The following is a 126615-nucleotide window of genomic DNA, read 5'->3' as shown; positions in this document are numbered from 1 at the left end:
CTTATAATCAAATAAAGCTTTTCTTGATTGACTGATGCAAAATAATGCCCACAAAAAGAGACTGAGAGATGTATTCTCAAAACCCTTTTTAGAACCATGATATCAAATCTGAGGTCAGTTTCTGGGGGGAAAGTCATGGGAGTGAGCAGCTAATACACTGCTTATTTCGCTGAGTAATAGATGCCAAACACCTAAAAGAAAGACACATTCTAAATTTTGGAGTGGTTATGGCCCACCCATCTTTCTCAACCAAGCAGAACTTGGACAACTGCACTATTACCAAAATACACTGATACCACCCCAAATCTTTTAAATAACTTAAAATAAAAGACTATCATATCTCCTGGGCATATGAAGAGTATTTTGGGTCCTACATGGGCCTTGATAAATAAAAATCCAGCAATGGACAGAAGTCACCATTTGGGGTGGGGGGAGACAACACAGACTAGGCTTAGGACATCTAAGGACACCAAATTAGGAGGGATAGTTAATACTCCAGAGGACAGGATCAGAATTCAAAATGACCTTAAAAGATTAGAGAGCTGGGTCAAAACTAACAAAATGAATTTCAGCAAGGACAAATGTAAAATACTACACTCAGGCAGAAAAAAAAATGAAATACAAAGATATATGATGAGTGATGCCTGGCTCAACAACAGTCCCTGTGAGAAAGATATTGGAATCTCCGTGGACAAGTTGAACATGAGCCAACAGTGTGATGCAGCAGCTTAAAAAGCCAATGGGATTTTGGGCTGCATCAAAAGGAGTGTAGTGACTAGATCAAAGAAAGTCATTGCGCCTTTGTATTCTGCTTTGATCAGACCTCACCTGAATTACTTACCTGTCCAAACACATCTCCCCCTATGAACCATCACAGAGGTTAAGATCTCCTGAGGAGGCCCTGCTCTCAGTCCCGCCTCTTTCACAGGTGCAGTTTGTGGGGACGAGAGATAGAGCCTTCTCAGGGTGGCCCCTCAGCTATGGAACTCCCGCCCCAGGGAAATTAAATCAGTGATCTCCCTCTTGGCCTTCAGAAAAAAGTGAAGGCATGGCTTTGGGACTAGGCCTTTGATCAGTGAATTGATGCAGGCTGAGAAGAGATGTGACCATGTGTAAATATGTAAGGAGTCGTCATAGGGAGGAGGGAGCAAACTTGTTTTCTGCTACCCTGCAGACTAGGTTGTGGAACAATGGTTTCAACCTACAAGAAAGGAGATTCCACGTGAACATTAGGAAGAACTTCCTAACTGTGAGAGCTCTCTCACAGTGGAACTCTCTGCCCCAGAGTGAGGTGGAGGCTCCTTCTTTGGCGGCTTTTAAACAGAGACTGGATGACCATCTGTTAGGAGTGTTTTGAATGAGATTTAGAATAGAATCATAGAATCAAAGAGTTGGAAGAGACCTCATGGGCCATCCAGTCCAACCCCCTGCCAAGAAGCAGGAATATTGCATTCAAATCACCCCTGACAAATGGCCATCCAGCCTCTGCTTAAAAGCTGCCAAAGAAGGAGCCTCCACCACACTCCGGGGCAGAGAGTTCCACTGCTGAACGGCTCTCACAGTCAGGAAGTTCTTCCTCATGTTCAGATGGAATCTCCTCTCTTGTAGTTTGAAGCCATTCTTCCGCGTCCTAGTCTCCAAGGAAGCAGAAAACAAGCTTGCTCCCTCCTCCCTGTGGCTTCCTCTCACATATTTATACATGGCTATCATATCTCCTCTCAGCCTTCTCTTCTTCAGGCTAAACATGCCCAGTTCCCTAAGCCGCTCCTCATACGGCTTGTTCTCCAGACCCTTGATCATTTTAGTCGCCCTCCTCTGGACACATTCCAGCTTGTCAATATCTCTCTTGAATTGTGGTGCCCAGAATTGGACACAGTATTCCAGATGTGGTCTAACCAAAGCAGAATAGAGGGGTAGCATTACTTCCTTAGATCTAGACACTATGCTCCTATTAATGCAGGCCAAAATCCCATTGGCTTTTTTTGCTGCCACATCACATTGTTGGCTCATGTTTAACTTGTTGTCCACAAGGACTCCAAGATTTTCCTGCTTCTTTGCAGCAGGTTAGACTGAATGGCTCATGAGGTCTCTTCCAACTCTATGATTCTATCATTTTATGAGACTGATATGGAATTTGTACAATGCAACAATTAGAATGGCTCTGGAATACGAATTTAGACTGGGTGGTGTTTAAAGGTTGCTGCCAAGATGTTTTTAATTTTTTGCTTTTAATATAATTGTCTATTTTAATCGATTGTTTTATAGGGCACCAAATTGTTGCCAACCTGTATAAATGTGGTAAATAAATAAATACTGTGTCCAATTCTGGGCACCACAGTTCAAAAAAGATATTGACAAGCTGGAAGGTGTCCAGAGAAGGACTACTAAAATAATCAAAGGTCTGGACACCATGTCCTATGAGGAGCGTCTGGGTATGTTTACCCTGCAGAAGAGAAGGTTGAGAGGAGACAGTATAGCCATGTATAAATGGTTGTTGTAGGCTTCTCAAGCTGTATGGCCATGTTCTTGAAGCATTCTCTCCTGACGTTTTGCCTGCATCCATTTTGGGCTGTATGGCCATTTTTTAGAAGGACCTCAGAGGTTGTGAGGTCCTTCTAGAACATGGCCATACAGCCCAAAAAGTCTACAACAACCCATGAAAGCCTTCAACAATCTATATAAATAAAAACGTAATGTTCATTTGTGGGATTAACATAACTCAAAAACTACTGGACGAATTGACACCAAATTTGGACGCAATACACCTATCAGGCCAGCGAGTGACCATCACTCATAAAAACACTGAAAAACATAGCAGAAGAGACTTAAAAACCAGAAAATAAAAAATACATAACAACACATGTGCATAACCACATATATACACATATACATAAATATATACAAACGTGTACATACACACACAAAACACATATTCACAGACTGGGCCACAGCAACGCATGGCAGGGGATGGCTAGTACATGTATAAATATGTGAAAGGGAGTCATAAGGAAGAAGGAGCAGTCTTGTCTTCTGCTGTCTTTGAAACTAGGACTAGGAGCAATGGGTTCAAATTATAGGAAAGGAGATTCCATCTCAACATTAGGAAGAACTTCCAGGTAAACAAAGGTCAAAAGAAAAAGTGTCTGTTTTGCATTTTTGTTAAATGTGTCCACCTGTGCCAATTCTCGAGCTTCCTGGAACTCATTAATGTCTCTATTTTTTTAAAAATATTGTGACTCAAGCTCTCACGTTCAAAATGCAGAAGTGTTGAAGGGCTTCAGAAGAAGACTAGCTAGCCGTGTTGTGAAAGATGTCTGTTGCCTAAGAAACACAGACAAATGATGTTGTGACAGTAAAATAGGCATGGTTGGTGAAGTTCCTGAAAGTGAACAGAAAATTAAACTTCCCACTCCTCTCCCCTCCCCACCACCACCAAAGAAAATAAAAAAGAACTCCTTCCCTCTCTTTAAATCTGATTAAATTTAATACAGTTAAGGTTGGGCATCATATGCTTTGCAATACATTAATTCATATAGAGCTGCAGTGCACTGCACTATGACCTTTTGCCATCTCATTCTAGAACGGTTTGCTCTGACTGGTAGTGATGTCATTGTTGAGTATTTTGGGAAGGAAATGTATTATGCAACACCATAAAATGGCAGGAATATTCAATGGAAATTCTACAGTACCAAAAAGTTTCAGATTTTGCTAAAGCCAAATATAAGATGGCAGTTTAGAGCACCATTTAGAGGCTGGGATGCTTTGTGTTCTCTGTGTCTGTCTGTCTAATGTATTTCGGTATCACCTCTCAGCCCCCAAAACCAACTAAAACAATACAGAGGTTACAATGTTTTAAAACCTCATTAAAAGTTAATTAGTTGAAATGTCTAGTCACTTGGAAATTCAGAACAATCTTTGGTCAAAGTGCAACTTATTTTTCAATCATATGCATATTTTTTGTATATACACATGAAAGTCAGCAATATAACTTTTGATGGAAAGAAGATCCAACCTTACATTAATTTTCTGATGATTACAACTAGATAAGGAATCTGTGTAATAATTATTATAATCGTTGTTACAAAATCTAGGTAAATGGTTCTCAACCTGTACTCCATGAACCACCAGTGGTCCCCAAGAACAAAAATATGGTATATGGCCTCACCATTGCTTCGAAACCATGTGACAACTGATCTCGCGAAATGCTCTTATAGTGCCAAGGCAATGGGGATGTCAGGAAGGAAGAGGCTTACTACTCATGAAAAATCACTACTACCACATCAGCTCTAGATTATTAAATATGGTTTTCTGTGGGTGAGCAGATGGCGACTACTGGGTGGCTTCTGTACCAGGAACTAGAGCTGATGTGGTCTATCCAATGAAATATTCTGAACCAGCACCCCAAATAACCAAAAGGAATCCAAAGTTGACCAAAAACCCATTTGTAATCCTTTTGGTACTAATGTTGGAGAGTGGTCCCTGGTTAAAGTGGTCCTTGGTCAAGTGGTCCCTAATCAAGTGGTTCCTGGTCAAAAAAGGTTGGGAACTACTGATCTAGATCCTAGTCCAAACTAACACCCACAGGCTGACCTTACGCCAGCCACTCTGTCTAAACCTGATCTACCCTGGAGACTAGGACGCGAAACAATGGCTTCAAACTACAAGAAAGAAGATTCCATCTGAACATTAGGAAGAACTTCCTGACTAGGTTCCTGTGGGGTTTTTTGGGCTATAGAGCCATGTTCTAGAGGCATTTCTCCTGACGTTTCGCCTGCATCTATGGCAAGCATCCTCAGAGGTAGTGAGGTCTGTTGGATTTAGGGCAATGGGTTTATATATCTGTGGAATGGCTGGGGTGGGGCAAGGAGCTCTTCCCTGCTGCAGTTAGGTGTGAATGTTTCAGCTGATCACCTTCATTAGCATTTGAAGGCCTGCCTGAGCCTGGGAAAATCTCTTGCTGGGAGGTGTTAATCTGTGCCTGGTTGTTTCCTCTCTGTTGTTTTGCTGTTGTAATTTTAGAGTTTTTTAATACTGGTAGCCAGATTTTGTTCATTCAGCAGTGGAACTCTCTGTCCCGGAGTGTGGTGGAGGCTCCTTCTTTGGAAGCTTTTAAACAGAGGTTGGATGGCCATCTGTCAGGGGTGATTTGAATGCCATTTTCCTGCTTCTTGGCAAGGGATTGGACTGGATGGCCCACGAGGTCTTTTCCAACTCTATGATTCTATGATTCTACTCCACAGGGTTGCTGTTCGAAAGAGAAATAATGAAGTAGTAATACATACTTCATTGGAGGAAAGATGGGATGTAAATGTAACTAACAATAAATAAACATGCTTATTAGAATTATCAGAAGAAAAATATGTAATATATATAATATATATATACAGCAGAGTTGCCTTTCAAATCATTTTCATTTCTGTTAAATGAGACACAGAATGCATTTGGTTACTATGAAGAAAGACTGCTGCTGAGGGAATGCTTTGCAAAACATGGGTTATTACTGTTTGTTCAATCGATAGTATAGCTGGAGTTGAAAGCAAACTCCATGAATAGTCATGATGTCAGAACAATCACACTGTAGTACAGAGAAAATACAAAGATAAACATGGAATAATAATGTTTAGAACCAGATGTTTTTATTGGCTTTTGGAAAACGAGGGCTCATAGCACTACAAACCTAGATTAAGGAGAACACGTCAGTTGGAGAGAATCTGATTTACAGGTAGAAAGTCAAAGTTTGGCATGCTCAATGGAACTGCATTAGAAATAATAGCAGGAAGTTCTGTTTGCAGCTTTGGCAAATATGATTGTGCTCATATAAAAGCTTAAAAGATGAGTACAGTGTGTTATCAAGAGTGGGGAGCAAATCTCTCTCCCCCCCCCCCCCCACTTTGCAAAGTTGATCACCTCTGTTGCAAACAAATGCTGTTTGTTATAAGTGAAGTTCCTGTTTTTCTACAAAGGAACAATGCATCCCAATGGCAAAAGACCTCTTTGATCTCAGAAACAAAGAGAAGTACTATTGCTGAGCTGGTATCTTAGGACTGGGGATCACAACCTGGGGATCACAACCAGATACAGTGAAGACATCTGCCCTTGCGCTGTGCTACTCTGCTGCTGAGTATGCATGCCCAGTGTGGAACACATCTCGCCACACTAAAACAGTGGATGTGGCTCTTAATGAGACATGCTGCATTATCACGGGGTGCCTGCACCCTACACCACTGCAGAAATTACACTGCTTAGCCGGTATTGCACCACCTGACATCTGCCGAGAAGTAGCAGCCAATAGTGAAAGGACCAAGACAGAGACATCTCCAGCTCATCCCCTGTTTGTATATCAGCCATCACATCAATGACTTAAATCTAGACATAGTTTTCTAAGATTTACAGAGACACTCGCTGGAACACCTCAGTAAGCGAGAGTCCAAAAGTGGCAGGCTCAAACCCAGAACCTCAACCAATGGCTGATACCAAATGAGAGACTCCCCCCTGGGCACACAGAGGACTGGGTGACTTGGAAGGCACTGAACAGACTGCACTCTGGCACCACAAGATGCAGAGCCAATCTTCAGAAATGGGGCTACAAAGTGGAATCCTCGACATGCGAGTGTGGAGAGGAGCAAACCACTTGTACCTGCTGCAATGCAACCTGAGCCCTGCCACATGCCCAATGGAGGACCTTCTTGCAGCAACACCAGAAGCACTCCAAGTGGCCAGATACTGGTCAAAGGACATTTAATCAACTACCAAACTCACAAATTTTGTATTTTGTCTGTCTGTTTGCTTTGTTCTATTAGAAATGTAATATAATTGAAAGGTTGCCCTGTCACGACAAAATAAAATAAATATCTTAGGACTGTTTCAGACAGCAGCAAATCTCAGGATTTAGTGAAGGGCAAAAAAAATCCTGGGACTTTAAAAGAGATCCACATACAGATCTGTTGGCCCCAGGATTTCTGCCTCCATCGTACAGACTTCATGCTTTGTTGCAAATTTTAAAGGCTCCCAAGATGGCCACTGCAGTACGTCTGCGGAAACTTTAAAAAAAAAAAACCAAGATGAAGATATGTGAATATGTGAAGCACTGCAAAAATTCCAGTCTTTGTCCGGTCTGGAGAAACCATCCCTTTCACGTGTTTCATGAAGTTTCTGGCACACAAACAAAGTTTTCGTGTTCTACTCAACTGTCATCTTCTTTTTAGGAACTGACCAATCAGAAACAAACATCTAAAACCTGGAAACAAACCCGGGTTTGTTGCCGGGTTTTAGCAGTGCTTCCAGACAGTACAAAATCACAGGTTTTAAACAGAGGCAAAAAGTCCCAGGACTTAAGAAGAGGTCCACATAAAGACCTGTTGGTCCTGGGATTTCTGCCTCCATTGTCCAGACTTGGAAGCGTTGTTGTGAGATTTAGAGACTCCCAAGACAGCTGCTGTGGGACTTCCAACAGAAACTTTAACAGTTTTTTTTTAAAAAAAAAATCCCTCAATGTGGATATGCGGATATGCAGAGAATCACTGCAGCGAATCACTGCAAAAGTTCCATTTTTTGTCCTGGCCAGAAAAATTGTGCCCTCCAGATATTTCATTAAGTATTTGCCACACAAAGTTTATGGGGTAGGACCACTTCTGCCCAAGTCATCACTCAAACAGGAACACATATATTCAAGCCAGAAAGAGAACTTTGTCATTATTGATACTTTTTAGATCCTGGCTGTCTGGCCATCTTTCCAGACAGATTTGGTTGTGTACTTGTGGCATCAAGCAAAAGGGTGCTGTTCCTGGGTTGTACATGGCTATTCCTGATTGTTCTTCTTGTGAAAAGATATACAGTGTTGACTAAAGGGCCACAACTTTGTCCTGCCAGAGAAAATCTGCCCTCCACATGTTTGATAAAGTTTCTGACACACAAACAAAGTTTTCCTGTTCTACTCAACTGTCACCTTCTTTTTAGAAACCAACCAATCAGGAACAAGCATCTAAAACCTCGGAACAAACCTCAATTTAAAAAATCTAGTGATTTCCGATTGCAAGGACATACAAACATGTGAATATGCAGATATTTGGCTCAAAACCAGGATATTCCTGAACCTTTTTGCCTTTGGTAGCCATTGCTATGGTGTTTACAGGGATCAGCATCTGGCCACCCTCCTGTTTGCTGCAGAAGCTCCTGGGATAAAAAATACTGTCTGGACAGGCCCTTAGCTTCTCCAGGATGTTGGGCACAGCCTAGGAGGAGCTAAGCTGAAGGTATTTGTAAGTTGAGTAGAATTCAGGCATATACAGGACTGGAAGAAGATCCCATGCCCAACCTGTGACTTACAGAATCATAGAATCATAGAGGTGGAAGAGACCTCATGGGCCATCCAGTCCAACAACCTGCCAAGAAGCAGGAAAATTGCATTCAAAGCACCCCCGACAGATGGCCATCCAGCCTTTGTTTAAAAGCTTCCAAAGAAGGAGCCTCTACAACACTCCGGGGCAGAGAGTTCCACTGCTGAACAGCTCTCACAGTCAGGAAGTTCTTCCTGAAGATTTCTTCCTGGTCAACATAAATCAGATTGGTATAGGTGGCCATCTAATGGATATCATTTTACTTTCTAATGTTCCTACAGTATAGATTAGCTTGTTGAGAAGGATGAGGGCAACAGCATATCCTTCCCATTGGACTGAGTAAGGAAGATGGATCTTTCCCATTGGATCATGACGTGCTTCAGCAAATTGCACAGAGCTCAGCATTCCCAGGAACCACACATCTTCTATTGTCTATGATAGGACAGCAGATATCTTAGGCCAAGTCTTGATTGTTTCTGGATACAGTCATATCATCTCTCCTTTCTCTCTCTCAAAATTTTCTGAGTTGCAAAAACCACAATGCAAGATAAGTGGCTTTGGATGAGTCAAACACTCTCAAGCTCAGAAGTGACACATAACAGCAAATATGAACTCTAACCCACTGATAATCCTTCTTGTGAGAAGAACATATGAGACCAGTGACTGTCAAGAAGTTCAATGCTTCAGTGAAGCGTACTGAATGCTGTCCTCTGATTCAGACTCTGTCTCTGAGTTTACATAGGTAGGACCAGGTCGTGGTGCCAGGTTCACCAAGGAAGAGTAGTGTAGTTCCTCTTCCATCTTGTCCACATTCTCATAGTCATGCTTGGTGTCTCTCTAAATACATTTAGAGGAAAAACAATAGTTTAGTGGCAAGAATGATGAATTAAATCAGTTTCACAGTATCCCCCATTAAAGTTTTTTTTTAATCCTTAAACATATTTTACACAGCTTATGTCTACACAGCTTCAGTAAATTGCATACCTCTTTAAAACCTGAAGTGGATTTGCTATCCTATTAATATGGGAGCCATCAGTTGTCATCAATCACTACCTTACAAATAGATGGTATTACTATTGAAATGCAAATCCTCTAATGGATACTGTGTCTAAAAGTGAATCCTGGATCTTTAAAAAAAGCCAAAGGGCTGCTAATGAAGACCAAAGATGGACCACCAGTTCACAGTCGCCTATCAATCCTGTTTGAAAACATCATATGCCTGCTGTCCTATTCTCTATAAAGTTAATGGGACACAAATTATCATGACGTAGGGCTCAACTTCATTGTAGAATTAATCCGGTTTAATATCACTTTGACTGCCATGGATCCATGTTAAGGAATTATGGAATTTGTAGTTTGGAGAAGAAAAAGCACCAGATTTTTTTTGAGTTTTCCAGGCTGTATGGCCATGTTCCAGAAGCATTCTTTCCAAACAGCCCGGAAAACTAACAACAATCCAGTGATTCTGGCCATGAAAGCCTTCGATAATACATGGGAAAAGCACTTTTAGGAATTGAAAGCTAAAGAACTTGTAAAACTACAACTCCCATGATTCCACCGCATTGAGACATGGCAGTTAATGTGGTATCAAACTGTATTACTTCCACAGTGTAGATGCATCCATAGTGTTTCACTAAGCACCAACATGTTTTTTGTGGGAACCCTGGCTCCAGAAGACTGCTTCTGTTTGTGCCTTGCAGTGGTGCAATGGGTTTAAACCTTTGTGCCAGCAGGACTGCTGACCAAAAGGTCAGTGGTTTGAATATGGGGAGGAGAGTGAGCTCCCACCTGTCAGCTCTAGCTTATCATGCAGGGACATGAATGAAGCCTCCCACAGCATGGTAAAACATCCGGGTGTCCCCGGGCAACGTCCTTGGAGACAGCCAATTCACTCTCACCAGAAGTTACTTCTGACATGATAAAAAAATATGCCTTCACTTCAGATTTTTAGATTTAACTACTCAGAATGGGTCAATGAATGAATCAAATATAAAATGTAACACGTTTTTATTGCAAGTGAAAATGATTTTGTCATATACTGACCCCTGCTGTTTGTCAGATAGCAAATTTTCTCAAATATTGGCTGCTTCTAGATCACAAACACAAAGCATGTAGCAGCCCAAAAGATAACTGTCATCAGGTGTCCTATTGGCTGTGTTGGCTAGGACTGGTGGGAGTTGCAGTCTGACATCCATGTGTATGCTATACAATAGAATTTTGAAAAGCTTCATGTTACATGGTAAATTTAGTTTCACTAGTAGTATAAGTAATATGAAACAGTTATTTGTGTCAGCTGCTATTCACATACTATTACTATGGTAGAATCTATATTGACAAAATGTACAATTTCTGGACTGAGGGGTTCTTTTATCTCCTTGTGATAATATTAGCATTAGCAGACAATGTATTTCCTTGCAAAACTGATGACCAACAATGTTCTAGTTTAAGAAAAGCAGAAAAATAATTTTTCATGTTTCTATCAGTTTTTACTTTTCAACGAGACAGCATTTTGTGTTTTGGGAAACTTACAGATTTTTTCATTTAACTGTATGAGGACTACTTAAAATTCACATATTTCCAGTTCTTTTGTATCTTGACAAAATCTTTCGAGTTCTCCAAAATTTTCATTAGCGTGGGCCCATGGCATCCACAGGGGCTTCGGTTTCAGGACACCCCACGGATACCAAAATCTGTGGCTGCTCACGTCTCATTATATACAGTGGTATAATAAAATTGCAAGTTTGGGGTTTGCTTTTGGGAATATTTTTTTCTGGAAAATTTTCAAACCATGGATTTTTGGACCCATGGATGCAGAATCCATGGAACTGACTGTACATAGGCACTTAACAGAGGAGAGACCATGTCAGATAATGGTTTGAGAATTGGACTAGGATTTTGGAAGATAATGGTCCAATTTCTGTTCAAAGAAAACTACTGGCTGGTCTTAGATGAAGTCTTCCAACCTCAGAGGAAAATAATGGCAATAATAATAATAATAATAATAATAATAATATTAAAGCCAAGAACCTGCTTTAACTGAAGTCAATAATCGAAAACTTCTCAAAGCACAGCAGACAAAGAAACAGTACAAGAAAACTGCACTACAAACCAGAGCTGACAGCTGGCGCAACAAAGCATTGCATGGGCAGTTCCTTGACAAAATTGAAGGAAAAGTTGATAAAGAGAAGACCTGGTTATGGCTCATGAATGGAACCCTGAAGAAGGAGACAGAAGGCCTGATTCTTGCAGCCCAGGAGCAAGCCATCAAATGCAATTAAGGCCAGAATTGAGAAATCAGCTGATGACCCAAAATGCAGACTGTGCAAGGAAGCTGATGAAACCATTGATCATCTCCTCAGCTGCTGCAAGAAAATTGCACAGATGGACTACAAACAAAAGCACATCTCTTTGACCCAAATGATTCACTGGAACTTATGTCACAAGTACCACTTACCAGCAGTAAAGAATTGTTGGGATCATAAACCCACAACGGTAGTGGAAAATGAACACACAAAAATACTGTGGGACTTTTGAATCCAGACTGACAAAAGTTTTGGAACACAATACACCAGACATCACAATTGTGGAAAAGAAAAAAGTTTGGATTATTGATGTCGCCATACCAGGTGAAAGTTGCATTGAGGAAAAACAACAGGAAAATCTCGAACTGCAAATGCTCTGGCATAAACCAGGACAGGTGGTCACAGTGGTAATCGGCACACTGGGTGCTGTTCCAAAAGACCTCAGCCGGCATTTGGAAACAATAAACATTGACAGAATCACAATCTTTCAACTGCAAAAGGCCACCTTACTTGGATCTGCACACATCATTCAAAAATACATCACACAATCCTAGACGCTTGAGAAGTGTTCAACTTGTGATTTTGTGATACGAAATCCAGCATATAGATCTTGTTTGCTGCGACATACTGCGTTTTGTGTCAGTAAATAATAATAATAATAATAATAATAATAATAATAATAATAATAATAAACAAAGACAGACAATACATAGACAGAGGCAAGGCTTCCCCTCTTTTTCATTTCCAGCATCTGAAGCCTGTGCTCGACTTGGCCATGGGGATGTGCTGCTACTCCATTTCTCCACGCCGAGGAGCTTGCTGTCCATGGATGCCTCCTTCCTGAACAAATTGCCAGCATGCCTTCAGGAGCGCCTTTTACCTCCCTGCTAACAGCAGTACCTATTTATCTACTCACATTGTTTTTTTAAGCAGAAGCTGGCCTGATAGCAGGAGCTCACCCCACCCGAAGCTTGAACTGCCAACCTTCTGGTCGGCAAGATTTTCTGTAGCTGATGGTTACAAAGTGCTAACCACAACCCAAAGAAGACCCTACGATAAGATGGCCATAAATCCACGTTGCCTTGAAGGCACATAACATGACATCATCAAGAGGAATTATAAAGCCTTCCTCCATCTCTGTATGGTGAGAAAATCTTTATCAATTGAATTACTTTTTCTCACACAACTAATAAAAGCACGACTGCCATTCAAAATTGAAAGATCACAAATGTAACAGGCAAAGATGCGAATGGCTGGGGCCACTGGGACCCTGTTCCGCTCTGCAGATTCTATCTGGGCCGTGAAAAGGAAACGCATGTTCATCCTTTTTAGACAAATGATTTTATTTTAAGGATGCCAGTTTCTTGTAATTTACACTCACAAAGTACATCAAAAAGAGGAAACTGAATCAGTGCAGCATTTTATGTATTATCATCATTTTTGAGTTTTGCAGACAAAATTAAATACTGAATACTATGAATGCAAGGAGTAACAAATAAATAGAAATTGGGTCCATTTTCATTGTTTCATTCATAGTTTGTACTAGACTTCATTTTTCTGATGCCACATATTATTTCTGTGCCTATTCCTGATTTCTGACATTTTATTTTCCTAGACCTGCATTATCTTGCAGTATGGGTGGAAATGCTGACATGAAGGAGGCACATCTTTTGTATAGTAGTTGTCATCCTGCCATCTCAGTAGACAACAATAATGGCATTTTAAGAAATCCTTCAAGCTAGTTAAAAAATGAAGAAACCTTAATCTTGTGAATGAGATTAAGATATAGTTATTCTGCTTCTCAGAAATTGACCCAAAGTGCAGAAAGGTTAGCAGGGATTCTTAAAACAAGTAAGCTTATAAAAGCTTCAGGAATTAATCCTTGCACTAACTCTTACAACAATCCAATATATCATTAATCTGTGTTATTATGATGTGTTTATTTTATTGCATTGCATTGTGTTTTTAATCTATGTTTGTCCAGGCTCGTCCCCATGTAAGCCGCCCCAAGTCCCTTCGGGGAGATGGAGGTGAGGCATAAAAATAAAGTTATTATTATTATTATTATTAATAATCTATCAAAAGTATGCAGGCAGAAAGAGCAGAGGAGAAACAGCATCTGCACAGCAGAACAGCTAGGACCAACTATGGAACCCAATGGGTTGCAAAAAGGGGCTGGTATGATCTAATTCAGGGACTGAACAGAAAATATTTCTGACTATAAAATAGCTATTTTTCAACATCACCCCATAATCCTGAGATTGGAAGCATATTTCATAGTTTGCGCAGTGGGTTAAACTCTTGTACTGCTGAATCTGCTGACCTGAAGTTTGGCAGTTCAAAGCAATGGGTCGGGATGAGCTCCCGCTGTTAGCCCTAGCTCCTGCCAACCTAACCGTTCAAAAACATGCAAATGTGAGTAGATCAATAGATACCGCTTAGGTGGGAAAGTAATAAAGGTGCTCACGCAACCATGCTGGCAACACAACAGGCTCCTCAGTTTGGAAATGGAAAAAGAGCACCTCTCCATTGCCAGTGTGAGCACCATCTCCAGAAGATGTAGATGAAAGGGGAAGCCTTTACCTTGTTGTATGTATTGATCCATCATTGTTATTTCATTGTATTAAAGGCATTGAATGTTTGCCTATCTGTGTATGTTGTAATCCACCCTGAATCCCCTCGGGGAGACAGAGTGGAATATAAATAAAATGTTGTTATTATATCATCATGAGCAGGATTATACATCATGTGGGCAAAAAATATCCATGCAATTCCCCATTCTCTCCCATTCCCCTCAAAATAGCAGCTTTCATTACTGATGTGCTGTTACAACGTACTGGCTGGCGGAGAATTTGAACAGCACTTCAATAGTATCAGGGAGAAGAATAATGTCATTGCCTTCACTGAACTCCAGCAAAAAATGTAGGGTAGTAACAGCAGCATGTTCTAGAGAAAGCTGCTTTCTAGAGGCAGGGAGACATTTTAGAAGGAGGTACTAAATACATTCTTTTACAATGTCTCCCTGACTTCTTTCTGCAACATCTGAGAAAGAAGGTACATTCACAAAGCTTGGAAGTAGGATTTTCACAATTCAATGAAGTTCTACTATATGCATTAAGGATTTCCACACTATTTTTGTGCCACCACCAATCAATATCACACTTTCAAAAAATGGAGAAAGGATGCCACTGTCAGATCAAATTTGAGGCAATAGAGACAAATATTGTGGATTGTCCACTGCAAACCTCAATATTAAAAATAAGACAATAGTGGTTAAACTTTCACTGCTAAATAGAGAGTTGGTGCAATGTTCAGTGCTCTCTGCAAGGTAGAGATATGCAGATCTAACACTGCATCTCATCAAAGTGTAAGTCAGTCTTCTCCAGCCCAATACCAGAAAGGCAGAATTACTACTCTCTTAATCACCACCAGCCTGTGAGTTGACCAGGGATGATGAGAATTGAATGCCTGAAGGGTGATGGGTTGGAGAAGGTTGCCCAATTCATGTATAACTGGTGTTGTCAATGTGACTAAAATCACAGTATAATATCAAAATGTCCATCAGGGTGGACTTTGGACCTCTCTTCGTCATGAACCACCCATCCATTTCAGCTCTTTGCAGAACACAGGAAGCAGGGGGTCACAGGAATTGTGATGCTACCCACAATATTTAGTAAACCAAATACGTACCTTTGTGGAGTGTCCAGGTTTCTTTACCATGCTGTAGATGTCACTTGCATCTGAGGGTTCAACAGCCGTTTTTGGTTGATTGATACTACAAGGAATCAAAAAATTATGATTAGAAAGATATTAGAAGAAGTGTGTAGAATTATTTGTCAATGACCTCAGGGGGTAAAATAGATCATTTGTCTATGTCAACATTTTACTTTATGTAGGTTGCTCCATTGGGACTGTAATGGAAACTATTTGATTTTCTTAATTAAAAAAAATCAAGAGCAGCAGAAGTATGGGAAGGCAGAAGTATACCACTCAACGAGAAGTGTTGTCATAGAATATTTTAGATTACTGAAGCCTTGCAATTATGCAGTGTTTGGAAATTTACAATATTGATGTTGTGGTTCAGCCAGATGAAGATGAGGGGTAGATGAGGAAACAGAGGTGGTTTTAGAGGAAGATGCTGTTTCTGAGGCAGAGTGTGAAGGTGGAACTGTTTTGGAATCCAGCAGGCATGGAGAGGAGGATAGCATGAGCTCATCCGAGGGAGCAGAGATAGACAGGGATACCAGGCTGCTTCTGAGGGGGAAGAGATTCCAGTACAGGAAGTTAGAAAGAATCCGAGAGAAAGAGAGGCTGAAGTGGGCCCCTCAAGGTCAAAGAAATGTGTGCATGTTTTGCAGTCCTTAAATTAGGGAGAGTTCTGTTGGGATTTTAGATCAAGTAATGTCACTACTCAAGTAGTGGTGGCGGCTCCTTCTTTGGAGGCTTTTAAACAGAGGCTGGATGGCCATCAGTCGGGGGTGCTTTGAATGCGATTTTCCTGCTTCTTGGCAGGGGGTTGGACTGGATGGCCCACGAGGTCTCTTCCAACTCTTTGATTCTATGATTCTAAGTGAAAGACTGCTATCTCGTAACTCCCTCAGGTTTTAGTTCATGTTCATGTTTAGCTCCTTGTTCTATGGATATACCTTTCGATTCATGGTCATGTTTTGTTCCTTGTTTTTTTTATTATTATTATTGATTTTTTTTGGGGGGGGATTCATGTTCATGTTTTAATCCTTGCATCCTTGATTTACCCTCATGTTGGATTCTGGGGATTCCTCTTCTCTGAAACACCTTTGAGCTGTTTGGATTATTGCCTTTGAGACTTGATTCTTTATTAACTCTTGGATCTTTACCCTTCCGTTTGCTTTTGGTGTTTCACCCTTTTTATATGTATCTTCAGCAATAAACTATTTATTATCACATGTGGCTTCCTGATGAGTGCTGTGAGCAAGGTGAACTCCTGCTGAGGTGCAATAATTGAGGGCCATTGTGCTACTAATTTGCCACTGTCCCTGATCACAGTAATGGAGCAGGAGGTCAGCATTATGCCATAAAGTCCCCTGTCATCAACATATTTGCTTAGGTCTTGTAGACTTGGGACCGTGGCTTCCTTGATTGAGTCTATCCAACTGGGACTTATTCTTTTCCTATGGCCTTCTACCTTGCCAAGCATAATTGTACCTGGCATAAACCACGCGATCATCAGTCAAGTTGGAACGGAACTGGACAGTTGCATACGTAACGGAACCTTCCGAACCCTGGTTCAGGAATCCAACAGAGCCATCTGCTCTCACTTCATTCTCTCTGTTGTTCTTATTATTGCACAGTTTTTGCCCCTTGGCCTAGGAAACAAAATGGCATTTACTCTTCTGCCAGGAGGGAGGGAGGTAGGTTTAATTTTATGTACACAAAGTTCACATATTTATCATTAACCAATCTGAACTCTTATGAGGAAGGGCAAGGTACAAATTAAAGAAAATAGGTAGCTTACAGAGTTGTTGTTATATTAAGATATCATATATCACCACATTCACATTTTAATAGTCTACATCCTTTCTAGCGTATGATGTCAACAACTTCCTAGCAAGGAAAACAATGCAACAAGCCCTTGATTCAAAGTATGATTTAGCTCGTGGTCGTTTGGTTTGAGTTTTTATACTCGTCTCCTTGTATAGTTGGTGCATCTATTTTGTACACCATATTATGAGTTTTACACTGGAAAGCATGGAGTAATTCTATCTAATAAAATATGAGCTTGGCTTAACAGGAAGGGAGGTCTTCCACTCTTGGCATTACAAGACCATTCTTGCTCCATCCTTGGCAAATTGTGGGACTTTTTTGGTTAATTCTCATGAAAAAGCTTCCATGAGTGCAGCAATGTCAGAGATAAAATTGGTGTGTGCCTTTTTTCTGGGCAGACAAGCATACATGTGCACTGTTAGGTCTGGTGTGAGATTGCAGCAGACCCCCAGATACTGTTGGACTGCAGCTCCCAGTATTCATCCCCATAGGCGAGACTGGTTAATCCCGCTGGGAGTTACAGTCCAAGAGCTTCAAGTGGACTGAGTCCCACTTCTGTTTGCGGAGCCCCCGGTGGTGCAATGGGTTAAACCCTTGTGCTGGCAGGACTGCTGACTGATAGGTCAGTGGTTCAAATCCGAGGAGAGCTCGGATGAGCTCCCTCTGTCAGCTCCAGCTCCCCATGCAGGGATATGAGAGAAGTCTCCCACAAGGATGGTAAAACATCTAAACATCCGGGCGTCCCCTGAGCAATGTCCTTGCAGACAACCAATTCTCTCACATCAGAAGCAACTTGCAGTTTCTCAAGTCACTCCTGACCAAAAAAAAAACAAAAAACAAAACTCTGTTTGCAATCAGCTCAGCTCACAACCTTCCTCTCCCAATATTGTCCTGAAGTTAGTTGAACCAATAAAGTACTTAACCTTCTTTACAAAAAATGAGCCAGATCTCTGTGTTCCATCAGTGTCTGAATCAATATTTTTCTTCCTGCAATGAAAAAAAAAAGACATTATATTCCTGCTGGTTAGTTTGTGAAGAAATTCACTAAAGTTCATTTTTGATGCCCCATTGTGTAACTGCTGCATTTTAGAGTGCAAGCATTCATTAGGAGAGTCACCTTAGTCACAAAGTCAAGCAAGGTTTTAAAGAGACAGGCTGCTGTATTGCTTCATACCAACCATTAGTTTGTCTATTTTAGTTTCCCTCAGGAAAAGGAATTTTGTAAAGCAAATGCTCTACCAAGGCCACAAGCAAACCCTGGGGCACAATAAGCTCTTTTCTACTATAGAGAAAATTTTCAGCATTGGAAATGGGATGACTTGTCCATGACTAGCATTGAGGAAGACAGGAGGAGTGGTCTCCATAGAATATATTCCATGCTATATAATTCCCGGTTCAAATCTGGGGAGCAGGGTGAGCTCCTTCTGTTAGCCCCAGCTTCTGCCAACCTAGCAATCCGAAAACATGCAAATGTGAGTAGATCAATAGGTACTGATCTGGCGGAAAGGTAACAGTGCTCCATGCAGTCATGCCAGACACATGACCTTGGAAATGTATATGGAAAACGCCGCCTCTTTAGCTTAGAAATTGAGATGAGCACCACCTCCCAGAGTTGGACATCACTGAACTTAATGTCAGGGGAAATCCTTTACCTTTACCTATATAATTCCCCATTATAGCATTATACAGGGTGAGGCAGCATAACTTCCTTTTTTAAAATGCACGTCATTCAGTCGGTTGAAGACGTAGCGGAGAGCTAGTGGTCTCGTTTGAGAGGCGGGAGTATAAAGTTCAGTCACCATCATGCTTTGGAACAGTGAGGAGCGTAATTTTGCCGTTGAGGCCCACTTTTTGAGCAGATTTGGTGTGGCCAGCCCGCTCTCCAGATTTGTCCCCTTGTGATCTTTTTCTATGGGGTTTTCTTGAAATCCTGTGTTTATGTGAACTGTCCAAGGACCCTACAAGATTTGAAGACCAACATCCAGGAAGAAATTGCCAACAACACCTGCTATGCTGGCAAGAGTCATGACAAATGCCAGAAATCGTTTACTCAGTGTATGGAGAATGGGGGACGTCACCTACCTAATTTGATCTTCAAAACTACGTAAAACAAAACTTTAGGTATGCGCCTACATTATTAAAGAAATAAAAAAAATCTGATTCATAAAATGGGTTTTATTAAGTTTTGTAAAAAGGAAGTTATGCTGCCTCACCCTGTATTTTATTTAGTTTAAATTAAGTACAGCTATAGACAGCTCTATCTTTAGTCCTCCCAACACTCTCACTTAGCACATCTTCCAAACCATCACTTACCTTCTCCACAGGACGTAGGCCAGCAATCCCAGCAATGCAATCACGGCAAGAACTGTGCCCAAACCAATCAAGGAACGTTTCAGCACTGTAGCTCTGCTATCTGTATGATACAAAAGCAAAAGTGGGCACAGTTTGTGAGTCCTGGATATAACCGTGAAAAGCTTTATTCCTGCTCCCAAGAAACTCTGTACAAGTTTGTGCTGGTTCTATGCACCTGGTTCCTCATTGCACTTTCACCAATAGGGGTCTCCCCAAGACCTTGGAAAGTTACTTTTAAAATACAATTAGACTTAAAGTTATTACTTTTTTTCCTCTCTACCTTACAGATTTCTTTCAAAGGGCACATCAATTTGGGATACTTTATGCAGGGCCAGTGTGAAGTGGCAGTCCTCCAGCTCAGTCCTGAGGGAAGCTACACTGTGTGCCACTATCCCACGATGGTGATGGGATGGCCATTCTTGTCTATGTCATTTTTTGGTTGCCATTAAAGGCGTGTTCACAACTTGTGGGGAAGGTAGGTGTCAAAATCCCCCTCTCCCTCGAAGTTACCTGGGTTCCTTTAATGACATTAGCGAAAACACCCACCCGTGGCCTTAAGCTCTTTGGAATTGCGTGGCCACTGCTACAGCAACAAACAAAAAAGACACATGTAAGTACCACCCCATTTTCTTCACGCTGTGGAGCACAGGGTGGCAGCATTGGTCCATACATACAATAAAATCAGTTCAAAATTGGACCCAGTCCAATTGTTAACAGCTCCCCAAAGAAAGGGGTTGCCTTGGAGATTTGCAAAAGTTTGGGAGCATTTCCCAACTTTACCTAATATAGGGTAAAACTTAATTAGGCATTCTCACACAGCTTGGGGGGGGGAGGGGGGAAGGCAATCCACAACACGTCTCCAAATTCTGCAGGTGCCCCACATTGAGGGATGAATAATCCTGTGTGTCATGTAAACATCATGGAGCAAACTCTTGCCCACTTCAAAGTATAGGGCCTGTGTCACTGGGTGTGAAGGAGAATTCTGAACTGCCAAAAATCATCACAGTTCAGGATTTATTCTGTATGAAGTTCACATACGATATCTTTGTGCTGAAATAGTTCTGGCCCTGTGCCAGCCACAGACCTTGACTAATTCCAAAATAAGTCCATCTTGAAGATAGAAGAACTTTGTTCAAAAGTACCGTACAGATTACCATAGGCTATAATTTTCAGGACTGTAGACTACTCCAAGATTACAAAATTTTTAGTCAAGGAACAGCCTTGAGTCCCAGGATATTTTTTTTCTCCCCAGATAAAACTCAACACCTTTTTTTGAAAGATAAGCTATATCATCTCAAGTTAACAGTTCATACCTAACTCTATTCGCATTCCCATTTGCTCTGAAGCTACAAGTGCATACATAATATCTATCACTTTCAATGAATTGGATCGATATGGCTTTACAATATAGCTATATCAATAAGGCATAACAGCTTAAATTCATTATAATCTCAAACATTACAGGTCCTAAACAAAGAATGTTAACCTTCTGTTGCTATGAATTACTCACAGGATACAATAAGGACCAAAGGCTGTGACTGCCCCTCCGCAACTTGATTTGACACTTGGCAAGAATAATCTCCTGACTGCCCAACTTGGACTTTCCGGAGTTCAAGGACTGGAGTATTCTTCTGAGCCATCTCTTCTCCATTCCAGTACCACTTATAAATATTTGCTGAAGGATTGGCAGTGTTTTTACACTGCAGGAAAACATCTTTTCCCTCGATGATGGCTTCCTGGAGATTCAGGGATACGTGGACGTCACGGGGCCCATCTGCCAGAAAGAAAATAAAGAGCTATTCAACTAAGCAATTGTCTTTTATGTTCTCCACAAGACTACAGAGTGAGATGAATTGGTTAGTTTCAACTAGAGGAGACCTGCACCAGAGGTTCTTGAATGATCAGTTCACATAGGTTTGATTGACTAACTGGCTGATTGAATGGCCCTATTATAATTGGGATTAATAATAGGATTTAAATAAAGGTAAATGGAACACCATGCAAAGAAGATGAGTCCCCACACAAAGAAGATGATTTTCCCCACAGTCCCCCTTTTTCCCCCAGCTCCATCAGATGAAGTCCTTAAATGTACACGCACATGCACACACATCTACAGAATTCTCTCGTTTTCTTACTCACAACGGACATCCAGCAAAACAGCTGAGGAGGATACTACGTCCACACTGTTCTTGGCTTTGCAGTGGTAATTGCCAGAAGCTCTTGAAGTCACTTGCTGGATGGTCAGTATGCGCATTTCAGACACTACCTCATCTGTATCTTTGTACCATATATATGTGAGCTCCTGGGGATTTGCTCTTCCCACTTCACAACTCAGATTCACAGTGGAGCCTTCATCAATCAGTCCTGATGGCTGCCGTACAGCTCTTACGTCCTTGGGAGCAACTGTGGGAACAAATCAACAACAAAAAATCACATAGAGACACTCACTTGTCCTGAGTCTTGAATCTTCCTTCCCAAAACAATATGATTCCACTGTGGTAAAACCATGGATCAATGTTTCACATAAGACTTTTTTTTTTAAAAAAAAATGTCCACAGTTTTGCTAGACAGTGTTGAAAACCTTTGTGATCCACAACATTATTAAAGCACTTGGAGACCATTAGCTACATTTTCGCATGGCTCAACATAGTACAGCAGTTCTGCATACAGACCTACACTAGACAGAGCCATAAGACTTTATCTCGCAAAGCCACTGTTCCACAGAAGTCACGCAAACTTGTGCGCCAGCTGCGCCCGTACCTTGGAAAGTCTGACTTGGCCACGGTAGTCCACGCTCTGGTTACATCCCGTATAGACTACTGCAACGCTCTCTACGTGGGGTTGCCTCTGAAGACTGCTCGGAAGCTTCAATTGGTCCAACGATCGGCAGCCAGGTTGTTAACAGGAGCGGCACTCAGGGAGCATACAATTCCACTGGCTGCCAATTTGTTACCGGGCACAATTCAAAGTGCTGGCTTTAGCCTTTAAAGCCCTAAACGGTTCTGCCCCGACCTATCTGTCTGAACGCATCTCCTCCTATGAACCAGTTAGGACATTAAGATCATCTGGGGAGGCCCTGCTCTCGGACCCGCCGGCTTCACAAGCACGGCGGGGACGAGAGACAGGGCCTTCTCAGTAGTGGCCCCCCGGCTGTGGAACACCCTTCCTACAGACATTAGATTGGTCCCCTCCTTATTGGCATTCAGGAAGAGAGTGAAGACTTGGCTCTTTGAACAGGCTTTCAACTAAGCAATGCAACTGATTGATTACTGGAATATGGATTAATGGACAACGAGATCGGATGTTGACTCTATTGATGAGACGTGATGGATTGTTGTTTTCCTGTATTGTTGTATTGATGTCCTGATGTTAATTAATTGATATTACTGTTTTAAATGACTAATGATTTTATACTGTATTGTTGATACTGGTTGTTAACTGCTCTGAGTCGCCGTTGGCTGAGAAGAGTGGTATACAAGTGAAGTAAATAAATAAATAAATAATGCAATCACCTGTGTTCATGCAGCTGCACACTGGCATGAACACTCTCGATATCCCATGTCTCTTTGGTCACATAACTGCACCAATTTGCCAATTTACAGTTGCATTACTCATGCTTCCACATAGCTCATAAACCTGCCCTATCGTACTTCTGCTGCAATTGGTAATATCACAACTGGACTACTGTAATGCACTTTACATGCTTTTAAAAAGTGCTCAGGAACTTCAGTTGGTCCAAAGAGCAGCAACCAGACTGCTAAATGGGGATGGCTATAGGGTGTATACAACAGCTCTACTAGTTGCCAACACGTTTCCGGGCACAATTCAAAGTGCCAGTTTTGACATACAAAGTCCTATATAGCTCCAGTCCAGGTTATCTGAAGGGCTATAACACTTTCTATGAATATGGTAGACATCTATTATGTACTGAGGAAGGGCTTCGCTCTGTCCCAGGACCCATTCAAGCATATTTGGTGGGAATACACAAGAGGATCTTTTCGGTGACTGCTCCCAGGAGAGACCAGGATGGCCTCATCCCTGCTAGCCTTCCACAAGCAGGTCAAGACCTTCTTCTGTCAACAGGGGAAAGATAAGGGGCAAGATTCTGGGGAGGTTGTGGGTGAGATTGGGGGGTGGGACTATGAGTTTTATAGGCTATTTTAAGTGTATTTCATTTATTTTATTTTAATCTGTTTTTATCATGCTATACTATTTAATTGTTTTTTAACTAAAGTGTGGGAATTTTAGCTGCTTTAAGACCCCATGGGGAGAAAGGCATAGTATAAATAAAGGTAATAATAATAATAATTATTATTATTATTATTATTATTATTATTATTGCAGGTATGATCAATAACAAAAAAATTATCATGTCAGGAGCAGACCAAACAGTTGTACTGCATTTTTAACAAACAAACAAACAAACCGCAAAGTTTGCAAGCTTGGTAGTTGATTAAATGATTAAATGAAATACAGGTAGTCCCAGAGTTGAGTGTAGTGAAAGCAACAGTGGCAACAGTGACCTGTGTGAACAGCAAATTGGTCCAAATTGGACCCAGTCAATCCCGAGTTACAAACATCTGATTTACAAATGATTCATAGCTAAGAATGGGGGTGAAACAATAAGATGTGAGAGAAATCTACCCCTCAGAAGGGTAATTTACTCCTGGAATAATTATGGGGGGAAAGGTGCCTCAACTGAAACTTTCTCACCAATCCTTGTTTTCACCACAAGCCAAATTTTTCAAAATCCAATTATCACTGGGACAGAAAATGAAATCTTCTAAACAGGGGCACAGGCAGCAAAACAACATCACAAGGTTGTTAATCCCTATGCTATCCAAAACTAAAAAAAATACACATTTGGTTTGAGATACACTTAAAAAATATGCCTGTCCCAACTTTACAAAATTCAGCTTAAGAACGAACCTAAAGAACCTATCTTTATTCCTAATTTGTGGACTGTAATACTAAAAATAAAAAAATGCCTCAGGAATAATGAAGAGCAGTGAGGGAATGGAGAAGGATCCCATCCTTTGATGTCACTTCAGTGCCAGCATTTCAGCACAGCAGTGAAATAGTCTCATCCCAAATAGATGATGGGAACAAAGGGAAATAGGCAACTATTGATTGGTTTTGCTTGTCAATAGTGGAGGATGAGTTAATCACAGATCAGCAACAGGATGAACATGGCTTCTGTACCTATTTGCTTCTTTCATGCAATAAAGTCCATATAACACACCTACCAAACTTACCATATGAATTTCGAAGCACTGCCCAATGCCCAGAACCATTCCATGCCTCGTGCAGAATGGGCAACATTGGAGATGTACTTATGTTCTTATAGCCAAATGTGAAATAATTACATTAGTGCTGACTGAGAAGATCTACCAAGTGCCAGTGCTACTGCAATTATTTTGCATCTGCTTAAGGCAGTGGTTCCCATCCTTTGGTCCTCCAGTTGTTTTGGACTTCCAGAAATCCCAGCCAGGTTTCCAGCTGTCAAGAATTGTGGGAACTGAAGTCCAAAACACCTGGATTACCAAAGGTTATGAACCACTGGCCTAATGAGATATAGCCACCAACTATGTAAATGAAAATGTATTGGTGATGGCGGAATATGGAGACATAATTAACCAGATCGTAGAATCATAGAATCAAAGAGTTGGAAGAGACCTCATGGGCCATCCAGTCCAACCCCCTGCCAAGAAGCAGGAATATTGCATTCAAATCACCCCTGACAGATGGCCATCCAGCCTCTGTTTAAAAGGAGATGCTCCTCCAAACCTACTTCATGAGGCAAGGAATGCATATATGCATGGGTGTCTGAGACTGGAAGTGGTGTTTAGGTCTTGCAGAAGGAGAAAGTGGACATTAGCCTCTACAGCTTCCAAAAAAAGGAAATATGCATGTTAAATGCATCTATCACTAACAGAATGCCAGTTATAGTGTTTCATTTCTGTACAAATAGTCTGATAATAAAAAGGCTCCATTTTTCCAAACTTGACTATCCGAGTTAACTATGCCAGCTGTATTTATTCTATTACTCCAAAATTGTTATGTTAAAGGACAGTGAAGCTATATAGCCCCGTGCATTGAATACTGCATGGATACAACTGTCCTCCCATGATCTCCCCAATTCCCTATAAACTTGTTGCATTTCCAAATGATACAATTGGGATATCAAATAGAATTACTCACAGTGTACATCCACAGCGATTGCTGAAGACTGAGTACAAGCAATATCATTGCATGCTTCACATTTGTAATAAGTGATGGGTCCAGCTTTTGCAGGGAAGGTTATTAGGTTTGACATCATATTTGACTTCACAGCCACATCTGAGTTAAACAACTTGTATTTGTTTGTTTTGGGGTTACTGCTGCCCACAGAACAGTTAAATGTGATAGTATCGTCTTCCTTTATGGGAAAGGGATTTAAAAGAGCAATCCGGACATTCTTGGGGCCATCTGGAAAAAAATCACATAAATATGTTTATTTGTATTATAACATTATAGCAAATGTATATTGAACTTGGGAGGAACAGGAAAGAGCCTTTGGGATAAAGATAAACAACCGGATGTCCCCTGGATAAAGATGGATGCCTCAGCTGTGGCTTTTTTCTCCATAGTGGAGTCTTCTAAAAATTTGAGGACCATTTCAAAAATTCAATTCACACTTTTACTTACTTACTTACACTTTGAAATCCTTGAGTAAGAATAGTTAAAGGCTTTAAAGATCACTCAGACAGAGAATCCTCTTAATGGCATCCATGTGTTTCCCTCTGAGATGATACTCTTATTCCTTCTCCCCATGAGTTTGGGCTGCATTTTCCTTCTCTGAATTGCCACCTCGCACTTCAAAGGGAGCAGCCAGCTCCAACAATTTTTGTCTCCACCAATACCAAGTACCGGTACATTGTAATGTTAATGGATTGTGGGTGTTCATTCCAGACCTAGTCACAAATACTTTGCATTATGACTGTAATATATCTTGACACTAAATTGCTGCTGAGAAAATTCACCAGCCAACATGGCCAATGGTCAAGGATGATGGCTGTTGTAGTCCAAAACCATTTGCAAGACTGCAAGTCCCACATGATAGCTATAAACCCTTTACCTCCAGAACCTGTGCTTACTTACACTGAACATCCAGCATGAAAGGAAGAGATGTCGAATCACCAATGCCATTGTAGGCTTTGCAAAAATAGGTGTTGGAATCGCTGGGCTGGATTTTCTCAAAACGCAGCTCCTTCTGCATGCTGATTTTAGATGGTTCACTACGTTTGAACCATTCATAGCGACGGATGGGAGGATTGCCTTTTGAAGAGCATTGTAAGACCACTAGGCTCTTCTCCTTGAAGTTTCCACATGATGGGCATTGAACTTTGGGCTCTTTGGGTGGATCTGAGTGAATAAAAAGAAAGGTGGAATTTAGAGTGTCCCAGGAAGCCCACAGTTGCTCTCACCTACAGGTACCTTCCCCATGCAACCCCACCCAGTTTTTTTTATTGATGATGATTATTTGAATTAAATGATTATTATTATTACTTTTAAAGCTCTTTCACACACCAGGGGACATGGCAAATAATTTTTGCTATTTTTCCACCTGTAATTTTAGTCTTCCGGGAGAGGCAGCTTATTTAAAAACTGGAAAATATTAATGCTAATACAGAATACAGCTAAATTGTTTAAAATCCTGAAAGATGATGCTGTCAAGGTGATACATGCCATATGCCAGCAAATATGGAAAACAAAAGAATTGCCATCAGACAGGAAAAAATCAACTTATATCCCCATACCAAAAAAGGAAAATGCTGAAGACTGCTCAAACCTTTGTACAGTGGCCCTTATTTCTCATGCCAGTAAGGTAATGCTCAAGATCCTGCAAGGAAAACTCCAGTAATACATGGAGAGAGAGTTGCCAGATGTACAAGCTGGGTTCAGAAAAGGCAGAGGAAGGAGAGATCAAATTGCCAATATCCACTGGATAATGGAGAAAGGCAGGGAGTTTCAGAAAAACATCTATTTCTGTTTCATTGACTATTCTAAAGCCTTTGACTGTGTGGATCATAATAAATTATGGCAAGTTCTTGGTGGGATGGGCATACCAAATCACCTTGTCTCTTTCCTGAGGAATCTCTATAAGGACCAAGAAGCAACAGTAAGAACTGACATGGAACAACAGACTGGTTCAAGATTTGGAAAGGCGTACGGCAGGGTTATATACTCTCACCCAACTTGTATGCAGAACATATCATGTGATGTGTGGGGCTTGAAGAATGCAAGGCTGGGGTAAAAATTGCTGGAAGAAACAATAACAACCTTAGATGTGCAGATGATACCACTTTGATGGCCGAAGATCCAACCAGTCCATACTTCAAGAAATAAAGCCTGACTGCTCACTGGAGGGAAGGATATTATAGGCAAAGATGAAGTACTTTGGCCACATCATAAGAAGACAGGAAAGCTTAGAGAAGACAATTATGCTGGGGGAAATGGAAGGAAAAAGGAAGAGGGGCCAACCAAGGGCAAGATGGATGGATGGCATCCTTGAAGTGATTGGCTTGACCTTGAAGGAGCAGGGAGTGGTGACGGCCGACAGGGAGCTCTGGTGTGTGCTGGTTCATGAGTCGGAAGCAACTGAACGAATGAACAACAACAATACAGAATGCAAACTATGATTCTCTGCTTTCTGCCCTTTATTAATTATAGTTCTCTATTGCTTAAATGAAAAGGCGTATATGAAAGAGCCTTCAGCAAAACTGAAAAACAGATGAGGCCAACATCAGAGATTGTAGGGTGAAATTACACTGTAGAATGAATGCAGGTTAACACCACTTTAACTGCCATGGCTCAATGCTGCAGCTTCATGAGAAATGTAGTTTTACAAGGACTTATTTATTTATTTACCATATTTGCACCCTGCCCTTCTCCCCCCAAAGGAGACTCAGAGCAGCCTTAGAGAGAGGCAATGATTCAATGCCATATAAAAACAATAAATTAAGATAAACAATTACATTAAAAACTTAGAACTGAAACATCTTAGTAATAACATTTAAAACCACATAGTCCAAAATCGTATTCCGGAGCCATTCCAGTTGTCAATTGCACATACTCCATATGCATTTCTAGAACTGCATTGCTTTACCGTCCAAAGGTTTGGTCCCACAGCCATGTCTTCACTTTCTTTTTGAAGGTCAAGAGGGAGGGAACTGATCTAATTTTGCTGGGGAGTGATTTCCACAGCCGAAGGGCCACCACAGAGAAGGCCCTGTCTCTCGTCCCCACCAACCGTGCCTGCAAAGGAGGCAGGACTTTGAGCGGGGCCTCCTCAGAAAATCTTAATCTCTGAGATGGTTCATAGGGGGAGATGCATTCAGACAGGTAAGCTGGGCCAGAACCATTTAGGACCTTATAGACTAAAGCCAGCACTTTGAATTATGCTCAGTAGCAAATTGTTCTGTCAAATAGTGTTGGTGATTCAACAAATTATAAAACTCAGGATTCCATAGTATTGAGCCATGGCAGTTAATGTGTTATCGATGCATACTTAGTAACCGATGGGTCAAGAGACATCATCCAACAGACCAGTGAATCAACTCACATTGAACATCTATACTCAGTTCATTTGACTCAACATCTCCAAGTTCATTTTGAGCTGTACATTTATAGCGGCCAGAATGTTCTTCTTGCACTGAACTGAATTCAATTTTATCATCAGTATTGTTTGTGATGGCATTATTCTTCTTCCATTGGTAAGACACAGCTGGGTTACTGCTTTTGACCAAGCACTTGAGAGACAGTTTCATCCCTTCTCTGACTGTGATGCCAGGAGTAGCAGTCAACTGAACTCCCTGAGGAGCATCTGGAACAAGATAATGTACAGAAAATAAATTAAAATATCTTGTACAAAAATGAGGAAGCAAATGGATGTAAGACCCTTGATTTTAAACAGGATCATCCAATTTTCACCTAATTGGATGGTGGATTATTTAAAGTAAGTAAACACACACTTTCCACCATATAAACACTTCTAAAAATGGATTGAAATTTTCAATCATAGGTGTGAGATACACACACACACACACACACACACACATTCATTTATGCACTCATTGTGTTGGTGGTACTGAAATTATATTATTATTATTATTATTATTATTATTATTATTACTATTTGGAACTTTTGAATCCCGTTCTTCTCTCCCTCCGTGGAGGGACTCAGAATGGCTAACAGCAAGAATTCAATGTAATACAATAAATATCATAAAACAACATATACAATAAATAACTATCACATCAAAGAAAAAAATACATAGACTTTACCAGTGGCTGGATCAACAAGATTAGTAGAAATATACTGTGGTTGAGGAGGGAGGGAGGGTGGGAAACAGGTCATCTACACCAGTGTAAATTAGCATAATGTCTTTAATATTTGTTGAATTACTCAGGATTTATATGTGTAACACTTGGAATTTGGCTTATTGATTTGTGTTTATAACATAATAAAATATGTTAAAAAATAAAAATAAAAACATATAAAAAGCAATACATCAAGTTAAAAAACGTCATCCAACTCAACCAATGGTTGTTGTCCGTTAACTCTTAATCTTATTATGCTTCTTACAATCAATGGCATCTTAGAATCAAATCAATATGGTATTTTTTAAAGCTAGAAATATTCTGAGGCTTAATAGAAGAGGCATTCTCTTTCTCACTAAACTGTGGAAATGCCACTTTTCACATAGTAGCTGCACATGAGGTATCACCTGAAAACACTGCACATGATCCCTTCCTATCTATTATCTTATGCATACTCCCATATAATTAATTAGATTAAACTATATACAAGTTATTTAAATTAACCCTGCATAGCAAGGGGTTAGATCAGATGGTCCTCATGGTGTCTTCCAACTATTTGATTGTAAGCAACATACAAATTAATCCAAGTAGCTGCCTTTGAAATGAATGGAACCAGCATTTGCCATTCACAATGGGATAAGCATTGGGTGTTCCTGCACTTCTGTCAAACAGAAAGTTCTTTCAAAGAGTCTCAGGGGTTCTACTTCCTCCTTCCCCACTAGAGAGATACTTACACTTCACATCCAGTTCCACAGTATGCTGAGAAATTTCTATCCCATTATGGCTTTTTAGCAGACACGTCAGCTGCTTCCTGTGGTCCTTCCAAGTTGGCGTGAACCTCAGCTCTGTTTGGACCACTCTGTCCCTTTCAAGAACTTTTTGAGCAATCATGAGCCCCTTTTCCAAGCCAGTGAGAATCACCATTACTGGTTCATCAGGACAATGGTAGGAAACAGAACAAGTCACACAAGTTGTCGTTTTTTCTTGGATTTGCTGGGGGTTAAATGTTATTTTGGGTCTTGGAGGCAAGTCTGAAAACAGAAGATAAAGGGAACATGCTGAACTACTTTTTTTTTTTAAAAATTATTATTATTATTAGTAGTAGTAGTATTTATACGTTGGTTTCTCCTGCAGTAGACTCAAAGCAGCTTAACATTAAAGCATCAGCATACAATTTAAAATATACAAATATGCAAACATTTGGTCAGGATTAAATATGTAAATATGTAGGAGACTCAAAGTGGTTTACAACATAAACATTATTTTAAAATTCCCAGTTAAAAACTATTAAAATATATTCAAAGTTAAAAAACACAGCACCTTCCGACTTGATCATTTCCCCATTTATTGGGAAAAATAAAGAAAAATATATCAAGAAATTTTTAAAAACTAACATATGCCGAAAAAGAGTACAAACATACATTGGTGCAGTGATTATTTCCATAGCTTGAGATCTGTTATCCCTTCCCAACATTGGGAGTCCTTCAAAAAATCAGGCCTTGTCTACACTAATTATTTAATACAGTTTGAAGCCAGATTCAAACTGTGATAGCTAGACAACAAACTCACACAAAAGTGCATAATCCAAAGCTTGTAATGTGCACCAGTGCTCTTTGATTTGTGTCATCACATCCTCGCCTCAAACTGGTTCCAGGATTTCCTATGCAATTATCTGCCCATTTTGTGCATGTGTGTGTGTGTGTCAGGAGCAATTTGAGAATCTGCAAGTCGCTTCTGGTGTGAGAGAATTGGCCGCCTGCAATGACGTTACCCAGGGAATGCCTGGATGTTTTGGATCTTTTACCATCCTTGTGGGAGGCTTCTCTCATGTCCCCACATGGAGAGCTGGAGCTGACAGAGGGAGCTCATCTGCACTCTCCTCAGATACAAGCCTCCAACCTGTCAGTCTTCAGTCCTGCAGGTTTATCTGCACAATAAAATCATTTCCTTCAATACTACTTTGAAACTATTTTAAATTGCATTAAATGCTCCGTGTAGATGTGAACATAATCTTCACTTTAAGAAAACTCTATGAGTACTCCTCATGAAGATACATAATGAAAACTATTATTCCAGTATAGAAAATCACCAGTTCAAACTTTATTGCAAGCACACAAAAAGGATGTATGGTGTGAGAAGGCAAGAAGAAAATATCCAAAAGGTTCTTACCAGAAACAGTAATAGTAGTGTTGAGAAACCACTTTAGTATTTTAGGTCTGTGTTGAACAAAGCCATAAAGTCTTGCTCCAAATATACCAGTATCACTTTCCTGGACTTGAGAAATCTTCAAGCTACAGTTTCCATTGTGTAAATCCCCAGTGAACCTCACCCGATCTTGAAAGAGGGGACTTGCTGGGTTTGTATAGTTTACTGAAGTTGTAGAGCCATTGTACAACATGGTGCCATTAAACTCTTCCAGGCTAGGAATCCAAACAGGGTTATACCACCATATCAGAGAGATGTTGTTGAGTTTAGTGATAGGATGTCTTAATTCAATCTGGCATGGAATCAATACACAGGATCCCTTCCAAGCCATCAGGATATTGGGGCTGATGACTAATGGATTGTCAACACATAAAACACCTGCAATGACAAAGCTTATGAGACATTTTAACCAGAAAACAAGCAAACAAAAAAAGAATGAGTAGGTCTTCACAATGTTCTCCCACCCAAAGGAAATTTAGGTAGGTATCCTCTATTTTGGTCAGTAAATCTGGAGTCATAAATGCTCTGGACTGATTCCACACCCATAAGGTATGAACCTGTGCCGGCAATTAGAGTCCAGATGATCCAGTTGAACCAAAACTACATTGGCCCTGTTGTACCATTTGCTTACTGTCTGTGTCACCATCTGTCCTACCAAAGAGATACAGAGTTCTATGAGAGCTTCTGACCATTGCAAACACCACACTGGTGTCAGCAAGAAGTACCCTTGGTGTCCAGGAGCTCCCAGGAGCTCTGGAGCTATCAGGCAGTGCTGAAGGTGGTCACACAGACCTGAACTCTCTCCCTGATTTCGCCTTCATAAATGAGTGTATGGAAAAGGAGATAGCAACAGTGACCTGTGCAGACACCAGACTGGTCAAATTGGACACTCTCCTGCTCCCCATATTGCCCTGAAGCCCCAGAGTCGTTCTGGGCTTTTCTCCTGGCTTTCCTTAACACAGGGTTACCCTGTAATACTCACTAAATCATTGTGGGGACAACCAGTAATTAATAAACAGTAGGCATGGTGGCTTAAAAAGGGCCCCCTGGGGTACAGCAGGTTAAACTGCTGATCTGCTTAACTTGCTGACCAAAAGGTTGTTGATTCAAATCCAGGGAGCAGGGTGAGCTCCCACTGCTAGACCCAGCTTCTGCCAACCTAGCAGTTTGAAAACCTTCAAGTGTGAGTATATCAATAGGTACTGTTTTTGCAAGAACGTAACAGCTCTCCACGCAGTCATGCTGGCCATGGAGGTGTCTACGGACAATGCCAGCTCTTCGGCTTAGAAATTGAGATGAGCACCACCACCCCAACTAGACTTATTGTCAGGGGAAACCATCACCATTTTTATAGTGGCTTGTTAATCCCATCTGATAAAGTTTTAGTAATTCCTTTTGTAAAACATACAAACATACAACATGAAACCAATTGCTCTCACTGAGGTTATCTTTACAATCTTATCTTCAAAAATATGTTCCACTTAGCTAACCATTTTTAGCAAAAGAATCAAGGAAAACAAAAGAGCACACTTATATCACATAGTCCTGCTTCCCATATTGCCCTGAAGTTGGAAGGTGTTGTCACACGCAAAAGGTTTAAAATCCAAAGAAGTATGAATGAACAATTCCTCAGAGCTGCATCAGATTATGTCTTCAAGCATCTGCTTTTGTTTTGATATTCCTCTTTCTTCTTAAAATTTCCCTCTCATTGATGTTTTCAGTTTTTTTATTTTCTCAAATTGTGACCCTGTATGACTGGCTGGCAAATAAACCCAATTAATCATTCTTTGCAGAAATTATCCTGGAGAGGTGGGAAGTACTTTTCAGACAGGTTTCTTGATCCTTCATTTTTGCTCTTGTATTTAGATTAGAAGAAATATGAGGTTGTCAAAGGCTTTCATGGCCGGAATCACTGGGTTTCTGTGAGTTTTCCGAGCTGTATGGGTATGTTCCAGAAGCATTTTCTCCTGACGTTTTGCCCACATCTATGAGGCATCCTCAGAGGTTGTGAGGTGTGTTGGAAACTAGGCAAGTGGGATTTTTATATGTGAGGATGCCTGCCATAGATGTGGGTGAAACGTTGGGAAAGAACTCTTCTGGAACATGCCCATACAGCCCAGAAAACTCAGTCTGTGGAAGCCTCTTTGAATGTGCAATTCTTAAAAGTCTGGAATTAAATTTTCTCACATATATTTTACCTCTATGTTAATGCTTTATTAGAACTGCTAGATGTTTTCTTCCACCTGCAACATTACTTATCTGCAGTACCTAGGCATGCTCCTTTCTGTTCTGAGAATAGATGTATCTCTAGAATTTCACTATTTCAGACAAGAACAATTTTGGTTCAGCTCATATTTAAGTATTAGCTAACATTTTGAGAGCTAGCATAGTGTACTAGCTTGAGTGTTGCACTAGAACTATGGGAGAAGCAGATTCAAATTTTTGCTTGGCCATGGAACCCCACTGGATAACCATGGACAAGCCATGCTGCTTCAGGCCACATATACTCTGACCATTTAGATTAGCGTAGATTTGGCAAAACTTGGGCTTTCCTCTGACTTAGAATCTGCGGAGACAGCTGGTTTGAATACCAAACAGAACAAGGCTCGGGAACCCAGGGATTGTAATCCCCTTCATATCTGGGGTTCCAAAAGTTTGAGATTTTTTAAAAACATGGTTATGCCAGGGAAAGCAAAAGCACCAGATTTTCCTGTTCTTATTCTACCATTAATGCTTGGGATGATCTCAATGTCTGAGACTATTGTTGTTGTGTGCCTTCGATTAATTTCCAACCTATGGCAATGCAAAGGTAAACCTACTACAGGGTTTTATTGTCATGATTTACTTTGCCATTGCCTTACTTCAAGGCTGAGTGTGGTTTACCCAAGGTCAAGAAGGAATTCAGCATCATAGCCCAATGCTCTAAACCAGGGGTCCTCAAACTAAGGCCAGAGGGCCGAATACAGCCCTCCAAGGTGATTTACCTGGCCCTTGCTCATGGTCAACCTAAGTCTTGAGAGCACACAACAACAACAATCCTATCTCATCAGCCAAAAGCATACCTACACTTACCACTGAAATACTAACAAGTTTATATTTGTTAGAATTGTTCTTCATTTTAATTATTGTATTGTTTGTAAGTGTTTTTTGCACTACAAATAAGATAATTTTTTTTCTTCAAATTATAATCTGGCCCTCCAACAATTTGAGAGACTGTGTCCTGGCCCTCTGTTTGAAAAGTTTGAGGACCCCTGCTCTAAACATTACACCATGCTGGCTCTCAAAGGTTGCATGTAAACTGAAGTGGTCTGTGAGCTTAAAATAACTATATCAGTAACCAAAATTACTTTTTCTGACACACACATAGACTGTAGTGGGCGAATTACCCTCAAAGAAGAACATCCAAAGGAAGCACCACATTATACATCCATGCATGAGCCAAACCTGGGAAAAAGAGAAAAATGATTAAAGCCTTTGACTTATTTATGTCATTACCCATCACATAAGAGATTACCACCAAATTGTTGGAATGTGCTTTATGGATCACAGGTATATAGTCAGCAGGAGTTGGGGGGTAAGCAGTAGGGCTGGGCGGTTTCGTTTCGTTAATTCGTAATTCGTTAATAATTCGTTAATTTTTTCAATTACAAAACGATAACGAACCATTCTGGAGCAATTATTAAAAAAAACGAATTTTCAAAAACGTTTTGTAAATGCTTCGTATTTCGATATTGTATTCATTTCGTTATTGTTTTGAGGTCGTTTCGTTATTATTTCCGCATGTCTGGGCCAGTTTTATGGTTTAATTAGTGAAAAAAAATTATAATATCACACCAACAGTCAACAACAGAGGGAGAGGGAAGCTTCAGAAGGTTTTGGAGGTTTTTTAGCGTATTTCGCGGTCGCGTCCGCCATTAACGAATCGATTCGTTATTGTTTCGGAAATCGATTTGTTAATTTTTTACCATTTACGAAATTTCGTAAATATTGAACTTTTTAAAAGGAAAATTTTGTAATTATTTTAAATATCGAAACAAAAAAAACCCCAAATACAAATCGATTTTAGAAACAAATTTTTCCGTTGTTACCCAGGCCTAGTAAGCAGAACTGCTTCTGAGTCAAACGAATTTTAATAGTAAATGCAATTCTGAAGCATAGATCAATTATTAGGGTACAAACTAGGGTTGGCAGATTGGATCAATTAGGAAAATGAGTCATGTTTGTCGTGCTTGCACAATTTATTTTTTAAGAAGTCTCTGGTGTCTCTTTATTTTGTGAAGCTTGGCCCTCAAACAATGCAGACTATAAACAACATGCTGTTTGCTCACAAAGAAGCAAGCAGGCCATCCAATGTTCCCAACGTTTAACGCTCCATGCAAAAAAAAAGTTATTTAAAAGCTTGCATATTTATAGAAACACACAAAAATTAGTCATGAAAATAATTTCCAGTACAGAATAAAAAGGTATTTTTGTGTGTAAATATTCCTGTTTAGTACTTATTGCATGCTGATACTCTTATATTACATTGTCCACACAAAAAAGGCAAGTTATAGTGGTTCACACAAGTCAGCCTTGCAAATTTGGAAATTCATCTTCAGGACACGGCAAAAAACTTTCACTGCTTTTTGATGGAGAGATTGGTGTGTGAGGACCACACCAAGTTTGCATTACACTAGGAATATTGAGAATATTCACCCAAAGAGACAACAGCAAGACCACTACACCTTGACAAGGCTAAGAATAGAATTGCCACATTGTCCTGCAATTTTTTTTCCATGTTACTTGAAAAACTGTAAGTTGTGTCTCATGTGAGAGAATTGTCCGTCTGCAAGAATGTTGCCCAGGGAACGCCCGGATGTTTTACTATCCTGTGTGAGGCTTCACTCATGTCCCCGCATGAGAAGCTGGAGCTGACAGATGGGAGCTCACCCCACTCACTGGCTTCAAACCACCGAACTTTTGGTCAGCAGCCCTGCAAGCACAGGGTTTAACCCATTACGCCACCGGGTGCTCCTTGTCCTGCAAATCATGGATGGAGTCTCCAAAAAAATTAATAAAAATGTATGTCTTTCAAGGAATGTAAACTGTGATGTAGCTAAAGGTGAGCTTGAGGGATTAACCAGATAGCGCCTTTTCTGAGTGTAGTACAAACCCTTCTTGGCAAATTCTGTGGAAACCTACAAGTTGTGAAGCTATTCAAGTAAAAAAAAGCCAGGAGCACAAAGGTCCTATATCTGTCACATTAACTTCCCTTTTCACCATCTTGTAGAGGCACCAAGTAGTACATCTGTTTCAGCAAAGTCAAGCCTGGCTAGGTCTCTGTGGTTCAGGCTGAGGTATTTTTGGTAAAACTGATTTCCATACAAAGTGATGTGAATAAGAGAGCAAAGAGGGGTGTGGTGCCCAAAAGGAACTTTTGCTAGTAGAAGCACCAAGCAGTAGTTCTTTGAATGATTGATAAATAGTTAGACTCCATGACAGTACACAAAGCATACCAAACTCCATCACCAGAAACAAGAATATCCAATTATCTAATATCCTAATTTAAGATGGCTTAACATTCAAAAATAGCACAACACAAAACAATGATGGTGTTCCCTTCATCATCTTTATGTACCCAACTCTATCACTACACACAAGAATATACAATCATCTTAAAACTAGCAGAATGACTACACTGGGACTGAAACCAAACTAACCTATTGAGTCTCACTGAACCAAGATTTGTTTTCAGTGGGCACACATAGGAATGGTGGCCAGCTAGAAAATTCAGTTTTCCTTGTAACAGTAAACAGTGCTACTCATTGTTTTCTTCTCTTTCTTGTCATGTCCTTTAGGCTGTGACCTAACAAGGAGCTGCATTGCTTGTGATTGACTTTAAGCAAGTCAAAATCTATTTATTTATCTATCTATCTTTCTTTCTATCTATGCACAAAACCAAAATGCTGATACAACTGCATGGAATCAAGTTTGCAGACGACACCAAATTGGGAAGGATAGACAATACTCCAGAGGACAGGAGCAGGATTCAAAACGATCTTGACACATTAGAGAGATGGGCCAAAACTAACAAAATGAAGTTCAACAGTGACAAATGCAAGATACTCCACTTAGGCAGAAAAAAATGAAATGCAAAGATACAGAATGGGGGCTCAAGAGCAGTACATGTGAAAAAGATCTTGGAGTCCTCATGGACAACAAGTTAAACATGAGCCAACAATGTGATGTGGCAGCAAAAAAAGCCAATGGGATTTTGGCCTGCATCAATAGGAGCATAGTGTCTAGATCTAAGTAATGCTACCCCTCTATTCCACCTTGGTTAGACCACACCTGGAATATTGTGTCCAATTCTGAGCACCACAATTCAAGAGAGATATTGACAAGCTGGAATGTGTCCAGAGGAGGGCAACTAAAATGATCAAGGGTCTGGAGAACAAGCCCTATGAGGAGCGGCTTAAGGAGCTGGGCATGTTTAGCCTGAAGAAGAGAAGGCTGAGAGGGGATATGATAGCCATGTATAAATATGTGAGAGGAAGCCACAGGGAGGAGAGAGCAAGCTTGTTTTCTGCTTCCTTGGAGACTAGGGCGTGGAACAATGGCTTCAAACTACAAGAAAGGAGATGCCATCTGAACATTAGGAAGAACTTCCTGACTGTGAGAGCCGTTCAGCAGTGGAACTCTCTGCCCCGGAGTGTGGTGGTGGCTCCTTCTTTGGAAGCTTTTAAACAGAGGCTGGATGGCCATCTGTCAGGGGTGATTTGAATGCAATATTCCTGCTTCTTGACAGGGGGTTGGACTGGATGGCCCATGAGGTCTCTTCCAACTCTTTGATTCTATGATTCTTTGATTCTATGAATATAAGACTCTGCAAACAGAGTTATTTCCTTTATTCCTATCATCAACAGCCCTCTCAGGTTCTGCAAATGGATTGAACCAATCCATCTGTAATGTGGTCTTTCTCTTTTCCTACATCCTTTATATTTTAATGGCTACTCTATATGTTTCATGTTTGTCTGTGGAAACAGCCCTGAGTCCCCTAGGGGAGATAGAGCACTATATAAATAAAGTTTTATTTATTTTATTTTATTTATATTTCATCTTATTAAGCATCACTATCTTTTTTAAGGAGGCATGTTTTCTCATGATATATCCAAAAGGTGAAAGCCCAGATTTGATCACTTGGGCTTCTAGGGAGATTTGCTCCTTGACTAATTTTTTCTTTTCTTTTCGGCAGTCCGTGATATACATAGAAGTTGGTTTTGAGTTTGACTGCATAGTTTTGCTCTCTGATAAAAACAAAGTTTGGAATGGAAAAGCCAGCCTGTCCATAGTAGAAAATGCCACCTTACCTTTAAATGCCAGAATTTAGGAAACTGTCTTGCTATCAAGTTGAATATGAAGAAATCTCTGATTTGGTGTATTGCTAAATGAAAGCATCAGACAGCAGTTCCCTTTTTAAAGCTCAAAATATGTGCACAAGAAGAGGAAGGTGGGGAATTACTGGCCCTGAAGTAATTTGCATGATTTGCAGGCAAAAATCTTTTAGGGACATACTTTTGGTGGCCACAGTCACACATCTAAATATCTTGTTTTTTATTTTGATTTTCATTTCTCTCTTTCGTCTTCTCCCTCCTCTTCCTCTTCTTCTTCATGATGTATATTTTTATCTTGCCCCATCAAGATGTATATTTTATATTCTTCCTTGGGGAAATTCTGCACAGCAATAAAGAAATCCCTGATTGGGGTTGCCTAGCAAAATTCAATTTCTGAATATGGAGGTTTCAGACAAAAAATGTCTAACTGCTTCTATAGGGGAACTTGCACATGAGTATACACCTGCAGAATTCCAGTGATAGAGTTTACACCTGAAAAGAGGTAGATAATTTCTTTTATGAAATTATGTTTTCACTTAGTTCTGTTTTTACCATCATACCACCTGCATCAATGCAGAAATATTACTTCTCATTTCATTTTCTAAAGCACACAAACTTTAATGAATTGAAAATAAGCAATGGAAACAAAGTAACTTTGACATGAAAATGGAAGGAAAGGAAGAATCAATCTGGTGTGAAGAATGTTTTGGTTCTCCTTCCTTTTCCTCTTGGGCTTCTTCTGAATCCTCCCATCGGAAAAGTCCAGAATCTGCTTAGAGGCCCTGATATGCTGCTTTCTTCTATACATTGAGCCTTCTGAAAGTAAGTCTCCAAGGTCCATATTTTCCATGAAAGGTGGGAAGAAAGAAGCTTTATAAATATCAACTAGCCATAACATTAAGCAAGCACAAGGAAAGGGGTTGGCAAAGGACAACCCTATGAAGTCTCCAATGACCATCTTTGTTGTTCTCGACTACTTCATCCTCTTTGAATTCCCATTTTTTTTCTGGCCCTCCAGAAGAGGCAATTCACTTTGGGAATAGGTTGCTGGAGAAGCAATAGTAAACAAAGTGTGGTCATGGGGATGCAGATGGCTCCCAAGTCTGTTTTAGGGACCCTTGACTCCTCTAAATCTTTCCTAGCCATAAAATCTTCCAGTTGTTTCAGTTCCACTTTGTTCTACTTATCTGATTTTTAAAGGATACTATGGGTTTCAAAAGCATAAGAATTACACTTCCAATTCTGTTTCTTTGACATTTTTGAGTGTCTATGGGCACACCTACATGAGCTAATACCCCAGGGCTGATCCAGAGTGGGAGGATATTTGCATCCACCACCTCTATGCCTCTGCAGTAGGGAATCCACTCGATTTTGCCTTGCTGGATAGCCACCCTTTCCATTGTCATCTTTTTGCTGTCATAGCGGTGGCACTGGCCACAGAACTCCAAAATGCTCCTGCTCTTCACTCATTGACTTTTACAATGCTTGCAAAAGTGCCAGCCTAACTTGAATGCCCAGGGAAGGCGGGAAGAGCATTTAAGCAGCGGCATCCAGCTCTGAATTGGAACTAGTCCAACTGTTTACACTGTCCCAAAGTAAGGGAAGCACTGAAGCAGTCCCCATGTGGATAATGCAGAACAAGACTGCCTTAAACAGAGTTGCCAGGAATTAGCTTTATGTGTCATTTGGATACCACAGAGTCCACCACCCCCAGCTCAAGTTATTTGCTCTGTATAAATGGGCCCTATGTCACCCTGAATGAAATCCCAGAAACAGAAAATTGGCTCCCGGATCCATTGCTGTTGGATCGCAATTTCCAGTTGTTGTTGTAATCATGGGCATGGCCATGGCCACCATCCTACCAGGTAATTGGCAATGAGAGAAGGCTTTGTTTTGTTCCTCTCTTCCTGATATTATAGTATCTTACATAGTATTTAAATATGTTAGAAAAGCTGCTCAGAGACAAAATCCATATTATGTTGTGGTGTTTGGTTCGGAGCACCACAGGTTGGTGACCTGGGAAGACAGTCCTCATTAATGCCATGAAGTAAATCTGATTTTTATACAGAGAGAGAGAGAGAGAGAGAGAGAGAGAAGTGTAACTAGAGTTTAGTAGATGGGGTGTGTTGGAGCATACAAGGAATCAGCTAATGTGTGTGTGTGTCAACTGTAAAATAAGATGCATGAGGCTGATTGAGTTATGCCTGGGGAGATGGCTGAGCCTGGGACTTTTGGATACTGTTACATTTTTGTTCAGGCTTGAGCTATGCAGGTGCTTAGAAAGAGACAGTTTGAAGAGGAAAACAGAAAGAGAAAGAGGTTGGGGTGTACTCTTGTTTCATGAGCTGCTGAAGGAGTTTATCCACATGGACAAGGAAATACTATTTTAATTCTCTCATAAAAAGGACATTATGTGAGTTGATGCAACTGATCACATTGTACATATGTTGTTCTGAATTAAGAAGAGTAAACTACTTGTTCTTTACTGTTCACCTGCTTGGCATATTTTCTTTCTCTGGCAAGGTAGGAAACATTTTTTTCCTGGCTTCAGAAAAGCAGTTCAGTGTTGTCTCTGTCCACATTTTTTGCTCCTGGCTAGTAAGTGGTCATAGCATTGTTTGAAAGCTGCCTTTTAAGATCAGGAAAAACATTGCCCTGTATTATGTTCTACTCACATAATATAACACACAAACAAAAAAACTTCCATTCATGCAGGCTAGCTCTTCCAGCTTACCACTAGGCACTATTGGCTCCACACTTTAAGGTAGCAGTCTTTGGGCTGTGATGAGCTAGGAAGAAGAAAATGGAACTCTTTGTCATTTTGGTCTATTGGTGCAAAGCAGAAAGAGAGAGAGAGAGAGGAGAGAATAAAACTTGCAAACCCTTTTGGGATGAGGTTATTTTCCCATTTTCTTACCTGCAGAAATAACTTAATTCAATCTCTGAAGATCTTGATGTGCCCATCTTATTGGTTGCATTGCAATGGTAAATGCCACTGTGTTTTCTACTTGCTTTGTTTATGATCAACAAAACACCTTCCGAAACCAGCTCTTGCTCTTTTTTATACCATGCATAAGTCAGTTCCTGGGGGTTAGCCGTTCCCACTTCACATCTCAGCTGAAGGGACTGGCCCATCATGACTACATCTTTGGTTTCAGGCAGAGCTATTACACCCCTGGGAGCATCTACAGGTAAGAGGAAGAAAAAGAATATATCAAAGAGCCATTGTCCAAGGACACGGAAAATCCTAGAACACATGAACAATGAAAAGCCACACCTGCAAGCCATATCAAATTAGAAAGGTGCTGGTCCTTTTGCTCTCACCTGGGGCAAAACCTTAGTGAAAGTTGACCATCTTTTTTTATAGTTACCTTGGTGTGTTAAAACATCTTTTCTTGTCAAGGATGTTGCTTACATCCCTAAGCAACATGATATTTTATCCCATCACCTAGATAGGCCTCTCTTGAAATTCATATATCAGCTTTATGCAAGTGATATAGGGAGAGAGAATTAAGGGCACCCTCTTGGCATCATATTTGGAACTGCCAAGACTGAATGAATGCATATTTTTCCTTAAAGGGTATTGATGGGACCTTGGGCAGACAGGAAAGAGTAACAGTGTTCAGGGATTTGGACTGCAAGCGATGGCTCTGGTTGTATTCATTCAGATGTCCAAGAACATTTTCTCAGAGGGTCTGAAATCTAGATGGCTATTCATCAGATGGTGACCAGCAGCAGAGGTTTGTGAGCCTCTGCTGCATGGCTCACAAATATAATATAATGATATATTTTATTTATATTCCACCCTATCTTCCCGAGGGGACTCAGGGAGGATTACAGTACACATATTCAGCAAACATTCAATGCTGTTATATATGAACAAAGACAGACAGTACATAATCAGAGGTAAATGTTTCCCATCTTTTTCCATCTCCGGCATCTGGAGGCTGTGCTTGACTCCAGCCATGGGTGTTGCTGTCTCTCCATCTTCCCTGCCAAGGAGCTTTATTGCCTTTAGACACTCATAATTGAATCTCTAGCATGTCCGCATGTGTGCTTTTTTATTACCTCCCCACCAAAGCAATACCTATTTATCTACTCACATTACTGTTTTCGAACTGCTAGGTGAGCAGAAGATGAGCTGATGATTAGGAGCTCACCCCAACCCGGGCTTGGACTGTTTACCTTCCGATCATCAAGATTTTCTGCAGTGGGTGGTTTAATCCGCTGTGCTAAAGCCTGGCTCACCACTTTGTAAATGTCAAGTTATCCTGAAAAGTTTCACATTTCTAAATGGAGATTTGAATTCAGCATTGAGTCAAGTGGGACAAGTTGATATAAATGATCTCCATTAATAAATGGGAAATAAAAACTGAATAAAAGTATTTGGCCAATATAATAAACTTAAACTGGGGAATTTATAGGCAAAAAAAGTAAGCTTATACTTATAAAAGGACAGAAATCAGAGAAAGGATTAATTAATTAATTAATTAATTATGACATTTATATGCTGCCTTCTCACCCTGAAGGGGACTTAGAGCGGCTTACAAATTATATGTAAATACAATATATTATATTATTAGGATAGCACAATATTAGTAACATACATTCCCATATTGTGCTACAGCACTATACTGTAACATTATTAGTAATATTACATGCAATATGAAATATATCATTATTATATTGTATTATTAGTAGTATTATATTGTATTACATTATAATATTATCAATATTATATGTATATACAATAGATTATATTATTAGCATAACATCATATTAGTATTATATATAACTATACTGTACTATACCACTATACTGTAATATTATTAGTAATATAATATGTAATATAAAATAAATAATTCTTGTATTATTATTAGTATTATATTGTATTACATTATAATATTATTATCTATATTATATGTGTATACAATATATTATATACACATAGCACATCAGTAATATATTAATACTATAACTTATTATATTAATATATAATCCTTAAAGTGCCAGTTTGAATAGCAGCAATAAGTCTGATTAGCAAAAGCAGTATATACATTGATGATAAAAATGATGAATATATTATAAGAACACTACAAAAGAAATGGTAAAGAAAGCCCTCTCACAAAACAAACAATAGAGGAAATAAGGAAGTGAGTTAAGAAAATTAAAATGGGGAAGTAGAAAGACTTAGAAAGAAAATTTATTTGGAAATGGTACAAGACCAACTGTCAAACATGAGAATGCTGGCATTATGGAGCAAATAAAGGTTGGTATTCCCCTTTCCTCTCGGAGCTTTTCCTTTTTTCCCTTCAAGTGAGCCTGGGCTTCAGCAATGGAGTTTAGAAAGCACCCTATCCAGCCCATTATGGTGGTGGGGGGAGGGGACCTGGATTTAAAAAAGCATCTGAGTTAAGATACCACACCTTATGGAGAGGAAGGGAAGGAGGAAAAAAAGCTAAAAGAGTGGCTCTCCAAGCCCCCAAATGCATGCGTGTGCACCCCATCCACCATCCCGCAGGTCCCCAACTCCCAGTCAGTCCTACTAAATAAAAATAGCCAGGAAAATAAAGGAAACTCCAAAATATTCAACTGTGATTCTGAATGGGGAGGAGCCATGATCGACTGCCATGTGGTCCCGGTATAGATGGGAATCCATGATGGTTGGGCCCTTGTCGTTACAGATACCGGATCCAACCAAAGAAGCCAGATTGGCTGAAGGGAATGGCTAAAAATGGATCTGGGCTCAAGCCTAGTACTTATTCCTATTCACAATGTGTCTAATTCAGGTATAAGGAAACTGCAACTCTCCAAATGTTGACTGTATTGTCGAAGGCTTTCATGGCTGGAATCACTAGGTTCTTGTGGGTTTTTTCGGGCTATAGAGCCATGTTCTAGAGGATTTCTCCTGACGTTTCGCCTGCATCAATGGCAAGCATCCTCAACCTCTGAGGATGCTTGCCATAGATGCAGGCGAAACGTCAGGAGAAATGCCTCTAGAACATGGCTCTATATCTCCAAATGTTGTTGTTCTGGACCTTCCAGACACTGGAGCCAGAAGAGCTAATGATGAAAAATGATGTGAGTTACAGCCCAACAATATATGAAGGCCAACAAGGGACTCAGGCTGGATGGGTTCCTTCTCCACTGTTTACTTACATTGCACATCTAGCTTCATCATATTTCTGGATCTCTGTGACCCAGTCTCACTCTTTAGAAGACATTTCAGCACTCTCCCATGGTCCCCAAAACTGGGTTCAAAATTCAACACTGTGCGGATCACTCCATTTTCAATGGTTGTGTCTTGTGAAGACAAACGATCTTCCTCCAAGCCACTAAGAGTCAAAGTCATATTCTCCTCTGGACAATGGTAAGGTGCCGAACAGATCACTTTAGCTGTCTTCCGTTCTTCAATTTTCACCGGCACAGTTTCCATCTTGGGTTCTGGAAGTGTTTCTGCACCCAGAGAAGGAAAAATAAAAGCCAATGTTTTGGAGGAGAACGAAGAAAGAAATTATCAATTTACAAAGACTTCTCCTGAATTCTGTCCACAATAAAAAAGTGTTTACCACAAGGTCAACATATATATAATATCTATCCTTGTCTTTTGGCATATTCTGATATATTAGTAAAGATAAAGGTTTTCCCCTGACATTAAGTCCAGTCTTGTCCAACTCTGGGAGGTGGTGCGAATCTCCATTTCTAAGCCAAAGAGCCGGCGTTGTCCGTAGACACCTCCAAGGTCATGTGGCTGACATGTCTGCATGGAGCACCATCACTTTCCCGCCGGAGTGGTATCTATTAATCAACTCACACTTGCATGTTTTTAACTGCTTGGTTGACAGAAGCTGGGCCTAACAGTGGGATCTCACCCCACTCCCTGGATTCAAACCGGTGACCTTTTGGTCAGCAAGTTCAGCAGCTCACCGGATACATTAGTGTTGCCAGAACAAATACTATATTTATGAGGAAAAGTTGCAGGGAAGATGTAATTTTATTTTGTTCATTTATTCTGAAACATTATTGTTGTTATTACCCCATTATTCTCTCAGAACTGGAAGCAAGGTTACTTTCTTGCTGTCATGCTTGGTCATACTTTTAGCATCCATTACACTCTTATTACATTCCAAATAAAGTAAGGGTAGCATGAAAAGCACATGGACCCCTTTGGGAGGCATTGCGGTCCTTTTGGACCATGAATCCTCAAGACACCAACACACACACAAACTTGAAATACCCTTGAGGAACTGCATCATGCTGTTGAGAGTAGCTCTCCATCCTGATACAGCCACCAAAAATAGATTCAAAGAATGGACTGAAATGAGATGGAATTGGGCACATTATCATTTTTAATCATCTAAAATGGCAGCTATGGTGGCACACTGTAACCCTCTGGAGCTCTAGAGAACTCAAAACGGGTCAGCGGAGCCCTCCATGGGCACCCTATGGTTATGGTACTAGTAGCCATTGAAGACAATTCTTTCCACTTTAGATGATTTGGGAGCTCCACACAAACACATACACACACCTTGTGATTTCTTAAGATCTGTTAGGAATAGGATTCATCTTCTAGTCCCAATTCAAGGTGCAGATTATCACCCACAAAGCCCTGAATGGTTTGGGACTCACCTACCTTCACAACCACATTTCCTTCTATGAACCTACACCATCTCTTCGCTCCACTGGGGAGGCCCTCCTTCTCTCTCCCACATCCATCACAAGCACAGCTTTTGGGGATGAGGGAGAGAGCCTTCTCCGCTGTGGCCCCTTGATTTTGGAACTCGCTACCTAGTGAGATTAGGCAAGCCTCCACCCCGGCAGCCTTTAAGAAAGGCCTAAAAACCTGGCTCTTATGGTTTGCCTTTGACAAATGAACACATACCCCCATACCATGTCTGCCCAAATACAGATCTGTCATATTGATGCACTTTCTCTTGTCCCTTAGTGAAGGTTAACCCCATTGTTTGCTCCTTCTGAGTTCTCCCCTCAGACACGCACTACTCCATTTACTTATTTCACCCAGGGGTTTATCAATTTTATTCTGTGCATTTGGCCCGCCCCCTGTGGTTTTATTTCTCCACCATTTTATTTTGTGTTGTTTATTGTATATCTGTTATTGTTTACATATTACTTTGATGTTTATTATCTGTTTGCTGTATTTTACTTTGCTGTATTGTAAGTCTTGGGCTTAGCCTCATGTTAGCCACTCCGAGTCACCTTAGGGGAGATGGTGGCGAGGTATAGATAATTGTTGTTGTTGTTGTTGTTGTTGTTGTTGTTATAGGATTTACTCTTTTCTCTAAACATCAAAGTGGATGGAAATAATTCTCTGTTTGCAATATCAACCTGGCATAGTTCTGGTCTGAAGGTTGTGAACACCGAGTTTCAGGATAATACTGTGAAAGGAAAATCTGAGGGTCATGACTGAAAAGCAACTCTTATATGCAATGTGAGAAAATCATAACAGCCCTACCGTGCTCTTACCTGTAACATTTACTGGAACAATCATAAATCTTTTGAGTGGCCAAGGATAGCTTGTAATTGAAGCAAGTACTCTTGCATGGTATGTGCCACTGTCCTTTGTCTGGAGCTGGGTAATCATCAAGCTGCAATTCGCAAGGGTAAGATTCCCTATAAAGTGTACTCTCCCCTGAAAGTGTGAAGATGTTAGGTTCACCTGGTCCATTGGTGTTTTGGAGCTGTCATACAACAGGTGATCATTATCGTCCTCCAAAATATCAGGTTCAAAATGCCACAGTACAGAAATAGAAATGACAGTATGAGGAGTTTCATTGATATAGCATGGAATCCATACACAGGATCCTTTCCAGGAAGCACGAGAATTGAGTTTTATGCTCAATGTCGTTTTGTAACACTGGTCACCTGAAATCAAGAAATGAATGGTCAGAAGCAAGTAGATTACTTTCCCTTTCCACATATAACTCTCTGGACTTCCATTCTTTGTACAACTACCACTCAGTTGCCACCTGGTGCATTATTTTGATATCTGTGAACAATCAATCATTTAGACCTGGAGAGGCTACATATTGTCCAAAATAGGTCACCATTCCTGATAGGTGTATTTGAATCTTTTTTTTTTTCAGGCTAGAGCTTTATCTTGTGTTTCTTGCAAGTTCTATGTCTTCCTACAGTTTCTTGCTTTCTTCATATTCCTTCTTACACTCTTAGTGAGAGTGTACCTCAGATTTAAATAAATTCTGAAACTAAACTTTGTCCAGATTGACTTTGATAGATTTGGCAAATGTTTGAATTGAATCAAGACTTCGTTGTAGCTGACTGAATCTGAACCAAGATGTTCCGGATAATAATAATTGGAAGAATACAAAAACAGACATTGGTGCTCATGAAATTGTGTTATATGAGGATTTGCCTTCAAGGTGCCTAGTGATTTATGGAAACCCTATGAATTTCAAAGAGTTTTCTTATGCAGCAAATACTCAGAGGGGGTTCTGGCAGTTCCTCCTTCTAAAATGTAGCCGATGGCACCTGCTATTCATTAGTGGTCTCCCATCCAGTTACTAAGAAGGGCTGATACTGCTTGGCTTCCATGATCAGACAGGATCTGGTGCCTTGATGGGATTTAGAGTATTTATGTTAGCCAGCAATGGGTCTACACTATGGACCTTATCATATGTGCCGCTGGAATCACCACACATCTTGCAGGATCTGGGGGTGCCTTCTGGGTATGTGGAACTCATCACCCCATCCCCGCATTGCCTGGCTTCCCCCCATAGATCCCAATATAACATGGGAAGTCTCCCATGTTGCCGTTACAGTGGCATTTAGTTTTCTGATGGAGCCCTGCTGGAAGTAGCTGCACATCATGGAATGGGAGCCAGTAGGGCCCATCACAAAACTAAAAAGGAACTGGTATGGCCACCAAAATTTACCTCGCCTGATGAGGTCATAAAATTTAACCAACCTGAAGTGAGCTATCCAAGGTGCTGAACCTATTTCCTTGCTCCATGTACCTATGCTGAGCCTTGCTCCGGCGGGAAGGTAACAGTGCTCCATGCAGTAATGCCGGCCACATGACCTTGGAGGTGTTTACGGACAACGCCGGCTCTTCGGCTTAGAAATGGAGGTGAGCACCACACCCCAGAGTCGGACACGACTGGACTTCATGTCAGGGGGAAGCCTTTACCTTTACTATGTACCTATGTTAACTTCCAAAAATGGAAAATGTGTTCCTAACTGTATTCCTGAAGTGAACTATCCAAGGTGCTGAACCTATCCCCTTTGCTCCATTTGCCTATGTTAACTTCCAAAAATGGAAAATGACTGTCTTTGAGCTAAAACCCCAAACTGATATTACATCCCTTCTTGTTATACCAGGAACAACAGTACTGCTGCTAAAGGAATCAGTAGGTCATGGTCTCAACTTCCTTTACACTTGGCCCTCCTGAGTTAGAGCAAAATTGGGATCTTAAATTTTATCATCTGCCCATTCTAGCAGCTCTCTGTTTCTGACTCACAAATAACATCAAGCAGGACTCTAGGTGAGATGTTCGTGCCCACACTGTTACTGACTTCACACCAGTAATTGCCAAACTGTTGAAAAGCGATTTCTGGAAAGATGAGTATTTCATCAGAAGCATTCAGCTGTTGCCCTTCATGGTACCAGGTATAGGTAAAATTACGTGGGTTTGCCATTCCCACTTGACACCTCAGCTGTACAACACTGCCTTCAATAATATACTCTGGTGCTCCTTTCCAAATGTTTACCTCCTTGGGGGCAACTGTAAGTCAAAAACAAAACATCAAAATGAGACACTTTCATGTGGAATCAACTAAATGACAAAGAAACATATAATTAAGACATGTGATCCAGGATGATTTCATTGCTGTAAGGTCAAAATAATAATGTATACTTCCCCACCACCACCACCACCCACCATTTGCTGCCTCTCTTTCTCACAATTCACTCTTTCAGTGCTTACAAAGTACAAACAAATTCCATTAATTTGAGGAGAGGTCTTTCTTTCATTAGTTCTTGAGGTTTATTTATTTATTTGCCCTATTTATACCCTGCCTTTCTCTACCCCAAAGAGGACTAAAGGTAGCTTACATATAGGCAATTATCCAATGCCTTAGAACATATACAATTCCAATAACACTAAAATTAAAATTAAATTAATACATATTAAGCATTTAAAAACATTACATTCAATATTAAAACCATGCCATCCATAATTGTAGTCCAAGGCCATTCCATAGGCATTGTACATATTCCATATCTGTTATTGCACTGCACTATTCTCCAAAAGCTTGATACCAAAGCCAGGTTTTCACTTGCCTTCTGGAGGCCGGGGGGGGGGGCTAATCTAATGTTGCTGGAGAGGGATTTCCACAGCTGAGGGGCCACTACTGAGAAAGCCCTGTCTCTTGTTCCCACCAGTCGCACCCAGGGGCGGCTCATCCATTACGCAAAGTAAGCGGTCGCAGAACACTTTTTTTTTGCCAGGGGCACAGAGGCACCTCTGTAAATGCCCCTCGACCACCACTTAAGGAGCACCCCCTCAGCTCACAACAGCTCTAGCAGTCCGGGGGGAGCCTCAGCTTCCTTGCCTCGCTGCTGGGTGATCCTCTTCCTGAAGGGGCCAAGCCCTTGAGCCTCGCCTAGCCCTTGACATATGCGAGTTGTAGTTACTGGGATGTATAGTTCACCTACAATCAAAGAGCATTATGAACTCCACCAATGATGGAATTGAACCAAATATGGCACACAGAACTCCCACGATAAACAGAAAATATATATCAATGATTGGTTGGGGGGGGGGGGGCAAAATACTGTTTACTTACAATTGAAAATTACCTAGGGCTGCCTCTGGTCGCACCTGGGAAGAAGGCGGAACCAAAAGCATCACCTCCCCAGACTATCTTAATCTCCAAGGTCAGTTTGGAACTGCTGGTACATACACTACAGTGAACTGTAGTATATTTACTTTTCAGCAATCAAAATACATTCACTATTTTTAAAAATCCATGTGTTCTGCTTTTCAGTGACTGTGCTATGGTTCCTAAGCCATTGGACAATCAGGGGTGGCTTTATCAGATGGAAATAAAGATGTCTGCAGCATACAATAATCTTGATGAATGTTCACTTGTTAGATCAACCTGAACTTCTGATAGCACTGATAAGATTATCCTGTATGTTTTTTAATAAACCGGTCTTTGCTTTACTTGTTTACTGTATTTTCTGGCGTACAAGACTACTTTTTAACCCAAAAAAACTTCTCAAAAGTTGGGAGTTGTCTTATATGCAGGTGTCGTCTTATAGATCAGATGCTGAAAAACAGCTGTAGCTAGATCCCCACCATATGCAGTGACCGTATGAAAGCAGCAAGGCCGGTGCTGAACAAGTATGGTAGAAGAAAATCCACTCACCAGGATTCACAAAAAGAAGTAATGGCATGGTTTTAATGGTCCCGATGACCGATGAGGGGGCGCCTCACCGGGAAGGTATAAGTGAAGGGCGGAACAAGTTGCCACCATCCGGGATGCCTGGGGTATGGAAAAAAGAGATAGAGCGGCACTGTCCCCAGAAAAACAGGCCTCTTTCACCTGTGTGGCCTGCCCTTGTATCCTATTACCATACCTTCTTCTATGCCTCTCAGATCTCACTCCTGAGGACTGCAGTGAAGTGGCACAGGGGAACATTTGACAGATCTGAGAGGCAGAGAAGAAGGTACGGCAATAGGAAAATTACCATATTGGAATCAAATCTGATGTTTTAAAATTTGTATTTGGTGTGCGTTGGAAGAGGGGTAGTCTTATAAGGTGAGTATATCCCAAACCCTATGTTTTAACTGGAAAATTTGGGGATCATCTTATACTTCTCAGTTGCTTTATACACCAGAAAATACAGGTAATGATTTTATTTGAAAAAGAAAGAACATTATAGAATGGCAATAATAAGCAAGAATTTGTGATATATAATACAAAAGCTTCACAGCTACATTCTACAAACTGTCAGTGACATCGGCAGCACAGCAAGGCAAGGGAACATGATCACAATCACCTTAAGGCTATAAACTACTTTATTTACAACTATAAACATTAGCACATCGCAAAACCGCTTCCTCTCCATCTGGTAGCTACATCACGAGCACACAGAACATGCTGTTATCAGCACTAGTCCACACCTCCTGCATTCCAGAGTGACGTATGACGTACAACGCACAACACTGCATCCATTGTTCTATACACTTTGATTTATGACCTCTCTAGGAATGCCGTTCCCTCCATGATACAGTTAACTGTTTCCACACAGGAATACTCTCGGCACATAGCATTGCATTTTAAACACACATACATACATACTTTGAAATCTACATTACAAATTACAAACAGCTCCAACACATACTACTACTAACCCCATCAAAACACAAAAACAGAAACAAAACACACAGCAACACACATATACACACACAAATTAAGTGAACAAACAAACAAGAAAATACTTCTATGAACCTCACACTCATTGTCTGATTGTTTTTATCTCTTATTATTCCTATTATTCTCAACCCTTGACCATGCTTCTACATTTGTTACCATTCGTCTCATTCATAAATCCTACAATGAATAATTGTCCCCATAGTTGTTGTCAAAAGGTAATAAACAAGTCCCAATCTTTCTGAATTAGATCAGAGGTTTCTCTTTAATTGGCATAGTCAGTTTGTCCATCTCAGCTAGTTCACAGATCTTCATCAGCCATTCCTCTTGAGTTGGAGTAACTGGTTCCTTCCATCTCTGAGCAGAAGCAATTATTGCTGCAGTTATCATATGTTGTAATAATCTTCCAGATGTTCTTTCAAGATGGCCATGCAGCATTCTCAACAAATAAAGTTCTGGTCTCATTGTGAATTTAACATTAACCATTTATTCCAGCCTCATCGGGGAGTCCAATATTTCCAGGTCTTTCTGTAAGACATCCACATATGATAAAATGTCCCGACATTGTCATCCCATTTCCAACATTTACTAGAACTGCCTTTATTATACATCTTAGGAAGTCTCTCTGATGTAAAATTCCACCTATTGATGCACCCCCATAAAATATTTGCCTCTGCCATTAACATGCTCTAACTGCCAGTGGTAATAAATATCCAAGAACTAAATTGCATTACTCACAGTGAACATCCACAGTGACTGCTTGAGATGAATTACAGCCAAGCCAGTTGCATGCTTCACATTCATAAGAAGTTGCTGGTCCAGGTGATGCAAGGAAGGTGAGTAGTTTTGGACCACTGTACCTAAGTTCCACAGTATGGGAATCTGACTTGGCCCAGTTGTACCAGTTGTCATCAGGTAGACTTCTGCTCACGGAGCAGTTCAGTCTGACATTATCTCCTTCCTTTATGGGTAGATCATTTAGAAGAACAAGCTGGACACCCAGGGGACTATCTGGAAAACCAAATCAATGCATTTCTTTAGGGAGTATATAGATCATAACAGTATCACAGCGAATATATGTACATGTGGAAACATGCTTAAGAACCAGTAAATAAAATAGAGAAAAATCTATGTAAATTAATATTTGAAATGTATTTAATTAACATATTTTGCACTAGTCTTCATCTCATGCTATCACTGTGCTCCCGCTATCCATATCCAGGAATGATAAGAGCTGACAAACCAGAAGGTAATAGAAAAAGCCTAGATCCCCCAAGACTTCAAGTTACAAGACTGGGTCAAGAACTATGAAATCCCAAACTTTCAGGAGTAGTGCAATTCCATTTAGGACTGACTTTATTGCTTGGTCCTAACAACGGAACTTGTCTTTTGTTATTAATCAGTCTTGACTCCTTGGCTCTTATCCTCACCATAAAATCCAATCACTGTTTCATAACAGCCTGACCCAACTGAGATTAAACCATACAGTACTTTTAGTGCACACTTTATCGAGTCATCTGCTTCTCACAATATACTATTTGTTTATTTATTTATTTACAATATTTAGATTCCTCCCTTCTCATCCCAAAGGGGACAGAGCGAATCACAGAACACACAGCACTGGGCTGTGGCACAGTTAGTTAGTAGCCAGCTGCATTAAATCGTTATTGACCAAGAAATCATGATTTCGAAACCAACCCGGGATGGAGTGAGCTCCCAACCATTAATAATCTAGCTTGCTGTTGACCTATGCAGCCCAAAAGACAGTTGCATCTGTCAAATAGTAAATTTATGTACCGCTTAATGTGTGGAGGCTAATTTAACTAATTTACGACACCATAAAACCTTCCAAAAGAGTGCATAAGAATGAGGAAGTATTCCATCAAGACTCGGTGTCACAAGTGGACAGTGAAGCGACAGCTCCCCCTGTGGCCGTAATCGAGCATACCCTCACAAAGCTGGAAAGCTGGAATGTTAACTTGCCTCTGTGTCTGTCTATATGTGTTGTATGTCTATGGCATTGAACGATTGTCATGCCTATGTGTATTGTAATCCGCCCTGAGTACCCTGCAGGGAGAGAAGGGTGAAGTAGAAATACTGTAAATAAATAAATAAATAAATAAATAAACACATATACATCAAACATTCAATGCCGATTATACAATGAGAAGACAGACAACATAGATAGAGGTATATATAGGCTTTTCCCATCTTTCGGCAACTTGGAGGCTGTGCTCAGTTCCAGCCACAGGGAGGTGCTGTTGCTCCATCTTCCCTGCTGACAAGCATTTTTGTTTGTAAACTTCCTCCTTTTTGATAGAATTGCTGTGCCTAAATACCTCCCCACTTTAAAACAGTACCTATTTATCTACTCACATTTCTGTTTTCGATCTGCTAGTTGGGCAGGAAGCTGGGCTGAAGGTCAGGAGCTCACCTTGATCCAGACTTTGAACTCTCAATCATTTGTCTGGCAAGATTTACTGCAGCTGGTGATTAACCTGCTGTGCTAAAGCCCGGCCTTAACTGTTCTCCTTACTTTTCTTACATTTCATAGTTTGGTTGGGTGAATAGAAACATGGGCTTAAGTTGTGAACTTGTTGTTGATTGGTGGGATTTATACCTCTGAGATAAGCCAGTTGGGGATATTATCCTACTCCCCCTCCCCTTACATCTATATTGATCAACAGATGGCATGAAAAAATAGAGTTCAGTGTCATCAACAGATGACTGAAACCTAATCCCAGATCTTCTGATTATCTCAGCTTCACATAAAATCTATATTTAAAATATAAAAATTGATAGGCACAGGGGGAACTTCAAATCTCAGAAGAACACCCCTCTACACACACAATCCCCTTCTGATCCAGTAGAAATGCTCCAATGCCACTTTATGAATCAAATAAACAGAAAATATCACTGTATCCCCTGTCCCTACATCTACCCCCGCCACAGAAGTAGTCCAGCAAAATATACCATGGCCAATGGTAGTAAAATCTACACAGATATTGAGGTAATTCAATAGTTCTTTATGCCCTGTCCAAAGGAACACATACATACATATAACCCAGAAGTATGTGCATTTACACAACAGCATGATTTCAGCCACTATCTTTTCAGTTAATCCCATTCAAAATATCATACCCACATCACACTCACGTTTCACATCCAGCTCCAACGTTGTCTTGGATTTGTGTGACCCATCCTTGTTAGTCAGCAAGCATATCACCTTTTTCCCCTCATCTTCCCATGTTGGTTCAAAACTCACTATTGTCTGGATTGTCCTGTTTACATTGTTCCAGTCTTGACGGTGCTTCTCTAAACCATGAAGAATCAACATAATTGGCTCGTCGGGGCAATGGTAAGAAACTGAACAGATCACCATCATCTTCCACAATCCTTGGGTTTCCATGCCTCTAGCTTCCATCTTGGGTTCTGGTGGGGTCTCTGAATCCAGAAGATAAAAGGGAGAACATTGGTACATGTTTTGGGGAAAGTGAGAAAATGAAACATTTGGTAAATTTGGGGCTGTTCTACATGACTTCTTAGTATGGCCTCAATTTAGAACAAGGAGCCCCCGGTGGCGCAGTGGATTAAACCCCTGTGCCAGCAGGACTGAAGATTGACAGGTCGCAGGTTCGAATCCGGGGAGAGGCAGGATTCCCTATACCAGCTCCAGCTCCCTATACCAGCTCCAGCTCCTCATGCGGGGACATGAGAGAAGCCTCCCACAAGGATGATAAAACATCAAATCATTCGGGCATCCCCTGGGCAATGTCCTTGCAGATGGCCAATTCTCTCACACCAGAGCGACTTGCAGTTTCTCAAGTCTCTCCTGACACAACAAAAAAAAATTAGAACAGTGGTTCCCCAACCTTTTTTTGACCAGGGACCACTTGACCAGGGACTACTCTCCAACATTAGTACCAAAAGGATTATGAATCAGTTTTTGGTCAACTTTAGATCTAATTTGGTTATTTGGGGTGCTGACTCAGGAAATTGCATTGGATGGACCACATCAGCTCTATTTTCTGATAAAGAACATATGCCATCCAGTAGTCACCATCTGCTCACCCACAAAAAACCATATTTAATAATCTAGAGCTGATGTGGTAATAGTGATCTTCTGTGGGTAGTCATCCCGACATCCCCATTGCCTTGGCACTATAAGAGGGTTTTGCAAGACCAGTTGCTCTCGTTGCCACATAGTTTCGAGGCAACGGTGCAATAATGGTGAGGCTGCTGACCATATTTTTGTTCTTGTGGACCACTGGTGGTCCAGGGACCACAGGTTGGGAACCATTGATTTAGAATGACTGAATGACCTCAATAGTTACTTTTTAATACATTTGCTGAGATCCTTCATTGAGGTCATATAATTCTCCACATGTAGAATCATGTGATTGTGCTATACAACTCTTGTGATCTTATTGCATAACCGATGTTCTATTTCTGTAGAGTAATTTATGCATGCATTAAAAATAGGATTCCAATCACATTTATGCATAACATTGGTCAGGAAATTTTCCCTTTAACCCCTTGTGCCGACAGGACTGAAAACTGACAGGTCGCAGGTTCGAATGCGGGGAGAATACGATTGAGCTCCCTCTGCCAGCTCCAGCTCCCCATGTGGGGACATGAGAGATGCCTCCTACAAGGATGGTAAACAAAAAAAATCCAGGCATCCCCTGGGCAACGTCCTTGCAGACAGCCAATTCTCTCACACCAGAAGCAACTTGCAGTTTCGCAGGTCGCTCCTGACATTGGGGGGGGGGGGATCTGAAAAGTGATGCTTCAAATTAATTCTGCAGATTCCATGGACTGTTAAAAAAAATGAATGAGCCCAAGACTAAATCAAATCTGCCATACTTTGGGTATATCATGAAATAATCAGAAAAGATTATAGTGGAATGAAGTGGGAAAAGAGGGAGACTGTTCCAAAATGGATTGGGTCAAAGAAGCCACAGTCATGAGTTTGCAGGATCTATGCAAGGCAATTGGTGACTGGCGGTACTGGAGGTCTCTTATTAGTGCCTGACATAAGCCAAAATTGATTTGAAGGCATGTACCAACAACTGTCCCAAAATAAAATGTTATGAAGGTCTAGTAGGACTTGGGAAGATCCTGTGGGCTGAGTATACAAAACCAAGTTTAAGAATGGACCAGATTTTGTCATCTTCATATATAGGATGCCAAAAAAATAAAAACACATCTGCAAAATGTTTACCTCTAACATGAATTTTTGCACTCCGGGACAAAATATGTACTCTTGTAGGGTTTTCATCCAAAATGACTACTTTTGCTTGATATGTGCCACTGTCATTCATGCGGAGATCAGTAATCATCAGACTGCAGTCTCTTTTGGCTAGATCTCCTACAAACCTCACCCGCCCTTGAAAGTTAGGACTTATTAGGTTTACATGGTCCTCCAAAGTTTTGGAGCTGTTAAACAATGGTTGAACATTGTAGTCGAACAACACATCAGCCGAAGAAGGGCGAAAAGACCAAACTACACTAGCAAGGGGAAGATAAGCAAAGTGAAATGTTTCATTGATCTGGCATGGAATCAACACACAGGATCCTTTCCAGGTCACCAGGTTTTCAGGGTGTATGCTCAAAGGATTTCCATGACACAGGGAACCTAAAATGGAGAAACACAAGAAATGTATTGGTCAGTTCCTTCTATCTGCCCAAACCCATGGTCATTTGCTGACCTCTCTTTGACCAACACTTTCTTTCTTCCAAACTTAGTTAACAAAATGTACATTTGAAACAATATTAGGTCCAGCTAGCATCCCTGATATATTACTCGAAAATTCCCAACATGATTGGCCTTGAAGGCCTATGTAAACAAAAAGGTCTGAATAGTAGGAGGTTATGTATAGTGGCACAGTGGGTTAAACCGCTGAGCTGCTGAACTTACTGACCAAAAGGTTGGTGGTTTTGATCCGGGGAATGAGGTGAGCTCCTGCTGTTAGGCCCAGCTTCTGCCAACCAACCTAGCCATTCAAAAACATGCAAATGTGAGCAGATCAATAGGTACCGCTTCTGCAGGAAGGTAACAACCCTCCATGCATTCAATTATACATCATAGATGCACCTTAGATCTCACAGGAAATCGCCTTGTCTCTCCCTGCATCAAGTAAGTCCGTCTTAAATGACACTTCTAACATCTCAAGAAACTGTTTTAAAATACCATACAACCCAAAATACATATTATTAGGCCAATGATTAGGGGAAATTTCACCCAAATCTACCCAGGGGGCACATGGGAACCGATTCATGATATATAACATGAACTAAGAAGTTGTGGTGGCTCAATGGGTTAAACCCGCATGCTGGCTGAACTGCTGACCTGAAAGTCTGCAGTTCAAATCCACAAGATGGGGTGAGCCCCCATCTGTCAGCTCCAGCTTTCCATGTGGGGACATGAGAGAAGCCTTCTACATGATGGTAACACATCCGGGCGTCCCCTGGGCAACAACTCTGCAGACGACAAATTCTCTCACACCAGAAGTGACTTGAAGTTTCTCAAGTCACTTCTGACATAACAAAAAAAGCAAGAACTAGTTTTTTCCACCCCATGTTTTCCCAGAGATCAAAAGGAGCAATAATAATCACAAATCACATCTGAACTATTCATACATTACCATGAATTAAAAACAGCACCAAGAAATTTTTCATTTTGGCTCCATGCAATTGCCAAACCTGGGTAAGGAAAACCAGAGTGCTGATTAGAACTTTCACTATATCCATAGTAAGATAACAAGGATGGGATAGGTTTGGTTATGTGATTCTGCAAAGGGGGAATGTCTGGCTAATTAGTATGTGAGTATGTCACACAGTAACATTTCATTGTACACCTAAACTCTTTATTCTTCATCAGACAATAGGAATGTGTACTGAAATGTCTCTCATTAATGGCCTAAACACATTAAGTAGAATCTTGCCACAATTCAGATATTTATTTGACGACTTATTTGTGTGCCATATCTTTCACAAATAAGCTGTACACAAAGCTCTTCAGAAAAGAGGCAACATAATACAATGCCGATAGTTACAATCTATCTCAAGGCAATATTAGGGACTTGCAATTGTAGAAAGAAGCAAAACAGAGCTTAATTTTAAAATGCAGTCACTGGTTGCTGTGAGATTTCCGAGCTGTATGGTCATGTTCCAGAAGCATTCCCTCCTGACATTTTGCCCACATCTATGGCAGGCATCCTCAGAGGTTGTGGGGTCTGTTGGAAACTAGGCAAGTAAGGTTTATATACATATCTGTGGAATAATGTCCAGGGTGGGAGAAGAACTCTTGTCTGCTTGAGGCAAGTGAGAATGTTGCAATTGACCACTTTGATTAGCACTGAATGGCCTTGTAGCTTCAAAGTCTGTCTGGTTGCTGCCTGGGGGATCCTTTGTTGGAAGCAACCAGCCAGGTTTTGAAGCTGCAAGGCCATTAAGTGCTAATCAAGATGGCCAACTGCAACATTCACACTTGTCTCAAGCAGACAAGAGTTCTTTCTCCCACCCTGGACATTCCACACATATATAAACATCACTTGCCTAGTTTCCAGCAGACCTCACAACCTCTGAGAATATCTGCCATAGATATGGGTAAAACATCAGGAGAGAATGCTTCTGGAACATGGCCATTCACCCCAGAAAACTCACAGCCACCCAGTGATTCTGACCATGAAAAGCCTTTGATAGTCACCTTGACAATCCATAGAGAGCCCTTCCACACAGCCCTTTCTCCCAGAATATCAAGGCAGAAAATCCCACAATCTCTGCTTTGAACTCAGATAATGTGAGATATTCTGAGATATATGGCTGTGTGAAAGGGCCCATGGTCACATCCCCAGGGAGAATCCAAAAAAAAATGCAAACAGCCAAAATGAACAAACCAAGTGTAACAATTTTCATCTCTGTTAGCATCAGGTTTTCCAAAGCGAATCGACTTTCATCACTTATTTCAGACAAGCCCCTCTCTCCGAAACATGGAGACAAGAACGTTCACTTAGAAATGATTTCAGATCAGGCTGCACAGTGAAAATAAAATAAGCTGGAAATACTATGATCTGGTGGATAACATGCCAGCATCAAAATCAGGTTTTACCATTACTGTTCCCCCTCCGGCAGCTCAAAATGGCCAGAAAAGTAAAACTAGCTATTCAGAGCAAATTGAGACGCAAACTCACCTGTAATGTGGTCAGATCTGACAGTGATTCCTTTGCTGGGATTGAAGTATTTCAGTCAGAAGAGGTATTTCTGTGTTCCTTTGGTGTGTTTTTCACTCAGACCAAATGTTTGTGTAAGTGGGAGAAAGAAGAACTGGTACAGGGACAAGTCAAGGACAGTTATTGGCATCTAAACCTTTTGCTTGAATTGCACAGCCAAATGTTCTTATCCCCATCCCACCTCAGAACAAGTTGTTTGCGTACCTGGGGAAACAGCTTTGCATTACCAGGTAGCGACATGGGACCGGAGAACCAAAGAATGACTATTCTGTAGAATGCTTGGCAGTTCTGCATCTAAATCCTTGTTTTAGAAGCCACTGTGGACCTTTCAGCACCAGACATGCTGATGAGCTACAACGGGCACTTCTTCCCTACTATGTGGTATTATCATTGGACTGTCTCCATATTTCAAGGAGGCAGGAAGGAATATAAAAGACATCTGAAGTCTGACTCCTCTCTGATACTCTTTCCCAACAGGGTGGCCGCTATGAAAACAGAGCCAAATGGTTTGTCCCTTCATGTTTTTGTGCTTACCTCTATGCCCTCTTGTGCCCACCTTTAGTCAAACACTCCCTCCTGGAAAGTCATGATGCCACTGCACTCTTTCCTCATGCAATGAACATGCAGTCTTTGTACACCTTTTGTTGGATTCCTGACAAAGCAAATGCTGAACTTATCATTAACAGACTACATAATCAGATGGAGCAACATTTGTCCTCAGATGGCTAGCATTAGTAGCAACATTTGCTTGTTGCTGCTAGTGGTTTGCATCTGATGAGGATGGCATGTTTACAGCGTGACCTTGGACAGCTGGTACCAAACCATTAAATGGTGCACAGGATAACATCATGTTCTCTTTTACTCCACAACTTCCAGAAGCTAGTAGTTGTAGTTCCTTTGGTGAGTGGTATACAACCTCACATTATTGCTTAGCCTCAACATTTTGTCATTTTTTACGTCCCCCCTCCCCTTGTGGGAAAGTTTGATTGCACAACTCCCGTTTTAATGAGCCCCCTTCCGCAAATAACCTGTTTCCCCTTTATCTCACCCGAGTTTTTAATCCGTTTTTAATTAGCTCTTCTTTTAATCATTACATGTAGCCTGCCCATTGTCACTGTGATTGTGTTTACTGTAATTTTATATTTTTATGCATTCATATGTTTTATGTAATTATGTTGTTTCTTGTTTTCAGTTTTATTTGCTGTAATTTGTTGTTTGGGCTTGGCCTCATGTAAGCCGCCCTGAGTCCACATCGGGGAGATGGTGGCGGGGTATAAATAAAGTTATTATTATTATTATTAGTAGTAGTAGTAGTAGTAGTTTGCTCCCCCTCCCCAAAACAAAAACATTCTCAAGGTATCATGAAGAGTGATTTAAAACATAAGAGCTGGGGAAATGCAGGCAAAATATGAGAGCCTCAGTCCAGTTTTCCTGGCTTCTAGGAAGAGTTTAGTCTTGATTTGCTCTAGAACAGTGATTCCCAAACTCTGGTCTTCTGGGTGTTTTGGAGTTTGTCTCCCAGATTGTCTGGCCATTCACCAAAGTGTCTGGAGCTGCTGAGAGTTGAAGTCCAAAACACCTGGAATACTTCTCTGGGGCCCCTTCCACACAGCTGAATAAAATTCCATATTATCTGCTTTTAACTGGAATATGTGGCATTGTGGACTCAAATATCCCAGTTCAAAGCAGATATTGTGGGATTTTCTGCCTTGATATTCTGGGTTATATGGCTGTGTGGCAGGGCCCTGAGAATTTCTTCTCTAGAACCCATTCAGTTGTCTTTTTGAGCAGGCTATGGTATCTATAGAACTCTTCCCCAGCAGTGGATTTTGAATTAGTTCTGGTTTTCTGCATTGAACCAAGTCATACTTCATTTCAAAACACTGTGCCCCATAAGAACTGCACTTAAATCCCATATAGAACCAGCCAGACACTGTAGCAATCACTTGTTTCTATTATTACATTCTGCTGGATTGGAAGAGATTCCTGAGCAGCTTGCTCAAGCCTAGGCATTTTGGTTTCTCATTTCTTCATCTGCTCCATATTGTGGTCTAGCCCTCCATTTGCCTATGTATCCTTTGAACACAAGCAGTGGATACAGGGGCGGCTCAACCCAGTACACAAAGCATTTGCAGTATAGTTGATTTTGCCCAGGGGCACTTTTGAGGCACTCTTGGGGGAAAATAGACCTTGACATATGCGAGTTGTAGTTACTGAGATGTATAGTTCACCTACAATCAAAGAGCATTCTGAACTCCACCAATAATGGAATTGAACCAAATATGGCACACAGAACTCCCATGACGAACAGAAAATATATATGAGTGATTGATTGGGGGGGGGGGGGGCAAAATACTGTTTGCTTACCGTTGAAAATTACCTAGGGCCGCCTCTGAGTGGATGATGTCTAGTGGCTTGTCTTCCTTTGTTACATTTAGAATCCCAGGTCTTGTGTCTCCCCTACAGTATTTTTGGTTATGAAATGTACACAAGAGACTGCTGTAGGATGTCCTGTTCCTCATCCAGCAACCCCAGAGGATGTCCATGGAGTTCATCCTGAAGTGAACTGTATACCTCTGGGAGGGACATACTTAGCTCATTTCTTTGCAATGATCAGACAGTGTGGGAGGGCATGTTCCTCTGGAAAGAATTGTTCCCTGGGAGCAGCGGAGTACAAGGTTTATGGGTTTTGTTGGTTGTTTCTGTTTCCCATTGCTCCAATCAATGTCCTTTTTAAAAAGTACTGTATATGAGTCTCTGACCTGTTCTACATGATATTCATGCTGGTATGCTTCTCTTTGCATGCCATGTTCTGGTTGTACATTATGCATTGCAGAGTAACCTATTTCATTCACAACATGTCCATGATGCATTGTATGTTTTGCATTATATTTCCACAGTGCAAATCTGAATGAAAGGTGTGTAAGTCTGAAAAGGTTTGAAGGCTAACTGCAAAACCCATGATATAGCACAATTATGATTATAGAATACATCCAGATCCATGGTAACTATAAAGATAGGAGGAAAGGTGATATAAACAAAACTATCTGCAACACACAGAAGGAATATAGACATTATCTTCTCAGTTGGCTGAGTATGATGGCCTTCCAACTATGGTAAACAGATCGCTGTTGATGATTGATATTCTCTTCTCACATCCACCACAGGATTCAATTTCTACATAATGGTTTATTTCAAGATTAACTTTCAAAAGAAATCTGAAAAGATCCCCAAATAACTGATGGGGGTGGGGATGCATCCATGGTTGTGGACAAGCCATCACTGAATGAAACACTTGTTCAATCCACATTTCTCTTTAATATGAAATCATTTACATTGCTCCATACTTTTGTTTATTATTAGATTATTGCAAGAGTTATTCCATTTATAATTTTCAGGCCATTCCATTTTGTGGTGTTCCTCCATGTAGATCACAGGTCAAAAAGAGATGGAATAACAATAAATGCATTGTCATGTGAATTAAATCTTGGAATCCCTTAACTGTGTGGTGTAGGATATTTACCCATTATTGACTGTTTCATCTTACTCCTTGCCTCCCTGGTCGTACAACAGCAACTAGGGGTTTCATTGGCACTATTTGGTTTTCTCAGCTACTGATTAGTTGCAGAGGAAAGCATGGGCATATATTAGCTTCCCCAAACATAATTCTTTCTTCCCTGGGTGCACATGGGTAGTCAGAATATACAGTATCTGGTAGCCATGAGAATATCGCTGCAGAGTCAAATCAAGACAGCTGCTGTTGTAAGAGTATTGCACAAGGAGGTACAGTGTTATGGCTGATAGAAGAGATAATACCAAGACCAATCCTTTGTTGAGGCAGAAAAGGTATGGTTTTATTTTCAGCTGAGACCCTGGCATGGAATCTCCTCCAAAAGCAAACCAGAATGAGGATAAAGGCATCGACTTTCCCTTTTATACATCTTCAAATGCAGGCAAACAAAGAAACATGCTCCTACATACGTTAACACCATCACTATGTCACTTAAGCATCACAGAAATATCAAATTATATCTTTCTACATGCATGAGGCATGTCTCCGTATTTTCTTTAAAGAACAGCTTACAGCAAATTAGAGATACTAGGATTCAGCTTACACAGATCCATCAAGGGGCCTACTTTAACTTGTCAGGAGGGAGGGAGAGAGCACCACTTCTTGCTTTTTACCTCTGTCGGTACTAGGCCGTTCTTATCTACCTCCTCCTGGAATGTTCAACCCCCCCCCCCCCTTGCCTGTGCCTAGGACACAGATCCTTCGCCATTCTTTTCGTCCTGTCAGCTTGGCTTTCTAATACAGAGAGAACCTGGTTTTTCTTACATTTCAGTGTTTCCAATATACATATAATATACGTATAAATATTTATATTTCCAATATCTCCACATCAACAGGACACCTTCTTCTATCATGTCCAAAACTATATATACACAAATGAAATTGGGAATTATGCTTATGTATGCCATCAACAGGATTCTAGCCATAAATGTCCACATGAAGGTTTATGTTTTAAAAGCAGGGAACACCTGAGGATTGGATAATGAACTATTTTGATATCTGAAATACTGCGGCTGTTGATGATAGCAAAGTTTAGCATGCCATGGATTCTGCCTGATATTACTTGTAATGAAAGAGAACCTGCAAGTGGTTAGTAAGGATGGAGGGTGTAAAGGACCACATGGCACAGGAGAAGCTTTTGGTTTCTTTTCCCATTTCCCATTAATCCAGTCATACTTCACTAGACAACCTCATAATTTCTTAATCCAAGGTCATTACTCTGTACTCATTAGGCTTCAATACCAGAAACATTCACCACGGTGCTCTTTCCAGACTTTGAAAGCATCTTCCTATAGAAAGAAAGGGATAAACATGAAATAAAAGAGTTTGGTCAGAAAGTGCATTAATCAGTTTCTTTCTGCTGGATATTACATTTGCTACTAAAAAGCTTGAGAACTATGCCTAACATACAATGGAGCAGACTCTGGATCAAAACCGATTTGGCCTGGTTGGACTGTCACCTGACTTTCCTTGTCACTGTTGCTGCTGCCAGACAACATTGTAGCTCCAAGTGGCTGTTGTGTTGGTGATTTCCAAGGCTTATGGTGATTGTAGTATAAGCTTTTGCAGACTTAGAATATATGTATCTGATGAAGTAGATTGGGCCTGCAAAACTTTATCCTGCAAGCATTGTTCTCAAAGGTGCTTCAAGAACCCTTTATAGTTTGTTACTGTGATTCAAGTTTGAGGAGATTTTTATTTCAAGAAATTGGCCTTCTGCAAGGACTTTGTCCAGGGGACGCCCGCATGCTTGATGTTTAACCATCCTTGTGGGAGGCTTCTCCCATGTCCCCACATGGGGAGCTGGAGCTAACAGAGGGAGCTCAACCCGCTTTCCCCGGATTCAAACCACTGATCTGTTGGTCAGCAGTCCTGCCAGCACAAGGGTTTAACCCAGGCATGGGCAAACTTGGGCCCTCTGGGTGTTTTGGACTTCAACTCCCATAATTCCTAACAGCCTACTGGCTGTTAGGAATCGTGGGAGTTGAAGTCCAAAACACCCGAAGGACCCAAGTTTGCCCATGCCTGGGTTAACCCATTGTGCCACCCGGGGTGAGATGATACAGGTTTGTAAAAGACTCATGATAAAACCGCCTCACTTGCATAAAATCCAGTAAACATTTGAGATGGAAGCATTCAGCATGAGAGTGAGATGAGGAGTAGGGCACCCTTGTAGTGTCGTCGGTTTTTCAAAATAATAATAGAGGACAGTCAAAATTCATGACATGCAGGGCTGACAATCAGAAGTAGCTATTAACAAGTTTATTTACCTATATATTTCTCTGTAAAATAAATATTTTGACCATACAAATTACATGTCGTATACTTATCTTTATGAAAGTTCCATGCCCCAAAATGTAGGATTTTTGGCATCTTGTTCTGTGTAAGGGGAAGCTTTTCCAACCCTCATAATAAGGGATGCTTTGCAACCCAGAAGGACAAACTTTCCAATCCTCAGATAAGAAGCATACCTTATGATAAGGGACATATGGCAACCCTACACCCTTGCAAAGAAGGACAACATGAAATTACCAGTCATTATCCTTTCTTCCATTGGCTTTTTTGATGCCTCCATATTAACTCACCCATTGTTTTCAACCGTTGTCCTGGATGCATTTTTGTCTAGGATATTGTTTCTGCAGTACATTAGCAAGCCGCGCCGGCGTTTGTAGTAGCAACAGGCATCCACCACTAGCAAGATGACTAAGAGGATTGCCAACACAATGGCCAGGAGGGCACCTATGCCCAAAGCCTTGTCTGGAGTGTCTGGAACAAGAGAAGAACCTCTGTTTGCAAATGCAAATGAGAAAAAAGGCCCTGTTTCCAGCTCTGTACAGAACCTAACATCTTAGAAAGCTATCTTCCTACTAGAAAAAAATATATTTACTTACTTATGCTCAAGTGTGAGAATGATATACTTGAAGTATTCTCCTACCATTACTTTCCTACTGCTTTTTAAAAGAGTTTTCCTATTTGTGGACATTTTTGCAAAAAGTGTTATGAAAGTTTCCCTCATTCTGAAAAAAAACCCTATTCCTTGTTGTTTGCACAATTGTTTTTGCACTGCTGGTAATGAAAAGAAAAGTATGGAGAGCCTTTCAAAATACATAAATTATTGAGCTATTATTCCACTTTGACTCTCATGGTTCCATACTGTGAAATCCTGTGATTTATTCCTTGAGGTACAAGGTACATCCAGCTGAAAATTTTAAATGCCTTCCATTCAATTGCCAAATCAGGATAGCATTGAACCCTTACAATTAAAGTGGAATATTAGCACTATAATTCTGTACTGTGTGTGGGCCCGTGGGCCCATAGCAGATGAAAATCCTTTAGATGGGGTGCCCCAATGTGTCAAAATACCTTTCCTCACCAAGGGCAAGAACATTTGGGAATATTCCTGGTTTTGGTAGTTTACTTTCTCAGCAAAAGACAACTTCTCTACTCTCTTGGCAAAAATCTCTTCCCTGAGAAAAGAGGATAACATTGGTGCCAAACATTCATCCCTTGGACTCTCCAACCATTTCTGTAGCGGAGCTACATTTGTGATACATTTTTCTTCTTTCTGCTATGTTTTTGCTTTTATATTTCCCAGGGCGCTTCCAGACAGCACTAAATTACGGGTTTTAAACAGGGGCAGAAAATCCCAGGACTTCAGAAAAGATCTGCATACAGACCTGTTGGTCCTGGGATTTTTGCCTCCATTGTCCAGACTTGATGCTTTCCTGCGAGATTTAGACACTCCCAAGATGGCAGCCAAGGACTTCTGCCAGAAATTTCAGCAGTTTTTTTCAAAAACCTCAAGATGTGGATATATATATTTTTCATGTCAGGAGCAACTTGAGAAACTGCAAGTCACTTCTGGTGTGAGAAAATTGGCTATCTGCAAGGATGTTTCCCAGGGAACACCCAGATGTTTTGATGTTTTATCATCCTTGTGGGTGGCTTCTCTCATGTCCCCGCAAGGGAAGCTGGAGCTGAAAGAGGGAGCTCATCCGTGTTCTCCCTGGACTCAAACCTCTGACCTGTTGGTCTTCACTCCTGCTGGCACCCATTGTGCCACTGGAGGCTTCCAATGTGGATATGCAGAGATGTGAATCACTGCAAAAGTTATATTCATTGTCCTGGCCAGAGAAACTGTGCATGCCAGACATTTCATGAAGTTTCTGGCACAAAAACAAAGTTTTTGCATTCTACTGAACTGTCACCTTCTTTTTTGGAACTGAACAATCAGGAACAAACATCTAACACCTGGGAACAAATCCAGATTTAAAAATTCCATGATTTTTGAATTCAGGGACATACAGACATGCCAAAATCTGCGTATTTGGCTCAAAACTGTCATATTCCCACACCTGGAAATCTCATGTTTTTTTGCCTTTTATGGTGATTGCTTCCGCGTTTACAGGGAACGATGTCTGGCCATCCTCTTGTTTGCTGCAGAAGCTCCTGGGATAAAGGTACTGTCTGGAAGGGCCCCCAGTTTCATACCACCCAACTCCTTCAAGTTACTTGTCAAATTTGGTTTTCCTTAGTCAAGGAATATTCAAGTGGTGGCTTTGCCAGTTCCTGTCACTGAAATATAACCAACAGCACCTGGTATTCATTGGCAATTTCCCATCCGAGTTCTAACCCGGTCTGATCAGATGGGATCTGACAGCTTTGGAATATTCAGCTGGCTGTCTGACGAAACCCCACTACATAACAGACATAGCATTCTTCCAACAATAAGGGATGTTGGGAGTTGTAGTCCTTGATATATTGTATCAATTTAACTTTTACTAACATATACTAAGAATCGCAGTTGGGGAGCAGTAGATAGTAATCTCTAGAGATTCATAGATACATACACCTTGAGCCATAATCTCCAATGTTCTCTGGGGAAGGTGTTTACTAGGCCTGGGTAACAACGCAAAAATTTGTTTCTAAAATCGATTTGTATTTGGGGTTTTTTTTTGTTTCGATATTTAAAATAATTACAAAATTTTCCCTTAAAAAAGTTCGGTATTTACGAAATTTCGTTAATATTTACAAAACATTTTGTAAAGATGGCGCCCTTTTTTTTCAATATTTTTTCAATATTTTTTAAATTTAATTATTAATTTAGTAGAATAGGGAGGAGAAATTATTATTAAGGAGGGAAGGCAGGCACTCACTCTGGCGGGCCCTCAAGCGCTGCCGCCGAGTCGGGCCCGGCTCCTCCGAAGCAATGCGAAATTGGGAGAAGGGCTCCCCAAAGGCCATCTAGCCCAGCCCTCTGCTAAGGAATTGGGAGAATGAAGCACACCCACCGCAAAGGTGAGGAAGGAGGGACGGGCCGCCTTCCCGCTGAGGGTCGCTCGCCCTCTCGCTCGCCCTCTCGCTCACCCTCTCGCTCGGCCTTTCGCTCGCTTGCTCAACCGGCGCCTTCCCCGCCCTCTCCTCCTCCTCCTCCTCCTCCTCTTTCAGGCTCTGCCTCTGACTGGCTAAGAGAGGAGAGAGAGGAGAGCTCCCAGCAAGCATCGCCAGGCCATCTTATGTATTTCCGAAATGGACGGAAATTTTTTGGCGCCTGCCATTTCGATATTTAAAAACACTTCCAGGTTTAAAAATAAGTTTTGTAATCGTTTTGTAATTGCTAAAATTAACGAATATTTAACGAATTACAAAATTAACGAACGAAACCGCCCAGGCCTAGTGTTTACATTAAAATTACTTCAAATTGGGATGTTGCTGTGCTGCAAATACCACCAGACCTAGCCAACAAAGAGGAGATGGGAGGTGCCATGCAGAACAGGCAAAAATCTTTTTGTTTGACAAGCCTTTTAGGTCTGGTTGTTCAGGAGAAATGGCCTTTTATGCACTGTGTTCTTTGTTTTTCTTGATCTTTTTAATTGTTGTATTTTTCACTGTTTCTAATGCTATTGGTAATTTGTATGATGTAAATTTGAAATATTGAGACTGGGAAAAGGATGGACAATAGCAGAAGTAGGAATGATGATACATCTAGACATTGTATGTTTCCCTTTCTTGTTTAAATTTCAAAGTAAACATCTGGAATCCTTCCCCAACAAATAAAAATGGGAAGTTTTAGCTCACCTTCTTGAAGAGCAACCGACTTCTCTGTCCTTCCCACTTCATTGGTAGCGGTTATGAAGATCTCTGAAATATCTTCTTGTGAAGCTGGAGTGAACTGAAATCAAACCATTGAGAGAGAAAAAACCATAATGTCCTTCTCTGTTATGACATCTTGTACTATTTTGGGAACAGCACAAGCCAAGAGGAAAATAGAATATCGAGGGGTTAACAGAGTTTTACAGTCTTTACCCTCAGTACAGCAACCATTAGTAGCTTGGTAGTTTGAACATTGGACTACGATGCTGAAGACCAGAGTTAAAATTGCACATGCTCAGGACATCAACACTGTAGAATTAATGCAGCTTGTCACCACTTTAACTGATGTGGCTGAATGCCATGAAATTATAGAAGTTGAAATTTTGCAAGGCCTTAAGCCTTCTCTGCCGCAGAGTATTGGTGCCTCATCAAACTATGACTATGACTAGGCAAGTGGGGTTTATATATCTATTCCAACAGACCTCACAACCTCTGAGGGTGCCTGCCATAGATGTGGGTGAAACATCAGGAGAGAATGCTTCTGGAACATTGCCATACAGCCCAGAAACTCACAGCAAGCCAGTGATTCCAACCATGAAAGCCTTATTATTATTATTATTATTATTATTATTATTATTATTATTATTATACATCTACCATCTCACCCGTCTCATAGGAAACCTGCTACAAAACAGGAGCTTTTTTGTTGTGTTCCAGGGCCAGAGAAGCAGATGGCGGAAACAGAAGAATGGCCTGCCTCAGGGGAGCGTGCTCGCTCCATCCATGTTCAACATCTACACAAATGACCAGCCACTGCCAGAAGGGACAGAGAGCTTCATCTATGCTGCTGAGTGCTATTACCGCTCAAGCAGGGAGCTTTGAGATGGTTGAACAGAAGCTCTCCGAAGCTCTAGGTGCTCTAACTGCCTATTACAGGGAAAACCAACTGATCCCTAATCCATCTAAAACACAGACATGTGCCTTTCACCTTAAGAACAGACAAGCATCCCGAGCTCTGAGGATTACCTGGGAAGGAATCCCACTGGAGCATTGCAGCGCACCCAAATACCTGGGAGTCACTCTGGACTGTTCTCTGACCTACAAGAAGCACTGCCTGAACATTAAACAAAAAGTGGGTGCTAGAAACAATATCATACGAAAGCTGACTGGCACAACCTGGGGATCACAACCAGATACAGTGAAGACATCTGCCCTTGCGCTATGCTACTCTGCTGCTGAGTACGCATGCCAAGTGTGGAACACATCTCACCACACTAAAATAGTGGATGTGGCTCTTAATGAGACATGCCACATTATCACAGGGGGTCTGCGCCCTACACCACTGGAGAAATTACACTGCTTAGCCGGTATTGCACCACCTGACATCTGCCGGGAAGTTGCCGCCAATAGTGAAAGGACCAAGGCAGAGACATCTCTAGCTCATCCCTTGTTTGGGTATCAGCCAGCACATCAATGACTTAAATCAAGAAATAGTTTTCTTAGATCTACAGAGACACTCGCTGGAACACCTCAGTAAGCGAGAGTTCAAAAGTGGCAGGCTCAAACCCAGCACCTCAATCCGTGGGTGATACCAGATGAGAGACTCCCCCCTGGGCACACAGAAGACTGGGCGACTTGGAAGGCGCTGAACAGACTGAGCTCTGGCACCATGAGATGCAGAGCCAATCTTAAGAAATGGGGCTACAAAGTTGAATCCACGACATGCGAGTGTGGAGAAGAGCAAACCACTGACCATCCGGTGCAATGCAACCTGAGCCCTGCTACATGCACGATGGAGGACCTTCTTGTGGCAACACCAGAGGCACTCCAAGTGGCCAGATACTGGTCAAAGGACATTTAATCAGCTACCAAGTTTGCAAAATTTGTGTTGTTTTTTTTAATCTGTTTGTTTGTTTTATTCTGTTAGAAATGTAATACAATGTTCTGGTTGCGGATGACACGATAAATAAATAATAGTAATTAATATTATTAACTTTATTTGTACCCCGCTAACATCTCCAATAGGACTTGATGCGGCTTACAAGGCCAAGGCCTCAATAAAACAACAATACAACAAGATACATAAACCATAAAGCAAATCAAAACAATTAAAGCAATAACAGTAAACAGTAAAAACAATAATATATATAATTGAGGGAACAGAAATATAAAAATAACCAAACATATGGGTGTATCATATAAACAAGCCAAGGGTAGTAATAAAGAGGGAAATGAATTTAGAATACTTAATAAAGACAAAAAGATGAAAGGCAATTACACCTTCCACTGAGATGTGCCAGGGATTTCTGGACATCTCAGCAGCTGATGTAATCATAGAATCATAGAGTTGGAAGAGACCTTGAGGGCCATCCAGTCCAACCCCCTGCCAAGAAGCAGGTCAATCACATTCAAAGAACCCCTGACAGATGGCCGTCCAGCCTGCTTAAAAGTCTCCAAAGAAGGGGCCTCCACCACTCCGGAGCAGAGAATTCCACTGCTGAACAGCTCTCACAGTTAGGAAGTTCTTCCTAATTTTCAGATGGAATTTCCTTTCCTGTAGTTTGAAGCCATTGTTTTGCATTCTAGTCTCCAGGGCAGCAGAAAACAAGCTTGCTCCCTCCTCCCTATGACTTCCCCTCAAATTTATACATGGCTATCATGTCTCCTCTCAGCCTTCTCTTCTGCAGGCTAAACATGCCCAACTCTTTAAGCCGTTCCTCATAGGGCTTGTTCTCCAGACCCTTGATCATTTTAGTTGCTCTCCTCTGGACACATTCCAGCTTGCCAATATCTCCCTTCAATTATGGTGCCCAGAATAGGACACGGCATTTCAGGTGTGGTCTGACATAGAGGGGTAGCATGACTTCTCTGTTTCTAGACAGTGTACTCTTATTTATGCAGGCCAAAAATTCCAATGACTTTTTTAGCTGCCGCATGACATTGTTGGCTCATATTTAACTTGTTATCCATGATCGTTTTGCATCTGGCTATAGGGATAGAGCTAGAGATATCTGTGATTCCCTAATCTCTTCTAAATGTGGACTGTCTGGAAGGGGGACTTCAGCAGTTTTATGGTGGTCCAAGGGATGGCTTCAGTCACTGCAGAGGAAGGAAAGGGAAACCACTGTCCCAAGTGAGCAAAAATAGTCATACGCAGGTGTATGGTTGGCTTGGATCAGCATCTGCCACTAACAGGATGCCACCTGCATTAGTAGGCAGCAGCATTGACCACAGGACAGGTGCTACCTCATTATCTCCTCACTCCTGGCATTATATGAAGATGTAGCGAACATCAAAATAGGCATATTTATTATTTATTTATTTATGAGATTTATGAGATTTATATGCCACCCTTCTCACTCCGAAGGGGACTCAGAGTGGCTTACAAGATATATATACATACAATATATTATATTATTAGCATAGTACAATATCAGTATTATGTATTACTATATTGTACTGTACCATTATATTGTAATATTATTAGTAATATTACATGTAATATAAAACATATAATTATAATATCATATTATTAGTATTATATTGTATTACATTATAATATTATAAATATTATATTATATACAATATATTATATTACATTATATTGTGTGTGTGTGTGCGTGCGTGCGTGTATTTTTTGTGTTATAGGTGCATATGTCACTAGCACAGGGAGTCCCAAACTAAGGCATGCCATATCTCACTCACCTCAAAGAAGTACATATATTTATCCTGACTTTCTGCTTTCTTTTTGATATCAGCATCCTCAAAGACCTTCCCTTTCCAAGAAATGGAGACTTCTGGCAAGGGGTTGGATAGAATGGTGAAGTTAAAATGAGAGGGATTCCCAATCTGGGTGACAAAGGATTCATCTGTGGGAAGTTCTATCCTTGGAGTGACTGGAAAAAAAAAAAGGTTAGCATTAGTTTTCCTCAAAGAAACACAACTTATTGTATCTCTGCAGAGGAATAGAAGTCACTGCAGAGGAAGGAAAGGGAAACCACTGTCCCACTGTCCCTTCCTCTGCAGTGACTTCTATTCCTTTTCCTGCCGTTTCTCAGATCACATACAGACTTTAAACAGGATGGAAATGCATAGCACTAGAAAGAAACAATGTACATAATATTATCAAAAAATCATTATCAAGTGTTGTGTTCCAGTCCTCAGGTTTTTCAGATGTTTACGGACCTAAACATGGCAGTTGAGAATGACATATATCACTCAAATTGACTTCCAATATAACGCAGCTTGTTTGTCATATTTTGAGGATGACAACATGGAGAGCAATGCCGTGTAGTCGTTTGAGCACTAGGCTACAGCTCTGGCGACCAGGAATGCATTTACACTGTAGAATTAATGCACTCTAATGCCACTTGAATTACCATGGCTCAATGGTATAGAAACTAAGGAGTTCTTGTTTTATAAGGTCTTTAGACTTGGTTGTTGTAGGTTTTTTCAGGCTATATGGCCATGTTCTAGAGGCATTTCTCCTGACGTTTCACCTGCAAGCAAAACATCAGGAGAAATGCCTCTAGAACATGGCCATATAGTCCGAAAAAAACCTACAACAACCCGGTGATTCCGGCCATGAAAGCCTTCGACAATACATTGAACGTCTTCTTTGCCAAAGAGTGCTGGTACCTCATCAAACTGCAGTTTCCAAGATCCCATAGCACTGAGTCATGACAGTTAAAGTGCTGTCAAAGTGCATTAAGTTTACAGCTAACTGTCATGGCTCAATGCTACAGACTTCTAGGATTTGTGTTTTTGTTTCTGAACTATACCCTCCTGGATTCCATAGAATGGAGCAGAGGGTGATAAAGTGTAATCAAACTACTGTAACACCAAAATAGGTGGTGGTGGTGGTGATGGTGGTGGTGATGGTGATGATGATGATGATGATGATTTTAATTGGCGTGATTGGGTTGTGCCAGTTCAAACTTTAGATATGAGGATTTAAAGATCGAACTGCAAAGACTCTGGGATAAGCCAGTCAAAGTGGTCCCAGTGGTGAGCAGCACACTCGGTGCAATGCCTAAAGATACTGACCTGCACTTAAAAACAAAATGACCATATGTCAGCTGCAGAAGGCCACCCTACTCAGATCTGCATGCATTATTCATCAATGCATCCCACAGTCCAAGTATCTAGAAGTGTCTGACGTGTGATCGAATACAAAAGCCAGCATAGTGATCTTGTTTATTTATGAGATTTATATGCTGCCCTTCTCACTACGAAGGGGACTCAGAGTGGCTTACAAGATATATATACACACAACATATTATATTATTAGCATAGTACAATATCAGTATTATATATTACTATATTGTACTGTACCATTATATTGTAATATTATTAGTAATATTACATGTAATATAAAACATATAATTATAATATCATATTATATTTATTAGTATTATATTGTATTACATTATAATATTATAAATATTATATTATATACAATATATTATATTACATTATATTGTGTGTGTGTGTGCGTGTGCGTGCGTGTATTTTTTGTGTTATAGGTGCATATGTCACTAGCACAGGGAGTCCCAAACTAAGGCATGCCATATCTCACTCACCTCTAACTAAGGCATGCCATATCTCACTCACCTGTGTATTAATCTTGTTGTGTATCACATAATAATAATTTTATTTCTTACCTGTCTCTTCTCAAGGTGGGTTGCAGCATAGTTAAAACAATAATCATTGTAAACATTATATAAACCACATGTATTAATACATATTTCTATAAAATACACAAATTAAAACACATATTAAAATGCACAGAACAAAGATTTTAATGCAAATCTTACACTGAACATTGAGGGAAACATTTGTAGAAGTCACTTCATTCCGTTCTTCAATCCTGGCTTCACAGGTGTAGACACCGGCATCTGCAGGTCTGGTTTCCTTTATTATAAGTGTCCCATGTTCAACAGAGATTCTTCCTGCCAACCAAAATGGAGGAGATTCATTATTTGTGAGTTTTCCATTGTATTGTTCTTTATTAAAATTGTAAACTTCCTTGGGTCGCAATGTTGGGAGAAACAGCAGGATATAAATAAATAGCAGATGAAGACAAATACAGAGGAGGAGGAGTCATGGTGGTGACTGACAACTTGTGAGAGTAAGCAGAAATGGAAATTATGTGAACTGTTCATAGTCCTTTTCCAGGTCATTTTGTGGCATCATTTGCCATCACTTTTGGCAAACTGCTACCAAATACTATGAATACCACAGAAACAAAGAAGTCTCGTGCCTTTTCTTTTTTTTTGGAATGCAAGAAGACTTGGGTTGCATCCACACTGTTGAATTCATGCAGGCGGACATCACTTTAACTGCCATGGATCAATACTATGGAATTATGAGAAATGTAGTTAAAGTGGTGAAAACTGTATGAATTTACCAGTGTAGGTGCCTCCGCTATCTCCTGTGCACTGATAGGACTCTATGGATGCATCTATACTGTAGAATTAATCCAGTTTAACACCAAGGTTTAGCTGCCAAGCTTCAATGCCATGGAACCCTGATAGATGCAGTTTGGCAAGGCACAAATACTCTTTGGCATAAAAGCCTAAAGTCCTTGTAAAATTGCAATTCCCATTATTCCATAGCCTTGAGTCATAACAGTTAAAGTGATGCGAAACTATTCATTCTATAGTGTAGATGCTCCCTATGATTCAGCTGGGATTGCTGGTACTCTCCTGCAATTTGACTGCAATGATGCTGTCATTGCAGTCAAATTTTGGTGACAACAGCAAAGAACTGCCACACAGTGAAAGGGAATGAGGAAGGTTGTCCCAGATGGATTGGGATCCAGTCCATCGGCCAACTCCAATACGTTCCCCACTCTCAAACTAGGGATACTTGGAATTTCCCCACTTACCATCCTCGGTAGCACTGAGATCCTGATTTCCAAATATCCATCTGATAGTTGGTGATGGGATCCCAGCAGCCTGGCAATTGAAATCAACACTTGTACCCTCAGGAACATTCTTCACAGGCTCCAATTTGGTCATGAATGTGGGTTTCTCTATAGATCATAATGAGAATTAGAGGCAATTTCCAGCATTCCTTAAACAAGGTATGACACTTAAACTGAGATCTGATCCACCTAACAAGAAATGTAATGGACTAAAAAGATCCTCTCCATACCAAACATTGATTACACTAATCTAGAGTCCATTTCCAAGTATCTTTAACCAGATTATAATTGGGGAAAGCCATAACTATTATACACACAAAGTATACTACAAGTATTATGCATATATTCGCTTGTATGTTAGTATATAATAAAATATAATATTGACAACAAGCCAAAGTCAAATGGATTTAAATACTATAGACCAGGGGTCCTCAAACTAAGGCCCGGGGGGCGGATATGGCCCTCCAAGGTCATTTATCCGGCCCTACTCAGGATCAACCTAAGTCTGAAATGACTTGAAAGCACACAACAACAACAACAACAACAACAACAACAACAACAACAAACATCCCGTCTGGTTTGTTGTAAGTTTTTTCAGGCTATATGGCCATGTTCTTGGGGAATTGTCTCCTGACGTTTTGCCTGCATCGTGGCAAGCATCCCCAGAGGTAGTGAGTCACCTCACTACCTCTGAGGATGCTTGCCATAGATGCAGGTGAAACGTCAGGAGATAATGCCTCAAGAACATGGCCATATAGCCCCCCAAAAAACCTACAACAACCCTATCTCATCAGCCAAAAGCAGGCCCACACTTCCCATTGAAATACTAATAAGTTTATATTGGTTAAAATTGATATTCATTTTAATTATTGTATTATTTTAAAGTGTATTTTGCACTACAAGTAAGATATGTGCAATGTGCATAGGAATTCATTCCGATTTTTTTTTACAAATTATAATTTGGCCCTCCAACAGTTTGAGGGACTGTGACCTGGCCCTCCATTTAAAAAGTTTGAAGAACCCTGCCATAGACCGTACCTAAGACAGATACATCCCTCCTCCCATCCCATCCCACACACGCCATGACCGCCACACCCATGATTTTCCTATGTTTTTGCACCCTGCCAAGTTGTTTTAGAGAAGAGAAGACAATGATGCTTGGGAAAATTGAAGGAAAAAGGAAGAGGGACCAACCAAGGGCAAGATGGATGGATGGCATCCTTGAAGTGACTGGCTTGACTCTGAAGGAGCTGGGGGTGGCCACGGCTGACAAGTAGCTCTGGTGTGGGCTGGTCCATGAGGCCATAAAGAGTCAGAAGCAACTGAATGAATAAACAGCAACAAGCTGTTTTACATCCGAGTGTATATAATAGATGAGAAAATGGAGAAGTAAATCAGAAGTTGTCCTGAATTGCAAGTTTCCTTGATTCTTGGATGTAGTTATGGCAGAGGCAGCAAACCTGTAGCCCTCCACATGTTTGGGTTTCCAACACTCAGAAGCCCTAGCCAGTTATTCCAATGGCTAGGTATTCTGGGAGCTAAGATCCAAAACACCTGGAGGGACACAATTTTGACAACACTGAACCATGGGGAAAGGATGACATATTTGCTCCCCGAAGACAAATTCTCCCTCCTCCCTAATAAAACTTTTCTCCAGTCCAAAGATTTCTAGCATTTCAATACTTTCAGGGGTGGTTTAGCTATCCAGTGGAAAAGAGCAATCAAATCTACAAATTCCAAATGGAAAAGACTTTCACTCTCTACAATGTAAGAAATTTGAAGAAGGGAGGAAATTTTCATTTGGTGTAGCAGAGTTCTTATGGGAGCAGAAATGACCGCTGTCCTGTCCCCTCCCCTTTAACCACACTTTTGCTGGACACAAAACAATGCAGAGTATCTCCTAAGAATACATGTTGGGAGAAAGGCTTAATAGAAATAGATTGCACAAATAATAAATCAATTAAACTATGGTTTGAAGAATGTGGTTTCGGATTTACCCTGCTCATAAACTACAATCCATTTTAGGCATTATTATACACAGGAATTTCATGTTTCACTGAGATCTGTGTTACCCACTGTGACGATGTGTATTTTTATTCCTATGGTTATGTGTTGTTTAAACAGTAGTTAATAAATGGTAAGTATGTAGGATTATATTTTGTTAGAGATGGTGGCTGGCTTGGCCTAAGTTGCCATAGCAATGGGGGTGGAGCCAACTGTCACATAGCTGCACGGCTGTTTGAAATAGGCAGTCGGTGACCATTAGAGTTGCAGGAAGGACTGATTTCTCTAGTGGGAGAATCAGGGAAGAGTCTGTAAGCCGGTGAGCTACAGAGAACACTGAAATCTCTGGGTGGGAGATTCAGGGAACTAGTCTGTGACCAAAGAGTTACAGGAGAGGTAGTTGATCCTGTGGTGTGTGGAAAACCAGCAGGAATCCTATAGTTAGAGAACTATAGGAAAGACTGATTCTTTAATATTAAGAATCAGGGTTTGGTTGTGAGCCAATATAGTTAGATAAGTCAGGTAACTTATTTATGTTAAATGAACCATCATAAAGCAAGGGTAGCGTGTGCCTGTACCCATTTGTAAAAGAATCATTCTTTTTAAAGAAACTGTTTGAAACCTGTTTAGTGGAAGGAAGAGCCCTTCCCAGAGTTAATCAAGAACCATTATAGATGTAACCAACTAAGATTTGTGCCTCTTGTGAAGAAACAATTGAATATGTTATACTCCTGTTAAATAAATTTGTTACTGTTTTCCTCAAGCCTTGCCTGATGCAGTTTCTTCTAAGACAAACAGCCCTGCATAAGAAGTAAAACCAAACCAGGAACAGTAAACGCTACGCTATCAAATGAATAAATACTTCTGCAAATAATAGTCCCTTTATAAACCAGCTCCTAAGCTGATATTGATCATTGCCCAGCTTTCCTCACAAATTGGTGGCAGTAATTTTACGCTCCTTCACACCCACAGAATATGAATTAGTTCCCAATGGGACATCACTGTCACTTACGGATCACATGGATTCTGATCTGGACAGTAGTAGTCCCTCCAGACTCAAAATCGCCTTTGCATGTGAAGATTCCTTCCTGTTTAGGGTCTGTCAGGGTCATCTCCAGACCTTTTGAGAGTTCGTCAACCAGCACCTCTTTGTATGGCTCTGAATCCTCATTGATGTCAGTGCCTTCGGGGTCAATCCATGTCAATGTGGCCTCCCCGCCTCTTCTTACTGTCAAGCAGAGGATAATGTATTAAAGGAAAAGAAAGGGAGAATGACAAATTGCCCAGTCTGGTTGGAAACAGAAAATAATAATAAACAAATAATTCATCAGATAAACAGAAAGGTTCTTAATGACAGTATTGCCTTTCACAAAACCAAACCATGATAAATAATAAGAGAGAGAAAGATAGATAGATATTAAGTGCTTTCAAGTTGAGTCAGAGTGTAAGGTGGGGGACACATAGACATTGCTCTTTATATATGAATTCTCCCCTCTCCCCCATGAAATATTCCTTCAAGTCCCTAAATGTCTAGTGTTGCAGTGATTTACAACATTAGTTGAGTTGTCAGAAATACAGTTTACAGAGAGAAAGGGGAAAGGTTTTTTCCAGGTCAGGAGCAACTTGAGAAACTGCAAGTCACTTCTGGTGTGAGAGAATTTGCCATTTTCAAGGACATTGCCCAGGGGACACCCAGATTTTTTTACCATCATGTGGGAGGCTTCTCTCATGTCCCCGCATGAGAAGCTCTTGCTGACAGACAGGAGCTCACCCTGCTCTCAAGATTCAAAATGCTGACCTTTTGTGTCAGCAGTCCTGCTGGCACAAGGGTTTAACTCATTGCACCACCAGAGGCTCCAGGAGAAAGGTAAAGCTACTGAGACAATGTCAACATAACAAATATAAGATTTCTTTGTGTGAATGCATTTCAGTTGCTCACTCTCTACAATATTGTAAATTTGGATAATGAAGACAATTTTAGTTGGAGGGGCAAAGTCCTCATTACTATAATGTAATAATAATGCTGATGACACGATAAATAAATAATGTAATGCAATATAATAATAATAATAATAATAATAATAATAATAATATATTATAATTATATATTTATATTACATGTAATATTATTAATAATATTACGATATAATGGTATGGTGCAATATAGCAATGTTTCATGCTGATATTGTACTATGCTAATAATATAATATATTGTATTTAATATATACCTTGTAAGCCGCTCTGAGTCCCCTTCGAAGTGAGAAGGGTGGCATATAAATGTCGTAAATAAATAAATAAATAAATTTCTGCATCTTCCCCCTAACTCATGGTGAACCTTTTGTATATATTTTTCCAGAAAGATGTATTCATAGCATGTATGCTGAAAATCATGCAAGAAGTTTTTATGGATGAATGTCAGGCCCCTTCCACATAGCTGTATAAAATCCACATTGAACTGGATTATATGGCAGTGTGGACTCAGATAATCCAGTTTAAAGCAGATATTAGGAATTATCTGCCTTGACATTCAGGGTTATATGGCTGTGTGGAAGGGCCCTCAGCCTCCTGGAATCCAACTTTCCAACCCACTACCCCATACTGTCCAGATAGATGACAGACAGGTAAAAATAGAAAATAAAGTCTTACATGAGGATATGGTTAATGTTTCATAGAAATACCAAGGGTCTTCCAAAACACCTGATTGTTGACTATGCTGGCTGGGATATATGGGAGCTGAAACCTTAAATAACTTGAAGGAGTTACCTTGTCTACACTATTGTGACTTTTTTTTTTGTCGTGTCAGGAGCGACTTGAGAAACTGCAAGTTGCTTCTGGTGTGAGAGACTTAGCCATCTGCAAGGACGTTGCCCAGGGGACGCCTGGATGATTTGATGTTTTTATCATCCTTGTGGGAGGCTTCTTTCATGTCCCCGCTTGGGGAGCTGGAGCTAACAGAGGGAGCTCATCCGCCTCTCCCCGGATTAGAACCTGCGACCTGTCTTCAGGTTTAACCCACTGCACCACCGGGGGTTCCATACTATTGTGACTAGGGACTGGCCATAGTTCATGCATGATGTTGGAAACACATGTACAAACCATGTGCACAACGAGAATCTATCTTCACAAAGAGCATCAATGTAAGGTTGTTGTAATACATATACATGCATACCTGTGCTTGGACCATTGCTCTAAAGATACACATAAAAACAGAAGCCATTCTACCTCTCCAAGTAACACTCACTATATTACTGTCTACATAACATTAGAGTGCAGAGAAAAGCAATTTCTGCTGATATAGAATAAAAAGGGTGAAAATTGATGGGCTGAGAAACTGTGACATCACAAAGTATCATTCCCCAATGTCTCAAAATAGGGTAGTACAGAATTTTAAAACAAACATGTTGGTAAACTCCATCTCTCATCAGCCCCAACCTGCCTGGTCAATGACGAGTGTTGATAAAATGTGCAGTAAATTATCCTACATTTTCAAACGTATTTAGACACTTCTTTTTTTGTTAAAGCAGAGTATCAGTCAAACAAGCATAATTGGGGTGGGGTCGGAACAAGTAACAGGATAGCATTGTAGGAAGCTGGGATTTTTTCTTGTTGAGTTAGATCAGTGGTTCTCAACCTGTGGGTCCCCTGGTGTTTTGGCCTACAACTCCCAGAAATCCAAGCCAGTTTACCAGCTGTTAGGATTTCTGAGAGTTGAAGGCCCAAACATCTGGGGACCCCACAGGTTGAGAACCACTGAGTTAGTTCAGTGGTCTACCAGCTTTGTTAATTCTGAACCCTGTGGTCTGGAATGAGCTCCAAACTTGTGCAAAAGATATTGTTATCATTGTATGTATTATTTATTTATTTATTTATGACATTTATATGCCACACTTATCACCCTGAAGGGGATTCAGAGCAGCTTAAAAGAGATATATACATACAATATATTATATTATTAGCATAGTGCAATATCGGTATTATATATCACTATATTGTACTATACCATTATATTGTAATATTATTAGTAATATTACATGTAATATAAAATATATAATTATAATATCTTATTATTAGTACTATTATATTGTATAACATTATAATATTATAAATGTTATATGTATATACAATATATCATATTACGTTATTATATATATATATATATATATATATATATATATATATATACCTTTTATAATGGAAATCCATGTTTTGCAATATTCTCAAACTTTTGAATAGCCACATCAACTTAGCATTCCTTGTAAATTCCAGTAATTGGCAGAATCATTCCAAACCTGTGCCAAAGCTTCCCAATAGCTCTGCAACATTTTGCACTCAAAACCCCTAATTTCTGCATTTTCTAATTATGCTAAGGTGAAGTGAAATCTGTTTCTACCTTAATGTGAACTCACCTAATTCATACACCCTGGATAAATATCTGAACAAAAAATATATATAAACGTTATTACTGTTGATGCTATCTTTCAGAATTCTCATTTTGTTCAATATTACCAAAACAGTAACACTTAACATGCTATGCACATCCCTATACATTTCTCCAAATATATGCATCCTGGAATGCAATTTTGCCTATATGCTTTTGGCATATGCATTTATTGCAAACTTTGTTTAGGCAAATTTGCAAACCTTGGTGCATCTGTTTGGAGAAATGCATATAGGAATACGTAACGCATTTTCAAGCAGAGTGGTTTTATAAAAGTGTAAACTGATGCCAAAAATAGATTTAAGTTTGGAAATGTGAGAAGCTACAGACACAAACATAAACCAGAAATTTCAAACTCCATCCCCAGGCTGAATCCAGGACCTTGTACAAGAAAATATTTGCCTTCATCTGAGTTTTGCCTTCATCTGACAATGGCAAAAATATTCCACTGGCTCCTGTTGATATGCATCCCTGTACATACCCTCCATGGTTATTAATGTTCACCTTTGCATAAGAAATACATCTTATTGCCCAGCTCCACTTCCCCACTGCTTGGGATAATCTCCAGAGCTTCTCTTGAACAGTAGACACTTCCTAGGAAAGAAGAAAAATATGGAACATAAATGTTTGGCTCCCACTAAACAGTCAAGACCTTTTATCTGTACCTCTCACTCTGATGTGGATGAGTGGCATTCTTTCCCCAGTACGCTAGGGAACCGTATTTTACTTAAATCACCTTTATCCAGCATGGTGTCCATAGACTACAACCTCACAAAAGTACATATGGGAGTGAGAAAGGTTGTCACCGAAAGCACTGTATTGAAGAAGACAACATTAAACTAATAAATAGAAACCCGGGATAGATTAATTGAATGGGAGGCTGTAGCCTCAACAGAGCTGAAAGCCACCACCTTCTTGAACAGGGACCTTTGGAGCCATTTGTCTTACCTGCTGCAAAAATTAAAATGAGGAATCTCTCTGGTCCCATCATACAAAGTAGGGTGGATGTACTGGGTGTCCTTGCCTCTCAGAACCAGCAGTTGGGGACAGGTTATCCTGGGCTGTTTATAAAGCTTCTCTTCTACCCACCTGCCCATCTTACTTTTCCTTTCCTCCTCCCAACTCGGTACTGTGGCAGGAAATAATTATAGGAGGGGAAAGAATAGGGTTGAAGCAGGAAATATGGAAAAGAAGGCTGAAGCATGAAGAAGTCTGAAAGAGGAAGCTAGGCTGGGTGGGGAGAAGACAAGGGAAACTACTGAATATAAACATGTCCTATTAGAAAAGGAGGGGACGTGGTCTGTGGGTGTTCTTGAACATATACATTTTCAAATTAACATTTCTATAGACTACTTTTTCTACATTCTTGGTCATCAATGATTTTGCACTTTGGAGTTCTGTCACGTAAACAATTTTCTATGTAAAATCTGCAAGTGAGGTCTAAACTGGAGAATTATTTATATATTGACCTTATTAATACCCCGCCTTTCTCTACCCCAGAGGGGACTCAAGGCATCTTACAAATGGCACCTACACAGTGTGCCTCAAAACTTACAAAATTCACCTAAAATGTTTTGAATTAAAATTACAGCATAATAAACATGATTAAAATATATTCAAAGTTAAATGTATCCAGAGTTCAAGGTCTAAGGCAGTGGCTCTCAACCTGGGGTCCCCAGATGTTTTTGGCCTACAACTCCCAGAAATCCCAGCCAGTTTACCAGCTGTTAGGATTTCTGGGAATTGAAGGCCAAAAACATCTGGGGATCCCTGGTTGAGAACCACTGGTCTAAGGCCATTTCATGATCAATTGCACATAATTCCACATTGATTACTGCACTGCACTATTTTTCGAAAGCCTGCTCCCAGAACCAGGTTTTGTCTCTCTTCCTGAAGGGTAATAGGGAGGCGATTGATCTGAGGTCACTAGGGAGGAAGTGCCACAACCGAGGAGCCACCACTGAGAAGGCTCTGTCTCTCGCCCCCACTAGCTGCTCTTGCGAGGAAGGTGGGACAGAGAGCAGGGCCTCCCCAGATGATCTCAGTCTCTGAGCTGGTTCATAGGGGAAGATATGTTCAGACACGTACCCTGGGTCAGACCCATTTAGGGCTTTCTAGGCTAAATTGTGCTTGGTAGCAGACTGGCAGACAGTGGAGCTGACGTAACAGGGGGTTGTGTGCTTCCTGAACGCCTCTCCAGTGAGCAACCTGGCTGTTGCTCACTGGACCAGTTGAAACATCCAAACAGTCTTCAAAAACAACCCCACATAGAGCGTGTAGCAGTAATCTATATGGGTTGTAACCACCATTGCCAAGTCAGACTTCCAAGTCGGCTGATGAACTCTTCTTCAGCTCCAAACAGACAGCCATGTTCTCCAGTAGGATGTCTCACTACTCCATTCCCATCGGGTTTTCTCTGGCTGAGGTCTCTGTGTGTTTTTCCAACTTTTTAATTTTTTACAAAATTTAAAACACAAAAAGAAAAGCAACAAAACTTTTGATTACATAAGCATAAACATACTTAAACAATGATTACCTAACAAATATACATCTCTGTAGTGGAAACTGAAAGTTCACTGGAAAAGGAGATGACAGACCAACAGCCACAGTTTTAATTAGTTTTATTTTGGCTGAAGGTGACAGGCCAGCTTTGATGGAAAAAGAAATTGCCAACCCCCCCCCCCCCCACTTTAGTCAGTAATTAAGTTTATAGCTCTCTCTCTCTCTCTCTCTCTATATATATATATATATATATATTTCTATATTTATATCCCACCTTTCCCAGTGCATGTACACAAGAGTTTTTACTAAGAGTCTGTTTCCCTGAAATCACCTGATTTACAAGAAATCACAAGGTTATACAAGTCTACTAAGTTTCTACTTTACTCACATGCACCCTCTAGCCATCAGCGGTGGACACGTACACACACTGAGAAAGTTGCAATTTCTTTTGTCTCCCTCTTATCTCTACTCTATCTTTAATTCTAAAACTACTAAACTATACATAAATTAGTTTTAAATGAGGATTTCCAGTTTCTCTTTTTCCAGTTTCTCTATAAATTTAACATTTTTCTTTCACTTTCTATCCAATCAATTGTTTATTTCTGCTTGTTTAAACATTTACAGGTGAATATCCCAATGTTTTATGTCTGTACACAAACCTGTACATAAAGTGTTTACTTTTCCCTCAGATATATATTGATAAAATGGTTTCCAGTGTTCTAAGCATGTGTCCTTCAAAAACATTGCAAACTTGTGTGTGTGTGTGTGTGCGCGCGCACGCGCGCTCTGTTCGTTTTGAGTGACATCATAACTCAAAAACCGCTAGACTAATTGCCACCAAATTTGGCCACATGACAACTACTAAGCCAAGAAGTGACCATCACTAAAAAAATTGATTTTGTCATTTGGGAATGGTAATTTCTGGAATTTATAGTTCACCTACAGTTAAAGAGCATTCTGAACTCTACTAATGATGGAAGTGAACCAAACTTGGCACACAGGACTCCCATGACCAACATAAAACACTAGAAGGTTTTGGTGGGCATTAACCTTGAGTTTTGGAGTTGTAGTTCACTTACATCCAGAGAGCACTAAACAATGAAGGATCTAGACCAAACTTGGCACGAATACTCCATATGCTCAAATATGAACACAGATGGAGTTTGGGGTAAGTAGACCTTGACATTTGGGAATTGTAGTTAGTGGGATTTATAGTTCACCTGCAATCAAAGAGCATTCTGAACCCCACAAATGATAGAATTGGGTCAAATTTCCCACACAGAACCCCCATGACCAGCAGAAAATACTGTGTTTTCTAGTGGTCTTTGGCAACCCTTCTGACACCCCCTCACAACCCCCCCCCCCCGGATCTTGCCCCCTAGGTTGAAAAATGCTACCTTAAGGCCATTCAGTTCAATTCTCTTCACCAGAGCAAGAAAACATAATCAAAGCCCTCCTGACAAAGAGCCATCCAGCCATAGATAAAGGTAGATACATATGTTTTGTCGAAGGCTTTCATGGCCGGAATCACTGGGTTGTTGTAGGTTTTTTCGGGCTATATGGCCATGGCCTAGAGGCATTCTCTCCTGACGTTTCTCTCCTGACATAGATACATATGATTCACACACGCACACACATGCACATGACAGATATAGTATAATATATTTGAAAGTGACCCCTAAAGAAGGACAATTTTATGTTGCATGTTCCAGAGTAGGCAAACCAGACAATCTCTTCATCAACACTCACAAAGAAATAACAAGAAATACTGTTTACCCACAAGCATAAAGAAATTACATATATTAGAAATCAACACTTTCTCATTACTTTATTTTCCAGATCACCAAACTGGGCCACTGCAATGTGTGACAGGGGACGACTAGTATCTAATAATTTCCACATCTTGACTGTCCAGTCTTCTATAGTTGATGTTTCTGTCTTTTTCCATTATTAACCATATAAGATTCTCTCGTGGTCCTTTTTATCTGTTCATCCAACAGTCCTAGTAGTGTGAATTCTGGCATGAAGTTTATTCTTGTCTAATATTTCTTGGATTACCCTAGTAATTTGTTTCCAGAATTTTTGGCCTTTTTACAGGTTCACCTGCTGATCATTTTGTGTGCTGTTGCAAAGCTTAACAATTACTTTATGTTAGTTGAGTCAGTGGTGATTGGGGACTCAGTTCAGTTAGGAAGGGGTGCTATTCACATCCTATCCCACTTCAGTTGGGAGCGAAAGGTGCTTTTCACATCCTATCACACTTAAATATGTACCACAACTTGGAGTGCCACTTAAAAATTCAGAATCACTGCCATGGGTGCTTCCAGCCACCATAGTCTTCTGCCAGAGGTAAGGGGACATAGAAACGTTGACCTCCTGATCCATTACTTATTGTGATGCAAAAATGCTCATTCTACTAATTTTCTGAGCAACACATTGATGTTATAGTAATTTGAACAGGAATGGGAGGGATAACAACAGCTCCAAAGATCCGGCACTTCTTTCTTGTGCATGTAATGCTCAAAAGTGTATTGTGTTTATTTTATTTTACCTATTTAAAGATTTGCACAAACTAGCAAAAGATCTCAGAAAATGACATGAACAACAGAAAAACTGAAGTTAAGGGAAATCATGTGCCAGGAACAATTTGGCTTGCTGTACCATTACTTGAGGTTTAATGAAGTTGGGCTTCTGGCAAAGAATGGCTTGTACCTCAGGAATATTTTTGTTAAGAGCTTATTATCAGGAGGGCTTTAAACTGAGCTGTCTGGGGAGGGAGACTGTATTTGGATAGTCCAAAGTTTATTAGAAGAGAATAGCCCACCAAGTTAACCTTGGGAAACAAGATGAACTTGAACTCTTAATTCTATTCTATTCTATTTGTTGTTGATCCACTCCTTTGGGCTTCACGCAAATCTACCATTTGTCAAAATATACGATTCTGTGTTTTTCTTTTCCATTTCTGGCTGAATAGCTTAACCATTGGTTCATCCCATGGTTTGATTTTTGCCCAAGGGCTACTTGTTGTCTCTTGGTATCTAGTTCATTAGTCGCCATGTCCATCAGTTGTCTTTTGTTCATGCTATATACCCTGTCCATCTTCTTTTTGCCTCATAGATCTCATTGACCACATCATGTACCCCAGTTCTTTGACAAAAGCTCTTTTGTTTCTGACATGATCTTGTCACATCACACATCCTTCTTTCCATTGCTCTCTGAGTCACTGCCTTAATATAATATATTATATTATAACATCTAATATAACATAGCAAATGGGATATAATTAGCATCACTGAAACCTGGTGGGACAAGCCTCATAACTGGAATGTAGTAATTATCTATTTTTAACTGACATGTGTATATAACAGAGAATGCAGATCCACACATTTGCAGCCATTATAGTGTCCTGTCATATCTGTTCATCAAATTGCATCTTGCTGGTGGGACTGGACTGAAAGCATCATTCTTCAGTGCCTTGTTCTCTGATTCATGGGACTCCTTTGGTTGGCAGCTGTATGGCTTTTAAGGGTTTTAGGTAACTTTAGTGATCATAGCAATGGTTTCACCATTGTAAATGTAGATGCCAACCTTTACAAGGTTGCATCTCTAGATTACTGAATTATAAAAACCGAACAGGATACCATCCATCTGAAGCAACTTTGCAACACTTTAAAATGCTTTTTTATGACTATTATTTCCTTGAAGCATCAGGAACACATCAAAAGGGCTCAGAAGCAAGCCATCTCCCAAATTCAACTGGCATGGTCTTCAAGGCTATTGAGTATATCTATTTTTCCTCAAAGACATCAGAAATTGAGAAGTCGGATTTTTTGTATATGAGGATGTGTTCCTGGTGTAATATGATTTGAGCATGATATGATTCTGGATTTCTTTCATGAGATTGTCAAACTAGATGGCAATCGGTCAAAATTGGAAGGGCATGATGGAATTGTCAGTTTTAGAATAAAATATATACTATAGAATGTGACATTTATGACAAAAATAACAAAGTAAAAGGTTCATTTATTCTACCAGCTTCTAGGAATGATGAATTATCACATGACTTTTGATCTTCTTGTGTGGCTAATTTTGATCTGCAGATGATTTTGTTCATTTTCCTCCCCATTTCCTGTTTATGTCAAAGGCAATAAAATTATAAGATCAAAGAACCCTCCCAATTGTTGAACTGTCAAGGCTATTTTGTAATGGCGCAGTTGTCTATTCTGGCTCATATAATAGAATTCTGTTTAAAGTGTATGTTTTCTGTGCACAGCCGAACATAGCAAGTTTAAAGCCATGCTTACATGTTCCCATCGAAATCAATAGGAGCAGTAAGTCATGACTAAATAAAACCCCATTTATTTCAATGTGTTTACTCTTAGGTATCCACTTAAACCACTGAGCTGCTGAACTTGCTGATTGAAAGGTTGCAGGTTCAAATCCAGGGAGCGGCATGAGCTCCCACTGTTAGCCCCAGCTTCTGCCAACCTAGCAGTTCAAAAACATGCAAATGTGAGTAGATCAATAGGTACTGCTCCGGAAGGAAGGTAACAGCGCTCCATGCAGTCATGCTGGCCACATGACCTTGGAGGTGTCTACAGACAATACCGGCTCATCGGCTTAGAAATGGAGATGAGCACCAACCCCCAGAGTCAGACACAACTGGATTTGATGTCAGTGGAAAACCTTTACCTACATCTATGCAGTATTTGTGGGCAATGTGATATTTTTAAAAGCTCATATGACTGTGTCTCTGGGGGACTCCAAGACTCCTGGACAAACTTTCTCCACCCATCACTCTCATTGACATTTGGGTAGTTGCATATATAAGAAATAGATCCTTATCTCTAAAGGGTTCACATTTGCAGGGAAATGGTATCTTCGTGCAAATAAAGTGGAGTGCAGGAAAGACAAGGTTGGAAAACCGAACTCATTTTTAGAAAGACATTTGATTATCCCTGATCACAATTAAATTTCTGGCCATTGCAATCCTTGTAACCCCATCTCATGTTTCCTGACCATGGCCTACTTTGGATGTTTGTGGTGGCATGCATACATGGTGGTGATACTATCAGACCAGCCAGTCTAACAGTACTCTGAAAAACACTAAAGGGAGAAAACTGCAAGAGCATCATTCATCCCAATGGCACAAATCTGCAAATCTAACAACAAGAGATCTTATTTTGATGTACCTTCAAGTTTTTCTTTTTCAGGTCATGGCGGTGCTAAGAAGAACATATCATGGAGGTTTCTGGGGCTCAAAAAATGTGCCTAAAATCCCAAAATTATATTCAACTACAAAAGTTTTTCTTCTTCTCTAGTAACACAAGAACAAAGATCATTCACTGGAATGATGTGCAGATAAAAGCAGGTCACTGTGGATGGTGAAACTGTGAAATGTTCTACAGGCCTATATTCACTAAAGCAGTGGTTCCCAACCTGTTGTTCATGGACCACCAGTGGTCCACAAGAACTAAAATATAGTCCACGGCCTCACCATTACTACACCATTGCACGAGAGTGACTGGTCTCATGAAACCCTTTTATAGTGCCAAGGCTTATTAAATATAGTTTTCTGTGGGTGAGCAGATGACGTCTACTGGATGGCATACGTTCTGTATTGGAAACTAGCGCTGATGTGGTCTATCCAGTGCAGTTTTTTGAATCAGCATCCCAAATAACCAAACTGAATCTAAAGTTGACCAAAAACAGACTTATAACCCTTTTGGTACTAATGTTGGAGAGTGGTCCCTGGTCAAGTGGTTCTAGGTTTAAAAAAAAAAGGTTAGGAATCTTGTCTTCAACAATAAAACAGTCTATTCTGTGAACTTCTGATCCCATAGCCAGGATCGAAACATTCACACCTACCTCCAACAGACAATAGTTCTTTCTTCTACCCTGGACTTACTACAGATATATAAACCCAATTTACCTAGTTTTGAACAGACCTCACAAATTCTGAGGATGCCTGCCAAAGATGCAGGCAAAACGTCAGGAAAGAATGCTTCTAGAACATGGCCATACAGCCCGAAAAACCTACAACAACCCAGTGATTCCGGTCATGAAAGCCTTCGATAATACATTAGCTAAGCCTCTTCTAAATGAGACAAGAACAGTGTAATTTGTTAAATGTAGGAAATAACATGGCTGCATCTTGATTGAGCTGAGAGGAGAAACCCAAGGGGTTTAAAGGAGCTTTAGGTTCTAAATGAAGACTCAGACTTTTCAGATCTTGGCAGAGTGGAATTCTCCAGGGTGCCGAATTCAGGGTGCACTTCAGTAATTGAAAGGGAGAATGAGTTACATTATTTACATCTCCTACATCTATCAGCTCCAGCTCCTCATGCGGGGACATGAGAGAAGCCTCCCACAAGGATAATAAAACATCAAAACATCTGGGCATCCCCTGGGCAACGTCCTTGCAGATGACCAATTGTCTCACACCAGAAGCAACTTGCAGTTTCTCAAGTCACTCCTGACACGACAAATAAATAAATAAATAAATAAATAAACTTGTGGTGTCACTCCAGAGAGTGATCTATCCTCATGTTCACTTGCTTGCTAAACAGATTTTTTTGAGCATGAGATGAAGCAATATGGTCAAATCAGCAAGAGTACTAGGTGTCTCCACTTGCACAACAGGTTAAACCCTTGTGCCGGCAGGACTGCTGACCAAAAGTTCAGCAGTTTGAATCCAAGGAGTGGGATGAGCTCCCATTTGTCAGCTCCAGATTCTCATGTGGGGACATAAGAGAAGCCTCCCACAGAGTGGTAAAACATCTGGGTGTCCACTGGGCAATGTCCTTGCAGACAGCCAATTCTCTCACACCAGAAGCGACTTGCAGTTTCTCTTATTTTTTAACCACCCCACAAGTGCAGGTTGTGTGCTTAACTTAGAAGGGTGGTTTTCCATCAAGGATAAAAAAATCAACATTTTCCAGTTCTACCCGCTAGAATACATGTAGGCAAATTCCAAATGGGATCCTTTAGGAATGGATGTTATTTGGACCAAAGTCTCAGGAAACAATGGGGAGATTATTATGATGCAAGCATCTGGTCTCATCACTTCCAGGTAATGAAGATCCTCTTTTGAGCTTGGATGCAGAAACAGGTTGGAAAACCATGATCTGCTTCTCTGAGCAAGGTAAACATGGAACAGGGGACAGTGAAGATAAATAAAGCACTGACTACACTATGGTCTTTGTCAAGAGACAGAAACATCCTGTATTGTTTTTTTCCCCTTCACTTTGTATTCTTGATCTTATTGTCCTGTCCCTGCATACACACCCAATTGTATGGGGACAATGTCATAGGGACTTCAGTGACGCAAGGAAAAAACAGCCCTTGTAAATAAATTCGGCACCAAATATTCAGGACTGGAATGAAGTCAAGTCTCCAAACTCTGGCTACATTTCCTTTTCCTAATTTAGAAGCAAACTTTAGAGTTCAAAGAGCACCCTAGCTTTTTGGACATGCTCTGCAAATGCTCTTTGCACCTCAATCTCTTGTTTCTGTTGAGATAATAGTCAAGCAGCTTTAGGAATTTTAAAAAAAATGTAATGTCTTGTGTCCTTCTCATATTTCAAAATATGATGAGCCAGGCTTGCTATATTTCAGTAACAGCAGTAAAAGGAGATGAACAGATGTCTCTGTTGGGGGAAAATCTGTCCAAGCAGCATCCATGACCTATTTTTATGCTACCTCTTCTGCTGCTGCTGTAGTTACAGTGGCCAATGCGACATTCGCTTATGCTTGCCAACCTGGATGTTGCAAAATCATAGAATCACAAAACATCAGCCTATTCAAATGCCCAACTAGTCCAATCCCTTGTCCCACAAGAACACACAATGGAGTGTTATGCGAAAGATAGAGTTTTTCATTCCAACTTTACCGGTTCCCAAGAGTCCAGTAAGAAAATAAGAAGAGCCATGTTAGATCAGACCATAGGCCTACCTGCTCCAGCTTTTTATATAAGCAGTGACATAGTGGTCCTGTTACTTGAAGGGTTGCATAGCCATCAGAACTAGTTCTAATTCTCTTTTTCAAGGTTAACTGCCACCATTGGGTGTGTATGTGCCTTCAAGTCACCTGGTGATCTAATGTATTTCATAGGACTATTTAGACAAAGAATATCTGTATCTTGGGAGGTCTGACTTGGCCATGGTGGTCCACGCTCTGGTTATATCCTGAATAGATTACTGCAACTCACTCTACGTGGGGTTGCCTTTGAAGACTATTCAGAAACTTCAGTTAGTCCAATGCTCAGCAGCCAGGTTGCTCATGGGAGCAGGGTACAGATAGCGCACAACTCCCTTGTTACGCCAGCTCCACTGGCTGCCTATTAGCTTCTGAGCACAATTCAAAGTGCTGGTTTTAACTTATAAAGCCCTAAATGGTTCCAGCCCAGTTTACCTGACTGAATGCATCTCCCGCTACAAACCATCAAGGACTTTAAGATCATCTGGGGACGCCCTGTTCTCGGCTCCACCGCCATCACAGTTGCATTTGGTCGGGATGAGAGACAGGGCCTTCTCCGTGGTGACCTTTCAACTGTGGACCTCCCTCTCTAATGAAGTTAGACCTGTCCCCTCCCTCCTGACCTTCTGGAAGAAACTTGCCATCATGCCGACCACATGACCTTGGAGGTGTCTACAAACAACCACGGCTCTTCGGCTTAGAAATGGAGATGGGTACTAACTCCCAGAGTCAGACACGGCTAGACTTAATGTCAGGGGAAAACTGACATTAAGTCAATAATGTTAATTGTTTCACGCAAGGGCATCAATTTGAATGAGATCATTGTAATGGGAAGGGTAACTCTTTGATGAAGAGGGTTTCCATACTGGCAAGTTTTCTTTTCACCCCCTCCCCTCCCCTAGATATGCATGCTTATTGGGGAAATACAAATTTTGCACCTGCCACTACAATTTAGGGAATTCATGTGGGATACCAATAGCCTAGATTTATACACATATACATACTGTATGTTTCATCAGAATGCTCTGAAGATAAGTTTTCTTATTACATGACCTGGAAGAGCTAGTGGGAGGGTGTTTGATCAGGGTAAGAGCAAAGTTATGGGCCCCAGCTACTGTCAACTTAGCAGGAAGGTAATGGTGCTCCATGCAGTCATGCTGGCCACATGACCTTGGAGGTGTTGACGGACAATGCCAGCTCTTTGGCTTAGAAATGGAGATGAGCACCACCCCAAAACTAGACTCAATGTCAGGGGAAACCTTTACCTTATCCATTCTTGCACTCCATCTGTTTCAAGCTGCTATTTTGGTTGATGGTCAGCCTACTGCCTTGCCCTCCTCCACTCCAGCATTTCAGTCTCATAGCTTGTCTCCTGCATCCATTGCCAAGAGTTCTTTGATGCTGCCTGTGCTTTCTCTGTTGGGAACTAGTGGTCCAAAAGACATTTTTGCCTGCTCTGTGACACTTTTTTTGCCAAATCCTCACCTTACCAAGTGATCCCACATCCCCAGGGCTGACCTCTCTGCGTTCGTCACACAGGCAGATGCCCTGGGAGATTCCAAAACATTGGAAAAGAAGTGAGAGACCTGGGACACAAAATAATAAGTTGGACAAAAGGTTCAGAAAGGATCCCTTCAGCTGACCAAGAGTCAGGGTCACAGCTTTGTACTGTAAAAAAGGGGGAAATAGAGCTCTCCTTGAGTTTGTCCACAAGTGAATCTGAGGAAAAGTGGCAATCCTATCATTTTGCTGGGACAAGAGCAGGGAGACAACTTGAATGTTGCAGAGTTTAAGGCAGTTATGGGAGATATCTAAAGAAAACAAGATTACACTAAAACAAAAGATATCTTCTGATTATTTTTTTCATGTCAGGAGCGACTTGAGTAACTGTGAATTGCTTATGTCAGTGGAAAACCTTTACCTTTTTTTTATGTCAGGAGTGACTTGAGAAAATGCAAGTCACTTCTGGTGTGAGAGAATTGGCCTTCTGCAGGGACGTTGCCCAAGGGACACCTGGATGTTTTACCATCCTTTGGGAGGCTTCTCTCATGTCCCCGCATGAGAAGCTGGAGCTGACAAACAGGAGCTCTCCCTGCTCCCTGGATTTGAACTGCAGACCTTTCGCTCAGCAGTCCTGCTGGCACAAGGGTTTAACACATTGTGTCATGCCATTTTTGTGATGTAACTGTACCTTTTTAGTTGTAATGTTTCAGAAGTATAATGTCGCAGGATGAAGATGAAGGATTCCTCATAATTCAAGTGCTGGCTCATGTTTTGCTTTGAATTGTTGGCTTGTGGTCTTTTGTCCATGCAGCAAGAAGATGGAAAGCACTTTTTACCACTCTTTGGAAAAGAACACTCCTTGGAAAAGAAAATAATGGTAGCCATTTATGGCTATGTTTTTTTAAAAATATTTTTATTAATGCCATATAGCAAAGTTTTACATTTTTGATAAATGAAAGGGTTAAAAGGCATAGAAAAAAGAGAAAGAAAAGAAAAGAAGAAGAAAGAAGAGAAAAGAATAATAAAAAATATTTGGAAAAAGAAAAATCCACATAAAAATATGGGAGGAAATGGTTTCACTTCCATCCACTCCTAGGTAGGTATTTTCATCTTCTTTATGTGATTATATTCTAGGTATTTAACCTATCTTTGCTCTAATTCTTCTGCTTCCACTTTCTTACAGTCTTTGTCTTGCAAACTTTTTTCTTTTATTTTCTATTCCCACTTTCTACCTTGCTATGTTTAACAAATGGACAAATGGGGAAAGGTTAATTTAAGATGTAACTATAATTGTCCTACGTAATTTGGGGGGAGTAATTAGCCTAATTACTTTGGAACATGCTGAACATGTTCCCCACCCATCTGTTTTAAAGGAAACCTCCTTGCCTCTTATAGTTTCCTTCACTCTGCTTATAAACAACACTAACTTCCTTTTTCCCCTTTGTACTTTCCCAATCTGTGGTCATAAAGTTTATCTGTTGCTGTTATTGTGGTTTTAAATAGTTTCCACACATCCCGAAGAGACATGACCCTCCTGTCTCCCCCTTAGGCACAAAGACGTGCCTAATGCAATGGTCACATTCTTCCTTGGAAATGTTCCACTCAGACCTGTGAGACATGAAACCCTACTGGAAGTATGCCCAAACGTTTTGCTGGCTAGGAACAAGATGCCACCCCACCCATAGAGATGAACAGAAGCTGACTGAACTATAGTAGGGTCTTGTTCATTAGGGCAAAGAGGACACTTACATAGTCTGCTCCCCGCTCCACTCCATATTTCCTCAACAGTTGACTGTTTCTCACATCATAATAATGCCTTAATTGGAGAGTGAAGTGGCTAGAAGATGTGGTAGAGATCACCCACCTCATCACATCGAAAGGGAAAAGCATAGGTGGCCATCCCTTTAAGAGTAGAGAATTGGCCCTCTTATATCACCAGCAGTCCCGTTTCAAGTTCTGCCTCCCCATCACACTCACACATGGAAATTTAAGAGCTGGCAATATATTCATCTTACTTACTTACTTAGATGATCCCTCGTAGCCTGAGGATGATGGTCCTCCAAGTCTGGTGTCTTGGCAGTGGGTTCGTAGGTGGCTATGGAGCCCTATTTTTGATCTGCATGTTCTTCCGCAGTGAGGAAATTGGTTTCCAGATGGAAGGCAGTCCTGGTCAGGGATGGCTTGACGCGCCTTCCTCTTGGCATGTTTCTCCCTTTTGCCCTCAATTTGTGCCTCTTTGAATTCCACAGCACTGCTGGTCACAGTTGACCTCCAGCTAGAGTGCTCAAGGGCGAGGGTTTCCCAGTTCGCAGTGACTATGCCACAGTTTTTAAGGTGGGCTTTAAAACTGTCTATAAATCTCTTTTCCTGTCCACCAACATTACGTTTCCCGTTCTTGAGTTTGGGATTATATTAACTGCTTTGGGAGATGATGATTGGGCATTTGGACAGTATGGCTAGTCCAGTGGAGTTGATGGTATAGGAGGAGGAGGAGGAGGAGGAGGAGGAGGAGGAGGAGGAGGAGGAGGAGGAGGAGGAAGAAGGAGGAGGAGGAGGAGGAGGAGGAGGAGGAGGAGGAGGAGGAGGAGAAGAAGAAGAAGAAGAAGAAGAAGAAGAAGAAGAAGAAGAAGAAGAAGAAGAAGAAGAAGAAGAAGTTTATTTTTCTACCCCACCTTCATCTCCTGGAGGGGACTCGGGGGGCTTACATGGGGCCAAGCCCAAGGCAACATACAATTAAAAACATAACAATAACATATTAAAATAGAATAAAAACAGCATAAGCAGTAATAAACAAACATCATAAGCAACAACAGGGATAACTGGGTTGTTGTAGGTTTTTCAGGCTATATGGCCATGGTCTAGAGGCATTCTCTCCTGACGTTTTGCTTGCATCTATGGCAAGCATCCTCAGAGGTAGTGAGGTCCTCACTACCTCTAAGGATGCTTGCCATAGATGCAGGCGAAACGTCAGGAGAGAATGCCTCTAGACCATGGCCATATAGCCCGAAAAACCTACAACAACCCAGTGATTCTGGCCATGAAAAGCCTTCGACAACAGGGATAACCTTTAGACTCATTTTTTGGGGAATAGGAGGCCAGTATACAAAATGAGTTAAAGGATAGGCTGGTCAATAAGGTGGATAGAACATATAGTAGCATAGGAATAGTGCAATTAAACAGGATCATTTCAGATTAACTTAAAAGTATAGTAATCAAACATAGGAATTTGAATTCAGGTCATGGTTAGAGACCATCTCTTAAAGGAGCTGTCAGTCGAATGTACAACAAAACATCCATGTCTTTAATTCCTTACGGAATGTGGATAGGGAGGGTACCAGCCTAATCTCCCGGGGGGGGGGGAGTTCCAGAGATAAGGGGCCACCACTGAGAATGCTCTTTCTCACATCCCCACCAACCACGCCTGAGACAGGGATGGGAGCGAGAGAAGAGCATCCCCGAAAGATCTTAAGGACCGTGTGGGCTCGTAGGGGAGGATGCGGTCACGAAGATAAGCAGGTCCTGAACCATTTAGGAGCATCACTTCAATGCTGATGGTCTTTGCTTCTTCCAAGCATACTGTCATTTGTCCACCTGTCTTCCCAAGAGATTTTCAGGATTTTTTGGAGGCAAGGCTGATGGAATCATTCCCGGAGTTGAATGTGATGTTTGTAGACAGTCTGCGTTTCACAGGCATATTGCTATACAAATGTCACACTCAACTCCTGGAATGATTCCATCAGTGTTGTCTCTGAAAAATCCTGCAAATCTCTTGGGTTGGGAGGACAATAGCTTTATAAACAAGCACCTTGGTCTTCCTACAGATTCATCTTACATTAATCACAAGGTCAGTATTACCTTTTTGTTTTGAATCAAAAGAACCAACAATATCCAAAAACCAAGAGATCCCTTGCCCTGCCGAAAGCCCCTTTCATTACAGGAGACTGACACCAGTTTTAAACCCCTCCTTTCATAGTATCCTATGGTTCTGTATCAAACCCCATATGATACAAGAGACAGTGATCCAGGTTAAAACCATTTCTTTCTATGGGATCCTATGGTTATGCATCAAACCCCATTGGAAATAGAGACTGCTGATGTTTGGGTAATGAAACAGGATGGGAAACTTTTGATAGTTCCCATCACACCTGTTTTTCAGTTGTAAACATGGGAGTAAAGTGTGATAAGAGACAGCGGTTCTGAACACAATTGTTGGCCCATGTTCAGAGTTCCGTCCGTTCAAAACATTTCTGCCTCTTTTCAGCCCAGGAACATGTGATGTGTTTCATGCCTTTCCATGCTTAAAAAGAGGCTGAAGTATCGTACAAGAGGGAAATTTCTAAATGTGATGAAGTCAATTGCCCCTTTTCAGGACACCTCTGCCTCTTTTAAGTCACAGAGGGCTATGTATGAGAGCCAGAAGAAATGTAACTCATCTGATGAGCTCAAGTGCCCCTCCATGCTTGAAAAGAGGCTGAAGTGTCCTACGACTGGGAAATTGTGATAAGGTGGCATGTTCCCACTTTCCCTTGACGTAAATCAAATATGACAGCATGGAAACCCACTCAACCAACATAACAGCCATTTTATTGATTAAGGTGTCGATGCCTTGATCCTTTCATTATTGGCTGCTACTTCCCAACAGATGCCAGATGGTACATCTGTTGGGAAACAGTATAATTTCTCCAGTGGTGTGGGGCATATACATCCTGTGATAATGCAGCATGTTTCATTAACAGTTTCATTAATCCACTGTTTTAACGTAGTGAAATGTATTCCACACTGGCATGTGTACTAAGCAGCAGAGTAGCAAAGTGCAAGGGCAGATATCTTCACTGTGCCTGGTGGTGATCCCCAGGTTGTGCCAGTCAGCTTTCATATGATATTGTTTCTAGCACCCACTTTTTGCTTGATATTCAAGCAGTACTTCTTGTAGGTCAGAGCACGGTCCAGGGTAACTTTCTGAATCAGGTTGTAAGCTGCCCTGAGTCCCACCCCCCCACCCCCGGGGGGTTGAGAAGGGTGGGGTAGAAGTGCCCGAAATAAAATAAATAAATAACTTCTATGTATTTGGGTGTGCTGCAATGCTCCAGTGGGATTCCTTCCCAGGTAATCCTCAGAGCTCAAGATGCTTGTCTGTTCTTACAATGGAAAGCACACATCTGTGTTTTAGATGGATTAGGAATCAGTTGGTTTGCCCTGTAATAGTCAGTAAGAGCACCTAGAGTTTCAGATAGCTTCTGCTCAACCATTTCAAAGCTCCCGGCTTGAGCGGTGATGGCGCAATCATCAGCATAGATTAAACTCTCTGTCCCTTCTGGAAATGACTGATCATTTGTGTAGATATTAAACACTGATGGAGCAAGCACACTCCCTTGAGACCAGGCCATTCTTCTGTTTTCACTATCTGCTTCTCTAGCCCTGGAATTCAACAAAAAAGCTCTTGTTTTGTAGCAGATTTCCTATGAAGCAGGTGAAGTGGTAGTCCTTTGTGATGTTATAAGTTTTTCTGCAATGGTTTACAGTGTCATAAACTGCTGACATGTCTCTGAAGACAGCTCTTGTAATCTGCTGCCTTCTAGCTCCTATAATCTGCTGCCCCCTTGGCACACAGAAGACTGGGCGACCTGAAAGGCACTGAACAGGTTGTGCTCTGGCACCATGAGATGCAGAGCCAATCTTAAGTAATGGGGCCACAAGTGGAATCCACAACAAAGCCCACACCAGTTCATAGAAGGAGATGTGATCTCAAAGATAAATTGGACCCGAAGCATCAAAACTCATGGGAAGAAGAAGACATGGAGAAGCATCCCTCTAAGTATTAGCTGACATAACAGAGGGGTCAGGATAGGCAGACATAGATGGAGGATGCTTCAAGTCATTCAAATTACCTAACCGTATTACTACAGCTTACTGCTTCACTTTTTAAAGCTAAACATTACTGCATTTCCAACATCATCACCACTTTGACCCTTCTTTATCTGGCTTCTTCTTTTCTAAATATTTGTGTTTGTGAGGCACTTGTTTCTAGCATCTGCTCTCTCCATTGTATTCAGCCTTGCAAGTAAAAATAGCATTTCCAGGAACATGCTCATTTACTACTCCGTTGTGTTCTACTTCCCCAGCTCCCTTCAAAACTTTGTGGATGGCAGATATCATTTGGATGGGTGGAGTCAGAGGAAAGAGACAGCAGAGTCCCAGATGAGGTAAATTATTTAGCTTTTGTGTTTCTTTTTGAGGGAGACAAGGGAACTCTTGAACAAGAGCTAGATGTGAGCAACTGGGGATAGATAAGGTAGACGCTACAAAGGGAAGGAAGTTGTCTCCAAATACCAGTATTGGATGAGAGGTTAGGACAGGGCAGCAAGGGGGCAGGGGGCACCTGAGTTTTATTCTGAGTCCTGACAACCTGTAGAAACATCAGTGTGGCTACCAACAATTGGCATTTAGCCCTAACTTTTGTTCCCATGGCTTTGAGCACAAACAACTCCCCTGCTTTCAGAAACCAGTAGCTAATATGAAAGTCTCATTTCATTTGGTTTTCTCTCTATCAGTGCTGTCATGCTTAGCCAATAATACTGTATTGCCATATCTTAGATGCAGCAGATATGTTGAAGAGAAAGTAAAATAATATTTCTTTCTGATGCTCAAGCCTCCCGGAGTCCCTCTTCGGAGGTAGAGAAGGGCGGGATACAGATATTTGAAATAAATAATAAATACAAATAAATCTTCAATGCCTTAATGTAGGGCCCTGTTTCTCATCCTTTCTAATTCCGCGACCCTTTGATACTGTTCCTGATGTTGTGGTGACTCCCCAACCATAAAATTATTTTCTCTGCTACTTCATAACTGTAATTTTGCTACTGTTATGAATCATAATGTAACTATCTGATATGCAGGATATATTTTCATTTGGCAAAAATACCCAATATGCTGAAAACTGAATACTGGTGGATTTATAGTTAATCTAAAATCAAAGAGCATTCTGAACTCCACCAATGATGGAATTGAATCAAACTTGGTACACAGAACTCCCATGGGCAAGAGAGATATTATTGACAAGCTGGCCTGGAATGTGTCCAGAGGAGGGCAACTAAAATGATCAAGGGTCTGGAGAACAAACCCTATGAGGAGCAGCTTAAAGAGCTGGGCACATTTAGCCTAAAGAAGAGAAGGCTGAGATGAGTCATAAATATATGAGAGGAAGTCATAGGGAGGGAGGAGCGAACTTGTTTTCTGCTTCCCTGGAGACTAGACTTCAAACTACAGTGGCTTCAAACTACAAGAAAGGAGATTCCATCTGAACATAAGGAAGAACTTCCTGACTCTGAGAGCTGTTGAGCTGTGGAACTCTCTGCTCCAGAGTTTGGTAGAAGCTCCTTCTTTGGAAGTTTTTAAACAGAGGTTGGATGGCCATCTGTCAGGGGTGCGTTGAATGTAATTTTCCTGCTTCTTGGCAGGGGGTTGGACTGGATGGCCCATGAGGTCTCTTCCAACTCTGTGATTCTATGATTTTATAACCAATTTTAAAAAGTGAATACAAATTCTTCATAGGAGCGCCAGGAGAAAAGTAGTTTAGCAAAAACCTGCTTCCTGTCTCCCTCTGCTGTAACATGAGAGAATCACTTCTGCTCAGAGAAAGTTAAAGAGAAATGTTAACCGTTGATTCAGAATGTAGCAGCTGATTCAAAAGCTGACAACAGGAAACCACATTCTGCTTGTCTGTGCTTGTGAATTTTGGGGAAATAGTTTCCTGTTCACATGCTAGGATTTCTGGTCCCAAGCATGGCTTGTTCGAGAAACAAACCACTTATTTCCTGCTGGACTTCAATGTAAGTTGAAAGCCACACATTTTTGACTGACATTTTTTGCTCTCATTCCCACTGCAGAAAAACTATAGCTTTACAAGCCATATAGAAAGAAGAGCAAACTATTTAATTTCTGTATTGTCAAAGGCTTTCATGGCTGGAATCACTGGGTTGTTGTGAGTTTTTCGGGCTGTATGGCCATGTTCCAGAAGCATTCACTCCAGATGTTGGAGTTGTAGTTCACCTACATCTGGAGAGTACTGTGGATGCAAACAATGATGGATCTAGACCAAACTTGACACAAATACTCAATATGCATAAATGTGAACACTGATAAAGTTTTGGGAAAATAGACCTTGATATTTGGGTGCTGTAATTGATGGGATTTAGAGTTCACCTACAATCAAAGAGCATTCTGAACCCCACCAATGACAGAATTGGGATAAACTTCCCACAGAGAACCCCCATGACCAACAGAAAATATTGTGTTTTCTGATGGTCTTGGTGACCCCTCTGACACCCCCTTCGTAACCCCCCCCCCCCCAGGGGCCATGACCGTCAGGTTGAGAACTATGTTCAGACAGGTAAGCAGGGCTGGAACCATTTAGGGCTTTATAGGATAAAGCCAGGCTTTTGAATTGTTTTTGGCAGCAGACAGGCAGCCAGTGGAGCTGACCTAACAGGGGGGTTGTGTGCTCCCTTTATGCTGCTCTGGTGAGGAGTCTGGCTGCCACTCATTGGACTATTTGAGGCTTTCAAACAGTCTTCAAAAACAACCCCATGTAGAGTGTGTTGCACTAGTCTATTCGAGATGTAACAAGAGCATGGACCACTCTTGTGACATCTCCTATTAATACAGAATAACTTTCGAATTTGACAGGGAGAATTCTGATTAATTCTCTATCATTTCATTTTTTTTTCGGGTGTTTTAAAAATGTCCTATTTTCTCAGCTTCTCCCTTTATCCTCTTTAACTTACTGCACACTGCAAATTGAGTTTGAACTTCTTTTTTTGTCGTGTCAGGAGTGACTTGAGAAACTGCAAGTCGCTTCTGTGTGAGAGAATTGGCCATCTGCAAGGACGTTGCCCAGGGGGCGCCCAAATGTTTTGATGTTTTTACCATCCTTGTGGGAGGTTTCTCTCATGTCTCCACATGAGGAGCTGGAGCTGATAGGTGCCACCGGGGACAAACTGAAAAAATAGTTTACACAGGAGCCCCTGGTGGAGCAGTAGGTTAAACCACTGAGCTGCTGAACTTGTTTACTGAAAGGTCGTAGGTTCTAATCTGGGGAGTGACGTGAGCTCCTGCTATCAGCCCCAGCTTCTGACAACCTAGCAGTTCAAAAACATGCAAATGTGAGTAGATCAATGGGTACCACTCCAGCGGGAACGTAACAGCGCTCCATGCACTCATACTGGTCACATGACCTTGGAATGTCTACGGACAACGCCGGCTCATTGGCTTAGAAATGGAGATGAGCAGCAACCCCCAGAGTCGGACACGACTGGACTTAATTTCATGGGAAAACCTTACACAATTAATTAGGAGCCCCCGGTGGCGCAGTGGGTTAAACCCCTGTGCCGGCAGGACTGAAGACCGACAGGTTGCAGGTTCGAATCCGGGGAGAGGCGGATGAGCTCCCTTTATCGGTTCCAGCTCTCCATGTGGGGACATGAGAGAAGCCTCCCACAAGGATGGCAAAATATCAATACATCCGGGCGTCCCCTGGGCAATGTCCTTGCAGACGGCCAATTCTCTCACACCAGAAGTGACTTGCAGTTTCTCAAGTCGCTCCTGACACGAGGGGGAAAAAACACAATTAATTCAACAGAAAGGAGAGCAGAGAAAGGGAGAGACTTTGACTTGCCCTAAATTCAATCCATACATATTGTTTTCTTCCTCATTCATAACTTTTGCTCTCGCCTTGCCTTACCACATCTTTTTGACTGTCTCTTTCCCCAGTGAAATGTCGGAGGGTATGATCCTTATACAATTAAACCTTCAACTCCAGCAGACACATTTGCCTTTACAGCCATGAGTTTCTGTTGGTCTGGCTGGGAACAAGCGCCTGCAATTTTGGATAAGAACGTTATCTCTAAAGTTCTGTGACCCTTTATTTTCTTGATATCAACACTTTTACATTTCAAGGCCTCCCCCGTGGAGAAAGGAGCACACATCACAAAGGAAACAATGACTCACTTAGCCTCTTCATGATCTTGCGCATAGGGCAGATCATTTGCATAGTAGGGCTGAGAACTTTAATTAGGGGATTGAGCAAGGATTTTCCCCAAAGCAATAAAAAGCTGACTTTGTTTAGATATTGCAACACCATTTGGTTTGTGTCATGCAGTGGAGCCACATGCCAAAACCTTGAAAAATGAACTTTATTTACTTTTTAGGATGATAGTAACTAGATAGACAATTGTTATGGAAAGAGAGAGAGAAATGTCTGACATGAAGGAAACCAACTAATGTAGTGGATAGAACAACCTTCCTCAAACTGACATCCAGATGTGTTTTACTGTTGCACCCATCATCCCCTGTTAATTGGAGAGGATGGAATTTTTAGACTAGCTTATTTCATAGAATCATAGAATTATAGAGTTGGAAGAGACCTCGTGGACTATCCAGTCCAGTCCAACCCCATTCTGACAAGAAGCAGGAAAATCGCATTCAAAGCACCCCTGACAGATGACCATCCAGCCTCCAAAAGTCTCCACCACACCCTGGAGCAGAGAGTTCCACTGCTGAACAGCTCTCACAGTGAGGAAGTTCTTCCTAATGTTCATGTGGAATTTCCTTTCCTGTAGTTTGAAGCCATTGGTCTCCAGGGCAGCAGAAAAGAAGCCTATTCCTCCTCCCTATGACTTCTCCTCACATATTTAAACATGGCTATCATGTCTCCTCTCAGAATCAAGTTGGGAAAGATTTAACTCCATCACAAGTCATTCTTATACCCATTGTTCTGAGACCTGCCAACCCCTCTCCAACCATTGGGCATATAGAGTGCATCTATAGAAGTAATGCAGATTGACACTACTTGAGTCATAGCAGCTCAAGTAGTGTCAAACTGCATTACTTCTACAATATAGATGCACCCTCAGAGAGGCCCAGTGCCAAATAAATTACCGTATCACAAGATAACTCAATGGATCTCAGATTGCTTCAAACCTGAACCCTCAGTAGAACCAATTTACAAAAAACCCGACTGAATTGTATGGCTAGTCTCAACTAAAGTTCCAATGTTGAATATTTGAGTCCACGCATATGAAGATCCCATTCATTCAATGGGTCTCCATTAATTGGGATCACCAATACCGTAACTCTCAGAATCCCTCAACCATAAACATATTCTCTGAGCATTATTGGGAGTTGTTAATTCCTCAAGTTTAACATTTCCCAAACCGTTTCAGAGTTTAGAATTTGTGTATTTCTGGGAGCAACACCAGTTTTATTATGTTTACTTGCTCTCTGCCGCATCTGGCTTTTATGGTTTTGTCTTTTATATGCTGTCTTTTTCATGTAAACAGCCCAAGAACAGTTTGAGTGGACAGCACAGACATATCTTTAAACAAGCAAAATGCATATATAAATTGAAAATGAGTATGCGTTCCAATGGTGCAAGAACAAACCCTGTTTGACTGCATCCCCCATAACCCTTACTCTTGGTGTTTACTTATGGGAAAGGGGAATGCCTGGTTAATCTTTTGTTTGTGTGAGTTGCTTGAACTGGCCTTCTTCAAAATTCTGCTCCTCTTTGCAGGGTCAAATGATAGGTTATTTGTGCTCTTTTGAAAGTGCATTTAAAGCAGCCACTTTTGTAATGAAGCGAATACAGAAGGAATAGGGTAGAAATTGCATTCTGTTCTGATTTTAATATGATAATGAACCAAATGTCTAGTACAGTGTTTCTCAGCCTTCCTAATGCTGTGACCCCTTAATACAGTTCTTCATGTTGTGGTGGCCCCCAACCATAAAATAATTTTCATTGCTAATTCATAACTGTAATTTTGGTACTACAGTGTTCCCTCGCTACTTCATGGTTCACTTTTAGCAGACTCGCTAATTCAATAAATATTAATCTATATAAATAAAAATGTAATGTTCGTTTGTGGGATTAACATAACTCAAAACCCACACTGGACGAATTGACATGAAATTTGGACACAATACACCTAACAGTCCAACAAGTGTCCATCACCCATAAACACAGGCGCACACACAAAACCCCAGTGGAACAGACTTAAAAACCCAAAAAATACACAATATATACATATACACATACACTCATATACATATGCACATGCACACATTCATACACACACATATTCATATGCACAAACACATACAAATATACACATATACACACATACATATACATACACACACATATACATATCCACATACATACATACATATATACACACAAATATGCATATTGACAAGCACACACATATACACAATAAACATATACACATATAAACACACAAATACACAAATATATACACATATATACACACACATAGACACATATATACACACACAAAACACAGACTGGGCCACAGCAATGCATGACAAGGGACGGCTAATTTAAAATATATATTGCAGCATTTTTGTTATTACGCGGATTTTTGCCGCCATCGCTTTCTGAGGCGCTTTCCCTCCTCAGTTCTCCCTCCCTCCAGCCTTGAAGGGTCTTTCCTTCCTTTCCTTCACTTTATTTTAGGTTTATAAAGACTTAAAATAGTGTATAACTACTAAAATAATGTATAAATATTAAAATAAATATAGCATCCCTACATCATGGTTTTTCACTTATTGCAAGAGGTCCTGGAACGTAACCCCCGCAATAAGTGAGGGAACACTGTATTATGAATCGTAATGTCAATATCTAATATGCAGGATGTATTTTCATTCACTGGACCAAGTTCAGAACAAATACCCATTACACCCAAATTTGCATACTGGTGCGATTGTGTGGGGTTGATTTTGTAATTTGGGAGTTGTAGTTGCTGGGATTTATAGTTCACCTACAATCAAAGAACATTCTGTACTCCACCAACAATGAAATCAAACCAAACTTGGCACACAGAACTCCCATGACCAAGAGAAAATACTGTAAGGGTTTGATGGGCATTGACCTTGAGTTTTGGAGTTGTAGTTCATCTACATCCAGAGAGCACTGTGGACTCAAGTAACGATGGATCTGGACAAGCTTGGCACGGATACTCAATATGCCATATGGGAACCCTGGTGGAGTTTGGGGAAAATAGACCTTGACATTTGGGAGTTGTAGTTGCTGGGATTTATAGTTCACCAAAAAATCAAAGAGCATTCTGAACCCCACCAACAATAGAATTGCGGCAAATTTTGCACATAGAATCAGTGGACTGTACCTATGTACTGACTCCCAATTCAACAGTTTACTTGCTTTAACTGGGAGTTAGCAATAGGATTCAGTTAACATTTAACCTATTGTGTCCCAGTATACAGATTATATCTGTTTGATCCCTGCCAAGGGTCACAGTTCCAGTCTATCAAGGACACTAAGATGACAAATATCTGCTAATCACAGTTTCCAGAGTTTAGAATCCCCCCCCCCCCCCGCCCCATGTTGACTGAATTCCTCAGTCAATATGAGCAGCAAACATGAGATTCTAGGAATAAGAGACCAAAAATAACTTTCCTAGGCATTGTTTAAACTGGAGCTGGTTGAGTGGCTGTCTGAGATTAATTAAGAAAAACAAAACAAAAAAAACCCGTTTTTGGATTTATTCTGATATGGGGCAAATTATGTCCACCTGTAATGAAAGGACCAAGCCATTGACATCTCTGGCCCATCCTCTCTTCAGATATCAGCTAGCAAGCCAGTGCCTTACATCAAGAAACTGCTTCCTAAGATCTACAGGGACACTTGCAGGAACATCACAGCAAACAAGAGTCCAAAGGTGGCAGGCCAAAACCCAGAATCTCAATCAGTGGCTGATTCCAGATGAGAGACACCCTCCTGGGCACAAAGAAGATTGGGTGACCTGGAAAGTGCTGAAAAGGCTGTGCTCTGGCGCCACAAGATGCAGAGACAATTTTAAGAAATGGGGCTACAAAGTGGAGTCCACGACATGCAAATGTGGAGAAAAGCAAACCACAGACCACCTACAATGCAACCTGAACCCTGCCACATGCACAATGGAGGATCTTCTCACAGCGACACCAAAGGCACTCCAAGTAGCCATCTTCTGGTCAAAAGACATTTAGTATAATGCCAAGTTTTTAACTTTGTTTTAAAATACATTATAACTGTACCCAATTTGCTTCTGACATGGTAAATAAAATGTCCTCCTCAAGATAACTTTGGGGAAATGGCAAAGGGAGGTTGTGAGAAAACATAAGGGGTGGAACATTTGTCTCTATCATTCACATGGTGCTCCCGAATTTTAAAAGCAGGCCTGACACATGGGCATTGAGAGGTTTGAAGGCCACATTAAGGACCTCATTCTACATAGTCTGGACTTTGTTTCCATTATTATTATTATTATTATTATTATTATTATTATTATTAATTGTGAACACAAGTAGGGTAATACAAATCTCAATAATGAAATTCCACTTACATTTTTCTCAATACAATGCATCTTATTTGCATTATCCTTACCAGTCCCAGTAAGGAGCCCCCGGTGGTGTAGTGGGTTAAACCCCTGTGCCAGCAGGACTGAAAACCGACAGGTCACAGGTTCGAATCTGGGGAGAGCATAGATGAGCTCCCTCTATCAGCTCCAGCTCCTCATGTGGGGACATGAGAGAAGCCTCTCACAAAGATGGTAAAAGCATCAAAACATCCGGGTGTCCCCTGGGAAATGTCCTTGCAGACAGCCAATTCTCTCACACCAGAAGCGACTTGCAGTTTCTCAAGTCACTCCTGACATGACAAAAAAAAACAGTCCCAGTTTGACACTTACCTACCTCTTGTGTCTAATGTTTTTCTTTCCCCCCATCCACTGGGAACAGTTGTAACTTCAATTTGAAATGATCAGTTGTGAAGAGAATGTGATTTAGTTCTTTATATTTTCTTTTCCCTTTGAAATACACCTGTTTCAAGCTCCTTTCAAAAATATAATCCTGCAGCTTACAGTCTGTTAAGCATTCAAACCATTTTTTTAATTCCCATTTTTCCTGCTTTTTCCAGCCACAGGCTACTGTTGCTTAGACCGCTTCTATCATATGTTTTATGGTATCTGCTCATTTATTTGTGCTGCTCTTGCTCTCAATTTTCTGAATACAAAAACCTTTTTATTTAGCTCTACTTTTCACCCTAATACTTCTTCTATCTCTTTATTTATTTTATTAATAATTTTAATCTTGTTACATATGTATAAAAGAGCCGATTTCGTTGCATTTGTGCTAACATAGCTTTGATAATGATTTGGTTATATGGGCTAATTTAAGTAGGGTTCTGTACCATTTGGCCAATATTTTCCCTTGTCCCACCCTGGTCATTCCACAGATATATAAACCCATTTTCCTACTTCCAACAGACCTCACTACCTCTGAGGATGCTTGCCATAGATGCAGGCGAAACGTCAGGAGAAAATGCCTCTAGAACATGGCCATATAGCCCGGAAAAACCTACAACAACCCATTTTCCCTTGTGTTTCTCTGGTCCTAATATGTTTATTTTTTTATTGAATTAATCCAATGCTCAGTGTCTGACTCATTGCAGTTTCAATCATCTTTCCATATCTCAATGAATGCTTGTTTCTGTTTATATTTCTTTATTGATCTATTCCCTTATAAATGAAAATCTGGCCTTTGTTTCCATGTGCTTTGGAAACAGAGTCCCATGGGACCCATCACATGACGTAAGGGCACCTTCAGTGGGACTCTGTTTCCGCAGCATATGGAAACAAAATCCATACGACATACTTAGGAGTTGCTTAGCACTCGACAACACGCAGAGAAAGATGAGGAAAAAACATGGGAGGGATGACCATCCCAGAACATGGACATCAATGGTAGGGAATGAAATAAGGTGGTTCCATCTGCTTTTCCCCACTTTCCCCCCACTCACTGGATAAGGTCTTTTACCACCTCATCAGATGGGACTTTTCCCCTGTCGTATGCTGTTCACCTCCCTTTTTGGCACGGAGCTCTTCACTCAACATAAAGGCACTTCCCGGCCAGGCTCCATGCCAAAAAGGGAGGTGAACCCCACCACTACTGTGACAACACAGGAGCCTTCCTGTGTTGCCTTGCTTTCAATGGGGAGACGCTGGGCAGCAATGCTCCCCCCCCCCCCCCCCGGTGGTATGAAGAAGGAGGTAAGGCAGGCGATGTGGTGCACGGAGCACCAGCTTCTCCATGTCACCTGCTGTGAGCCTATGGATTCACCCCAATGTGGGCCCTTGTGATAAAATCATGTCACATGGTGGCAGAGATGTAGCCAGAGAGATTTGGATCCACACTGTGTTACTGATGTTCATTAGTATCCCAGAACATACTTTTCCTTCCTATCAGATTTCTAATGGGACCTTTAATATAATGCAGTTCTTGCAGTGAGGTAGTATCTCTTCTGGGATCTTTCTGGAAGTGCAGACTTCCATGCCTTCCTCTCTTCAAGCTATGACCCTCAACAAGGTAGCAAAACATTCAGTTTTCTATAGAGCTCCCTAGTGCAAAAGCAGAGAGCAATTTTATTTATCTGTGTTATCTCCAAGAGGCAAAGGTTAATCCCAGCCCTGCTTTTTGAAATCTTTTAGCAATGTCCAGGAATTGAATCAAATTCCTGTAGTTCTACTATTGAGCAACCCAATCTTTGCACTTACATGCCAGAATCTATTTTTTTACTAGGATGCATTTATCGTTTTTCCTAGATCAACATGTTTTCTAAGGTGAATGGATTGACGAGAGTGAGAGAAAGAGAGATTGAGATTTACTCAATGGCTCAGCAACTTGCCCAAGTCACCTCGAGATTTGTGACCAGATTACAAAGCAGCCAACAGAGCAATCATTAACAAGGGCATCTTTTTAAAAATGCTGCCAGACAGCTCTTTATCTCTTTTGATTACATTATTGGATTAGTGGATGGTAGGTATACTGTGGATATAATTTAACTTGATCTCATCAAAGCATTGGCCAAACACCCCTATGTTATATTTGCATAGGAAACTCATTAATTGTTGATAATAACACCATCTGATAGACTCATGACTGGTTGGAAAACTCTTCTGCATGCTCATTAGCTTCAAACAACTCTGAATTACTTAAAATGTGTTTGCAATGAAAAAATGGTTATCCTGACAATATTAAGTCAGAAGCTCTCCTGCTTGATTTCTTCATCTGAAGCCAAACTATGATCAATTTCCTCCTGGGTTCCAGCACAGAATCTTTCAGTTTCTTCTTCCTCTGTAGTTCAAGCATTAACTTGGATTACAGTGATATTGATATCTTATGATATTATTTGATCCTTTGACTCCTTTTGCTGCATCTCTCTTCCGTTTATTACTGCCACCCTATTTCTTCTCAGATTTTCATTTCCTGAGTAAAACATTGTTACTCTCTGACTCAAGATGTCCCATTCTTGTTCACTTTAGCTTGCTCATCCCAAGTACAGCAATATTTATATATTTCATTTCTTCTTTTACTATGTCTGTCTGACTTCATGTTTCTCACATTCATAGAATCATAAAGTTGGAAGAGACCTCATGGGCTATCCAGTCCAACCCCCTGCCAAGAAGCAGGAAAATCACATTCAAAACACCCCTGACAGATGGCCATCCAGCCTCTGTTTAAAAGCCTCCAAAGAAGGAGCCTCCACTACACTCCAGGGCAGAGAGTTCCACTGCTAAACAGCTCTCACAGTCAGGAAGTTCTTCCTAATGTTCAGATGGAATCTCCTTTCTTGTAGTTTGAAGCCATTGTTCCGCGTCCTAGTCTTCATGGAAGCAGAAAACAAGCTTGTTCCCTCCTCCATATGACTTCTTCTCATATATTTATACATGGTTATCATGTCTCCTCTCTGCCTTCTCTTCTGTAAGCAAAACTTGCCCAGCTCTTTAAGCCGCTCCTCATAGGACTTATTCTCCAGACCCTTGATCATTTTTATTGCCCTCCTCTGTACACATTCCAGCTTGTCAACATCTCTTTTCAATTGTGGTGGCCAGAATTGGACACAGTATTCCAGATATGGTCTAACCAAGGCAGAATAGAGGGGCAGCGTGACTTCCCTGGATCTAAATACTAGACTCCAATGATGCAGAGCAAAATCCCATTGGCTTTTTTGCCGCATTCTACATATGTCCCTATATTCTCGTATGTCCCTATAATATGAGTTGTGCAACTTTTGATGACTTTCCTTTCACATATGTCAAGAGCTGAATGCCCTTTTAATTTGAAACCAGCTGTTCTATTATTGTTATTTGATACACAACAAGATATGTACACAGCAAACAAGATCACTATACTGGCTTTTGTATTAAATCACACGTCAGACACTTCCCAAGTGTCTAGGACTGTGTGATGTATTGGTGAATAATGCATGCAGATCCAAGTAGGATGCTGTGGTGACCCCCAACCATAAAATTATTTTTGTTGCTACTTCACCACTGTAATTTTGCTACTGTTATGAATTGTAATGTAAATATCCGATATGCAGGATGTATTTTCATTCACTGGATCAAATTTGGCACAAATACCTGGTACATCTAAATTTGGATACTTGTGGGGTTGGGGGGAGAGAGAGGTTGATTTTGTCATTTAGGAGTTGTAGTTGCTGGGATTTATAGTTCACCTGCAATCAAAAAGCATTCTGAACTCCACCAGCTTCCCACACTGAACCCCCATGGCCAACAGAAAATGTTTTTTGATGCTCTTTGGCAACCCTTCTGATACCCCCTAGTGACCCCCACCCAGGGGTCCCAACCCCCAGGTTGTGAAATGCTGGTGTAAGCTTTTCCAGTTGCTTCTTGTCAATCCTGCTGTTGTTTGTGATTGAAACATCGACGATCCATAGTTCATTTTTTCCATGATTGTGATGTGAGTATTGTGCTTAATAATAATAATAATAATTGTTATTATTATGTTTATGTTTATTTATACCCCCACTTTTTCTCTCCACAAGGAGACTAAAAGCAGATATTAGCCACAGTGCAGGACATCATTACCATCTGCTCCACATAGATTAAATCTTTCATAGTTACAATTATTGAAATAGGATTCTTTTTCATAAAATAAAGGGCAAAAGAAGCAAGTGAAAGTATGAACAAATAGCAATATGAAATAATGATTCTTCTTCCTAGCATACGCTGAAATCAGAGGTGGACTATTTATGGCTCCCCAGATGTTGTTGACCTACAAGTCTCATCAGCCCTGATCAGCAATGGAGATCATTTGGATTCCCCACCTCACCACAACATCTGGAAAGCCAAATGCTAACCTTAAATGAACCACTGTCTCTACTGCCACCATTTTTCCATCAGTTAAAGACAGGGTTATTTCAGTATATAAATATCAAATGAAGTGTGCTATTCTTTTTTTCAAAATGGCTTTTGGGCATAAATAGCTATTGACCAGATGGAAGATTTAATTCTTTTACATTGTTGACAGATGCCTTCCTGAACTAAAGCACGCATGCTTAACAGCATAAGGCAGATAAACCCTGCCAGTGGAAGGAACTAAAGACAAACAGAGACAGGATGTGGGTCTAGGGAATTCCCAAGGCTTCTCCACTCCCACCCCATCTCAGTATGTGCCGGTTAACCTTTAATGTTCAGGTTTTCAGGGACTGAGCCCATGTCTTTCAACAGATTCCTCAGATAACTGTATTCATTTAGATTTAGACTGTTATAGTTGAGTGCTAAGTGATTTTTTAAAAACCAAGACATTCATTTTAGGCAGAAAAAAATGAAATGCAAAGATACAGAATGGAGGACAACAGCAGTGTGTGTGAAAAAGATCTTGGAGTCCTTGTGGACAGCAAGTGAAACATGAGCCAACAATGGCATGCAGCAACAACAAAAAAAGCCAATGATATTTTGGTCTGCATAAATAGGAGTTTAGTGTCTATCGATCCAAGGAAGTCATGCTACCGCTCTATTCTGCCTTGGTCAGACCACACCTGGAATCAGAAACCTGTGGGCCATCCAGTCCAACCCCCTGCCAAGAAGCAGGAAAATCACATTGAAAGCACCCCCGGGAGATGGCCATCCAGGCTCCGCTTAAAAGCCTCCAAAGAAGGAGCCTCCACTACACTCCAGGGCACAGAGTTCCACTGAACAGCTCTCACACTTAGAAAGTTCTTCCTAATGTTCAGGTGGAATCTTCTTTCCTATAGTTTGAAGCCATTGTTCCGAGTCGTAGTCCCCGGGAAGCAGAAAACAAGCTTGCTCCCTCCTCCCTATGACTGCCCCTCATATATTTATACATGGCCCTCATCATGTCTCCTCTCAGCCTTCTCTTGTGCAGGCTAAACATGCCCAGCTCTTTGAGCCACTCCTCATAGGGCTTGTTATCCAGACCCTTGATCATTTTAATCACCCTCCTCTGGACACATTCCTGCTTGTCAACATCTCCCTTCAATTGCAGTGTCCAGAATTGGACACAGTGTGATTCCAGATGTGATCTGACCAACAAGTCATACTCTTAGCATCAAAGGAAATCAAAGGCAAGTCTCTTCTGAAGAAATCTTGCCAAGAAAACCATGTTACAGTTTCACCTTGGAGTTGCCAAAAGTGGAAGTAGTTTGAAGGCACCCAACAACAGCAACAACAATAAGGAACATTTACTTATTCTTTCCAAGTTATTATTGCCTTTGGTACCATGTGACCAGGAATCTACTTTGTTAACCTGTAACCTTTCTGTGAGCACTTTTTTTAAAAATTCAGAAGCTTGAGCCTGCTCTCAGTTGTAAAATGGTGAAAGTGACAAAGAGTAGAGTGATTGAATATGTTTTCCCCATACATAGTGAGAATTAGAGTCAATGGAGCTTAGTAGTTGGAGCACCGAGCTTCAACTCTAGAGACCTGAACATAAATTCCTCCTCAGCCATGAAAACCCATTGACTGACCTTAAACAGGACACACTCAGCCTCAGTGGGAGACAAAGGCCACCCTGTTCTCATGGGCCAAAAAAGCCCATTGTATGTTTTCTTTAGGGCTGCTATAAGTTTGAAACAACTAGAAGGCACACAACAACAATACTAAGGATTGTGACAGTGAGATAATAGGTCTTGGCTCCTCAGAAATATCTTGTTCCCTTATCTCGGTTGCTACCCCCAAATCAGTCTGTTTGCCTGGGTTATTCATTGCCTCATTCCATATCTTGGTCACTTCTCTTGGGCTGTGAAGGCCAAAGTAGTAATTCAATCAGTCCTAGAGCCGGTCTGAGGCTGTGAAGGACAGAGAAGTCCACCTTTCCAAGAGAGATTAGGTGGGGAAGAAGCTACAGGAAGCATCCACCGAAATGAAGATTTGAAGTAGCTGGTTGAGCACTGTAGAAGAAAGAAGGTGAAAAACTCAGCATATAACACAGAAAGAGTGAAACTGGGCAACACAACAGCTTAGTAGACCAGAAAAAAGGAAGACAGAGAACTGAAAAAGGAGTAGAAACTCCTAACTACAAAGGAGAGGAGAGAAAACCTAGACCAAGGATCTACTTCCCATGTATGGAAAGCAGCCCTTCACAATGCCTGATTCACTACAACCTCTACCCGGATCAGCGCCTGCCTTGGGCTATGGGACAACTCTGCCGATGCCACCCCAGTACCAGCCTTACTATATTCCACCTGGTCCAGGATTCAGTCCAGGCCCATCTGCACAACCTCCACACTCTATCATCATCCCAAGTATCCAACCCACTGAGGCACCTGATTACCTGATCTACTCCATATTTACATCGATCTGCTGCTGTATACCCCTGGGCATCGCTGCTGTGTATTACTCTGTACTGGTGAGACTCTAGTTGAAAGTGGGGCATGCTGAGCTATGAGGACAAAAAGAAGCCCAACAACAGACAGGCTAGTTAGGCGACTGTGCAAGGAAAACTAAATAATAGCTATTTTAATTAATATACTAGCTGTACCCGCCACTGATTGCTGTGGCCAACCTTTCCTCTCACTTTCTCTCCTCCTTCCTTCCTCTCCTTCCTTCCCTTTTTTTCTTTCCTTCTCTCCTTCCTTCCTTCTCTTCCTCTTCCCTTCCTTCCTCCCCTTTTCTTTCCCTTCTTCTTTCTCCCCTTTCTTCCTTCTCTACCTATTCTTGCACTGCAACTCCCAACAGTCCTCCTGATCAATTTATCTACCTACCTATCTCTATCTATCTAATATATCTATCTATCGTATCTATCTGGAGGATTGCTGGGAGTTGCAGTCCAGGAATAGGAAATTGGAAATACGCAGGGATTGGGATACTCTCAAAGAAATCTAAGGAGGAAAAAGCTTTCATCTTGGGAGCAGTGCATTTGGATCATCCTCCTCTCCTAAAAGGCCTGGTCTAGGGGATGCTGGGAGTTGTAGTCTGGATATGCTCTTGTGTGTTTTGGTTGCCAGGGGGAGTTGTGCATTATAGCATCTTTTTGCTTTTTGGCCTTTTTAAGTCCATTCTGTTGTGTTTTTATGAGTGATGGTCACTCATTGGCCTAATAGGTGTATTGTGTCCAAATTTCGTGCCAATTCGTCCAGTGGTTTTTGAGTTATGTTAATCCCACAAATGAACATTACATTTTATTTAGATAGATTACTAGCCAACCCCTGCCACACGTTGCTGTGGCTCAGTCTGTGTATATGTGTTATGTGTGTATATATGTGTGTGTGTTTATATGTGGTTTTGCGCGTTGTTGTAATGGGTTTTTTTGTTTTTTGGCTTTCAAAGTCTCTTCTGTTGTATTTTTCAGTGTTTTAATGAGTGATGGTCACTCATTGGCCTAATAAGTGTATTGTGTCCAAATTTGGTGTCAATTCATCCAGTGGTTTTTGAGTTATATTAATCCCACAAACAAACATTACATTTTATTTATATAGATTATCACATGTATTGTTTCATGGAGTTGAGATACGGAAAGAGTCACTGTGTAGTGTACTCAAGATGAAATTTCAATGTGGGAAAGATCCTGTAGAAAGCTCTAGCAGCACTTTAAGAATGGATTGGGCCAAAGTCAGTCATAAGCAACAGGGTTGGGGATTTGTGACAGTGTTCCTTGGTGGCTTCCAATGCCTTCCCCTTAAAAACCATTCTCTTTATTTATTTCTGCTTTTCTTACCCAAATGCTAGGAAATTGTCCAAAAATGCAACCATTTTGCTTTCTCGCTGCACGTAAACTCATACCTCTAGCATCTATTTTGGACTTTAAAATGGTAATTATATCATTTCTGCTTCTGTTCACCACAACACATTGATGCGACCTACAGGGATAGGAGTTAAAAAATGGTCCTTTCCCGTTCCCTTACACTGGCCCACATTAATACAAAAATATGCAGGTTAGGGCAAATTTTCTCCTTTTTTTTTTTTTTTTTGAAAAAAAGATAAATCTGTTGTTGCTGCTGCTGGTTCTAATTTATCATTTCTTATTTGTCTCTCCCCAAAGTTCAGGGAAGGGTACAATAGAGTTATAATTCTGTTTTCCAATAGTGTTTTATTAGGGGTAAAAAGAGGACAAGAAGGGATATTTTCCATATACATATAAAGTGGGAGAACAATAATGCAAAAGAAAAGTAGGGGGGAAAGCGAAGAGAGGAAAGAGTTAATAATCATAAAGGAAAAGAGAGAGAAACTGGTGACTTCTATCTAGTCCTTTGCGGCTATAAACTTGTCTGTTCTATAGTGTTCTGAATAATGGGTGAGAAACTCTTTTCTTTAGAGTGAAATGAATCTATTCTTCTTATTTCTCCATTAAAAACATTCTCTTTTAATGGTTCTTTTATTTTCTCATCTTTTTTGCATTCCTCTACCTTGGACCAATCTGTTCATCTAATATTTATTATTATTCCCCTTTTATCCCTGACTGAGATGCCAAAATAGAATTAAACATAATAATAATAGGTTGCTGTGAGTTTTCTGGGCTATCTGGCCATGTCCCAGAAGCATTTTCTCCTGACATTTCACTTGGTAGGCATCCTCAGAGGTTATGAGGTCTGTTGGAAACTAGGCAAGTGAGGTTTATATATGTCCAGGGTGGGAGAAAGAACTCTTGTCTGTTGGAGGCAGGTGTGAATGTTGCAATTGGCCAGCTTAATTAGCATTGCAAGGCCTTGCAGCTTCAAAGCCTGGCTGCTTCCTGCCTGGGGTGGTAGGAAGCAATTGGACTTCACAAATTCTTCTTAATAATAAGATTAATTTGTCCATGTCTTTAATCTTGCTTACTTTGTATAACCATTCGTCTTGTGCTTCCAGTATTTTGCATAACTAATCCTAGCAGCTGTGGTCAGATAAGTAAACAGAATATCATAATTTAAATTTAATGATAGGTCTGAGTCGGTTATTCCTAATAGGTAATAGTCCATTTTTTAAGGATTTTTTTCTTTAAAATGTGTTGACATCCCACATGTATCACCTCCCAATTTTTTTTGCTTCTTTACAAGTCTACTACATGTGAAAAAAAATTACCCTCTTGATCATTACATTTCCAGCAGTTCTTTTGCGTATTTTTATACATTAGACTTAATTTCCTCTGTGTGATGTACCAACAGTGGAACATCTTTAGCCAATTTTCCTTCAGGTCTGCGGCATATGTATATTTTAGTTTTTTATTCCAAATTAGTTCCCAATCTGATAGTGGTACTGTTCTTCTCAAGTTTTCTGCCCATTTAATCATGCAGGCTTTCACTGTTTCCCCTTCTGTTGACCACACTAATAATTTATTATAATTTTTTGTGATAGTCGTTTTTTCACTTTCTAAAATTTTATCCCAAAATTCCTCTCTGATTAAACCCAGTTGTTTATCTTTATTATAGTACTCCTTAATTTGTAAATAATGGAGCCAGTGCAGGCAAAGCTTTGTTTAACTTCCTCATGTGTTTTCAGAGTGAATGAGCCCTTTGTCAATAGATCTTTATAGCCTTCTTTGGTTGGCCTCCATGGTGGATTGCCATAGCGGGGTTTTAGAATTAGAAGTAGTTTTTTTATATTTCTGCCAAATCTATATAAATAAAATGTAATGTTTGTTAACTCAAAAACCACTGGATGAATTGACACCAAATTTGGACACAATACACCTATCAGGCCAACAAGTGACCATCACTCATGAAAACATTGAAAAACACAACAGAAGGGACCTAATGGGCCAAAAAAGCAAAAAGATGCTACAACGCATGTGCAAAAATAACTCACCCCGGCAAACAATGCACACAATAGAATATCCACACTCTCTTCTGGACTACAGCTCCCAGCATCCTCTACACCAGGCCCTTTAGGAGAGGAGGGTGATCCAAATGCACTGCTTCCAAGCTGCAAGCTTTCTTCTCGGATTTTTTTTTAGAGCATCCCAATTTCTACATATTTCCAATTTCCTATTCCTGGACTGCAACTCCCAGCAATCCTCCAAATAGATGGATTAGATAGAGATAGATAGGTAGGTAAATAGATAGATTGATTGGGAGGACTGCTGGGAGTTGCAGTGCGAGAATAGGTAGAGAAGGAAGAAAGGGGAGAAAGAGGAAGGGAAAGAAAAAGGGGTGGTGAAGGAAGGGAAGAGGAAGAGAAGGAGAGAATAAAAAAAGGGAAGGAAGGAAGGAAAGAGGGAGGGAAGGAAGGAGAGAAAGAAAGGAGGAGAGAAAGAGGAAGGGAATGTTGGCCACAGCAACGCGTGGCGGGTACAGCTAGTTCTTAATAATGAAGATCTTACAAAGTGATTTCAGAATTTCTTCTCTCTTTTTTCTCTCTCTCATACCAAACATACGAGTGCCAGCCCACCCGGACGTCGTGGCCTTCTAGAGATAGCAGGGTACAATAGAGTTATAATAATATAGTTAAAAACAAAAAAATCAAATAAGTAGATTGAAATAAATATTTAAATCATATCTATAAAATGTCATCAGAACAACTTACAAGACCAAGGATGATGGTCCTCCAAGTGTAGTGTCCTGGCAGTGGGTCTGTAGGTGGCTGTGGAGCTCTATTCTTGATCTTCATATTCTTCCACAGTGAGTGCATCGGTTTCCAGGTGGAAGGTGGTCAGGGTTGGCTTGACGCGCCTTCCTCTTGGCACATTTCTCCCTTTCGCCCTCCATTCGCGCCTCTTCAAATTCTGCAGCACTATTGGTCATAGCTGACCTCCAGTTAGATTAAATCATTCTTATCTAGAAAATGTCAATCAGGAGAACTTAAAAATAGACTTGAACCAATAGCTCTATCGTGGTTGCAACAAATGCCAAATTAAACAGAATAGACATCAACCCTATTTCAAATGTATTGGAAAAACAACATATATGAAACAAAATGGCGAGCTTCAAAACTATATCAAATAATACCAGAGGCAAAATTTGGGGAATTTAAACAAATGGGACTCATTTGGGAGTTAGAGATGTGTATGCAAACAATGGGGGGGGGGGGGACAATAGGGACTCTTTTTGGATAATGTTGCTTTTTAAAATCTATATCTGTATCAGAGAGATGCATAAAATTATTCATAAATCAAATTCTTATCCACTCAAATCCCACGACATTAACAATGACTGTAATAGTTTTCTTTCAAAAAAAATCAGAGAGAGAAAAAAAGAATGGAAGACATTGTTGCGAAATATATCAGAATTAGGAATAAAGTCCTTTGAGGATAGGAACAAATGTTGCAGTTGGTGCCAGGAATCACCAGAAAAGAGTCCACAGTAACATTGTTTTGTCATGTTATAAAACATTCAAAAACTCCAGCAATAAATAAATACTGTAACCTCCCCCAACCCATTTGCTACATCTAGAGGAGCTCTCAAACATTGCTAAAGGTGATTAGTTCTAATTTTCGGCCAGTGGACCCCAAAGTTACTACTACATATAAACCAACATTTTATTTTCTCTTTTTCCAAAATGAAAATAGTTGGCTGGCATCCTTTTGGGGGTAAGGCATTTTTTTTCCTCTGCATCCCCCTGGGCCATATCAATGCACCCAACATGATAAATGACATCACCAGTTTCATTACCTGGCAATTATAATGATCTATTTTGAGTAGGGGATGGGTCAGAAAATGACACATGCTCCCTCCAAAATAGAGGGTCAGGTGCTCCAAGGGACTTCAGAGGCCACAATTTGGCGGATAGTCACTTTGGGCTATTCAAGGATGGCCAGGATGCCAAGAAAGAAGGAACAATTAATGCTCCTGGTTTTGTTGTTGTGGCTGTTGATAATGCTTTCAAAGTGTAATGGCTCTCCATGTAGTCATGCTGACCACATGACTTAGGAGGTGTCTATGGACAACGCTGGCTCTTCGGCTTAGAAATGGAGATGAGCATCACCACCCCAGAATCAGACATGACTAAACTTAACATCAAGGGGAAATCTTTACCTTTACTAAGTCCAGCAATTTCAACCTTCACAACAGAATTTGGGAAGGTTACTTTTTTGGGACTGCAGCTCCCAGGACCCCTGAATCAGTAGATGGGCAATTCTGGGAGCCATGATCCAAAAGTAACGTTTCCAGATTTTGCTTTATGGACAGTTCTTATCTACCTGACTAGGGTAAACATACACATTGGTAATGAGTATGCAAGTATCCAGGCAAATGTCTCCATGGTCAATGTATGTTTATATCAGAGCAACACAATGCTCAATTCACAAATGTTGCTGTATTTTTTTGAACTCACATAGTCAACAAGACAGTTAGTGAAAAGTAATTAAAATATTAAGACAAAGTTTTTTTAATTCGTTGGTGTGTATATGTGTTTATCCAACAAAAGCATGACTGCTTCACAACTCCTTAGAACTACCCATATCTTCTTGCCAAATACTCACAAAGTCATTCTTTATTTTTATTTCTCTACAGACCCGGAAAGCCAACCGCTTGGGAGACTTCACAGCTGCGCAGAAGTATTCCAGCCTAGCACGCAACTTGGCCCACACAGCCCTTGGAGTGGGGCTCTTTTTCATTGCTTTGAGTATTATCATAGTGATGTCAGTTTTACACTTTGCTTTTGGTGTCTCAGCAGCTGAGCCCTGAGATTCATCACCTGAAGAGACCTCCTAACTAATCCACAAAATAAAGAAGTAATGTACTAATGCCTTCCTGTCTGAACCTCCTCATAAAGGGATGTGGTGGGGACTATTGCACATCAGTATTATATGTTTTCTTGTCCAGATACACTGAACTTGTGAGCTGTAGAGTGCTTCATCTAAAGCAGTGCTTCTCAACCTGTGGGTCCCCAGGTGTTTTGGCCTACAACTCCCAGAAATCCAAGCCAGTTTACCAACTGTCAAGATTTCTGGGTGTTTAAGGCCAAAACATCTGGGAACTCACAGGTTGAGAACCACCATTCTAAAGCTATATCTGGGGGTTTGAAACTTTGACCTAGTGATAGATTTGAAGTTTAGATCAATTTCCAGACATTGTGCATGAAGCAGTTCAGTGATAAGCCAACATCTCATCACAATAGAACTGGAAGTGGTAAATTGGAAAAGACTACCTATGACGGTTTAATGAAAAGTAATGCCTCCACCTTCGTAACTCCTCAACAGATGGCAGTACTGGTATGCAGCAGGTAATGGCTTGTTCAGTAGACTCTCCTCTGCAGATTCATTTTGGCAGGAAGTCTTAGCATTGAACAGTTGTGTTGTTAAAGTGTGAAGTATGGAACCCTGCGCAGACGGTCGGTCAATGCAACTTAAGCAACGTGCAGTCATTGAATTCTTGACAGCAGAAGATGTCACTCCAAAGGAGATTTATCAGAGAATGCAAGCTGTTGGTGATTGTGTTGGTGTGAGTACTGTGCATCATTGGGCGATTAAGTTTAAAGATGTTGAGGAGGGAACATCTGACTTGCATGACAAAAAAAGAGTTGGACGTCCTGTGACAGCAACCACTGGGTTTCACAAGCAAAAGGTTGACAGATTGATTCAGGATTATCATCGTATCCCTCAGAGAGAAATTTCAAGCATAATTGGCATTTCATAAGAATGTGTGGGTCACATTATTGCTTTTCTTGGCTATTGGAAGATCTGTGCACGATGGGTACCCAGGATGCTGATGCCTGAAATGAAAGCACACAGACTTCAAACTTCAGACTGGATCTCACCACTGTATGACATCCTGCATACAGTCCAGATTTAGCACTGTCTGACTTCCATCCGTTCCCGATAATTAAAGAAGATCTGCAGAGTCATCATTATGCTTCTGATGAAGACGTTGAGAGAATTGTGAGATGCTGGTTGAGGAAACAGAGTGTCGACTTCTTTCATGACAGCTTCAGAAAACCTGTTCATCATTAGCAGAAATATATCCAATTGTCTGGTGTTTATGTGGGAAAGTGAATAGTGGTAGTTAAAGATCACATTCTAAGGATTATTTCTGTGTTTGATTTATTAAAATATTCCTATCCAAACCCAAGTAACAAAGATGGAGGCATTACTTTTCATTCAACCCCCCGTTCAATAGAGTCTTGCTTATCCAACCTTCACTCATCCAACATTCTGTATTATCCAGCACAGTCTGCCTCCTGCCCAGATCCATAGCTGTTTCAATACAGTTTCAAGCTGTTGGTGCTATCTTCGTAAATACAGTAATTACTACAGTACATAATGTCTTTTCCTTTTGACTGCTTTTTCTGTCAATTTGTTGTAAAACATGATGTTTTGGTGCTTAATTTGTAAAATCAAAATGTAATTTGATGTGTAATAGGCTTTTTCTTAATCTGTCCTTATTATCCAACATTTTCTCTTATCCAACATTCTGCTGGCCCGTTTATGTTGGATAAGTGAGACTCTACTGTAAGCAGGAAGATAAATCCAGCTGCAAGGAAATGCACCGCACAGGGAGCAAGTCCAGGGAAAGATACTGAAGGGACAACTGAGGTGAGAGAGCATGGATCCCAGTAGCTACCTGGAATCACCAGGAGAGCAAAGGAAGAAGGAAAGGGCCAAACCTGGCAGGACTGCAAATGTGAGAAGACTGCAGAGCTGCACAATGAGCCAACCAAAGTATGAGAAGTTTATAGAAGATGTGCCTATGACTATCAGAATCCACCCTCTTACTCTGAAAACCACCCTAACAATGAATCCGATATGCCCAAACCTCCTGCTATCCATGAGCTAAGCGATACCTCTCTGCAAGCCATAAAAGTACCATCAAAGTACCATGATAACCTACTTGGATTTCACCAACAGGAAAGCCTTGCATCTCCCCAGGCCACTGTCACCACATCATTGACGACAGTGAGGAACTGGACTCTATGGGATACTCCTTTGTTGTTTATTCATTCAGTCACTTCCGACTCTTCGTGACCTCCTGGATCAGCTCATGTCAGAGCTTCCTGTCGGCCGTCACCACCCCCAGCTCCTTCAGAGTCAAGCCAGTCACTTCAAGGATACCATCGTGCCCTTGGTTGGTCCCTCTTCCTTCTGGGCTACTCCTTTACTGCTGCATATTTTTGTTGCTTCCTCTTGGGTAGCATCGCCTTCCTTTTCTCTAAAATGGTAAGCCTGTGAGAGCCTTGCTGGGTGGGTAGATGGTCGAATGGATAGGAAAGAAAACATTGAAATGGGGCAATATGGTGCAGTGAAGGAAGAC

The 126615-nt window shown here is 40.8% G+C and overlaps 3 protein-coding genes and 1 long non-coding RNA gene across 7 annotated transcripts; 1 reads left to right on the top strand and 3 right to left on the bottom strand.

Annotated features, from left to right (window-relative positions):
* Positions 1-7481: 7481 nt before the first annotated feature.
* Positions 7482-39526, bottom strand: LOC132780249 (B-cell receptor CD22-like). Its single transcript, XM_060783850.2, has 14 exons — positions 39430-39526; positions 35467-35524; positions 32045-32458; positions 30610-30906; positions 29118-29378; positions 26654-26917; positions 25715-25981; positions 21653-21916; positions 21024-21287; positions 19475-19574; positions 18085-18148; positions 16823-16983; positions 15329-15413; positions 7482-9173 (listed from the first exon to the last, which is right to left on the bottom strand). The coding sequence occupies exons 2-14, from the start codon at positions 35513-35515 to the stop codon at positions 9012-9014; spliced, it is 2652 nt and encodes an 883-aa protein (XP_060639833.2). The 5' UTR covers positions 35516-35524; positions 39430-39526; the 3' UTR covers positions 7482-9011.
* A 519-nt stretch (positions 39527-40045) lies between these two features.
* LOC132780248 (B-cell receptor CD22-like) lies at positions 40046-61734 on the bottom strand. Of its 4 annotated transcripts, none has more exons than XM_067460708.1 (12): positions 61638-61734; positions 61065-61197; positions 59517-59574; positions 58094-58507; positions 56026-56313; positions 53608-53880; positions 49950-50213; positions 47938-48336; positions 45613-45909; positions 42371-42638; positions 42188-42242; positions 40046-40281 (listed from the first exon to the last, which is right to left on the bottom strand). In XM_067460708.1, exons 3-11 carry the CDS (start codon positions 59548-59550, stop codon positions 42197-42199), a joined length of 2283 nt encoding a protein of 760 aa, XP_067316809.1. In that variant the 5' UTR covers positions 59551-59574; positions 61065-61197; positions 61638-61734; the 3' UTR covers positions 40046-40281; positions 42188-42196. The 4 variants fall into 4 exon arrangements, with proteins under 4 accessions (XP_067316809.1, XP_067316808.1, XP_067316810.1 ...); XM_067460707.1 differs by lacking the exon at positions 61638-61734 and adding an exon at positions 61308-61620; XM_067460709.1 differs by lacking the exon at positions 61638-61734 and having other exon boundaries at positions 40046-40291; positions 42189-42242; positions 61065-61621.
* Positions 61735-64464: 2730 nt separating this feature from the next.
* LOC132780247 (neural cell adhesion molecule 2-like) lies at positions 64465-85569 on the bottom strand. The gene is made up of 9 exons (XM_060783848.2): positions 85086-85569; positions 84642-84731; positions 80712-80927; positions 77657-77803; positions 76584-76718; positions 74473-74663; positions 70753-70846; positions 67260-67440; positions 64465-65963 (listed from the first exon to the last, which is right to left on the bottom strand). The coding sequence occupies exons 1-9, from the start codon at positions 85126-85128 to the stop codon at positions 65903-65905; spliced, it is 1158 nt and encodes a 385-aa protein (XP_060639831.2). The 5' UTR covers positions 85129-85569; the 3' UTR covers positions 64465-65902.
* Positions 85570-101121: 15552 nt separating this feature from the next.
* On the top strand, positions 101122-124112 carry LOC132781395 (uncharacterized). Its single transcript, XR_009631983.2, has 2 exons — positions 101122-102322; positions 123880-124112. It is a non-coding gene; the product is annotated as an uncharacterized lncRNA (long non-coding RNA).
* The last annotated feature ends 2503 nt before the right edge of the window (positions 124113-126615 follow it).

The sequence above is a fragment of the Anolis sagrei genome, chromosome X (assembly GCF_037176765.1).
Source record: "Anolis sagrei isolate rAnoSag1 chromosome X, rAnoSag1.mat, whole genome shotgun sequence".
Taxonomy (NCBI): domain Eukaryota; kingdom Metazoa; phylum Chordata; class Lepidosauria; order Squamata; family Dactyloidae; genus Anolis; species Anolis sagrei.
Note: the sequence above shows the minus strand (reverse complement) of the source record. Positions and strands in the feature narration are given on the sequence as shown.

Coding starts and splice junctions, on each gene's coding strand:
- LOC132780249 (XM_060783850.2), bottom strand. CDS start 35,515: ATGCATGGATGTATAATGTGGTGCTTCCTTTGGATGTTCTTCTTTGAG. Junction 25,982..26,653: donor TTTCATGCTGGATGTTCAGT/GTAAGTAAGCAC, acceptor ATTTTTTTCCAG/ATGGCCCCAAGAATGTCCGG. Junction 21,288..21,652: donor TGTTTTGCTGGATGTCCGTT/GTGAGTAAGAAA, acceptor TCTTTCTGGCAG/ATGGGCCCCGTGACGTCCAC.
- LOC132780248 (XM_067460708.1), bottom strand. CDS start 59,550: ATGAAAAATTTCTTGGTGCTGTTTTTAATTCATG. Junction 56,314..58,093: donor TGCAAAAATTCATGTTAGAG/GTAAACATTTTG, acceptor TTCTGGATTCAG/AGACCCCACCAGAACCCAAG. Junction 42,243..42,370: donor GAATTAAGTTATTTCTGCAG/GTAAGAAAATGG, acceptor TCTTCTTCCTAG/CTCATCACAGCCCAAAGACT.
- LOC132780247 (XM_060783848.2), bottom strand. CDS start 85,128: ATGATGGGACCAGAGAGATTCCTCATTTTAATTTTTGCAGCAG. Junction 74,664..76,583: donor TGTTTCCCTCAATGTTCAGT/GTAAGATTTGCA, acceptor TTTTTTTTCCAG/TCACTCCAAGGATAGAACTT. Junction 70,847..74,472: donor AATATATGTACTTCTTTGAG/GTGAGTGAGATA, acceptor GTTTGATTTCAG/TTCACTCCAGCTTCACAAGA.